This window comes from Phoenix dactylifera, chromosome 6 (assembly GCF_009389715.1).
Source record: "Phoenix dactylifera cultivar Barhee BC4 chromosome 6, palm_55x_up_171113_PBpolish2nd_filt_p, whole genome shotgun sequence".
Taxonomy (NCBI): domain Eukaryota; kingdom Viridiplantae; phylum Streptophyta; class Magnoliopsida; order Arecales; family Arecaceae; genus Phoenix; species Phoenix dactylifera.
Genome location: NC_052397.1, coordinates 8,082,666 through 8,197,635, shown reverse-complemented (window position 1 = coordinate 8,197,635; position 114,970 = coordinate 8,082,666). Strand labels below are relative to the sequence as shown.

Here is a 114,970-nt window from a genome sequence, read left to right as displayed (position 1 = left end):
ATCTTCCGGTTAAAACAAATGGCCAATTTCGTCAGGTTGACCTGCTGCCCCGAGGCCTCACAATACTCTCCTAGGATCCTCTGAATCGCCTGTGCCGAGCGCCTCGTCGCCCGAGCCAATAGCAGACAGTCATCAGCAAAAAGTAAATGAAAGATCCAAGTCGCACCTGGTGCAGGGCAGTATACCTCCAACTCCTAGGTCTCTGTGGCATGCCGAAGTGCTTTCGACAGAGCGTCCACAGATGGTGAATAGCAGTGGCAACAACGAACACCCATGTCATAGCCCCACTAAGGACCCGAAGAAGCGGGTGGGGGAGCCATTCACCAGGATGGTGAAGGCCGGTGACTGGATGCAGGCCAATATCCATCTGATCCATACCTGGTGGAAGCCGAAGGACTCAAAAAAGTGCGTTACAAAACTCTACCTCATTCGGTCATATGCTCTCTCTATGTCCAACTTGACCCCGTCAGGCTCCTCCCTTCGGGAGCCCGCTGTAGGTCTGCCATGAATTCATTCTTTTCCTCTCTTTTTTGCTATTGTCTTCTGTGTACCATTCTCTATATCTCTCTTAAGGAATCCATGCCTCTCTCTTTCCTCTTCTCTCCCTCTTCTCTCTCCTATTCTTTGCTCCACCTCCAATCAGTTAGTAGCTATCTCCCCTCTCTCTCTCTCTTCTCTACTCCACTCCCCTCTCTCTTGTCTTCTATTTTTGCTCCATCTCCTATCTGTCTTCTCTCCTCCGTGTGTATCATTCTTTGTATCTCTCTTCAGAGATCCATGACTCCCACTTTTTTTCTGGTCAAGATCCTCAAGCCCCCACTGACTACAATGGTAGGCCACCCAACAATGATGATAGCAAGATTTTGAAAATTTTGAAGATACCAAAAAGAACCACGATCTTAAAGGTAAACTCCTTTCTTAAAACTTTTTCTTAATTTGTAGTCTTCTCAGAAAAAGAAAAAAGATTTTTGAGAGAAAATTGGACTAATATTAATGTTAGATTTATTCTTTTCCCTATATATATTATATTTACTCCTCATATTATTGTGCCCTTCGTTTCCTTCCTTTTCTTTTCTTCTCTCTACGTATTTTTCTTGAAATCTCTTCTTCTTTGTTCTACAGTTGATTTCTTCTTACCTTATATTCAAGTCCTTGAAGGAAGCCCTAAACTAGTAGAAGAAAATTCTTCAAAAATGTCTAAGATCATAACACCACTCACTTTCTATCATCACCACATCCCTCCATCATGTTCGACAACAATGTGGAGGATATCAATATTTTTTATGAGTTCTCTTAGACCCAAATCCACTATGATGTTAGCGAGGCAACAAGATTGTCCTCTCTTTTACTAGTGTATTCTCGAAAGTATCTTTATATTCATCTACTGATAAACAATTGAAGTCCAACAAGTAAAAAAGCTCATTTACCAAGCAAATATATTAACCTCTAATATTTTACAAGCTCAAATGCTTAAACAACTAGGCTTGTCAAAACTAGAATTTGTTGTTCTATTTCTACAATTGGAAGCTTGTTGTGCCTATTTTTTCCTCTTATTTTTTTCCCATGAGTGAGCATGGCTTGAAAATCCGTTGTGCACTGAGCTAGTTTGATTGGCAAGGTATTGTTATCATATTTCTCTAATTTCTTCTCTCCAATTGTTAACATGCTTTACTAGCATGTCAATTTAGATTTGTTTGAACTTCATGATCAATTCTTTTCCTAAATCATTGGAAGCATAATGAATCTCCCTATGACTAAAAGATGACATACTCAATACAGGCTAGCCCTGCATATATATTATGTTGGGTTTTGGATAGAAACTTTAACATTAGTAATTTTAACTTAGGAAATTTTATAACATTTAAAGATAGTGGTCTAGGGTTCATTTAATGGTAATTGAATATAATCTGCTTGTTTGTAGTCTTATATATGCGCATTATATTATTTGCTTCATTAACGCTAATTAGACAGGACTATATTGTAGATGGAAGCAAAAAGTATGTACGAGGATAACATGATAGCCATCTTCAGAACACCAGACAATGTTGTAGATAGAGAAAGCAATGTGGTCTATTATGTATCGTTCAACAACACACCTTTGTCTAATGATCAGGTAGATTGGCCAACTCAACTAGAGGAAGGTATTGTTTTGCTTCCCAATGGAGGCAACCAACCATCTTTTGATTGTGGCACTAATCTCACACCAAGGCATGGCATGGTGTTCAATAGTTCCGAAGAAGCAACAGAAGCATATAATCAATATGCATATCATAAAGGGTTTGGCATCTAAAAGGGTTCATCTTATCGATCTTGCAAGGACAATGAAATCACAAGGAAAGGGCATACATGTTGTGAAAAAAAAGATGTACAAGCCAAAGATGAAGGGACATGTTAATGGAGAAGCTATATAGTGCATAATCTGCAACTTCATGCAAGGAGGCACATAGCAGTTGCACTAGATGCAAAGAAAGAATGCACATTAAGAAGAATGAAGTCGATAAGTGGGAGGTCATAAAATTCGTGATATCACAGTCATGAACTTATTAGTAGCCCATCAAAATCTTGCTTCCTCCAATCCCATAGAAAGATCAGTGTAGAAGAAAAGAAATTTATAGGGACTCTATATGAGTAAAATATTTTTACCCACAAGATCATGGTTGCCATCTCACAAATGCATGGAGGTATATGCAACATAAGCTTCACTAGAAAGTAGCTAAACAACCTTAGATATGACCTTCGTAAACAATTATTCATCTTTGATCCTCAATTATTATTAATTATTTTCGATCTTGGCAAGTTGAGAATCCAACTTTCTTTTATGCCATCCAATTAGACACCGACGATAATGTACAGAAAATTTTTTAGATCGATGGGAGATCCAAAATGACTTATTAGTACTTTAGTGATTCGATCATATTCCTCATCATATACATGACTAACAAGTACAGCATGCATTTTGTACCATTTGCCAGCATGGACCATCATTTGCAGTCCACCTTATTTGATTGTGCACCAATACGAGATGAGAGCATTTAATCATTGATTTGGGTCTTCTAGACTTTTCAAGAGGCAGCATATAGCAAGCACCCAAATTGTATCCTAACCAATCATGACCCAACTTAGGACAATCTGTTTGTCCTATTTAATACAAAGGATAGACTTAGGACAATCTTGACTTTGAATTAGTACTTGCATTTCTCTAGAGCAATTTGAGCTTAGGTGGGATGACTTAATCAAAAAAGCACTCTTTAGAGACCAAAGGTTACCTCGACCACTTGTATAGTATACAATGACAATAGATGCCTACCAACTTTAGGCACATACTCTTTACTTCCATATCTACAACTCAACTAGGCACATATTCTTCACTCTTATGTCTACAACTCAAGCAGTGAAAGTATTTACTCATTGTTCAAAGAGTTTGTTGACAGTTATATGAATGCTTACAAATTTGTTACCTAATATAAGGTAGTCTTGGAGCCGATATGATAGGGAGGATTAGGAGGTCTTCTATACAATATATTGAATTGCTGACTCTATTGTCCAAGTATGTAATTGAGAAACATGCTCTAGAACTATACATTAGAAGAATATTTAAGGTGGTCGGGAAGCAACTCAAAATGACCAACTTGTATGTCAGGGAGAAAGTTGTGAAGAATGGCCGCTATCAATTAATGAGGATTGATTCTTCTGAAGAAAAATAGGAGAAAAGAGTGCCATACGATATTAGATGTGTCCTCTCCGATAAAAAAATTCATGTAGCTATCTAATGTTTGAGTTCAGTGGTATTCTTCATCTCTTAAGAGTCCTAATTAACTTAAAAAATCATTTCATTGACTCACATTATATATTAAAGCATTGAACCAAGAATACAAGGTGTGGAGGTATGGATGTAGCTATGAGGGTAACTCAATGTCAGGAGGACACATAGTCAAGAACCACACGCTTTAATGGGCTATGTAGAAAAATGTTAAAGACTTGCATCTGATGGCTACACCTTTCCAAAGACATATAATCTTGTTGTGAGCAATATAGAGCATACTTAAGAAAAATCTAATCAAGGAGAAAAGTATATGTGATAAGAACCTTACCAAGGTTATGCTGCCCATAAGCCAATATAGCCAAGCATATAAACCGGGAAAATCATAGCATTTTCAAAGATCCTCCATCTCAAATTACAAAGGTTGTAAGTAAGAAAACTAGCACATTAAACTTTTGGACTGAGAGTCCCATAACATGTGATATCTGTAATGTCCGGGCCCAGAACCTACTAGGCCCAATAAGAAATGGGCCCAGTTGAGGGTTGGGCCCAAATTTCACTGTGGGCAGTGCTGTATAAGGATTGAAATAAAAAAAAAAAAAAAACGAAGGGATAAGACCGACAGGGAGGGGTGACCCTCACCCCTGCTGACAGCCGCTGCCGGCGCGCCGGAGACAAGGGGGGCGGCGGCCAGTCCCGAGGTATGGAGGAATGGAGAGGGAAGGGACCTCTCAGAGGGGGTCTCATCCTTAAACAGTCCTTTAAGCCTATGCCGGCAACCCCAAAATGACAGACCCCCTAAACACCGAACGAGAGAAAGAGAGAGAGCCCGGAAGCTCCAAGAGGAAGGAGGAACCCCTAAATCGGCAGAGGTGTTGGAGAGGAGGCACCGCAGGTCATCCCCGGAAATGGTAAGCTCCTGTTACCAAAATAAAAATAGAGGAGGGACTCCATGGACCTCAGTTGCAGTCACTGCCGGCTCTTGGTAGGGGGCTGCAGTCGGCCGGAGTCCATTCCCCTTCTTCTTCTTCAGTGGGATAGGGGGTCTCAGTGAAGAAGAAGAAGGGAGGAAAGAAAAGAAAATGAAAGAAAGAAGAAAAAGGAGAGAGGGAAGAGGGGACTCACCCGTGTGTGGCCGCGGGCATCGGCCGCAGGCGCGGCCGTGGGCTCAGCCGCAGGCGCGGCTGTGGACGCCGCGAGCTCGGCCGTGGCACTGCCGACTGTGGCTCGGCCCTCCCAAAACCCCCTTCTTCCTTCACAGGGGAAAATGGAGAGAGGAAGAGAGAGGGTTTGGGAGTGAGAGAGAGAGAGAATAGGGGGTGGTGCCGGAGGGAAGGACCAAAGAAAAGAAAGAAAGAAAGAAAGAGAGAGGAGGAAGGGGCCGTAGATCCGGCCGGAGGAGAAGAAGAAGACCGGAGGACCGGCCGAAATGGCTAGGGCTTCCGATCGGAACCAAGGAGAGAGAGAGAAAGGAGAGGAGGAGGGGACTTGCCGTGTACGGCCGTGAGCGTCGCCGGTGCGGGCTCGGCCGGGGAAGCCGAGAGCTCGGCCGCGGGCTCGGCCGGGGAAGCCAAGAGCTCGGCCGCGGGCTCGGCCGGGGATGCCGCGGGGCTTGGCCGCGGACGCCGCCGGTCGTGGGCCGTCTCCCTCCGCTCGCCATCCTCCCCTCCGCTCGCCGTCCTGCCATCGTCGGAGAAGAGAGGAAGGGGGAGATCGGGAGAGAAGGAAGGAAAGAGAGGAGGAGGGGAGGAAGCTTCGGGAAGGAGAAGAAAAGAAACAGTGAAGAAAAAGAAAGAAAAAGAAAAAGAAAAAGAAAAGAAAAGAAAAAAAAAAAAATCCTATCGGGTCAGATCTGGGTTCGGGTCCGAAACCCGTTAAGCCTAATTGACCTATATGAACCCCATCTGGTTTTAAATCGAGCCCAAAGGTTCCAAATTGGGTAAATTGGACTTGGGCTAAATCCTTGGATGGGATCCAAGCAAGTAAATTCATAATATGATGAACTAAGAGATTTTATAATAAATAAATAGGGAATAATGTAATCCCTATTATGTTGTTTTAGGTGATTAAGGATTTGTCACCTGGACTTGAGCAATTTGGAAAGCGAATTGATGTAAGTAATCTGTCTTAATCCTATCGTAGATCTTGTAATACGTTTTGTAAGATGAACCAGTGTTTTTTATACAATTTGAATTGTATGCATGATTAGTGAAGAATGTAAGTAACCTGTTCTAATCCTATTATAGATCATGTCATGTTATTAATGTTTTCCTAAGCATTTATTTTAAGTACATATGTTTCATGCATGATATGTTACAATGCATAAGTAACTTGCATGATCCCAGAAGCTATGGCTATGTATGCAACCTGATGATATTGATATTTTAATCATGCATGTAAGTTTATAAAGTCTTAGCTAGCCCCAGAGGCACTATAATGGGCTCAAAGATGCTACTGAGAATGACTGAGCCGCCAGTGGCTGAATAGTAACTGAGCTGCCCCGCCAGTGGCTGAATAGTAACTGAGCCTGCCCCGCCAGTGGCTGAATTGGAATTGGGCCTGCCCCGCCAGTGGCTGAATAGTAACTGAGCTGCCCCGCCAGTGGCTGAATAGTAACTGAGCTGGCCCCGCCAGTGGTCGAGTCTGACTTCGCAGTAGCATCCGAGAGTAAAAGGACCACGGCATGCCGGGGGGGGGCACGGTTTCATATGCATATAATATGAAAATTTTGTGATTTGCCCTACTGCTTTGTTTAAATTGCATACTTATTGTGCCAGGATGATTATTAGATAAACATGCACGTCAGCTTCTCAAAACTCTGATTTACATGTTTAGTCTACTGGTTGATCCGGTAGGATTATGCAGGATTACTTACTGAGCCGTGTAGCTCATATCCGTTCATTTACTTTTTCTTTCAGATCCTCACCACTGATAGCTGCCAGAGACACGTTAATTTGGTATCAGGGCTTCTGGGGTAAAGCAAGTATACTTTTGTGTACATAAACTATGTAGAAGCTCTGTATTTGGGTACTGACCAGCATGTTGTACTAAGAATGCTTTCATATGAAAAGATTCGGTTGGTTTGACTACCCTATTACCCAGGTATGAGGCTGCGTGCTATTGCGGGTAGTAGTCGGCAATAGCACGGCCGTGTCACGGATCCGGATCCGGGGCGTGACATCTAGTGGTATCAGAGCTATAGGTTAATCATGAGTAAAAAAAAAAAAATTTCAAATTTTAATAAGGGCATGGGTAGTTAAGTCTCATTTAGTGAGATTTCGTATATTGGAAAGAAAGAAAAGATTTTATTGGTCGCATCAACGGTCTGTCACAAAAATTGCTTGACACAAATATTTTGATAGGTGACAATGAGCAACAAAAAGAAAGATGTTAGGGCTAATACAAAACCATTCTAGGGGCATGATTGTGACAGGTATGGTATCAGAATTTAAGATTTAAGACTACTAAGGATTTTGGTGTTTTGAATCAGAATGCTAACGAGCCATGCCAAAATAAGAAAAAGCTATTTTGGAGATTTCTCGATAGAGTAATTTGTATTTTGGATTATGATTTTGACTGATATTAAGTGGAGTACTAGCCATGGAATGTTAAAGTACATAGTGATTATTTGTGTATTAGTATATAGGTGATTTTGGAAGTTTAACTTGATACTGGGTACTGTGGATAATACTTCTAGTTTGAAGTTAATTATTTTGATGGCAAGATAGGGTTCATTCATAAGTTGTTTAAGGCTTGGACAAGGAAAGATTTTTATTCTTCGAGGATGAAATTTGTATGACAATTATGCATGAAACTATTATATAGAAAGAAAGTATATTTGAGAAATGAGATTTAAGAATTTCTCCTTTGTTTACTTGGAATGTGAAATATTAGATCTTTGCAAATTATAATGCAAGATTAATATTTCGATTGGAAGTCATTTAGTAAATTCTGAGAATAATTTTCAATGTTGAAGAATATTTTAGGCTCAAATGTTCTACTATGGATAAAGTGCAGTAGTTTGTGATCCTGTGATAAATCAATTAAACGAATATTAGTTGATGTTTTGACAAAAAAAAAAAGAAGAAAATGATGATGACATGGGGTCATTAGGAAATGCGAGTGGAATCAGCAATAGAGTTGATATGGGAACAGGCCCAATAGCACATGATGATTCAGGGGTTTGTACTTAGTGACCCTGCTTCTAAGATTTGAAATAAACTATTTCATCTCTAATAGAGGGGCAATTATCAAATGCTTTCGTTTATCACTAAGAAGCAAGTTTAAATTGTTTCATGAGGAAGGTGAAAGTTATGGATGATAATTCCACATATCATCGTCTGGTGGAAAGAGTACAAAAGAAGAAGATTTTTAAATAGAGATCTTACACCAAAAGTATACATCCTTTTCTTTTAACGGAGATGTGAGATCCAGAATCACCTTCTAGCAATGCTAAAGTAGGGCAGATTATTGTTCATGCAATTTAAAGATACCTAATATAAGATTAGAATATTGAGAAACAATTTCTAGAAGTTTACATAATTCTGAGCTTAAAATGTTCTAAGATGATTTGAGAGTTCATCTCTTATTAGAAAAGAAGGCTCATTTTTATGGCTGAAGTTGCTGGAAATGTAAAATTCGTTTAAAACGTTTGTCACTTGTTTAAGGGGATCTCATGTTGGGATACCCTTTCTTTGCTCGTTCATGGAAAAGTAAAAAGCAGTTCTAGCTAAGTAAAATTCGATCTAGATGGAGGAAAGATTTGTAGTGCAAATATCCATGAGGTATTAAATAGTTCTGTTTGTAGACAAGTAGTATGTTGATCAAAAGTTATTAGTGAATTCAAAGGATTTTGATGTTTTGAATCAGAGTGCGCAGCGAAAATATAGTGGTCTGAATTATTTATCTAAGTTGGTTAGAAGTGCGATTCCTTTAATTCGGAAAGTTTTGATCTGTTTTTTGGTGTAGTAGGATTTTCCTTGATAAATGAAAAGAAAATGATCGGATTTTTTGGGATATCGCTGTGCTACCTTAAATTCTCCAGTTTTATGTCATGCTAAGAAATTCTTAGCATCTCGAGACTAGAATTAACGGATCATCAATTTTGATCTCAGATCTGGAATATGCTGATATAAACCTCCGTCCTCCTAAACTTGAAGCTTGAGTTTCTTTAATTAATATCAACCCTCCATCTGATTGAAAGAAATTAAGGTTGTCAATTGACTTTGATGAATAACTATCAAGGGTGGATTGAAGTTGTTTATGATCTAATTTTGCGATAGATCGGGTAATCGAGAGCAGTTGATACTTTGACAAAGAAACTTGATCTTCTTATTCAGAATTAAGATGTTGATTCTCTGAATAATCTGGAGACAGCTATATAATTTCATCAGTGAGTTTTTTCTACTGTGGCAATTCCGGGAAGATTTTGAGCATCTTAAATTTAGTATTAATGGATTGATGGTGCCTTGGTTAGGCTTAGATCTGAAATGTTCCCTACTCCTAGCTATGACATCTTCGATCTACCTATCTAAAAGGGGTTTGAAGTTTTGCTAGGATAAAAGTTGATCATAAAATTGTAGGCAAGGTTAAGAGAAGAAAGGAGAATGTTCTGATTTCTGGATAGCACTGTGCTATCCTAGATTCTCCAGTTTTATGTCATGCTAAGAAACTTCTTAGCATCTTTTGACATGAATTAATAGATCATCGATTTTTGATCTTGGATCAAGTTTTGAGGTGCCATGATTTTGCCAAAATCTTATCAGCAAGCATTTTAAGAGAGAGACTAAATGAGATCTCGAGGATGACTCAATGGTTGACTACTTTTAAAAAACCAGAACCTAAGGTATGTTTAATTTCGAGGACGAAATTTATTTTAAGGGGGGTAGGATGTAATGTCCGGGCCCAGAACCTACTAGGCCCAATAAGAAATGGGCCCAGTTGAGGGTTGGGCCCAAATTTCACTGTGGGCAGTGCTGTATAAGGATTGAAATAAAAAAAAAAAAAAAACGAAGGGATAAGACCGACAGGGAGGGGTGACCCTCACCCCTGCTGACAGCCGCTGCCGGCGCGCCGGAGACAAGGGGGGCGGCGGCCAGTCCCGAGGTATGGAGGAATGGAGAGGGAAGGGACCTCTCAGAGGGGGTCTCATCCTTAAACAGTCCTTTAAGCCTATGCCGGCAACCCCAAAATGACAGACCCCCTAAACACCGAACGAGAGAAAGAGAGAGAGCCCGGAAGCTCCAAGAGGAAGGAGGAACCCCTAAATCGGCAGAGGTGTTGGAGAGGAGGCACCGCAGGTCATCCCCGGAAATGGTAAGCTCCTGTTACCAAAATAAAAATAGAGGAGGGACTCCATGGACCTCAGTTGCAGTCACTGCCGGCTCTTGGTAGGGGGCTGCAGTCGGCCGGAGTCCATTCCCCTTCTTCTTCTTCAGTGGGATAGGGGGTCTCAGTGAAGAAGAAGAAGGGAGGAAAGAAAAGAAAATGAAAGAAAGAAGAAAAAGGAGAGAGGGAAGAGGGGACTCACCCGTGTGTGGCCGCGGGCATCGGCCGCAGGCGCGGCCGTGGGCTCAGCCGCAGGCGCGGCTGTGGACGCCGCGAGCTCGGCCGTGGCACTGCCGACTGTGGCTCGGCCCTCCCAAAACCCCCTTCTTCCTTCACAGGGGAAAATGGAGAGAGGAAGAGAGAGGGTTTGGGAGTGAGAGAGAGAGAGAATAGGGGGTGGTGCCGGAGGGAAGGACCAAAGAAAAGAAAGAAAGAAAGAAAGAGAGAGGAGGAAGGGGCCGTAGATCCGGCCGGAGGAGAAGAAGAAGACCGGAGGACCGGCCGAAATGGCTAGGGCTTCCGATCGGAACCAAGGAGAGAGAGAGAAAGGAGAGGAGGAGGGGACTTGCCGTGTACGGCCGTGAGCGTCGCCGGTGCGGGCTCGGCCGGGGAAGCCGAGAGCTCGGCCGCGGGCTCGGCCGGGGAAGCCAAGAGCTCGGCCGCGGGCTCGGCCGGGGATGCCGCGGGGCTTGGCCGCGGACGCCGCCGGTCGTGGGCCGTCTCCCTCCGCTCGCCATCCTCCCCTCCGCTCGCCGTCCTGCCATCGTCGGAGAAGAGAGGAAGGGGGAGATCGGGAGAGAAGGAAGGAAAGAGAGGAGGAGGGGAGGAAGCTTCGGGAAGGAGAAGAAAAGAAACAGTGAAGAAAAAGAAAGAAAAAGAAAAAGAAAAAGAAAAGAAAAGAAAAAAAAAAAATCCTATCGGGTCAGATCTGGGTTCGGGTCCGAAACCCGTTAAGCCTAATTGACCTATATGAACCCCATCTGGTTTTAAATCGAGCCCAAAGGTTCCAAATTGGGTAAATTGGACTTGGGCTAAATCCTTGGATGGGATCCAAGCAAGTAAATTCATAATATGATGAACTAAGAGATTTTATAATAAATAAATAGGGAATAATGTAATCCCTATTATGTTGTTTTAGGTGATTAAGGATTTGTCACCTGGACTTGAGCAATTTGGAAAGCGAATTGATGTAAGTAATCTGTCTTAATCCTATCGTAGATCTTGTAATACGTTTTGTAAGATGAACCAGTGTTTTTTATACAATTTGAATTGTATGCATGATTAGTGAAGAATGTAAGTAACCTGTTCTAATCCTATTATAGATCATGTCATGTTATTAATGTTTTCCTAAGCATTTATTTTAAGTACATATGTTTCATGCATGATATGTTACAATGCATAAGTAACTTGCATGATCCCAGAAGCTATGGCTATGTATGCAACCTGATGATATTGATATTTTAATCATGCATGTAAGTTTATAAAGTCTTAGCTAGCCCCAGAGGCACTATAATGGGCTCAAAGATGCTACTGAGAATGACTGAGCCGCCAGTGGCTGAATAGTAACTGAGCTGCCCCGCCAGTGGCTGAATAGTAACTGAGCCTGCCCCGCCAGTGGCTGAATTGGAATTGGGCCTGCCCCGCCAGTGGCTGAATAGTAACTGAGCTGCCCCGCCAGTGGCTGAATAGTAACTGAGCTGGCCCCGCCAGTGGTCGAGTCTGACTTCGCAGTAGCATCCGAGAGTAAAAGGACCACGGCATGCCGGGGGGGGGGCACGGTTTCATATGCATATAATATGAAAATTTTGTGATTTGCCCTACTGCTTTGTTTAAATTGCATACTTATTGTGCCAGGATGATTATTAGATAAACATGCACGTCAGCTTCTCAAAACTCTGATTTACATGTTTAGTCTACTGGTTGATCCGGTAGGATTATGCAGGATTACTTACTGAGCCGTGTAGCTCATATCCGTTCATTTACTTTTTCTTTCAGATCCTCACCACTGATAGCTGCCAGAGACACGTTAATTTGGTATCAGGGCTTCTGGGGTAAAGCAAGTATACTTTTGTGTACATAAACTATGTAGAAGCTCTGTATTTGGGTACTGACCAGCATGTTGTACTAAGAATGCTTTCATATGAAAAGATTCGGTTGGTTTGACTACCCTATTACCCAGGTATGAGGCTGCGTGCTATTGCGGGTAGTAGTCGGCAATAGCACGGCCGTGTCACGGATCCGGATCCGGGGCGTGACAATATCATAGACAAATCCATTGTGCGTCACAATCTTTATTAGTTATGTAGCTCCTTTATTGGGGATACTAAGATCAAAGAAGATCTAGTAGGGTCAAGTAGGATCCCGGCCATAGGTTGGCCCCCTTTCTCAAGTAGGAGCCAAACGTGATAAGAGTGTCTTGAGAATGAGTAGGAGAGATTGTCATAGTCCCGCATTAACTTATAAAAAAAGGTGTCATATGGGTTTATTAACTTGGGCCCATGCTCCTCGCAATAGTTAATGTGAAGACCAGTGCGGGCGTGTGTTTAATCCCACATCGATTATTCGCCAAAGAGATTTTGGGTACTTATATAGGACTAAGAAATCCAAAAAAATACTTTCTATCTAGCATTTTAGGTAAGGCCCTGGGTTGTGACAAATAGTATCAGAGCGAATCCGGTTCATAGCCTATGTGAACTAGGGGACACTGCAGCATAGATTAATAGAGGCTGATCACGGGCCTATCGTGGTTCTTGTGATTAGATTTGAATAAATTTGAACTCTTAGCCACACGAAAACATCAAAACTTAAATGGGAGGAATATATGAGGACCCGTGTAGGTATGTATTTAGTCCCACATCGGTTATTCGCCGAAGAGATCTTGAATACTTGACTAAGAAATCCACAAAATACTTTCTGATTAACATTTTGAATGAGGTCCTAGGTTATTGCAATTAAAGCTTTTGAGCTATTCTAATAGAAAGTAAAGCTAAAAATATAATATTCAAACCTACAATGCAATAGTAAATCTATTCTCTATGCACCAAAATACTTCACATGGTTAGTCAACTTAATAAAAAAAATCAAATCTCATATTTCACTCATTATGCTTACATAAGTTGTTTGATGTCTTCTTGACCCTATCTAGAAATGTTTTGTTTATTGTTCATGTTAGTGAACTTGTTAAAATCATCAAAGTTCACTATGCGAGTTCTTGATGTAAACTCCTAGGTACAAGTGTTTTCGTAATTATTTATTCTAGTGAACTCGGTAAAGTCATCAAAATTCGTTGTTATGTATTTGCGTAGGTTGATGATTTTGGAGAACTATGCCAATAAGGACTCTTCTGATGAAGAACAATATGGTAATGAGGCTGAAGGATCACCATAGTACTCTTAGAAGTGCAAGTAGAAATGGCACGATAAATTCCACGTATTGGTCTTGTCATCTCGTGGTTGCTGAATATTTTTCGTACTCATACTCCAATTTTCAAAAACTTGGAAATTTTTAATAGTTACATGATGAAAAATGCATGTAAAACATTTATTTTTTGATTCCCATGACAGGCTATATTCTCAAGAAACAGCAATGTTCTTGTATTGAAAATTTTGATGTTGTCTGCATAGGTTCCTAGTCTATGTAATTCTACATTTTGTAAGGCTATCTTTTGAAAAGGGGAGCAATTCTTGAAAGTTGAAGCACGTTTTATAAAAGACATTAACCTCTAATATCTTTCAATATTTTCTTTTATATAATATTTTTTTGAATATTTAATTAAAATTATCTTTCTCTTGTGTATTTTTGTATCTCTTCGTTCTCTCCTGCCAAATCATACACATGGACACATGTCTGGATTTGATTCTTGCATCCATGTTCATGGAACAGTAATAGCAGCAGAGAGAGAACCCAGCACTGAAGGGAAACGTACGAGATATGGAGGGAGAGAATGGTGGATTTTTTTAGGGTAGATTAGTGGAATTTGTTGAATTATAAGGCATAGGCTATAAGGGGCTATTCAATCCTCGGCAAAAACCTTGAAACGTACAAAAATTAGGTAACCTGCTCAATTAGTCATCGTCACCGAAGATATTATACAGGACTCATTTGGTTTGTTAGAAAGCCTGAATATATAATGCTTGAGAAAGTAATTGTTGTATGTTTGATTGACGGTGAAAATATAACATATTTTATAGTGACTTATATTTGGTTGAGCATCTATTTTTCTATAAAATTATCCAAAATATTTATTGTACTCTTAATAAAGAAAAAAACTTTATCCATTCTATTTAAAAACTTTATATTTGGAAAAAAAAATTATACAATTCCCAATGGGAATTAAACTTTTCCATATCCCACATATGTTTTTCTTTTCTATGAAATGTACGAATCTTATTTTTATAGAAAAGTTATTTTTTCTTTAAGAACTCCCATCAAATATGACACATTCGTCAATTTTTTTATTTGCTATACTTTGTCCCCTCATCTTCATGTGAACCAAATAAGTCTCTAGAGAGCGAAAGGCCAACTGAAGATGGAACTCCAAGCAACAATAATGTCCTTAAGGTCAATTAAGATGGCATGCCTATAAAAAATTTCACACATGTTAGGAAGATGGCATCATTTTCCTTTTAGCATACTGCTTTTCAATTGTTATTTTCTGCATTAATAGATTTTTTCTGAAATCAATTTTTTAATGCACACAAATTATTCTAGTGACTTTTGAGATGGTGTCTACAGGAGAAGATGTGATAGCCTTGCTTATAGCAGGTATTAACCCAGCAAAAAGTTTGGTGCTGGAGTCCATAAGCTATTGTTGATTTGCCAACCCTGTTTAATTATGATATCTTAGAAGATTTCAGTAAATCTATCACCAAGTTCTTATGATGCAGCCAATGTCAACAAGTTTTTGACAGAATACAAGCTGATCTATCATCAGAGACCAGTATCAGAAATTTGACTGTGGCTAGTATTTATTCAACATTACCTAGTAGTTCAACTAAAACTATGATGTTAGAAGGAAATAAGGATAGATACTGCTGTATGAATTTTCAGAGCTCGCCGACCAGGGGTAAAATTTGATGGAAATATTCAACTGATGTAAGCCATAAGAAAAGCATGATTAATAGTCTGAGAAGCATAATCCACTATCCAAGATGGGAAGGTACAATCACCATCAACATCTCACTAAATTCATTTGACTGAACTCGAGTGAACCAAGTTAATCTTGGATGCAACAATATACAAATATGCAAAAAAGAAAAAAAGGCCTGTACTTGGTCTTTAATGCATCAATCATCACTAGGCCCTAAAACCTGCTCCTTAAGATCATCAACTTTTGCAAACAACTCATCCCTGGTCTTCTGCAAATCACAAAAAACAGGATAATTTTACAAGACTGAACCTGAAAATAAAAGACATCAGCTCAACTACTAAAGTTCAATAGATCACCTTAAAGATCAAATATCGAGAGCTGAACCAGATCGTGAAGGCAAGACCAACAATCTCCATCACCTTTGGAAACTGTTTATAAAAGTTGTGAAAATTAGGGCACTTGTTTTGGACAGATACCCAGTATCTATTTCCTTAAACTTTGATCTTACTACCTAATCATGCAAGGGGAAAACATACCAAAGGAAGGGAATCGATTGCAGAAACAATGGCAGATGATATCCATAGAGCAACCACAGCACCAGCTCCATAAATAAAGATGGTGTATGTGTCTTCAGAGTCCAACTACAACAAAAGCAACGTATCAGTCAAACTGGTTCCTACATAATACAAAAGAACAGAAAAGAATAATCAAGCAACAACAATTAATGCATTAGTCTCATAACTAGAACTTGAAAAGCTTCTTTCTTTTCTTCTTTTTTGATTGTTCGGCTACTTCTAAACATCAGCAGTATTCAAGCATATTCTTTTTAATGTTCGCAAGCATACCACACTTAAAGATAGGACATCCCATTGTCAACCAAAATACAAGTCAACATTATAATGTCGATATTAAATTCAATAAGTCGAACCGATTTTTTTTTGTTCTTACTGTCTTATCTAAATCCAGGTTTCAGTAAGGTGGTGTAATCTTATCCTAAATATCAAAAACCATCAACTTTCAAGAGTCAACACAGGTGCAAATAACAAAAGGTCTGCTTGGTAATTTTTCTCTCTCCTAGATAAAGTAGTTACAAAAGAAAGGACTTTCAGGCAGTAGTCCTCCTTAGAAGTGTAATCCCTAAAACAAAATGGTGGTCTGCAGTAGTATGTGAACCCCATATCAGATCATGCCTGCTAACAAGAGAATGTGCCATCCTTAGCAAGTCTTCTCTTTATCCTGGGATCCAACACCTTGCTTAGTGCAGTACATGCAATTTTAGATATATAAAACTTGCTTTTCATACAATGTATACAGCACAACCTACAAAAGTTGCAACAAGGCTTGATGTCATAGCTAATATACAACAATCCATAAAAAATGAACTTAACGTGTCAGTGAGCTTATCTGACTCAAGCATGAGTATACTAAATTAGTCGTTGTATCAATAATGTCATGTTCCATCAGTAAGAAATATAAAGCATGAAATTTTAAGTTCGATTTTTCAGGTTTGAGATCTAAACCTGCTGAGGAGGTGTGCAGTATTTCTGATGAAAAATCTTGAAGAAAATATCTTTAAAAAATAAAAGAAAATTAAAAAAATCACCAAATTTATAGACAAGTATTTTAAAGCGAGAGCTGAGTTTGAACCCACAAATTAGTAGCACATATCCTTGTGACCTGAGCTACTGCAGAAGCCATTTCTAGTTCAAGAAAACCATTACCCAGTTATGGTCCCCACGGTCCGAGGTCCGAGGAGGGGTCGATTGGGTTCAAACCTAACATTTGGCATCCTTTACACAAAGTAGCTGCTCTCAAACTCGAACCCGCGTCATTGTGCTTATCAGCCCAAGCCTTTTAGCATTGCACCAAGCAATGAACCCAAATCCGTTTCTAGTTTATCACTTTTATTAATATACATGACTAATTATGATTTGACATACTCTTGTAAGCCTTCTTTCATTAAATAATAGATAAATAAAAGAAATAAAAGGTGTGGCATGAAAAAAAGAAACAAAAGATCTTGAAACTGTTGGCAAATGCAGATAACTGCAAAAAGAGAGCATATACATAACTACAGAATGTTAAACTTGAGCCTCCTTTCCTCCTCTACTGCTCCCAGCACTCTAGTCTCAAGGAACCATGATACGTTGCTGCTTTCTTGAAGAAACATAAAGAAGAATAGAACTACTAGAACTTACTTGAAAGTTGCATGACCAGTCAATGGAAATAAGATTACTAAATAAACCAGGCTTGTTGTTCTTAATCGAAATCACAAACATACACATTTCATTTATCCAACTAAAGTTCCCTTCTTGCTGTTTTCTCTCTAAAATACTGATCCAATATTACAAGTTACCTTCATAAGAACACAATTATCTGCTACAACTTTGATGAATCTGCCAGGTCCAATTTCACATCACTAGAAGCATGTGAAAGATCTGATTTAATCTATCATACACATAACTTTCAATTGCAGTCACAGAATGTGCTCAGGGCTTGTAATCTCACGTTTTATACATATTTGACACTTGACACCAAGTCTCCAGTAGATAGCAACATGACACTTCACCAATTTCTAGTTCCATTTTAAATCACATTAGAAGCTTCTAAGTTTTCTTCCTCATATACAGCTATAGCTTGTCTTCCACTTGATCTATAAAGATAAATCTCAAAAAGCTTCCCAACTGTTGCTGGTGTTCTACTTACAAATTTTATAGTTTCAATTATTTGAAAATTTGAAGCTTCTATAACTATTTACTCATTTTGGATATAGTCATTTGAAGCAATCAACACAAATGCAAGTTAATCAGACCATCTGCATATGCTGTAGAATAACATAAATCTGGTACTTGCTTCTGATAAACCCATGCTTGCTCATCAAGTGTCAAATATTTTGCACATTATATATGCAGTTACATAAACTTTAGATAGCAATTTTAAATTCAATTCTTTGGCAAACTTGAAGTTTCTATAACTATTTACTGATTTTGGATGGAGTCATTGAAGCAATCAAGGATAAAAGCAAGTTAGTCAGACCATCTGCATATGCTGTAAAATAGCGTAAATCTGTTTCTTGCTTCTGATGAACCCTTGCTTGCTCATGAATGTGTCAAATAGTTTGCACATTGTATATGCAGCTACATCAAATTTAGCGAGCAATTTTAATTTTTTTGGCAAGCTTACATAGATGTCCCCCAAATTACTCAGGTATGTACTATGTGTATATGTGTATGCATGTACAGCACCCTTCTTCAAGAACAATTAAGCATCATAGCGACTTCAGTCATAAACAATGTTCTGTAGACAGTGTGCATGACCAACTCAACTATTGCAAGATTTGAACTAACATGCGTCATCCTTATACTGCACAAAACAATTTGCATGTTGAGCTCAAGGTATGGTCCACTAGGTATCTGCCAGAATCACTTTGTATCATAGCATTTATCGCAATATTTCCTAATCACATACAGGTGTATCAAATAATTGTTACTAATGAGACCGAAACTTAATGAAATTATAGAATATAGTAGCTCTTAACTATCCTCTAATGTCCTTGCATGTTAGTTTGTGGTTAGCACACATTTTAAGGTGATATTTAGGAAAGACAGCAAAGAATCTGTGAAACGACTAATCGTATATGCCTTGGTTTTGAAAAAAAAAAAAAAGAAGAATGTTTCCAGATGATTCAGATAATGTCCAAAATTTACTTAAGCTATCCAAAACAGTGGGTGTATATTCATCTAAATCTAACTTCTCTTTTCACATCATTCGTGTGTTCATTGATGAGGTTGAATCTCTATATGTCCAAACTTATCAGTATAGAAATACAGCACTTGAAACCCTGCCCTTACAAACCTCTTTTTCTTATGCATTTGTTTTAATTTCTTCAAAAGTCTGTTCTGTCTCATAAAACCATTTTGGCATAAGATGGAGTTGCTTCTTTCATCTTTCTCCCATAAATTACTTGGAGCTTTTAACTTTACCTAAGCTCACACTTTTACTCTGCACCTTTGCATTCGTAAATTTATCAAATGTTACAACCCAGCTGATAATTGCCCTCTTTAACTACGAGAGAGCATCCAAACACCTCTTAGCGCACAACCTGAATAGTTGAATAAGCACCACCTCTTGGCAGTTGGCACCTACTTGTTGTTGTTCACATTTTCCTACATTCCTACTCTTGTATCAACGCCCATCCTTACCTTCATGCAACTACAATCCTCAGGATCCTGTTAATCCTGTTATGTATCTTAATTTGAATATCCAAATTGCTAGGGTCCTTCACATCATGTTGTTTCTGTGAGGTTTCTAGGGGCATTAATGGACTTGTACATGAAAAAGAAAATTCCTGTTGGGACATGCACTATGAATATCTTTGATGTAAGACTGGGTGAAACAATTTTTTTTTGAGATGAAGATTAGGTGAAACTTAAGATTTTAAAATTACTGAAAAGCTAGAATTTAAATTTGTGATATAGATTATTTTCCCTTTACCTGTTCCAGTCAAACTGAAGTCATGGATTTAAATGACAATTTCTTTCTATCCTTAATAAACGATTGCACACACATGCACTTGCAACTTGAGAGAAGAGTTGAATTTTTCTTAACTTGAATGGACAAAAGAATCAGCATGTGGAATTGAATTTTATGCTCCCAAGGAACAGAACTCCAAAGAAGAGCCAAAAATTTAAAGCACAAAGTCATAAGTTTCCTGCTAATGAGGATCTTAACAGATTCGCCATTAAGGCACTTGGACTCACTTTCTTGAAGAGAAGAAACTATAAACTTCATCGAATAATATCACAAACCTTAAAAAGGCATATAGGTTCTCCAAGAACAAAGATAAAGAAAGATTTAAGCAACTTATTAATGACTAGATATAACTCAATCGATACTTACTTCACTTGTAAAAGAAACATGGTACTATTCACTTTAAAATAAAACAAGACAAATCATCCATGATTGATTGGAACGATCTATAAGCCGGTCTAATCTCAAAAGAGGATCAGGCTCTTGACTGCCAGGTATTTGGATTGACTTATCACCTAGGACTACTAATTTCCAAGTGATAAGGAATGCTAACTGAAATCTAACTATAGCTAACTCGAAATAGAACAAGAAAATCTATCAAAATAAAAGATAACTGAAATTCAGATAGAAGAAAGAACATAACACCTTCATCACAATGTATAAACCAATTGTCCTCTGAAAGAGAAGTGATTCCAACAGAATTTGAGTCCAACACTTCTGGAAGCATGAAAAAGGTCACAGGAAAATTTAAACTGCAGTTTATGAAAAATAAGAAACAGGCTGCTTTTGAGCTGTGAGAAAGAGATGTTTCTTGGATTCCTCCACACCTTTAGATAATATCCTTCCACAGATTTTGCCACTACTTTCGCTCCTCTGTATTCAACATCACCATGTGTCACTAAACTTGAGAGCTTCTAGGTCAATTGTTGATCATGATGTCATTTCCATTAGCCCACTTGTTGAGTGCTACCATCAATTAGTGATCTGGTGAAAGTCAGTCCTCATTCTTTTATGCAAAGTATGCTATACCGTACCAAACCAGATAGTACGAGGTATACAGTATCGTTCCGATTCGACATCGGTATGCGGTACAGGGGATGTACCATCACTCGGTATGCCAAACATGCAGTCAAATCGGACATACCAACATAGTATCAAGGTGGCACTGATACAGGGTCTAGGATTGAGACGGCGTACCTCGCTTCCATGGATCAGTCATTTTTGGGTAGGGATGGCAATGCTTAATTGTTTAACCTGTTCACTTTGTTTCAACCTATTGTAAACCAGATTGGATTATCTATTTAATAAAATGGTCAGATTTAGAAATGAATTTTTGACCCCTTTAATTAATAGGTCGGGTTGGGTTGACAGATTTTTGATCTATCATGCATTCAACCCAATCCGACACGTATCTGGTCCGACCCAACCCGATTGCCACCCTTATTTTTGGGTGGCAACCCTCAATAATGCAGTCTGGTCTTATAAAGAAGCCTCTCAATACAAAGGCAACCCTTAGAAAGATGAGCATCGGCATTCAAAATTTGGAAAGATATATCTCATGCTCAACTTGAAGAATAGCCACGCAGGTTCCACAGATTCTCATCTCTTATATACGAGCAATCACTACTTCATATTAACATCGACCCTAGCCACTAAGATACAAACTATATGGTAAACAACATAGACAACCTTGTTTCCAAAACCCGCACGGTGATCCAATTGAACAAGAAAATGTTGATTATGCTTGAGAGGCCAAATAAAACTCCATATGACTCGTGGAAAACCACCATGCCCATAACTTTTCTTAATAAGACAGCAAAGGGATTACATGCTTGGCTAGGGATCCCTCCCACACTGGTCTCATAAGATAGCTTAAGATTTCCTCAACATCAAATAGTAGTACTTTCCAATCCTCTTCTTAGTGGTTGGCTCAAAAACCAAATAGCTGCTTTTGAGCAAAGCAGCAACTAAATTTCACAAGATCCATATTAGACAAATTGAATTTATACTTGAATGTATAATAAAACATGGTTGATCCTAATACACCTCAGAGCTGACCTCAGCTAACGAGGCAAGCCGACCAATAAAAGTTCATCATCTAGCTACAGGCTGACCATTCAAAACTTACCGCATGGCCGACCTAGAAGGTGCACGAAAAGTTCTTTGTACTTCAAACTCTCCCCCCCATTTAGCAATAGCTCTTTCGTGATCGCGAACTATTTTCAAACAAACGCAATACTCGAGCGATGCCCGCGGCCGAGAAGCGTGGGTGTGATTCATAGATGAGATACGTAGGTTGTTACCATAACTAGTAAAGTACGGTTGTAAGCTACTTGGCAACGGGCTCCCACCCTCGCCTATATATTGTGTTTCTAGGAACCCTCCAGTTAAGTTCTCTTTTGACTCTCTTATACTACCTCTGTGCCACTCTTAAACCTTCTCATATTTTCTGAGAACTGTGTTTGATTTAGGCATCGGCGAATCCTCACCGAACACACTTTGGTAGGTAGATTTTCTTGTCTTTGCTATTTCATGTTAGATGTAACATCGGAGCACCGATTAGAGTAGCACCTTTGTCATCCAACACCCATTTGGAGGCGCTCGGTGTCGGAAACATAGCCGATCAAGTGCAACAGCCACCGGATCAAAGCGAAGGCATGCATTGACCCCCATCTGATCTAGACAGCAAACAAGCCAAGATCTCCAGTGACCCTATCAACTCGGCGCCTTGGTCAAGCCAGCTCCCAACGGCAACATATCCATTGAATCTTTGTACCTCATGAATATCACAAGGATCAATGATGCAGGAAAAATGCAATGCTCCCAAATCTTAGGTATTTCATGGTTCTCCTCAATAAACCTAAACCATTCTCCTTAAACTACCATTAGGCATAAAGCTAGAAGAAAATAAGAGGATTGATTGATAAGAAAATTCTATTTTAGTAGTTAGGTTCCTGAAGAGATTTTAGGAATCTTGCAAGAGATATAAGCAAGATTCTGTTTCATAACTTTTTCCTTGCTTTGGAGGTCATGAATAGGTTGTACCAGAAAGCTTTTACAAGAGAGGCTCTTGAGGGTCTCAAAATACTGAATAATGCTACCTCAGACCCACAGACTTGGTCCAGACACATAATCCAGATCAGTAAAATTTAGAGTTGGGACAAAACAAAGATAAAGAACATTGGGTTGGATCCACGACAATCAAAAACGAACCCCAACGAACCCAGACCCAAAATTTATCCAATATATAAAGATTCTATAATTTACATAATTTTATCCCTGGACCTTAATTTTTTCCTTATTAAGTACATATAAAGAAAAAACTTGAGTTTGCCTCCCATCATTGCCACTTTGCCGTTGCATCTCTTTCAACCTAAAGGCTCCATTACCCCATCCCACTTACGGCTATCATATATGATTACCATCTCCTTTTTTTTCCTCGTTCCCTCCACTCTTTCGCATGGGAACCTGTTCAGCACTCAGATCTGGACACAAACTTATTGATGGATAAGGTTTGTGTTGGGAAAAAAATGGATTGCCCCGAAGCACGTGGATGCATCGCCGGCACGTGATGACGGGCGCTACGACAGCAACCCTCAAGGCGTTCGACCTCAAAAGCGCCTTACCTCAGGGCTCACAGCCTTACAGCTTTGATCGACCTTAAGTCCGAAGAAAACCTTGTCAAAAAATGAAGCAAATCTCTCCACTCCACCGGGAATCAAGCTCCTCTTCTCCTCTCCCGGGATCTAATCCCGCGATCTCTGCCTGAGCGACTGTCAACAATTAAATGCGCACGATCTCCATGGACCTCCAACTTACTCAAAATTTTAGATCATTCACGGCAAGTAGTGGACTCACTCAACTCCGTCCAGTCACCCACGGCAACTCATTAATTCACACGATCACGCACAATCATGACGGTAACTTATTAATTCGCCCAGTCACATCACAGGTAACCCTGCACCCTCCTATAAAAAGAAAACTTCTTCCTCTTTAAAGGGGGGGCTTTTAGACCTTGCATGCAATATCTCTCTCTTTCTCCACAAAAGCCTCCCTCTGATCTAAGCATCGGAGGGCCAGCGCCGGAAACTCCGACCACCGGCTTTTTGTAGGTCCTCCGGAGGATGCAGCCCGCTGACACACCACCCGCCGGAGCTCCTCCTTCTCAGCCGATGGTCACCCCCAGGTCCAATTTCCAGCAACAATTTGGGTCAAAATTTAAACCAAGAAGGGTCATGATTCAGGAGGGGATGGCCAAAGTAAAGGGTAGGATGGTGCTTTCCATGCCCATGGTCATTCTTATTCTATTCAACAAAATCAAAAGCTTTTAGTAACAATGCTGAGTACTCAAAAACGCCTATACATCACCATTCAACAACAATTCATCTTTAACACTATGTGTATACAGCTAAGATCCTATGTAAGAAATTTGCAGCAACAATTAGGGATAATTCCGTGCTTCAGAATAGAAAAAACCCGAATTTTTCCAATATTACCTTAAGATTGAGCTTGCTTAAAAAATCCGTAACCTCGTTCTGCTCGCCTCCAGAGGAAAGAGCTTCTTCCTCCGGAGAACCCGCTTCAAAAGAAGCCGCTTCCACCTTCTTCGGCGCCTCCTCGTCCGACTCCGCCCCAAACTCCTTGGATACAACACTCGTCGAGGTCTCCTCCGAAGCCGTGGCCTTCCACCCTGAGAGCAACCAGAGAAACGAAATCTAGGGTTTCGGTCTACAACCCAGATGCGATCAAAGGACCAAGACCTCTATCCTACCTCGCGTCAAGCGGAAGGCGAGGGATCTCCTCAAAGAGAGAGCCGACGTCGGGCGAGGGGGAAGGAGGAGAAGAGAGAAACTGGGGGCGGAGGGGCGGCGGCTGGGAAGCGTCGGGAGACCACGGAGAGGGCCGCAGAGCTCCATTCCAAGCTGATACTGAGAGAAGGAAAGGAATCGACGAGCAGAGGCAGTGAGCGGTGGCCCTATGTCTATCGCACTGGCGCCTGTTAGCCGCTAATTTTCCTGGGAGGCTGGAAACCTAAGGCCTGTTTTTTTTTTTCTTTCTTTTTTTTTCTTTTTTTTTTACCTGGTTGATCAACTTTCCCATCGAACAATATATATATATATATATATTCAGACTTTTCTAAAAAAATAAATTATTTTTTAATAAATAGTATTTATTTATAAAATAAGAAAAAAAATTTATCCATCTAAAAAATAGATAGATGATTCAACCGGTAAAATAATATTCTATTTTATTTCTAAAATACTCCAAACCCAAAATAATAAATAATATTATAATATTATAATATTATATAATAAAGGATATTATAAGAAATATGAATACATCTTTCCAACTTATTCCAAAAAAAAATAGTAAGTGGTATATTGCGGAGTTATTTTTTAATACACTATGAACTTATTTTTTTATTTAAATGTTGCATTGAAAATATTTATCTAGAAAAATACAGGCCCTAAAAGAGAGGAGTTTCTTGGCTTCAATTATTTTGTGCTCATTTGATGTATTATTGGACTCGAATGTTTCTTTCGAGTATATTTTTGCCTTTTGCTTGGTGTGATTTAGAATTTATATAAATAGTGTTTCAACGTTCAACTTTCATGCACCAAAATACATGCGGGGATGGGGATGCTCAACGGGGTTATGGGATATTTCTTTGGAAGCACTGCAAGCAGGACAAAAGTTTGGTTTTAGATGCAAGTTAGTGTACATGGGGGGAAAAAAAGGTCTTGAACATCAAAATGTGCTTTTTATGTATCTTGATATGTGATCATACTGCAATTGGACTATCTGATGGTTAATGAGCCATCGATAATGTGGAGTGAAGTCGTCTAATTAGATTATGAGCTTGTCCATATTACACAAGATATGGAGGTGCCTCTTAAAGTTTGAGAAAATATTTATATGATCATGTTCTCTTATGTTGGAAAAGTCGCATTAAGAATTATATTCACTTCATTTTTTTTAATGCATTTAGTAAAATGGTTTCATCTTATGGTAAACATGTAGCAGGCAAATCTTTTTTTTTTTTTTGATTGTATGTATCTCATATCCAGCATTGACAAGAAAATGAACCAAGTAAATCGTATAACAAAGATTTTATTTGAACCAAATTACTCAAAATCTGTGGGGAAAATGAAAAAGGGCAAAAAAACATCTCCCAAAAAGAATAGACGAACGAGAGATAGAAGAAAAGAAAAAAGTGAAGAAATAATTTCCCTTTGGAGCTCAGTTATGCACATTTGCTTCCATAGAGCAGTAAGATAGGTATTATGCTGATATCATATGGCCATTCAGGCATCGGCATGGTATATTAGTCTACCTGTATGGCTTTCAATTCTTTGGAGTCTAAATCACTCAAATTAGCAGGTAGTTTTAAGCATGGAATTTCATGACAATTTGGAGGATCATGAATAGGAAAAATGCAGCTCATGCATTAAAGATGAACTAAGAGTATGCAAATTACTGTTAGGCGATCCAGAAGCACAAGTGCTCACATTCACAATCACTTCAGTATCAGCCACAATATAAGTAGATCTACATGAACTGCCTGCCTATTCGCTCTCCAACAATGTTCAATAAAAATCAGGGTTGATGCTGGCATTTACCAATCAGCAAAATTTAAAAAGAAAAATCAAGCACAAGGGGTGTAATAGTATGCATCTTATCACCTTTCTCCTTGTATTTTATTTTAGCTCAACTCAGCAAATGTTGTTTCTACATCCTGGAACTCCAGTACAGGCTATGGTTTTGGAAGTTCTTGAAGAAACCATCACTTGTTAGTCTACTACATAGGATATCTGACACCAAGGCCATTGCATGCCAATATCAAGCACTTCTATCTATTGATATAATCCTGAAAACAAATTTCAGTGTCAGACACAAACAATCAAAACAGCATACCACAGTATCAAGTAGTCGAAAGCAACACTGCATTTAGAAGAAGCACTATCAGCAGCAACATAAAAGCTAAGAGAAAATAAGTTGGAATTCCGGGAATGAACATATGGAAAATGTTATATTGCAGAATTTTAAAAAATAGAAGTTTGCACTCTATGAAGTTTTTCCCATGAAATAGTAGCAGTTGCCATGTTAAGAAGTGAATGCTAATTTTTTATTCGAGTCAACCTAACAAAAGAGCCTTATATCATCTGAATGTAAAAGTTTAAAAATTACTTTAATAAATCACATGGAAAACTTTATTGGCCATAACCTAGGTTCTAGTCCCGCCCCAACCCTATTTATCCGAGATTCCACCCGTGGTAGTTTTTTTTATTTTTTAAAGAATAAAAAATATTTGGTGTGTGCATTGCATTTTTGCAACTCAAAGTAATTGCAGGTTAATTATGCATTTCTAGAATCAAGTTGGTTTCCCTAGCAAACAATATTTGCAATGCTTAATATTTATGATGGTACATGTGCTCCTAATGGAGGTAGCAAGCTACTAAAGAACAATTTGGAAGAGCAGCAACTATATCTTAGATGCATTTTATTGATGAAATGCATGCATAGAATGCATCGATCTTTCCTAATTTTGTCACGCCCCCACCTGCGTAGGGGACGTGAGGCACCCAGTGCCACGTGGAGGGCCACATGAGGAGGAAAATACGGGGCTCTCCTGCCTCTTCGGTTTTGTTTTCCATCCAAAATGCATCTGCAGGATTTGGAGACACTCGCCTCATATGCCCAGGCTCTGGAACGAGTCTTTCCGATGTGGGACTATTGAGTCTCGCACCTTTCCCACCATTGGACAAGAGTCGTCCTCGGCACTGATACCAAATGTCACGTCCTTGCCTGCGCAGGACATGTGAGGCACCCAGTGCCCACGTGGAGGCCACATGAGGGGAGAAACACAGGACTCCCCTGCCAGATATTGTCCGGTTTCGAGGCTTCACGCAAGCGTCCTTCACCCCTCCCCGATTTTGTTTTCTACCCAAAACGCGTCTGCAAAATTTGGAGACACCCGCCTCATATGCCCAGTCTCTGGAACGAGTCTTTCCAATGTGGAACTATTGAGCCTCATAAATTCAGATTTATCCATAAGTATCTATTTGAAAAGATGCAAAATCCTATACCATATTATTATGTATAAGAGATTCAAAGCAACAAAAGGCCTTCAACTAATATATAGTTACAGATATTAAATGGATAACAAAATTAGTGTTCATATTTGTTCTAGATGAAAATGGATATGAATTGAATATTAAGCATCTTCATATTCATTTTAAATAGATACATATATAAATATTATATTAATTATATCCATTTTCTCTATTGAAAAATGTATTTAAGTCGGATATTATTCAGATATGAATTAAATGTTCAATGGAATTCAATAATGAAAGCTAAATAAATAATATAATTGTAAATGATGGGAATGAAATTCATTATCAGACAATGCACCCTAATCAGATAATGCTTTAAGACATAGTTATTAAACTTGCATAGAAACCGATTTGATTACGAATTTTGATTAATAGTCTAACCAAATTTATAATAAAAATATATTTAAAAGTTTATTTAGATAAAATATAATATAAAGTATTAAAATTTTTCTATATTAAATACTACTATTACTTTTATTTGCAGCATTAATAAAATGAATCATAAAATATCCCTTAAAGAACTTGTAGGAAAAGATATATAGGAATATATAGAAATTATTGATATTTTAAATATTTTGAATATTTTCTTAAAATATCATAAAGAATAGAATGAAGTTATTTATTTTTTATTTTATAGAAGGAAAGAGCATTGAACTTTTAGTGAAATAATTAATTATTAAAATATAAAATACCGAAAAATATATTTTAAATGGTCATATTTTATAAAGTGAACAAATTTTCTAAGTATTATGAATCACCATAATTATAGAGCGAAACTAAGTTCTATATCGGTGTAGTGCTTGGCAGCGACTTTATAGGTTCTGGGTTCGATCCCACACTGCAAGAATCATGTAAGCAAGAGCGAAATTTTGGCCCACCCAGACTACATCTTGTAAAGGCCCACTAAGGTCCCTACCTAAACCCCGGCCAGTGGACCTCTTGATAAGCAAGAACGAAAAAAAAAACTAATGGAGGTCTCTCTCCTAAAACTAATCCTTTGTTTAAATATGATCCAAATAAGATGGAAAATATGGAAATTGATGTAATGAGAAGTGATGGAATGCCTTTTACTTTCAAATATTAAGAGTATGTTTTGATATTTCTACAAGAATCATGCCTGTTGGTCCCACCCAGACTACATCTTCTAAAGGCCCACTAAAGTCCCTACCTAAATCCCAGCCAGTGGACCTGTTAAATTGCAAGAAGGAAAAATAAAGAGGACTAATGGAGGTCTTTTTTCTATGCACAGTATTTGGTTTAAGGGGTGTTAGGTTGATCTGGGCCACATTCAAATGGGTTTCCTTATCCATGGATGTAGTATTAAATTCAGTCATATCCTGCTGGATTATCCAAATATGCCCTAATTAATTTACCAGCACAATCGATTAATAGGGATGGCAACAGATCAAATTCTGGTTTTTATCATTTTATTCCTCCACAAATTAGAGAGAGAATGCTGGGTAAAGAAAATTTCCTCTGAATTTTTGGATGTTTTTCTTCAGTAATTGATCCTTACTTTGATGGGATGTTTTTTTGATATCATTGAGATAAGATAGGAATGATGATAATTAATGAGATGGGAAGTTATGGGATGGTTTTTGTAAAATATTAAGAGCATGTTTGGATATTTCCGCAAAAATCGAGCCTATTGGCTGATGTGGAAATTTATTTCACATATTTTTTTAGTCTTACTTGTTTTGTTTTAGAGTGTTTTGTGTGTTCTTAGCTCATTTGTCTAGAATTTAGGTATCTTTTATATTTATTTAATTCTTGAAAATTCTTGATATTTTGCAGGCTTTTAATTATTGAATTCGGTTGAAATTAGACGGGTCTAGTCAACACAGAATACTGTTCGATTTTTGGATTCTAACTGGAGATACAGACCTCCGTTTCATATATTGTTTAGCTTGCTGGAAAGATAAGACGTATACCTAAAACTTTTATGAAGATCACAAAACCAAGTTCTGCCGTTTTGAAGTCCAAAACTTAGCCGAAACGGAAAAGTCCGAATCTGTCCAGAATTTTACTACGGCCCAGACCCTATTTCGGTTTTCAGCTTGTATCTGGAGTTATATAAGTCAGAATAATGCAAACCTAGGTGCGTTGGAAAGCTGAGAACGAGATCTAAAACTTTCATGAAGGGTCAAACTTCAAAGTATATCGTTTTGGTACTCTAAATCCAGCTGGGAGTCGAGTCTAAAAATCAGCCTAGAATTTCGGATTTCAGCTAGCAGATAGGGAAGAAATCTGTTTTAAAATTCAAAAAAAAGAAAATTCCAAGAAGAGGAGGGGGGTCAGCAGATACGAAGAGGAGGACAAGCAGATAAAAAAAAATGCAGAGAATCTGAAATTCTGAGAGGAGGAAAAGCTAGAAATTCTGAGAGGAAGAAAAAGCTGGAATTTTGGGAGAAAGAACAGAACGGAGGATTTTGCAAATACAGAGTTCTTTTCCTTTCTCTTATATATATATTTTTTATTTTTTTATTTGCTGAATTGTTATTAAGAATGTTGAATGCGAATTTATTTTTGAGAAATAATTGGATTGATTTATTAGTTATGATTTGCTAGTTTTCTTATCTTAGGGCTAGGACGTAGTCATTGAATTTTTGATATGAATTATGGTTGTATTGAATATCTTTTGTTAATTGCAATTTGATGATTTCGATTTTCATTCTTGCAATTTACTGGCCATAAATTGTATGCTTAAGATGTTGAATGAAGTAACGAAAGTTGAAGTTCAATATTAGTTGGTGAATTTATCAAACATTAGTGGTGTAGTTTAGAAATAAATGCACACCCTTGTGACCTACAATCAAGAATTTCACAGATCATAATGAATTTATATTAATTTCTATGATCACGAAAGTAGACATAGGATTAATATAGGTATAGGTGTTATGCCTTGAAAGAGGATATCACATAAAAAAAAGGGATTCGGTCATTGTAATTAGCAAAATATTAACAATCAGATTTAAATTCATTGAAGGAATTCAATTGATGAAATCCAAGCCCTAGGAACCTTTCATATTTGATTTTTCAGGTCAAGAAATTGGAGTCAGTCACATCAATTTGGGGTCGTCTAAATAATATAGAAAATTTATAAATTGATACTTGAATCGCCTCCTTGTGGAAACGATACTCTCTTTGCCCTATTCTACTTGTCATAACCCATGCACTTGTGGTAGAGTCTAGGGACTATCAAGTTTTTGGCGCCGTTGCCGGGGAGGATTGTTTTTAATATCAATACAAATAATTTTCTGCATTAATTTAAACTGTTTTGTTCTTTTTGTTAATTTACGTTTTCTATATTTAGTGTATGCCACGAAACTGTGAGCTAATTGAGGCTTTTGATCCAAAAATTGAGAGAACCCTACGAGCATTAAGGAAATAACAAAGATTAGAGCTAAAGCAAAAACAAGCAGTAGCCATGGCAGATAACCAAGATAACTAGAATAAAAGGTTGTTGAGTGACTATGCCATGCCGAATATCAATGGTGCTCAACCCAGTATTGTGAGACCTACAGTCAATGCTAATAATTTTGAGATTAAGCCTGGTCTCATCCAGATGGTGCAGCAGGAGCAGTTTGGTGGAGGACCTGCTGAGGATCCACATGCACACCTTACCAATTTCTTGGAGATTTGTGATACAATCAAGATGAATGGAGTTAGTGATGATGCTATTCGACTCCGACTTTTTCCATTTTCTTTAAAGGACAAAGCCAAGGCCTGGTTGAATTCCAAAGCGCCTAACTCTTTCACCACCTGGAATGCCTTGTCACAAGCTTTTCTGAGTAAGTATTTTCCCCCAGGTAAGATCGCCAAACTTAGAAATGATATTACCAGTTTTGCTCAGTTTGATGGTGAATCTTTGTATGAAGCCTGGGAGAGGTTTAAGGATTTGCAGAGGAAGTATCCACATCATGGTCTTCGTGACTGGCTGATTGTACAGACTTTCTATAATGGATTAACACATTCAGTTAGAATTACCATAGATGCAGCTGTAGGAGGTACTTTAATAAGTAAGTCAACAGAAGAGGCATATGAGTTGTTAGAAGAAATGGTCTTTAACAATTATCAGTGGTCTAATGAAAGAGGTATGCCTAAGAAAGTTCCAGGTATGTATGATGTAGATGGCATAAACATGTTGAATGCCAAGGTTGATTCTCTAGTAAAAATGTTCGGTAAGCTGGGTAATGTGAATTCCATTTCTAGTCCTGTATTGAGTTGTGATTGCTGTGGAGGAGCTCACATGAGTTCTAATTGTATGCAGGTTCAATTTGTGTCTAATTATAATAGGCAGCGGCAGCAGAACAACCCTTATTCCAATATATACAACCCAGGCTGGAAGAATCATCCCAACTTTTCATGGAAATATCAAGGTAACCAAGGTAGCAGTTCTAGACCTCTCCATCCTTCTGGTTTCCAACCAAGACCATCCCAACAAGAAAATAAGGAGTCTTGGGAGATAGCTATTGAGAAGTGAGCCAATGCCAGTTCAGAGAGATTTGAGAGACTGGAAGCAAAGGTTGACCAGTTGGCGAGTTCCAATAGAAATGTGGAGATGCAATTGGGGCAGTTAGCCAATTCCATCAATTTTCGTGGACAGAGTAATTTGCCTAGTAAGACAGAGGTCAATCCGAAGGAGCATTGTAAGGTAGTCACTTTGAGAAGTGGTAAGCAACTTGGTCAGGTAAGTGGTGAGACTATAGTTGGTGATGAAGTAGACTATGAAGAGGTAAGCAAGAAGGTCGGTGAAGAAGTTGAGGACCTAGCCAAGATGCCATCCCCACTATCACCAGTCGAACCTTATGTTCCTCACATTCCTTTTCCTCAAAGGCTTAAGCAGAATAAAATTGATCAACAGTTTGAGAAATTTTTGAAAGTGTTTAGGCAGCTTCACATTAATATTCCTTTTGCAGACGCCTTAGCACAAATTCCTGCATATACAAAATTTTTAAAGAAGATCATGTCTAAGAAGAGAAAATTGAAAGATTTCGAGACCATTGCCTTGACGGAGGAATGCAGTGCCATCATCCAGAATAAGCTTCCACCAAAACTAAAAGATCCAGGGAGTTTTTCTATTCCTTGTACTATAGGTGATGTTGATTTTTCTAGAGCTTTGTGTGATTTAGGTGCTAGTATTTCACTAATGCCTTTATCTGTATCTAGGAAGCTTGGATTGAAGGAGTTGAAGCCTACTACCATCTCTTTGCAGCTAGCTGATTGATCGATCAAATATTCTTTGGGTGTTCTTGAGAATGTGCTGATCAAGGTAAAGAAGTTTATCATTCCAGTTGATTTTATTGTTTTAGAGATGGAAGAAGACACCGAGATCCCTATCATTTTAGGCCGGCCCTTTCTAGCCACAGCTGGAGCTATCATAGATGTTAAGAATGGTATGTTGACTTTGAAGGTTGGTGAAGAAGAGGTAGAGTTTAATTTATTTGAAGCTACTAAATATCCTTCTTTTACTGATCATGTTTTTCGAGTTGATGTTGTAGATGAGTCGACCAGAGAGGTTTTTAGGGCTGAAAATACTAAAGAACCTCTTAAGACTTGTTTAGTGAGTGCAGGGACAAGTAAAGATGATAATCTAGAGGTTGCTAAAGTGGCGTGTGCATTAGAGGCTACATGTCGTAAGCCAAAAAAGAGAGGTATTTATTTTGAGGATATCGGCAAAGGTAAGCCATCCCCTCCCCCTTCTAATGTGCAAGTACCAGTTCTGGAGTTGAAGTCATTACCCTCACATCTCAGGTATGCATTTTTAGGTGAAAATAATACTTTGCCTGTGATTGTGAGTGCTTTTTTATCTGATGAGCAACTTGACAAATTGATACGTATTTTGAGATTGAGAAAAAACACATTGGCGATGGATTCTGGATCGAGCGGCCAGGACCTGGTGCATGATGCCTGGAGGCATTAGAGGCTCCTCTGCTCCTTAGTCTCATGATAACGACTCGGGCCCTTCCTCTAGCGCCAACTGTTGTGGTTTAAATCTGGCCCGAGGGTGACCACACCGGAGGAGTCGAGGGAGCTGCCGGTGAGTGGAAGAAAAGGACGAGCGCCACCTCCCGTGCGGCGGCGAATCTGCACCAAGCCTCATCGGTGGGGTTCCGGTGAGGGCCCTCCGATGCTCAAGTTAGAGTGGAGTTTAGTAGGCCCAGCCAAAAGTCCCTTTTACGTTACCTTACATGGCTATTTATAATCCTTATAGAGGTATCCAGGTGGCGGAGGTGTGGCCCGTTCCCATCATTAGTGGGGATGGCGTGCAGCCAGAGCTTGCTTGTGGCGCACGGTGCAGTCCGTTCTTAGGAACGGTGAGGCGTTGATAGTCATAGCAGGGTATGGTCCTTAGTTGATATGTCGTGGCATGGCCGGCAAGCAAAGCATAATGTTGTGAAGCTGCTGTAGGGCATGGCTGCAGCATGTGGACGACGAGGTCGGCCTTCTGGCTCGGTCTTCTGAGCTCGGCCTCTGAAGCTCGGCCTTTTGAGGTTGGCCTTCTGAGCTCGATCTTCTGAGCTCGTGCCTTCTGAGGTCAGTCTTCTGAGCTCATGCCTTCTAAGCTCGACCTTCTGAGGTCAGGCTTGCAGTCGAATTCGGATGCTTTAATTGTATTTGTGGGATGGTCCATTTTTCCCCCCAACAGGTCAAATCCCTATTTTGCAATTTTGCCCCTCCGCAACTTATGGCGCGAAATAGGAGAGAGAATGCTAACTCAAGTTAGTTCCCTCATGGTATATTTTTTCGGTTTTTTTCTTTATTTGTTGACCCTAATTTTGAAAATTTTTTTTAAGAATATTAAGATAAGATGGGAATTGATAGAATGTTTATTTCAATATTCTTATTTGGATATTCCTGGAGGAATGTCTTGCAAGAATCGGGCCTATGGGCCCACTCAGACCACACCTTCTAAAATGTCATTGGAGTTCCAGCCTAAATCCTAGCATGTAGAACTGTTGATCTGCCAAAAGAAAAAAAAATGACATGTGGATGTCTTATCTTCTTCCCATAGGATTTGGACCGGGGGTTGCTGAATTGACACAGGCCATGCACAAATAGGCTTCTAAGTCCATATAAACAGTAGAAAATTCAGCCCATATGCTGCCGGATTATCCAAGTAGACCTTAATTAAACATCCAACCCAACCGGTTAATAGGGATAGCAGCTGGTCATATCTATGTTTTCATCATTTTACCCCTCAAACTTGCGGTGGGAGATAGGAGAGAGAATGTTAGTTAAAGCCTATTCCCTCGTACGTGAATGAATTTTTGGATTTTTTTTTCCGGTTATTTACCCTAGTTTTGATTGGATGTTTTTTATTTCTAAATATGATCAAGATACCATAGAAATTAAGAAAATTGATAGGATAGGATGGGATGGGATGTTTTTCTTTAAAAAATATTACGAGTACTTTTGAATATCACTATAGAAATTAGGCTTGTTGACCTATCCAAACTGCATTTTCTAAAAACATGCTGAAGCCTCAACCTAAGTCTCAATCTGTGATCCTGTTGGCCTCTTGGGGTCCTTTTTTTTTTTTTTTTTCTTTTTCCATGGGTCGAGCTGGAAGGTGTTGGTTGATTTGAACTATGCTCAAGTAGGCTTCCTAGTTCATGAATCCAGTAAGAAATTAATCTAATATTTTGCTGGATTACTCAAACAGATCTTAGTTATTTAACCAACAAAATGGGTAAACAGGGATGGCATTGGATGAAATCCTTGTTTTTACCATTTTACCTTGTGGTGTGAAATAGGAGAGAGAATGCAGGGAAATATACTTTTAGGCATAGAATAAAAAGTGAAATAAAATTATTTAGAGATGCTTAAATCTACTGGACAAGTCCATCAGCGCTCAAAAAATGACACCTATCTCTCTCTCTCTCTCTCTCTCTTTTTTTTTTTTTTTGATGACGCCGCATGTCCGTTTTTGAAGGTGTTTAATGTGCTACGTAATAGTATGCAAAATTTCTAGCTCCAAGGATGTCCTCCATGGTGATTAGCTGAATTCGGAGAGCGGATAGATACAAAAATGGCCATCTGCTGATCCGGGACATCCGCAGATTGGTGAGGCAGCTGACCTTCTGTCTGATAGTTTATGTGTATTGGAAGGCGAACAGCGCAACTGATTGAATTGCTTCTTATGTAGCTTGACGCTCCAGAGAGGTTCTCTATACTAGTATAGGTTGTATTCTACATATATTGTCTTGTTTATTTTTACTTAATCTGACTAATTGTATTCACGTTAGGGTTATTTGAAATGAAAAATTATTTTTTTGACAAAAAAAAAATCATTGGCACGCGGCCTGCTAGAAAATTTTGGCCAAAGAAAGGGATGGGGCGTCGCATCTTGTATATATTATTTTGCAAAAATAACTAGTGTGATCCATTCTGGGACGTGCGCCCTTGAGTTTTTGTTTCTGCTCCCACAATGCTAACGCCCACTGGCATCTATTAGGCCAATTGGTTCATGTCACATCATGATAAAACGTCATAGCACCGGTCTTGACATGATCTTGCATGGTTATTGGACCCCACCTAATAGACCACTTCAAAAATAAACCTCATATTATTATTATTATATATATATATATATATAAATATCTTAGCTATTTCTGCATGTGAAACCGTATCCTAAAATATTAGAAAAAGAGCCTAATAAACTATAATTAAATAATAATGCTCAACCATTTAATTCATTTAACTTATTTCAACAAATTGTAAAACGAGCTACATTATTTATTTAATAAAATAGTTAGATTTAAATTAAAATTTTTGATTTATTAAATAAATATATTAGATTTAAATTGATAAATTTTTAATTTATTATATATCAAATTCAATCTACATCTTGCTTGACCTGATCCGATTACCATCCTTAACGAAGATGTCAAGCGAACTGGTAGTAGCTTAGATCTGGCTTCAACTGCTTTGAATACGGAGTACCATTCCTTGAAATCAATTGGCAAAGGGACAAAAATTGTTTGTATAAAAAACAAAAAGGGATAAAATTTTCAAAGAAGGTTTGAATAGAAGCCGACGGTCGGGAACACGTTACTTGCAGCTACCAAAAGGCGGGATGATAACGTGTGATATTGTCCGGGTCCAATGTAGGGTCACCAACTTGTCCTTGATTCAAAATAAAGCTGGATAAATGACAAAGACAGGCCGGCATCCAGCACTAGCTATTAGTATATTGTGTTAAATAACTCATTGCTGCGAATAGGGAAGAGTTTTGCAAAAGAGTTTCGTGGATGCTACGCAGTCAATCGCTCTCCCATTTGCTTACATGGGATCTTTTGCTTTCAAATATTCTACTGGCCTATCCGTGTGCTTTGGATGCCTTTAGGCACGCAATTGTCTCCAATCATTCATGCAATACTCCTAGTAAACTATCATAAAAGGACTATGGTGGACTCCCATGAGTCTTAGGTGGGTTGGAATCCTTTTGAAGTGCTTGGGGGGTTTTGAAGTAAATGTAGGTCTCCTAAAAGGTGTTTGTGGTGTGTGTTGCGTGTTATGTTAGTTGGTATGGGTTCTAGCACCAATGAGAAGGTACATAAGGATGAAGATCTTAAGACCAGTTGTAACATTGTTTGCTACTAATTGCATTATGCTTGATCGTCTTCTTAAAAAGAAAGTAGATCCGTATTAAATATTGGCCTATACTGAGCGACAAGGAAGAAGATATATAAGGGCTAGCACTGAGGAAGTCACGTGGAGCACTTGGTGATGAGTCAGACATTCTGACAATGGACCAAGAAATCATGAAGGCTGTTAAGGCATTATATAGAGTGCTTTAGATCGTGGACAGTAAGAAGTTTTCTAGATGGGCTTCCTATATCATATGATAGAGACGACAAAGAATTAGATCAGAAAGACAGATCCGATGCTTTTCTAGCAGTTCATTAGCATCATTGAGTAGAGGTGGGATTATTAGATGGGTAAAAAGTTGCCTCTAGCAAGTAAGAATGTATATTGAAATACTTATTTATTGACTAATAAAACAACTACAAAGTGTATTGGCAGCTTACTATCTAAACCCGAAATCATCCCTAGAATCAAATATGGATGAGGAACTATCGGTTGCCATATATAATATGATTTACAAGATAGAATCTTGACCTAGAAGTCGTGACCCTATGTCTTCAAGACGTATACATAAATTAAATTAATTTATGTCTTCAATCATTTAACATATTATAACATATATTTTTTTCAATGATAAAAATATTTAGGAAGGACACTAATAGCTTTGGTGACAAGAGAGCTGTGGCAAGCAAGAAAATTATGAATTCAGATAAATGAGATATCAACTACAACTAATATTTAATATTTTATAATTACTATTATCTTACATATATTTTTTTTAATGCTTTTGCACCTGAATAGTGGGTTCATTTTGATCTGTCAAGGAGAAACCTTAGATGGCTAATCATTTGAATCCTCTCCTAAATGGTCTTCTCGAGTGGCTATAAGTGCAACAGGTCCCCCTTCGCCCTCATCCATGGCAAGCAAAGAAACCGTCTAATGCAGAAATACATCAATAACCTTCTATATGTTTACTACAATCTGAGGTTGAGGCTGAATTATCTTCAAAAGGCAGTGGAGCTAAAGAATATTGATCCGATCCAAAATGATTTCATTTAGGATGAGGATGATCCCATAATTGGGTGGCTTAAGCGCCAGCTACAGCAGTAATTGGAGCTCAATGAGCCAAAATCGCCTCCACGACCGACCAACTTCGTAGCTAGAAAGGTTAGGATGGATGCGGAGCAATGGGCAGAGTATAAAATTCAACGTTTGCATCCAGCTGATCAGTTAGAGAGATCGGTGGGGATCATCACAAAGCTCCATGTTTGAGACATCCTCTTATAGACTTCAACAAGAGTTGTTCGAATGAGGCCACCATGCTGCCCAATTCACTCAGTCAGGAGGGCACTTCCATCCTTCTAGCATAGTTAAGTTGAGAGGAGCATGAAGGAAAGACGGCAACTGCTTAGCAAAGCTTGAAAGAAAAAGGAAGGCAATTACAGCTTCGTTGGAGAGACTGAAGGAGGAATTTGAGATTAGGCAGAGTAGAGATGACAATTCCAATGATCATGCATCTATGTGCTAAGGAGGGAGTAGAGGATATTAAACCATCATTAATGAAACAGCCCCACGGTGGTCTTCGATTTACCTAAGAGTTCAAGTTCACTCATGCTATGCAGGATTGGGACTATAGTGCACGATAGAGAGCTTGTAAGGATACTATTGTATATAGGAGATGGGATCCTTAAGGTTGTTCAGGATACGATGCTATTATAAACGAGCTTGTATGTGGAGTAGAATCTTTGGATGTATCAGGTTCGGAGTTGTACATCGGATTCTATTACCGACATACTAACCACGATCTATATGGATACAGATATGGTGCATCTGAGGCATTGTCTTCCAAGTGCTGCTACCTATGCAGCTTGGAACACCTTATGAGTAGGATTTTGTTGTTGGCATATTTAGATGATCGCCCCCACTACTGCAATATTAGATAGACAAGTCATTACGGAGCCATAGCATCAATTAGAGTACCGAGACTAGTTACAATCTAGGGTGCACACTTTATGGGATGAGCTTACAAGACTATAATACCATATGATTGGAGGAATGGTGTGATGTACCTCTTGATTATGTAAATGATATGACATCTACGAGAGACATTGAAACTTCACCAAATTTTAGATGCAGCATGTATGGATCCCAGTAAATCGATATACCTTGGCATACCGTGTATCGATACGATATTGAATCGGTACCGTATCGAACTAGTAACATATCGAATCGGTAGTTGATCGGTATGAATTCCGGTACTGGTTTGACTTACCTTATAATATATGTTCTTCTAACATTAGAAAAACTTATATTTATAAATTGCTAGTCACTCGTCAAAAGAACATAAACAACATATTAAATGCTATCGAAACCTATAAATCTACAGTTTACTCATGTTTGGGAAGCAAGATGATAGACATGATGCCTGCTTAATTCTGATAGCTCACCATCAAACACAAGGACATAGCATACATTGTGTAACATAATCATTAGCCTTAATTTGAATAATAGTAGTGATTAGCACTTACATGTTCACTTGCCTCATGCAACCATGCTCATTTAGCTTCTAAGTACACATTACTTGATCTTTAGGAATCGTGCAACCAATGGATTTGTAATTTATTGCACCCCAAGGATGATTCCTCTTGCCAAAAACTGTTCACAGTACACACCGCTCTTTCGCTTCCTTAGTCTGAAAGCAACAGTTTATAGTCCTACGACCATACGAATATCGTCCAGTGTGCGGGACTCACACACGAGCCTTTTCAGCGGGACCTACCCCGTGGGACGCGACGGCGGCAGTGGCACGCTCCTGCCGGGGCACTGTAATTCCTGAGAAATCCAAGGTCAATATAGTAGTGTCACCCACGCGTAAAACCCGAATCTCTCCCTGAAAAAGTGGGCGAGTGGGGCGGGCCACACTACCACCTCCCCATGTGCACCACGTCGTCTCTTTCCAACTCCGCTCCAATCCTCCTACGAAAACATATCTTTAAATAGCTCGTGATGTCCGAGAAAAGTTAATCCAACGGTTACAAGTTTGACACGCGTCGTTCATAGAGACCAACTGGACTGCGACGCGTGCAAAAATTAAAGGAGCGACGGATTGGAGAAAGACAGCAAAGGTAGAGCGGAGCGTTGAGCGTTCCCACCTCCTCTGTCCACCAGCAATTGACCGTTACGAAACAGACGGCACCGCCTGCCACGTCATCTTCGCTTTGGCCTCGGCCAAACGGCGTCGCCGGTTTTCTCTTTCCCCGCATAAAAAGAAAATTTTAAAAAGTAAAGAAATCGGCGGAGAATCGGCATAAATATCTAAATTTCCATTTTTAACTTCGAGTATATAAATTTACCAGGCCTCTTTCATCTCTTTTCCTCTTTTTCTCGCTTCAGACTTTTTTCCTTCTCTAAAATATCTTCGGTTTTTATGACTATAAATACAAGGAGAGAGAGGAGGAGCCGAGTGTAGGAAGAGTAGAAGAGGGGAATATATTCTTTTTTTTTTGAAATTTTATTTTATCACCAGAAGGGATCTTTCGACTTTCCTCACGTCTCTCCCGGTAAGCAGATTTTTTTTTCCTCTGGTTTTCTCCTTCTTTCTGTTATTTTTAGAGTTTTTGGTGCTGGTGGAGAAAGAAAGATTAGATCTTTGGTTTTTCTTTACTTTTTTGGTTTTTTGGAATTTTAAGTTGGGATATGCATGGAGCATTGACTTGCTTTGTTCGGACTAAACATTCATCTACTTTGTAGGTTTGATTTTTTTGTTTGAAAAGTTAATATTTTTGTTGGAAATCTTTGTAGGCAGAGGTTTATGATCGAAATCCACGCCCAAGGCGGGAATGTTCACTGAAGGACTCGATTCGCATGCCCTTCGATGGGTTCGGGAGGTCAGCATTGCCAATTTGCTTTCTTTTCCGTGTTTTTTTGCTCAATTTTGGCAGTTTTGCTCGTTTTAGATGTGCTTATACTAATTTGGAGGTGTTAAATAGGGTCATGCATCTTTCTCAAACCCTCAGCACAGGATGGATCCTCTTCGAGGTCCAAGTAATGGCGGCCGTGGGTTTGGCATTCCGCCTCCGGAGAAATTCCGGAGCGGGCACCTGCCGAGAGGGGCGATCCCCATGTCCCACACCATTCCTAGAGAAGATGAAAGTTATTCTGGCTCGGACATGGATGAGTCCTCCGATACCGAGGCTGAGATCTATGGAGGACGGTACTCTGTTGATTCTTCACCTCGGGATGATGTCTCAGGGCACAGGGCACCTAATGGAGCCTCCGCCGCAGCTGGCATTGGTCGTCGGTGCACAGTTCCGGTTTCCGGGCAGCATTACAACTCAAGTGATGGTTACTCGGACTTCAGTTTGCCAAGGGATACTGCCCAGCAGCAGCTGCAGCAGCCGAGGAAGCAAATACATGTGAATGGATACATGGAAGAAGAGGAGGAAGATGGGTTGTCTGATTCTGGCTGGAGCTCTGCTAGTCAGGTGGGAAGGAATAATGGTGGTTCTGGTGTGGCTTCGAGAGTGAGTAATGTTCCCTTCAGAGGATATGCGAAGGTTAATGTGCAGAGGGTTGGTGTGAATTCCCAAGGGAGCTATCCTGCAGAGTGCTATTCTCATAAAGTTCCTTTCAGAAAGGATGCAAATGTTAGTGCTGATAAAGTTGGCATGAATTCACAAGGGGGCTATCATCCAGAGAGCTACTCTCACCGTGTTCCCTCTCGAGAAGATGTGCAAGCTACTGCTGAGATGGTTAGTCCTTTATTATGGCTTTTGTTTCTAGTTTCTAGTTCAAGTTTGAGACAGAGATAAGTTGTGAATGTTGAATCTGATTTCAAAATATGTAGTTCTAATACATATGTGGATTGAATTTGACAAGTTTGCGGAACATGTGCTATAACTCGTCGGAGATATGGTTAGATACTGAAAATCATTTCTTGAAGTTTAATAGAACTCCTTTTTGATAACTTGCTGGTTCATTTCCCTGCATCTAAACTTTTGGCCTATTGAGCAAGTTGTCCCTTGTTACTTGTATATCCATTAACGCTATTACTGTATTCCTTGATTGATAAATGACAACTTCCTGCTTGCAAATCTCTAACTACGTTTGCACAAGTGAAGTGAATTGCACTCCAACTAGTGTTTCTTACATATTGCATCTGGCAATCTTTGTCATTCTTGTCTAACTTGTTACTCTTGCTGGACAATCTATATTTTTATTTGACTCTTGTAGATTTGTAGTTAGTATATAGTATAATAGACTCTCCCTTCTTTCTTTTGGTTGTGACTATGATTTTATTAGATGACTCCTTTCATTCATTAAGTTGCTAATCATTCATGACTCTTCTTTTAGGTATGTGCTCTCTACAACTTATCATTTATTAAAGTTTATGTTTAAATGAAGTGTAAGATATGAACTGTTGCTGCCGAATTCTGGACCGAGGTCGGAGCACAGCTCGGTTGACTTTGAGGTTAGCGGAAACCGAGCTGAACCAGCTGGTCGAGGTCTGGAGAAGCTGGTCTCTTCCAGATTGGTCTGCAAGAAGTCCTCTTGTCAGAGAATTTCCGGTGTGAGACCCTTTGATGCCTAAGTCAAAATAGAGAGGCAACAGTATGGAAGGAAGAGATTTCAACAGAGTGTAGCTCTCTATGAATAGTATTGCACGATATTGCATTGCGTACTTGAGGTCCCCCAGATCGCCTCTTTATATAGAAAAGTCGATTTTGTCGTTACCTGGGTCGGCGTGGTGTGCACTAGTTGTTAGGTAGTAGCCAGTAGTACGGCTTCAACGTGGGCGACATACGGTACTGACCGCACACCGAATGTAGAGCTGCCACTATGGCTAGTCGCTGTCACAACGGCCAGTTGTTAGGATTGTCAGTCATTGTCGGCACGTATCGATTGGCTCCTTGGTCGGAGGCGAAGTTGCTCACCTCGGTCAGTTGGCTCTCCGGCTGGGGCCGAAGTTGCCTACCATGGTTTATATCGAGGTTGTCGAGGTCGGTTTGGTCTGAGGTTGACGTATCTAATATTTCCCCCATCATCAACTAACAGTACTTCAAGGTCCATTGAATACAAATTATTTATCCCTTTAAGAAATTGATACAACAAACTGCATGTAAACCCTGAAACTATAAAAAATCAGTTCCTAAACCCTTGAAAGGACTAAATTGCTCATGCCACATAATTTTCTTGCGTGGTATGTCAGTCCTTGCATTGAAGTTCTTCATATTGTTTTTCATGACCGTATTCAACTTTTTAATTATCCTATGCATGGTCTGATCAAGTGGATGTGATTTGCTCTCATGGAAAAAAGGGTTCACATTAGTTTGCTCCCTATATATCTCAAACATGTGTGTGTGGTTTCTTTCTTTCATGCCGAAGATGTATAGGGCTGTTAACGAGCCGAGCCGAGCCCGAGCCTAGGAGAGCTCGGCTCGGCTCGTTTCACAGAAGCTCGGGCTCGGGCTCGGTAACGAGCTCTGTATTGGGCTCGAGCTCGAGCTTGCTTGGTAAAGCAAAGGCTCGGGCTTGAGCTCGTAAAGCTCATTTCATTTACGAGCTCCAGAACGAGCCTAAGCTCGAGCTCGGGCTCGGACTCGTAATCGGGCTCGATAACATGCTATTTTTCTCTATGTGGTCCGATTTTTATGAATTATGGTGCTAAAATAAGATCTTTCAGCGGGAGACTAGAGCTCGTTTGGGCTCGTAAGCTGCTCGGGCTCGAGCTCGGGCTCGGGCTCGGGTGTAAACGAGCCTCATATTGGGCTCGGGCTCGGGCTCGTTTGACTAACGAGCCGAGCCCGAGCCGGGCTTTTACGGAGCCGAGACCGAGCCGAGCCCGAGCAGCTCGGCTCATTAACAGCCCTAAAGATGTATAACATCATTGACGGTACTTGGAACTGAAGTTATACATATTGTCTCTCATTGAATGTCTTTATACTTTATTATCTATGGTGAGCTAAAGAGGATGTGATACGCTCTCTTAATGGAAAAAAAGTAAAGACTACAAACTAGTTTGGTCCCTATATATCTCAGCAATAGGGATGCTTTTCTTCCTCCCCTCCCCCCACCCCAATATATATGTATATATATACATATATATATATATACATATATATAAATATAGCATCCATTCTCTATGTTGGTTTTTCTTAAGGTTCATTTTCCTAACAAAGACGGTGTAGATAATTTTTATTATTGATTAATAGCCAGTGCGTGTATTTACCTGAACAAATTTCTCAATCATGAAAATTTTTTGCTTACAGACTGCACCTGGAAAATGTTTTTAGTTTTGGTTCAAAAACAACTACTTCACCTTCTATATCTTTGTCCTGATTGGTGTATAGCCATTTGCTGCATCTATTGTTGTCCTGTTCTTCCATATGACCCAATATAGCTTTTACAATACAGTAGATTTATTACTAACTAGTTGCTTTACTTTGCATGAGAGGTCTTGTTATAGATGACATTCCGTTGAAGAGGATTTCTTTGCTCGATGTTTTGCACTAATGAATCACTCTCATCATCCAAAGTTTCAAGTGATGAAAGAGCATGTAATTATTGAGCTGACCTTGACCCTCTTTGTACTACCTTATTAGCAGCCAAGCACCTTTTCACTCTCATTGTCACCCACGTTTATGTACAAAGTACAAAGTTTTCATGTCATCATAGAAAATTTAATTACTTGATTTCAGTAATGAATCTTGAAAGTAAGAACAATAACAAAATATAGGATGGACTTTTCCTTAAAGTTGTCAAATTGTCTCCTTCAATGGAAGAACTTCCTGTTCACGCCATTATTTCTTGTAATATCATGAAGTGGTACTTGTGCCCCACTTTCAGTACTGATGCGCATCATCTGATCAAGGAAACCATCATTCATCTTAAGAGTCCATGATAAACTTAATCCTCTCTTCAAATGTAAAACATGCTTTATTACATCTTCCAAGATCTAACAATTTATAGATGCTTTGAATTAGGGGAGCATCTGTAATATCAGGAATCCTGAAGTACAAATCAGTTTTTTATGATTTCTGAATTATATATCGTCATGACAGCTTCCTTCATGTTAATGAATTGCTGCCTGCAGATATCCTTTTTCTAGCTATCTATCATCAATAAAATTTTCTGGATCTTGTGTACCGGAGTTGTTTGTCCTCTTTGTCCTGTTATGACAAGATTGAAATGTCTCTATGCTCATATAGAAAAGGTAGCTTCATGCTTTCCAGCTTTTAGAAACTCCAATGTTGTTTAGCATAAATTGAAAAGGGAGCATGTTGCTTTCCATGGTTCAGGAAATGAACAAGCTGGTGTTCCAGACTTTAGATATACTAATTGTTGAAGGTGACCTAGATGCTTGATTTGCTTCCAAATTTATTGAACTAGGAAGATTACATTTCCTTTTAAGACCTTTTATTTTTCCAAATTTTTCTTTCTGCTTTCTTGGGTGAAGCCTTTTCTGGAAGATTGTCCACTTTCCTTTGTCTTTTCCCCTTCGACCTCATGCATCCATCTTTGTTCAATTTAGTTATGGGCTTCTTACTTAAAGTGGCTTTGTGCTTGTTCCCCTTTGGTGGTCTTTACAACCTAAAGTATGGTCTGTAAAATTCGGTCTGCCATCATTAAGACATGGAGTCATAGTCTACTTAGCTAATGTTATGTCTTCATTACATTAAAGGAACTCCCAAGTTTGAAGGAATAATACTGTCTTGAAGAGTTTAAGACCACATTGCACTTCTTCGTCATATTTTCATGTTCTCATACTTTTGCCTTCCACAAAAATCTTTGCTCCTTACCACATCAATTTCACCTGACAATGCAACAATAGTCCTATTTGGGTTTGGATTTACAATTGGCATCCAACTTATAAATCCTAGTAATTTTCATGTTTGAATTTGAGTTTCCCCTTTAAGGTGCAAGTTTGGTAATATGCTGATAATGAGACACTTTCTGATGCTTACAATGCTATGACAATTTTATGTTCACAGTTATAATTACACATATGGGTGACACTTTGTTAAGTTCAGGTGTAATTTGATATTAGTGCCTTCTTATGCATCTTGCATGTATATATGATTGTTTTTGGTCATGTTGGTAAATATGCACGCAGGATGGTCCCTCTGATGCACCAAGTGCACCGCCAATTAATGGCTGTGTTCAGGAAATCAGCCATGCTTCTGAACCAATACCATCAGGGAGATTATACGATACTCGTGCAGCAAGTTCAAAGGGCCCAGCTATTAAACAGGAGGCACATTCGCATGTTAATGATGGAAGCAATATACTGGACCAGAATGCTAGGTCTTTAAAATGCTTGCAACTCCAACTCTGTTTGAATGAAAGCAAATAATTTGGCATCATGAGTTTAAACAAGTTGTTCTTATTCTCAGGAACACATCTAGATCTAGCGGTGCTGAAGTTGCCCCATCTTCTAGTTTGTTTCCAGCTCGAGTTCCCACCTTTCATGCAAGGCATGCAATTGAATTACTCCAGCTTATAGTTTATCAACATGCTAATATTGCAAATCACATGAAATGAATATAGTTGTGATGTTTGATTATCTTCCCTTCCACATATTTGTTAATGAGATATTTGTTTCCTTGGAAATTGATTTCAGTGCACAAGGGCCCTGGCATTCTGTGATTGCATATGATGCATGTGTTCGGCTATGCCTTCATTCATGGGCTAGAGGTTGTATGGAAGCTCCAGTTTTCTTGGAAAATGAGTGTGCGCTGTTGCGAAGTGCTTTTGGGTGAGTTTGATCTATCTAGTTTTTTGCTGAAGATATAGCTGTAGAAAATACTAAGTATGCTGAAAGAGTCATGAGTATAATTTGATACAAATTGTTATGCAACTTGAAAGCTCTTTGGTTCTTTTTGTCAGGTACGTCCAAAGTAGTTGTTTTAAATTACTAAATTCGAGTTCTAATCAAGAATTATGGGAGTATGATGCTCAATTATTTATTAGGTTTTTACATATCTTTATTATGCCTGGAACTTTGTTTGCATATACAGATTTATCTGCATGTCAAAATAAATCTGATATGTAATTATGCTTTCTGGAAAGAGGGGCTTAACTCTGAGATAAATTTGAGATCGAATGCATAAGTAGTTCCATGTATGACTAGAAGGCAGATCAGTATTCCCAAATTTACGCAAAGTACCAAAGTAACTCTGGATCTGACATAACAAACGAGTAAAGTTCTCACGTCATTTCTTTTTAGTTAGTAATCTGCTAGTTGCTGTATGTCTTTTGTACATAAATTCCAGCCAAAGCAGTAAATCTGAATGTTCCAACTTGACTAGGATATTTGTTTCATTTACTTGATTCTTAGAGAAGTTTAGTTCACAGACTTAGTGACGCAAATTTACCAGTTAAGAAAAAAGAATAAATGGAAAAAGAAAATAATGAAATATTCTTTTGGAGATATATGGTGGTCAGTCATGTGAGTGGATCTCACCCCTACCAGCTGGCCAACATATTCTCCTAGAAATATTCCACTTCCTGCTTCGTAACTCAGGATCCCTTTTCTCTCTTTGGTATTGCCAGCCACTCACTTCTCTTGAGTTTAAAATCGGGCCAAGAAGGGCTGGGGATTACTTCTGGCCTAATGTCTTAAAAATAAAAAAAAATTGGTCTTGTAGTAAAAGGCTGTCCTTTGTAATCTAAAATATGGACCATTGTTGTTATTTCTTGTTCACTGGGTTTAAGGCCATCTATGATGCACCATTAAGTTCTTTTTTAAGTGCACTAATAACACCCAAATAATCTAAAGATTGATAAAAAGGATGGCTCCTTTATTAAACAAAATGCACCTAATATGGAAAAAGCTGATATGATGTTCCATCTGAAATTCTGATAATATCACCAGTCCAACTTTAGAGTTATGTGTTTAGGCCAGCTTACTTGTGAGGAAAATAGAATCTATTCATAGAAAATCAGGAAGTTCTTGCAATGCTGAAAGACACTGATTTGCTTAGTTGGTGATTAATGGTTCTCTAGAGAAGCTTTTTTCTTCCTCCTATTAAAGGGTAAGATTAATATTTTGATGCATAGGGAATTGCATCTACAATATTATATTGACCCTAAATCTAGAAGTTCCAGTAAGATAGATAAATAATGTGTTTATTATGTGAAGTCATAAGATACAGGTGGTGGCTTTTAGAGTTATCATAAGTTCATTCCTATTATTTTATATGTGGTATACTCAACTTTACTTTAGATGCGCCAGTAAGGAGGGTGTTATCGTCCTGAATCGCCTGGTTTCGGGGCGTACCAAACCGCCTGGTTTGGGGCGGAACTGTTTGAAAAATCCAGCGATGGAGAGGGAGAAGGACAAGGAGGGAGAGGAAAAGTTAGAGGGAGGGAGGGAAAGGGAGAGCGAGGGTGAGAGAGAGGCCGAGAGAGGGGGAGAGAGAGGGCTCGAAAGCCCTCATCTCCTCCCAAGCTCCTCCACAGGCCCCAAGGCTCACCCCTATGGGGTTGCGGAGGATATGAGGGCTTTTGAGTCCTCTCCCTTTCTCTCCCTCCCTCTCTCTCTCTCCCCTTCTCCCTCCCTCTCTCTCTCTCTCCCCTTCTCCCTCACCCCTCCCTCTCCGGCTTTGGCTTTGTTAGATGGTGCTGAACAACATGGCACTGGAGCATATTGTACCGTACTGCCGAGCAACCACTATTGGTACAGCCAACCTTGCATCCTAGGGTGAGCCTATTACTTATATGAGTCTAATAAGTAGGGTTCGCAGTGTTAAGAGTTATCATAGGTTTGTTTCTTATATTTTACATGCGGTATATTGCTTTAGACACCCAATGGTGAGCTTGTTACTCTTATGAGTCTAATAAGTAGGATGCAAAGTCCATCTACCTTTTGCTTTCGACCCTTACGATTACCTTGACTCATACATCCTTCTTCTATCTAATGGTGAGTGATGCTCACCATCCAATTCGTCCAGATGACATGACTATCCAAATCTTGAAACCCTGCTCAAGATTTGATTAGCTGGATTCTATTTATTGGCAAACCCATCAGTGGGCCAAGCACTAACAATAGGGCCTCATGATTTCCACTTTAGGCTAACAGGTACCATGCTAAAACTTTTCTTAATTGTGCATTACACTTGCATGGCCATTAGTGTGCTTCACACACCTAAAATCACCTGATATATTTTTAGGAATCCTTTTGCAGCCTCTTAGAGCATAGGTTTTGCCTATTTGGACCCATCCCTTTCTTACAAAACAGAACCAACCAGAATTTTCAGGTCTTCCTTTAATTTCCCTTTTAATATACATTAGCCCATTAATGAGCCTGCACAGTGGCTGAGTGAAACTGTGTGGCAGCCTGGGCTGATGACTTTCTAAAAGAAAAAGGTTGCAAGGGTTGTATTACTTGTGCGAGATTCTTCCCTAGGATTTGCTTTTAATTTTGGCTGATAATAATTCCTGTACTGAGCAGTTAGTAAAGTAATTGTTCCAAATTAATCTTTTTTAGCTAAAGGGTTCAACTAAAAGGATATGCATTAGGTCCAAGAGATTACCATAACCATGATTAAGCCTTGTCCCATCTATTTAGGGTCCGCTGGACCACTATGAGACTACTCAATGGCATGCTAGCCTAGAACTTACAAGATTTCTTTTAGAAGATAATTCCCTAAATTTTTATGTAACTTTCATGCAAGAGTTGCTATGGATTCAATCAAGAAATGTTGTCCTGAGCTTGCGCCTCCAACATTTATGTTGCTCTAGGAACTGACTTGGGCCATGGATTGTGGATGGCTGTGAGTGTGCATGACATGAGTGGCTACTCAAAGTATGTTTTAGCCGATTATTATGGTTGTATGAACTTCGCCTTACTGGAAACAGAGGAAAAAAGAAACAAACTAAGGACATGAAGAATTATCTTCATATTTCCTTCTCCTGCATGTTTGCTACCCATATTTTTTGCTACCTGGCTCCTAAAAGAAACATTATCCTATTTGAACCTACTCCTTATAATAAATATAATTTGATTTTTTTGGAGCAAAGTTACACCTCTCCATTTCCCCACCTGAACATAGCACATCAAATATTGTAAACCCAATGTTAAGAACCAAATAACCCCCGCTATCTGAATATAACTAGTTGCTCTACATGTAGGTGATCATCCATGGTCCATCTTTGGTCTAAACAGCATAAATATTTTCACCAGCTCTTTTCGTGCTGTTACCTGAATTTTACATATTTATATGAGATACACTTTTATCTTTGATGCCTTTTAAACAATCCCTCATAAGTAACTCATTCCTTACTGTTCATGTCCAAGCTTCTCATCCTTGCCTTACATTCAAGCTCTAAACCATTGCTTACTCTCTTCACCAACAAGACATGCCACACATGTGATCCACTTTAGCCATCATGGGAAGTTTTAAATCTATGACCTAGCATTCCCTTGAAAGAGACCCTTGTCTTGTTCTTACCTATAGTCAGGCTATGAGGTCAAGGATTGCATCGTCTTTTTGTTATTCTTTGAATTTTCAGATTTTCCTGCTCGAGTGCAAAACATTAGATCTTAGCATTAGTAAAGCGACCAATCTCCTTTCCTATGTTATGTCGCAGTCTGCAGCATATCTTGTTACAGTCAGAGGAGGAACTGCTGGCAAAGCGCTCTTCAGAGCTTGTCAGTGAAGGAGCAGCGCCCAAGCCCAAAAAAACAATAGGCAAGATGAAAGTCCAAGGTATTTTTTTTTAAAATTTTTGCCGCTTTCTGAAGCATTAGTTACTTGTCATATCATTCTTTTCAAAAAAAAAAGCTGTCAAAATTCTTTTGGGATTTTCCTGTTTTCAGCTTACTTTCCTTCCTCAATTGGACATTGCCAATACATGTCTTTACCATACATATAACAGATTTGAATGGTTATGTCTACATTCTTATTTATTTTTCTGTTTGCTTGGCAGTTCGTAAGGTCAGAATGTCTCCGGATATGCCTTCTGGCTGCAGTTTTTCATCCATGAAAGCACCCATGGTAAAACTTGAATCACTTCGTTGTCGCATGTCCAATTTACGATCAACTCTTTCGTCAAGATGGGAATCAGTTCGGAAAGTTCGTGTTTTACCCAATCTGCCTGCGAATAGTTCATTTTCAAGGCACAGCTTAGCATATATGCATGCTAGTGCTCAGTATGTTAAGCAGGTCTCTGGCCTTCTAAAAATTGGGGTTACTACTCTTCGTAGCAGTTCATCATATGAAATTGTCCAAGGTACCTACAATGAATTCTGTGTTAGAAGGTAAAGTACTAGCGATCTTTTCTAATGAAATACTGGTTATTACAGAAACATATTCGTGTCAGTTGAGGCTGAAAAGTTCAACTGAAGAGGATTGTGTTCGGATGCAACCTGGATCTGGCGAAACACATGTGTTGTATGTAGCAATCTTTCATATTATTTCAAATTAATTTCTGTCCAAGTAAATGTATGAATATGTTTATTCATGTTCTTGGCTGAAGGTAGCTAATTACTTTTGAACCAAAAATGTGGATTAATTTGCCCTATGGTTGATGCGCATGTTAACTAATTTGTTTGGAAATTACAGCTTTCCTGATAGCTTAGGAGATGATTTAATTGTTGATGTCTATGATTCCAAAGGAAAGTCATGTGGCCGAGTTGTAGCTCAAGTGGCTAACATTGCAGAAGATCCTGTAAGCATTGCTAAGCCCATGACACTGACATTGATTTGAAGCTAGATTTTTCTGGTTGTCCTCAATATTTTTCTTCATGCAGAGTGACAAAGTTCGCTGGTGGTCCATTTATCACGAACCGGAGCATGAACTTGTTGGGCGAATACAACTTTATGTAAATTACACAACCAGTCCAGATGAAAACAGTGGTCTCAAGGTATGAAAATGGCAACATTTTTGTTTCTTGAGCAAGTTTTGATAATTTAATTCTTAGATGGAATAGATTCTTTCAATTCTCTCTGAATTCAGTGCTATCACTGACCAATTCATTAGCTCTTTCTGGCTGCTCAAAATGCATGCATGTGTGTGCATCCGTGTATTTCGTGCATGTAGGTAGTGTTTTGGGGGTGGGTGTACACTTACACTAAAGAAGAGTGCCTTCTGCTCATTGTTGTATCAAAAAGTGTATAGTTGTTATTTTTATTTTTAAATAAACCCTCACTATTTTGAGCAACAGAAAGACAACTGGATTATATCTTTTTCTGCTGGGTTCTGGGAGTATAATTATTCTGTGTTTCTACTTTTTCTTCATCTCTTCTTTTGAACAGTCTAGAGTAATTAGTTCCTCTTGTGAATTTAGTCAAGATCTCTTTTGAGTTTTGTTTCAACTGAATGAAATTTGTGAGAACTTCTGCTTCAAAAGCTCTGTATTAAAATGGTATCAAGATTGAGGAATCGTATTACATACATGCCATGATGACTATGGTCAGAGATCTTGGTTGGTAAGGGTCTATAAAGAAGAAGGGCATGCTAAGGATATCCAAATGGATGTCAAATCTCATCCTTTCTGTGAAACCTAGCCAACTCCATGCTTTCTGTATATTTACCTAACTTCTCTGCAATTAATCAGATAGATATTCTAGATTTGAAATGCTAAACAGTCTTGGGAATGAGTTAAGCATTCAAATGCTGATGAATTGCTAGTTGCTTGAAGTTAGCTTTATATAAAGGCAAATTTGAGATGTGTACTGTTCCTGACCATTGTTCGTCTTGTTGTCATGATTAACCTGCAAATACATGTTCTATCTGATACCAAATGTGGAAATTGAAACTTATCTTATTGAGCAATTCCAACTTAATAATTTTATTTGAATTTTTGGTTCAATAACATTTAATCTTGTTACATTATCAGCCATTTTCTGTTCCCTCAGGGAAGTGTACAACTAAGATGGGCTGCATGGGTAGGAGCATATTTTTGTATTAGGGGACTGTAGATATAATAATGGAAGTAAAGGATAACAAAAGGGGTAGTTTCTTATATTATATAAGATTTGATATTGTATAGTCCTTAGGATGCCATATCGGTCAGTACCGCTGCATCCGACTATACCGTACTGTACATATACCGAATTGGTACATCATATGGAGGGTGTACTGAGTGTCGGTACGCCCAACCAACCCTTGTATGGAAGAAATGGAACTGACCTTGTTTATATAACAAGGTTCAGTCATGCATCCAGACCATTTTGGTATATAAGTTGTGGCAACTGAGAGATAGCTTACACATAATAATATCCTTGAGAGGTTACTGCTAAAAGTTTATCTTTTATGGTAAAATGTTGGAGCTTTCAATGCAAAAAATTATTACAGGATATCTTAAACTTTGCAAATGTTCACAGGAGTTTTTAGATTTTTCTGATTCCATTTTCTTTTCTTGGATAAGATTTGAATATTTTTGTATAGACATAAGAAGGCCTATTGCTGCAGTAGCCAGTTCCTAGCTAAGTTATTGAAGTCGGGAACATTATACTTGATGGATGGCTATGAACTCATCAAATGGTGAAATACTTATAATATCAGCTACTGTTATTTTGTCTTAATTGTTTTCCAAGTATGATGCATGTGACTGGTTCATGTGGAAGGAGTGTTTGTTGGAAGGCTGTGATCCTGTTACATGTCATGCATTGAAATGGTATGCTGTACCGGTCGGTACCGGGCATACCGTATCCGTACCGATGGGTACCAGTATCGGTGTGCCAATGTCGATACGCCTAGCATACCGCATACCATATCGTACCGACACTCGGTACACCTATACTAGTGCGGCACCGGTACGGGGTTCGGTACCGGTAGGGGGAACCCTGATTGAAATGGTATTTAATGGATGATTGCAATCCTATCAACTAATTAAATGTTTGTGTCTGGTATCTATCTATATTATTGCTGTAGAATTATCATAAAATGGAATGCTCATGACTGTTTCAGCATGGGTGTGATCCTAGATACCAATGTAGTTTTTGAGATATTTGATCAGTGTTTTTTTTTCCCAACATTTAGTTGGTTATAATATGATTTTTGGTGTCACTTTCCAAAATATTATCTTAAGATATAGAATCTGGAAGGGTTTGCTTACTAGAGAAGGGAGTATACTTTTTGGATTTACATCTTAAGGGTGAAAGGTATCTTCACACAAGGCTTTTGCTTAGATTAGATGCAGTAAAAATTTTTAACTCCTGATTTCTGGGATTAAAGGATGTCTTTTTCTTGATGTTGTCTACTTATTGGCTTACTTTTCCTTTGGATGCTATTAGTGTCTTGGCTGTGAATAATCATTGGCTATAATGAACTTTCACTTTCTCTTTTTTCGTATTATGTTGCTAAGATTCCAAACATTTTGGTGCTTTTGCTTTGTATTGCAGTACGGCTCTGTTGCAGAAACAGTGGCTTATGATATAGTCTTGGAAGTTGCAATGAAAGCTCAACATTTTCAACAAAGGAATCTGTTGCTGCATGGACAATGGAAATGGCTACTGACAGAATTTGCCTCCTACTATGGTGTTTCAGATGCATATACCAAACTAAGGTACTGATCAGATAATATTTTCTTTTTCCTGTGAAATAAGATTTTGATGGACCCACCCCTCTGCCCCCCTCTCAAAGGAAGAAAAAGGACAAAACAAGCATTCCCACCATCAAACTTTTTTTTACCTTAGCCAGCAAGTATTATTGAGTAGGTATGATTTGATTAAAGCTTAAGATCTTCATGACTGTCTCAAATTTACACTGACCTTTTAGGAATGGGTGCTCTGCTCTTGAACTGAGCACCTTCAGGAAAGAGAGGGGTCAGTGTGAACTTTAGAACGCCAGTTGGCAGTAGCATGGCCTTACTGGACATCTTTGTAAAAATCATACAATATGAAAGCAACAGCTTAAAGTTACATTAGAATTGGAAGGAGTCTAGAACTTTTCATCAAAGGTGGTTTAATGTTAAGAAATCAATAGAATTTTATGCCGATTCGTGGATTTATCTTTTAATATAATGTATGCTCATAAGGTTGTTATTTTATGATTACCAGATACCTTTCTTATGTCATGGATGTGGCAACCCCTACAGCAGACTGTCTCATGTTGGTTCATGATCTGCTACTGCCTGTGATTTTGAAGAGCCGTAGTAAGAATACATTGAGTCATCAAGAGGTATTTATTTTCTTTATTGGCAAATATGGAATTTTTTGTATATTATTCCACCCACAAAATATTATGTCTAGAATCAAATGCAAGATTTTAGAAGCTTTCTGTAAATTCCAGAAGTTTCCTATAAATTTTGGAGATGAGTATTGTGACGCCTCAAATTCAGGACATAACACAACCATGTTACCGAGGGGTACAACCCACGATAACACAAAGCCAACCATTATTTTTAGCTTCCAAATCCATCACAAAAAAATAATAATAATTAAAAGTTCAATTTCATCATCCATTAAATAAAACCAATATTGGTTCAGAGCATTTAAATCCAAATATAAATACCAAATCCATAATCCTCAATATTTAGAAAATCATTAGCTATATATTCATAATCAATTAAAATACTAAAATTCTTCAACAAAATTGCCAAGCTTGTTAGCGCAAACTCTAAGCCTGGACCATCCTTCATTTCTATTGACCCTATTCGTCTAGAGAGAGATAAAAATAAAAATAAAAATATGTGAGCGACACAGTTTGGTAAGTAAATTTTTCACTATCTCACCGGATCAAACATAAGTTTTTGCATGAATCGATGCATCATAAAGTAAAAATAACAATTATTGCAAGATACAATATTTTATAGTATCATATGATAAAGTAAGTCATAAAGTCAATAATGCATGCAATATCATCAATACGTCATAAACATGGTTCTAGGTGTATAGCATCAATAAAATCATAAATAATGTATATATCATTGATCCAATTATGACTCTCAGACTAAATGCTATGATTATTATTATACATGTGATAGGGTCGTAATTGATAAAATACCAACTACTATTACCCGCTGGCAGGGTCGTATGCCAACTACTATTATCCACTGGCAGGATCGTATGCCAACTACTATTATCTGCTGGTAGGGTCGTATGGAACTGAATGTCGATCTACCCCACTTTCAGGGGCCATACATAGCTATCTAAGAGCCTTTTACCATAGTTCTTAAAACAAGTTTTTCTTAAGTCATATTTCTTTAATCATATTTTCTTGGATCATACATGAATAAGCATTAAATGGCTTTGTCGAGTCCATAGTCCATAAATAAGTGTTTAATAGTAGAATAATCATGAAATTATTTTTTTATAACAAAAATACTATTTTCATAAATGTTAAGTTCATAGTTCTTTAACCAGTTATTAATATTAAAATATTCGTGGAACCATTATTTACAATAAATCGTAAGTTTCATTATATCATATGCTTGATTTTTAATTTTAAGAAAATATGATATCATTAACATTTAATATTATAAGTATAAAAAATATGTGAAAATTTGAAAACTAATAAGGAGCGTCAGTTACTTTCCTCTTTTGCCTTAAACTTTCAAACTTCACTAGATGAACCCGCTAAACCTATTTGAAGTCATTAAGAGTAAGATTAATATTTATTCAATAATTTTAATAGTATTAAAATAACAAGAAAAATGGAACGGTTGGCTGGATGATGGTGTTCAACTGCTCCCAAGCAGGTTAGGTTTGGGTGACTTGATCTATGAATCATATGGCATGAATTTGATCAAGGCCAAGATCATTTCAAGGGATTTGTCATTAATGAGTTTCAGGGATGCTCTATGAGACCGGAGGGATCGGTCCAATAAGCAGCTCGGGCGCTAGGGCAGCAGATCAAGGCCCTTTGAGGGGGGCAACTCGAGTCCATAGGATAGGGAGTTTGGTTCATGGATCTATGGGTCTTCTTAGAGAGAGAGAATAGAGAAAATAAGGGAGAGAAAGAAGAGAGATGGGTTGTCCCTCATCTTCTCTTTCTTTCTTCTTTCTTGGGAAATGGGGGAAGGTAAAGGGTGGACCGGTGGCTGTCGTGGTCGTGGTCTGGTGAGGTGGTAGCTAGTGGGGGTGGCGGGTGGTGGGGAGTAACCGGTAGCGGCAGCCCGCCGGCCGGCCAAATTCAACCCAAAAACATGGCCGAGAAGGGGCTTTATTGGTTTGGTCATTCTCGGATCCCAGCCTGTGCGCCGGCGGCCGGGGGTGTGGCTTCGGCCCGAGGTTGATGCAAGGAAGGGCCTAAGGCCCTCGGCGACGGTGTTCTCGATTTCTGGCAAAGCATGAGTGGCAAGCTTGGTCTGTGAAAACAGGGGAGCAGAAACTTAGAGAGAAAAAAGAACGGTTTTCGAGGGCGACACTCGGCCGGGGTGGCACGTCGGCCACCGGAGGAGCACCAGGTGGAGGATTGGGTTGAGGGGAATCAGGGTTTTTATAACCCTCGGTGAGAGGGGATAAGCTTGGATGAATGGCAGCATTTGCTGGCCATTCACCGGTTGCACCTGCCCCAAACGGCCGCCAGCCGTTAGCACTGGCCGTGCCTCCCCGGCTGCCCCTCAACGGTGGCCGTTTGGGATGATCGAGGAGGGGATCCCCTGCTTCAATCCTTCTGTTTTTTTCTATCCGATGGGAGCTTGGGCCTAGCTCGGGTCAGGCCAGTCTAGTGGACCATGTCTTGACCGGGCTATCACAAGTATAGGTTACTTTGGTTCTTTTTGTTTCTCATCAATATTATTGACTGCATATTCACGATTTTGGTTCTGTTTTTGTCATTAACTTACATGATAGATTCAGATGTAAAAGATAGAAGTATAGAACACTGTTTTAAATCCTTAAATATGAGCGTGACCTAGTTTGCTCTTCTGGAGACCTTTTGGTCTTTCCCTCTGTATATAAAATTCTAAAGATGATTCATAGTACACTGTGGTTCCTGCGCTGTTACTCTCATACAATAGATTTTTATTTGTTATTTAGAATTTTCCCAGGACATTTTGGCATTTTCTGAATTTTTTAGATGATTGTGAACTACTCTAATAATATATGTCTTTATCCATCCTTGTAGAAAGACTTTGAAAGTATTATTCCGCACATTAAATATAGAAATTACATCATTTCTGCTTCTTGATTCTTGATTCAATTTTTATATGAGTACACCTTTTTACTGGTTTTAGCTAGTTTTAAATAATGTCAGTCAATAACTATGTGGATTATGGAGTAACATGAACTATTGTTGGTGCTTCAATAGAACTGCATTCTTGGAGAAATCGAGGAGCAGATCGAGCAGATTCTAGCTATGGTTTTTGAAAATTACAAGTCCCTGGATGAGTCTTTACCATCAGGAATGGTGGAAGTTTTTAGGCCTGCTACTGGGACTCCAGCTCCAACATTGGTACCTGCTGTAAAGCTGTATACTCTTCTGCATGATATTCTAACTCCAGAGGCACAACTAAAGCTGTGCAGTTATTTCCAGGTTCTGGAATCAAACAATATTTTATGAAGCTTCCTATACTGGAAATTAAGAACACATGTTTTACTGAAATTCCATTATGTGCCCAGGCTGCTGCAAAGAAGAGGATGAGGCGGCACTTGGTTGAAACTGATGAGTATGTTGCAGGCAACTGTGAAGCCAACTTGATGGATGTTGTGACCATTTCTACTGCTTACCAGAAGATGAAATCACTCTGCTTAAATATCCGAAATGAAATTTTTACAGACATCGAAATCCATAATCAGCATGTGCTCCCCAGGTAGATCTTTTTCTCCTTTTCTCTGTTTCCAACCAGCCAATATTGTAAGCTGGAGTAGCCTTGTTGACAGGTAAGCGCATTCAATGTTCTTTTGTTCATTAATGTTGTTAACAAACCTGTAAAGGACATGTTTCTTATATGTTTCGTTGCATCTGGTCTTCTCTTACTGACCTTGTTTGTTACTGATATAGCAGTCCTGGCAAAACAATTTGTTTTTTCATATCTATTCCTACTGCATACTTAGTTTTATTTTTTATCTACTGGAACCTTGTTTATCTTTGTGTTTACTGGATACTATACGTCTGAATGAGTGATAATGGAATGTTATTCTCAATATTGTCACTTAATGCGGATGCTGTGATAAGGCTAAGAATTTGAGGAATAAAGTATTTTGCATGGTGCCTTCTACTGAGTCCTATTTTAGCAAGAAAAAGATGTAGGAATTTAATTTGTTGTTTTTTTAATTTGTGTTACCTAGACATTTAGAAGTTTGTAGATGCTCATGGTGCTGTATCTGCAAGCTGTAAGCCATGTGGTTCATGCCCCACATAAAAAGCAGATATTTTATACCACAAAAGGGCAAACTATAAGTGGTACTACTGTACTAGGGTTGGTGGAATTGTGCTGGCTTGTTCCAGTTTCATGCTTTACCATTTATCTTAGCTCTTCAAGGCTTTAAATACATTCTTTATGTAATAGAAGTTGGATGATAATCTTCCAGTGAATATATGTATGGACCTGGAGAGACCTCTCAAGCACAATTTAAGAATTTGTCAGACCTACATGTGCTAAAGGGGGTATTTTGAGCAATGGCTGTTCAATACCATATAAAAACATATTAAATTATGTTTTACATGAGTCTAAAATGGTGTCAAATGAATATCCTTCTAAGCGAGTGAATATTCTACAATTCAAAACTAGATCATCGCATACAAAAAAAAAAAAACCTATTTAGAATCTTAATGGACAACAAATTTTATTGTATCTTATGCCAAAATGCGGAATCTACTTACATGTTTCTTTAAGTTCATATCTATCTCTCATACCTAGCCTGGAACCTAGCTTAATGAAATTGACTTTGCCCGAAAACCTGTGTAAATGTTAGTCAATGCATCTTTGCGACTTGGTTTAACTTTCTATGGACTATATACCGGTTAATCTACTATGTTTATTTTCCCTTTTTATGATTTTTTGTGCAATTGCCATAATATCAAATGAATGAAAACATCATGAATCATATCCAATTTTTAAGAAAATTTTATGGCAATTAAAATTTTATTTTGACCATGTCAATGATCTCATTGTTGTGATTGCTTTCTGGCATTTTTATTAGATGGAAATCCTAGCGAAACACAATACGTTGTTGTGGATTGTCTCTGTGTAATTTTACTGGAATAGATTTTATTTTGATTTGTTCACTTGAAATAAAAGTATCAATTTGCAAGCGAAAAACCATGAACTTAAAAGGAAAATTCTGATATAAAAGAAATTGATAAACAAGTTGAAACCATGACTAAAGAGGCAGTTGGTTAACACAAAATCGTAGGCCTAAACAAACGAACAAAAGTAAAAGAACGTGAGAAAATATATTCTATCGTCCGCAATAACCATTCTTTGAGGAAATCTTTTGAAGATGCTAATGGCCGCAATAGCTATTAAGTTGCATGTTTTCCTCGTTTTATTGCCCATGGGTTAGGACCGAAATATTAGTGACCATGTCAACCCTTGGGAAAATGATGAGAAGACTCTTCTCAAAACAAAGGTGTCGAACTCTTCTATTTTGTAATGGTGCTTTCCATATTTCTCAACTTATGGAATTTTTGAATTGCTACCTTAATTCTTCAGCTCTTCTAACTTTCTGTTGAATAATGGGAAGCCAATGGCGAGCCGACTTTAAACTTAAACCATGATGACTTATTATTATATCCATCAAGCCAATGTCCTATAAAGGCAAAACAAGTAGGTCTTAATCCTATTACTTGCAAAATAGCTTACCATCTTATGAAGCTTTGGAAAATCTATCAATCAGTAACTTCACCAAGATTTTCTCCCTTTGTTTTTTTGTTTTGCTCTTTTCTTCGTCTATATTTCATTCATCTGGTTGGATCATGGTTGGGTTAAAGAATGGAGATACCCTTGGGGATCAATTTGGGCCTGCCCTAACTTGCGATGTCATATGTTGGGTTGGCTTAATATTTATTGGCTGAAGGTTTTAGTAAGGATTTTGGGAATAGAACCCCACTTGCAGCCCTTAGTATGCATCAAGGCAAGGATTAAGGATCTGGTCTATCTCACTGGTACCAAAATGGACAGGAGAGACTAGGTTCTGCGATGCATGAGACTCCAGGTCTCTCTAGACCAAGGCATCCCAATCTATCTTGGCAGCAATTGTTGTCAGTTGTGCCCCAGTGCTTCCGAAGGCTTGGTATTGGACAGATCGAAATGGTTATATCCTCACACTTGGATGGCTTAGCATCTTGGATGCTACTTTTTACTTTATTTTTATTGTTCTCTGTTCATTCATGTTATATTTCAGTCTAATCTCATACCATCTCATTATCATATCGACCCAACCCTAGATCAGGGCAGCCCCTGGTACCGGGATTTGAACCCTCACATTAAGTTTTGAAATCTTGTAGTAGGGCCATGTTTAAGTCACTTTTCGATACTATATGTGGAATGCATTCCTCAAGTATCTAGTATCTACATATGGTTTGCTAACATGGAATTCACCCTTGTTGATATGGATTGATATGGCCCATGACATTGGGTGGCATAGTTGACATTTCAAACATTAACGTAACTTAAGATTGTAATCCTGAGCATACTGTTGGGTTTTGGCAGTGGGTTGAATTGGGTCAAGTTGCATCTATATGAGATATACGTATTTTTGGGAAAACTTCTTATGCTAACCCACCAAGTTAACAAATAGCACTATTGCTCCAACTTGAACCCCACCTGTTTATTAAATTGTAAACTGATGCAACTTGTGACCTCTTTGATAAATTGGTTGGGTCGGGTTTTGTTGGAATGACGTGGCTAATCTGCTACCTTGATTCGACACCCTTAAATCCAATCTATATGATGAACCTGATAATAACTTGGTTAATCTATTAACCAATATTAATCCATTAATTTGACATCTAATTAACCTATTGCTCTTGAAGTTATTATTTCCATCTAAAGTTAGGTTAGTAATGGGTCACTTTAAGGTTCAGGTTGTAAGTGTGTTGATCTAGTCCAACTATTAAATGGAGGAATTTGGTTGAAGCCTCTGAATCCAGAGTAACCCATTTGATAAATGGTTCGGTTGTGTTTACATGTTATGAACTTAAGACACCCCAATTTCAAACCTGTTAACTTTGCATTGGGTTGGTGGGTTGGGCCAAGAAGTGTCACCTTTACCTGAACATGTATTTAAGTATTTTCTTTTACATATGTAACTTTTCTTGGTGGCTTTTACATATTTAGTATTGGAAAAAAGATTTAATGCTTTTTAGAAATCAACCTTTTGACATATTGGTTAATTTTTGCTTTAAACTTTTGGTTTTGGCATGTTTTATCCATTTGAAATTATCTCACAGTGCTAGAACATCTTATTTAGGGAAAGCCTTGAAAGCATTAGACAACTTCAAAATCTTTCAAGAGTTAACGATTTGCACATCAACATGTCTGCTGAAAAATGACAATCTTGATCCAAATAATGAAAGTTATTCGCCAACAATCAAAATCACAAAATATATAAAGTTACCTAACTGTTCTCTTTATAGTTGCTTTTGTGGAGTCATTGCATATCCATCTAACAATAACCAAATCAAGAAAATATTCCACTTCTTTTTGTTTATTCCTGTGGAAATGTTGTTTATGTTTGTAGTAATATGAGGAAAGTAATTGAGCTTGCGGAAACTAAATACCATCATGCCCAAAAATCAACATGACATACAAGCCAACTTAAGTGATGTTTGATATATCTATAGGTAAAAATATGGCCTGCCGATGTCAAGTGTCAGGCTCTTCATTGCAGTGTTAGGGTGTTTCCTTTTCTTTATGATTTTGTTTACTTAGTGCGATAACAAGAGTATTTGTAAATTCTCTTACTGGAATCAATCCTTAAATACTCAATAAATTGTAGGACAATGTCACTGTGTCGTGTACTTTATGGGATAACCAATGCTTAAAATTTATGCCATGTTTCTGTTTAACATTTAATTAACATTGAATTACTTTTTTACGGAATTTTGATGCATTTTTGTGAGAAAGGCCTTCTGACACATGATGAATTGCACCTTAAGCTTTTATATCCACAATTCTTACTTTGAATTTTTTTTTCGTATATTATTCTTAAAAAGTATAACTGAATTTTGGTTCATTTTATCCACAAATAAATTGAAATGATTAATATCTGAGGGAGGCATATGCTTATCCAAATAAAAAGAAAAGAAAAGAAGAAGAATATGTTGTCTGGGAATCTTGCAGTATTGGCAATGTGTTGCTCAACAAATTAACCATTGGTTCTATGTAATAACTGAAATAAGAAAGTAAATAACATTTTCAAGTATTGCTCCGCTTGAGTTATTAACTACTAATTCTATGTGATAATTAGTTGTAAGTCAATTTAAATTAAACCTGGAAAAGTAACTCTTTTTGGGCAATGCCTTGCTTAACTTGTTAACTACAAGTTCTATGGTATTAGATATTACTCAATTTAAATTAAACTTGGAAAAGTAAATACTTGTGTCTTAGTTTTTTTTCTTCTAAACTTTCTACCTGACATGCAAGGTTCATTGTATTGGTACCGGATATTGCACAGGTACCTTACCAGTATAGTACGATCGATATAGTACGATACACTATATAGTATAACTTCCTTATTGAGATCAGGGTCGGCGGAACCGTCCCGAATCGGGCGGTTTCGGCCATTTTGAGCCATACCGGCGGCTCACTGGTACAGTTTCGGCAATGAAAATGAAATCCGTTACTGGAGTTGGAGGAGAAGGAAAGAGAGAGAGAGGGCGGAAGGCCGACGGAGAGTGGTGGATGCCGACGGAGGGCCGGCGGTGGCCGCAGGAGGAGAGGCCGCGGCCGGACCCCTGTTTTGTTCTGCCACCCTCCGTCAACGTCCCTCCCTCTCCCTCCTTCCCCTTCTCTCTCTCTCTTTTCCTCTCCCATAGTCTGTGTGCCCTCTCCTCCATCAGTACAGGCCCGACACGGTCCATACCGACTCGTGCTGCTGGGAAACCGGTATGGTGCCCGGTACCGGTTCTGCCGACCTTGATTGAGATAGGGTCAAGGGACTCTTTTCTCACGGTTGGAATTGCAATAGGGCCGAACTGCTCGGTTCCACCCAGTACAAGCCGGTTCATCCTCTAAACTGTATTGAACCTCGGTACCATACTGGTACATTAGTGGTATGGTATAGCACATCCGGTTTGGGGAGGTAAGGATAGTACTGCAAACCATGGCGACGCATAAAATCTATATGAAGTAACTCTATCCTTTCTTGGACACATTATTTGAAAGTTAGCCTAATGGGACTGATTTATTTAATCAATCTTACACAAGAAATTTCAATTGCTCTCAATATCTCCCTATGAATAGTACATTTAAAGTTCGAAATTCGCTGCTGTATGTGAAGATTTGTAATTATTTCATCTAGTTAAGAAGCTTTAGTATGGATTTGTTCTGATGCATGTGTGAATATGAAGTTGTGCATTACTCTGTCACTTGTTGCTTGTGCATAATGCGTGAATGAGAAAGATTATTATAATGCATTGCTGCTGCACAGGACCAAACTTCCCCATGAATCCCCCAAGGCCACCCTCCAATGTTTTACACATGCACCAATAGCTTATAAAAAGATTGAAGGGTGTCACAAGGTTGATAGACATAAAACTGTGCTCCATGATACGCGACTGCTTTGCAATCATGTATTTGTAGAATTTGAGAATGGGTTGCAGTTTGATAAGAACTTGGCTGCATGCTTGCACAATTGAAGTATTTCATGTTATCATGATTTTATGCATGAGTTTTTTGACATGTCTTATGAGATAATAATTTATTTAAGGGACAATTACGTGCACTCCCTCAATTTAGGGCTAGTTTCACTTAGTACCCCTCAAGTTTAAGAAGATTCAAAGTGATCCTTCAAGTTAGTTAAGTGGTTCAATGTAATCCCATCGTCTAACTTTGTTTACCTGGAGTCATAGGATTTCATCTTATAATGGTCACGTGAGATTTTTAGGACTGAAATATCTTTGTGAGGAGTGGCTTAGATGGAGAGGAGGGATAAGGAGGGATGAGGCGGTTTAGACAAGACGAGGTGGTGTTGGAAGAGGAGGTGATGGTGGGAGTGAGTGGGGCTTAGATGTGCTGGGGACTAGGTTAGATGGAGAGGAGGGATAAGGATAGCAGCGGAGTTTAGAGAGGACATGTTGGAAGAGGAGGTGGTGGGAGTAGGTGGGTCTCGAGTGGGCCTTGGGTTTAGGTTTGATGGAGAAGAGGGATGGGGATGGCGGCGTGTTTAGAGGGGGAGGAGGGTGTGTTGGAAGAGGAGGTGGTGGTGGGAGTGGGTGGGGCTTAGGATTAGATTATATGGAGAGGAGGGATGAGGATGACAACAGGATTTAGAGAGGAGGAGATGTTGGAAGAGGAGAAGGTAGTAGGAGTGAGGAGGGATGAGAAAAATGGAAGAGAAGGCATTTTTTTGATAAATAAGCCATTTTGGTGAGGGCAAAATTGTCTTTTATGATGGTATTTTAATGGCATTGGACTTTAGATAAGGCTCAAGACTATATTGAACCACTTAACTAACTTCAGGAATCACTTTGAAACTTTGTAAACTCGAGGGGTACTAAGTAAACCTGTCCCTAAGTTGAGAGAATGTTTAAGTATTTTTTCCTTAATTTAATTAACATGTTCATTGTAGATTGGCATCATTTTCTATGGTTGTGAATAGAACTATATTAGATACTTATTCTTTCAGCATAAGTGCTCTTATTTCTATTCAACTTTACTATTAATATGTTTGTATTTATTTCTTATTGCAGCTTCATAGACCTTCCGAATCTATCTGCGTCCATTTACAGCGTGGAACTCTGTGGTAGATTGCGTGCATTCCTTGTTGCATGCCCTCCTACTGGCCCCTCACCACCTGTTGCAGATCTTGTAATTGCAACAGCTGATTTCCAAAAGGATCTTGCTAGTTGGAACATTAGGTAAATATTGTTCTTACTTTTATTAATTTATTATGCTGCTTATTTGGTTTTCTCAATATACTTTCCTTTTAATATGTTCTATTATCTTCACAGTCCTATTAAAGGAGGCATTGATGCTAAGGAGTTATTCCACCTGTATATTATATTATGGATCCAAGATAAACGCCTTGGGTTGCTTGAGTCTTGTAAATTAGATAAGGTAAGATATTTACATTTTAAGACATTTTCATGTGTGTATACATTTATGTCTGTCTCTGTGCATTATTTTCTTCAAATTTTTATGGAAACTTGTGTTCTGTCAATAAAGGCTCGATAGTTCAATTTTAAAATGATTAGTAACTGTCACATCTCCCATCAAAGTAATATCAGGACTCTCTTTGGTTCTGCACTTGTTGAATTGGCTTGGTCAAATTAAAGAAGTTCCAGTTGTCCAGACAATGGCAAGTTAAGTGTATTCAACACTTTCTAGGTCTGTTATGGTGTAAAATGGTGAATCAAGTCAATCAACACATGCTATTAGTATCATTGTCACCTTTTCCTCTGATAAGTAGATGCTTAATAAGGGATTTGCTTGAATCATATGCCTCATGGAAGCCCTAATCTCTTTAACTCTTGCTTTTTTTTTTCTTTCTTGATCACCCGATGCCATGTTTCTTCTTTTTGCCCTCTTCCTTTCTTTGAGTTTTTTTTCTTATTATTTTCTTCTAGGTTGATTGAGCTTTCCACAATTAATGTTGTCTTTTTTGCCCTGGAAATGTCTTTCATCCTTTAATTAATGTTGCTATAAATGTCATTGAACTCTTCTTTCTAAGACAGTGCATTACAGAATTGGTTATTAATATTGCACTTATGGTTCTTTTAATTTGGCTGATCATTGAATAGCAGGTAAAATGGTCAGGAGTTCAAACACAGCATATGACAACGCCATTTGTTGATGACATGTATGACCGACTGAAAGATACTTTGAATGAATATGAGGTCATCATATGCCGCTGGCCAGAATACACCTTTGTTTTGGAGAATGTATGTTTATTTTCTTAGACCCTCTGATTGTTTATTTTTGCTTTTCCATGTCCTATCAAATTTGACAGATCAGCCATTTTACAGCAATTTGTTTTTGTTGCCTTTATAATTTAAAGGCCATTGCAGATATTGAGAAGGCAGTGGTTGAGGCTTTGGAGAAGCAATATGCAGATGTGTTGGCTCCATTGAAGGATAGTATGACACCAAAGAAATTTGGCCTCAAATACGTTCAGAAACTTGCTAAGCGCAACTCAATCTCTCCTTATAATGTGCCTGATGAAGTGAGCTGTTTCCCTGTGCATTTTTACGCACCTTCAACATTTTGACTTAACTGTGGTCTAAGAATATGGATATTTTGCTTTCAGCTGGGAATTCTCTTGAATACTATGAAAATAATGATTGATGTTCTGCGACCAAAAATAGAGATGCAGTTGAAATCTTGGGGTTCTTGTATACCTGATGGTGGGGGTGTAGCTGCCGAAGATCGCCTGGGCGAAGTAAGTGTAACATTGAAAGCGAAGTTCAGGAATTACCTGCAAGCGGTTGTAGAGAAACTTGCAGAGAATGTAAGTATACAAGCAAACTCCTACATCCTTTTGACATTATTTCTTGATATTAGGTTGCTTTGGAGGACAATTTTGAAAATGTAATGAATTTTATCACTCTAGGCCCAAGTTTCACTCAGTTGCATGAATGCTAGAAGTCAAAAAGACAATCCAACCTATAGTATAGCATGGAACATGTGAGATGTTCAAGAAAATTTCTTTGTGGCCTTAAATAACATGCATGAGTTGTCTTTTTTTTATGGATAACATGATTTCCCCACGATGTCAATTGATGAAGCTATGAACATGAACCTAATTCCGTAATTGCTTGTATACTCTGTTTTCCTTCAGTACGCAAAACCGGACCTTCGTCCAACAGTTAGTTCTAGCTGTGAGGAATTGGAATAAAAAGTGGTGCACACGGTTTTGAGCACTTTTGTTTGAAGCCAACGGGAGCTGAAAAATTTCATTGACATTGTAGTGGTGATAGTCTCACCTTAGGCTATATGCTTTCAACTGAACCAAAATAGGGCGCATCTCTCAACTAGCTTGTTCTATCACAGCAAACACTGACTTTGCCTTGAGGAGAAATCTTGTTTCTGGGGTTGTTTAAGCTACTGGAGTGGTATCACTTCAACATCACCCGAGAGCTTGAAAGCCATGGAAGGCCTTAATGCTGCCTAATTGGCAGTACTCATAAGATTTGTTCCAGGCAAAGTTTAAATCTTGGTCTACTGTGCCGGTACCAAGCACCATACCGGTTGCTTGGCGGCACGAGTCGGTACGGCCCTACACTATGCCGTGTTGGGCCTGTACTGACACAGCAGAGGAGGTGGGGGAGAGGGCGACGAGAGAGAGGAAAAGAGAGAGAGAAGGGGGAGAGAGGGAGGGAGGCGGCGAAGGCCGACACTTGGGCAGTAGGCGGAGGCCTTGGTCGTTCTCCTATTTCGTTCGAACAGGGATTTAGCTGCTAAATTTTTTTATGATTTTTAAGTAAAGTCGGCAAGTTTTATTTAAAAATTGCGAAATATTTTAGCGGCCGAACCCCTGTTTCGAATGCAGGAGAATGGCAGGCCTCCGCCTGCTGCTTAGGCCTCCGCCGGCCCTCCGCCGGCCTCCCTCTCTCTCTCCCTCCCCCGCTCGCTCTCTCTCTTTTCCTCTCTTTCCTTCTTTTCCCCTTTCAGCGACGTCTTTTCGATTTCGTTGCCAGAATTGTCCCAGTCCGCCACTGGTATGGCTCGGGATGCCCTAAACTGGACGGTTCCGCCGATCCTGGTTTAAGTAGTTCAATGCACTATCTTATACTGAAAAACATGTAAAGATGATGGGGCGAAAATGATAAAAGGTGTCAGGAGACTTCTTATAGCACAATAGGGACATGTCAGGACAAGTAGTTTTTTCATACAATATTTCCTTTCAGCTTACAATATTGGTTTGGAAATTTCTTATCATTTGTGATGCATTTATCATACTTGTATGTTCAGACTCGAGCACAGAGCACCACAAAGCTCAAGAAGATCATCCAAGACTCAAAGGATGCTATAGCAGAATCTGATATTAGAAGCAGAATGCAGCCCTTGAAGGATCACCTTATGCAGACAATTAATCACCTCCATACAGTCTTTGAGGTTCATGTGTTTGTAGCAGTATGTCGAGGCTTTTGGCACCGAATGGGGCAGGTATGCTATATGACATGCAATGCATCATTACCTGCTTATTGGTTATAGCAATACACATAATTAATTATCTCTGGTTACAGGATGTCCTTAGTTTCTTGGAGAATCGAAAAGAGAACAGAGCATGGTATAAAGGTGCACGAGTCACAGTGGCTGTAAGTAAGACTAGTTTTGTAAAGATATTCTACATAAACTAAGTTTTTCTAGGATGTTTATAGCCTGTCTGGGATTACTTCCCTTCATGCGTACGCATCTTTTTGACTGAATAATGCAGGTTTTGGATGACACATTTGCATCACAGATGCAGCAACTGCTTGGTAATGCACTGCAGGAGAAAGACCTGGAGCCACCCAGATCAATCATGGAAGTGCGTTCAGTGCTTTGCAAGGATGCATCTGTTCATAAGGATTCAAATTTCTACTATTAGATTGTGTAAGTATGCACGCGGGATTTTCGTATGCATCCATTTTAGACATTATATACTGAAGAGCTGAGAGCAGGGCTTCAATGCATGGTTAAATAGTTTGCCGATCTGCACATAAAAGGATCTCAAAGAAGCTGCCTTGCACAAGCACACGCCAATTTGTATAGGTCAAAGCATATGAGGAAGCACCTGTTATCCATGAGCTTCTTGTCAGTAGTGTAGGGACTAAAATTAATTTAACCAAGTTATAGCAAAAGCTTCATATATCAGTGTTCCCTGATTTGGAGGGATGGACTTATTTTCTTTTTCCCTTGTTTGTATGATACAAGCAAATATAATTCAACGGAGTCCAACAGATTGTCTGGGTTATTGGTGCGGTGACTGAGTTCTGGGGCTGAGATGTGTTATGAGACTTATGTAAAGAACATGATGCCATAATTATAAAATTATTTTTTCTTTCTCATCCATTTGCTTTCAAGGATTGCACTCCTGCCTTTGTGATGACGTTTTTAACTTTTTATGTATTCTGGACTTGCCTTGAAATGTAGTTTGTAAGCGGGTTTTCCTATCCTACAGATTATCTTCAGAAATCAATATCGGCAAAGTTTGAAGCATGTATTTCTGAATCTAAAAAGGATGCATATCCTTGGGCAGGGGCCATGCTAATCTTTGTACCATCCCAATTTTATCATATGTCTCCAATAAAATATAGGGAAAAAGTTCAGGCAAGTTATCCATATCTGGAATGTTTAAATCTTGTCCAATACTGCTTGCAATACCCCTTTTAAATATTTTCTGCGCGGAAAGTAAGATTGGATTCTGAAATTTTTTCCAATGTCTGCCCTGCTGGGGTGGATTGCCGTCTTAAAGACACTCTGATTCATTGGTGGTTTAAAGGTTGCATTCAGTCCTTTTTTTCAGGGTATGTGTGGATCATGACCCATGAAGTTCCGGACTGAAGTTGTAGGCCGGTCATAAACAGTAAGAAAACCAATCTTCATGCCAAAAATTATTGTACCAGTCTCTAGCTGCCCAAAAAATGGCCAACTGAGCAACTGGTGAAACGGAAAAAGGTCCTTTGCGAGAGCATCCGAGTCAAGATTGTCCTAGATGTAAGCTGATTGATGCTGCTAGGGTAAGACCAAAAAATAGCCATGGAATCTGGGGAGGAGTGGAGCTTTGTTTTGAAATTTCCATTGATTTTTTGAGGCAATTTCCATTGATTTTTCACCAACTTCATGGGATCCTTACCTGGCGTAATTGGAGATTGGAGCTTTGGGATGAGTTCTTAAGGGTGTAATAGGCCGAAATTGATCAAGCTTAGGTCTGATCAAGTTTGGTTAATTGAGCAAAGCTTAGCTCATTTATTATTTTATCATGCCTAATTCGGGTCTGATTTTGAAGTGAGCCAAGCTGGTCTCTATTTCAATCAGCTCAATACATTTGTCATGTTGAGATCAATTCAAGCTTTTCTTGAGCTTGGTTCAAACTTAATTCAAGCTTTAATCAAGCTTAGTTGAAATTTAGTTCAAACACGCTTTAAACATGCTCTGATTATATTCCAACTAAACCAAAAGTCAGATATTTGATTAAATCTAATGGTCGATTACATACATATTATCATATACTTTATTAACTAAAAAGTTTTATCCAGCGATCGCTCTAGGTCGTTTGAAAGCTTGGTTCGATTTTCTTTTGAAGAAAACAAAACTTTGTTTAAAATTAATATCAAGCCTATGAACTAGGTTCAAGCTTGAACAAACAATGCTCAAACTGATCTTGAGCTCAAGCTCCTCAAATCATTTGACAGCCCTAACTTCAGGTATGGGTAGAATCTAGTTTAGGCCTAGTATGCTTTAATCTAGGTTTACCCAACTCACTGAAACCGTTATTCACACATCCATTAGAATCATGTTCATGTTTTTTCTTGCCCTTTTACTTCGAGACACTAGACACCACTCTAATAGAAAGCCTTGAATGTTTGTGATATTGATCCGTGGGTATAAGGAATATTGTTTTACTATGTTACACTTGGGATAGCATAACTTGCAGACTAGGGTTCACTGATGTGACACTAGCAGCAGTGTTAAGTTGCCATGGGAGCACTTGCTTATAATTTGCCACACCAGGCAAGTTGCTACTTGTTTTATGAACCTTTTCCTCTCTGCTTCAACAGACTTATTCCTCTTCTAGAGGTCAGATTTGCATGCTGCGACAAACAAATTTGAGACTTCATTTAGACAATATAAACTTGCCTTTTTCGGCAAGGCTCTTATTCTTTATACTGTGACATGCATGCATGTTTTTTAAGGAAACTAATATAATAGGGACCATTAAAAATACTCAGTCATGGTTCCGACAATCTGGATCATGGGAGAGGCAAATTGGGGAATAGGGCTGCAAATAGGTTAGGTTGATCCGTGATCCAACTCGAACCAAACTGCTTAGACCCAATCTGGACCTAATTTAAGAACCTGTGGAGCTGGGTCGGATACCAAATTTAGATCCATTCTATATTCTAGGTTAGATTTGGGTTTATTAAATTTTGACCTGATCTCATTTGATCCGATTGTTATTTGGATTTAATTTAGGACTTCTGACGTACTATTTGACCCGAACCTAGAATACCTAGAAGAAAAAGTAATTTGAGCTTCTAACTTTGTTTGACAAAGAGGTATTTGATTCAATGGATGATGCTGTTAGCAAGGCATAGGAGACATACTCAGGCTCAGGGGATAGTGATTCAGCAGACCTTATTGGTAAAGCTGATGTTGAAATGGCTGATGGTGATACTGATTTAGGTATGCTAATTATTTTTTTCTTAGTTAAACCTTACAATATATGAACATATGCTATTTACTTATTCATGGTGGTCACATATAAGATTTATCTTAAAATGATCCTCAAGATACATCATTGCATTACTTTCCAAGTTATTCACTAAAGAAATATTGAAGATGGAGGTGATACATGTAGTTCCTGATATAATTGAGTTCTGAGTACTTAATCGCCTTTTGAGGTACATAGATTTTGGAAATCCATTTTATAGATTCCTCGGTATTTTTTCATAAAATATTTTGTAAAATTATATAACTCGAACAACATTCTAGTTGAACATGCTAGAATAGAAAGTCCAAATAAATTTTGTGCAAGCCTAATGTAAAAGTACAATAATTTTAATATTTTGGCAAGTTTTTGACCTTTCTTTCTATTACTGTATGGATTTATTATTAAATCAAAAGCATAAATTAACTCATTGCCATATGAATGATCTGGATCCAATCTAAATCCAAATTTTTCGGATTGGAACTAAGTTTTACATGGACCTGACCCAATTTGATTGACCCATTAGGTAAAAAAAATTTTGGTCATGACCTGACTTAATCTTTAATTGTGTTGGTTTTAGATCTAACATTAGGACTTGAACAAAGAACCAAGTTGGGTTGATGTTACTCATAAGCCAATCCGACTCCCATTTGCACGCCTGTTGGGCACAAACATAACTTTTTGAAGTTTTTTTTTTTATGTTTTTCTTTTGTGCATAAAGTTGTTATTTTAGTTTGAAGTTTTTTTTTTTTTTTTTGCACAAAGTTGCTATTTTAGGACTCGAACTCGTACCATTAAGTTTGTCAACCCAAACCTTTTTTACTACTACATGAAGCAATAGTCCTTAAAGAATCCAATACAACATATTGACAAATAATATTATAAATCCATCGATTTGTTGTGCATAAGTAGAGTAGGTCTAATCATTAAATATGGCCTTAGTGCAATGATAAGGTTACTCTATTGTAATCTAGATGTTATGGATTCAAAATATGAAAATAACTTCTCCACACATGAGAGTAAGGTTGCATAAATCTAACCATCCCCAAATCCAGCAATGGTGGCAGACTTATGTATGGAAACACTTTTTTCAATCACCAAATCGAGGATATGGTTCATATACAAACGCATGCACTAAAACCCAAACAATAGTTGAGCTACTTTCTATGATGCCTCAACCCCCAATTAGGAGATAAGATGGGCCAATTGGATGCCGAGTGGGCTTTGTAGACTTTGAACAAGTTGCAGTAGTTTTTATTTGAATAGGAATAATGAATCTTTCAGTTGCTAGATGCTTTGTGATCCATTTCGACCACTCATCATAGTGTGTCATGCTCAAGTCTCCAGAGTGGAGACAACCTAATACTAAGTAACGACCCTAAAATGGGCATGAACGATTATAAGAACGCTAAAATTGGCACTACATACTATCATTTTAATTACCTTGAATATAATCATTCATAAAATCATAACATAAATTTAATTCAGCAGATATGATTAATGCACATATAAAAACTATTCACACAATCAGATTTCCTGAAGGGATGTTTTTATTAACTTGATCATGATTGTCCACTGAGTTTATGAATAATCCTGTACGTCATATCTGGTAATGGCATCTGTGCAGTTCATTGAATAATCCTGTATGTCATGCCCACTCAATTACCCATGATTATGATAGTTTTTTTAACTCTAGCATGTCCCTTCTCATAAAGTCATATAAACAGAAAGGCAAACTGAATTCAAGCCATATGATTCAGATAAAGAAGTATTAAGTATCCAAACAATGAAATATATACAGTTGATTTCACAAATATCACAACCAGGAGAGAGCGAGCGAGAGATAGAGAGAGAGAAAGAGAGATACAAGAGACTGTGGATGGACAATCAATCATCTATAAACACATGGGTGAACATTCTACATTTTTGAGACCTCCAGGAGCTCTATGAAAGCTTCGCGCATCAGAGTTATCCAAATCAATAACAAGTGTCAACTCTAGGAGCTCTATGAAGGTCCTTGAAACAGTCTCTCTTCTGGCACACTGAAGGTGCAAGACACTGGATGCCAAATCCCTCAGGCTTCCCATCTTCCCAAGTCATTACAGCAAAGTTTCACATCAACTTTGATATTATACGGCAGGATGACCAGAAGGCTGCAGAGGCTGCTTTAAGAATTGCTGGATTTTGGTATATGCTGGAAAAAAGGAGCAACAGGAGGGGTGATATAGATAATCTAAAATAGTTATTAGTTAATGCAACAAACAGGAGCTTTTCTGCATATGATGCAACACAAACAATAAATCTGTCCTAATACATTTGTTAAAAAAATGGATGTAGGAGTGGCTACAATATGTGTCACATTTCATATCTGAGTTCAAGTTATAACTTAAATTGCACTTCGAACGAGGGGACAGCAACAAAAAGGAACAAGAAAGGATTGGAGAGGACGTCCACCAATCCCAAAACTTTCAAGACAGCAGGAATCACTGTTAAAATGAAGTTGATTAAGACATTTTATGATCCAGTTGAAGATGTCAATTGTGACAGAAATTCTAAAGCAGTGTCCCCTTAAGCACACAATTCTAGTTGTCTCCACTAGCAGCATATGTGATATCCCTCCGGTATCATGGCCAACTACCATAGAATAGCAAATGAATATACTCTTAGGGGAATTCTACTAGTGACATGTCCAATGTATGTACTAACGCATCATTATGGGCAAGACCAATTATCCTAATATAGATGATCACTGAGGTTTCATGCTTCTTGTCTTTGGCAGCAGCTTCATACTGGGATTTTAGGATGGATTTTAATGACTTGTAATATACATGTTTTCAAAGTTATGAAATGAAGTAACACTATATCAAGAATATTTTTTTTAGGAACACGTGAAAACATCTATGCCTACAAAAATCACAATAGTAGAAAAAGACATTCTATAGAGGTTATATTTTATTTTCACTATTAAGGTTTGCCGTCTCGATACTGGACCCATACTGGTACCACACTAGCACTGTGTCGGTGTGGTACAGTATAGAGTCTTTTTAGCGTACCAAGTGTCGGTACGCCGCCCATATTGGATACCGATACTGAACTGGTATAGTATGGTACGATTCGTATTGTCCGGTTTGGGTCAGTATGACAAACCATGTTCACTACAGTATATAAACCAATATGTTTGGTTGATTATACCCGAAATAACACATGAATGGACATCTGGTGGATGATATGGTTCGAAGATTAAATTCTAACATGAGAACTTTCTTATAGTTGAGGCTATGAATTCAAGTCGAATGAAAATGAAGCACATGACTGTTCCATCTCTGGAACATAATGCATTATTTACAAGGTTATAAATTTAAAGAAAACATTGATATGCCTTTATGCAATACAATGATTACAAATTTTATACAAAAGGATTATGCAGACAACTTACCCTATAGCAGTTGCACTCCAAGAAGCCACATTATAAATAACTTTGCTTCCATCCCATGCCTTTCGAAGTCTACTTTTCTTCTTTTTCACAGCAAATGTTTTGCTGAGGGCTGGATAAATGGAAATGAAATAGGCCAGTTTAATATCAGATACTTTTTCCAATAATTAATAATCATATTCGATGCAACAATGGCTAATAGCAACAATTTACATGTAAAATTTTATACTTAGGTAACAGAACTCGCCTTCTTGAAGTTCATTGGGAGTTAATTCCTGCAAAATGAAACTGCAAAGTATGAAACACCGCATATTTACATCACCGTAATATATCAAGATGAAAGGGGTGCAATCGTAGGCCAGATGCCCAAATAGCACAACTGGAGCAATATGAGCTAGCCAATATAAGGCATCATTAGTAGATCTAAATGCAATATGAACTTCAAAAGGAATATTGTTAGGATGTGCAAAGAATCTCCTACATTTTATCAGAACTAAAGCAATAAGTTGTAGCACTTCAATGGACCTAAGACTGCTAATTTAACAATCAAAATTTGCCATCCTAAACATTTAAGCATGCCGTACACTAAGCATTGTGAAAATATAACGTGGAACAAACTTGTCCACATACACAAGTTCCATGTCCCAGAATGCAGGGAATCATTCAAAAGAAAGAGATATGGTGGCATGTGTTTTGTAGAGTTCATAGCTTTCCTCCTCCAAAAGTGAATTTGAAAATTTGAATGGATAAATGAGAATGCATAAGCAAGAAGCACATACATCCAAGGCTTGGTAGTTTAAAAACTCTCTTCTTCGATAAGCCTATTAGGAAATCTGGAAAGTTGGTTATTGTTGAGGAAGGATGGTAACTTGTATGTAGTATTTTTATACAACCTAACTAAACTTAACCATTTTATACAAAAGATGATTTGAAGCTCCTAAAGATTAAACAAAATGATATGGCTAATTGGAAGTATGGGGTGTGGGGTGTAATAATTGTTATCAACATCACTTTCAACTTTTGCAGTAAAACAGGAAAAGAAAATAAGTTGGTAGAAAATACAGATGGTGATCATGGCGATCACGATAGTGACAGAAGGGGAGAGTCTGGGCAGGGCGGTACTTTCTTTTTTGGTAGAGGTAGGGATGCATTTTGGCTTGTTGTAATGCATTGGCGTAGAGAACTTGGAGATAAAAGAGAAAAGAAAAAGGAGATACATTTTTAAAGAAAAGTGGGAGTAAAAGTAAAATGACAACCGTGCTGGTCACTGGTCGGCACACAACATGTCAGAGCAGGTAAGCCACACACCATGTCAGAGCAGATAAGCCGGTTAGTGCCAATCACAGGCACCCTTGACAAGTACAATTCAGTGCCAGGCTGGCACAGCATTAGCGCATAGTATTGAAAACATCGAGAAAGGGCAACACACGATTTGGTCATGTAAGTGAAGGAAAATGAGCCATTTGTCATCAAGGAGACAACAGAATTTGAGTGCTTACTGTGAAAGATACTAGGGAATGAGCATCGAAGGCAAAAGAAGACTGCTCAATTCTCAGCATACTTAGATGTACTTTATGCAATATGTTCAAGATTATGTGGTGCCTTAAAAAGAAGAAAAATAAAAAAAAACTACAGAACCTAATTGATATATTGTCATCAGAAACTATATGTAAATAACTCAATTAATAACAAACATACCTAAAGTGGATAGACTACGTTCTCATTCATCTCATGCAAGAAAATTCTAGGTTATATAAGAACATTATAAGAGCAAATGAGGACAAATGACATTTTCTTTTTTTTGAAAGGTGAAAATAAATTGACTCAATTTTAAGTAGAATGGATGCAAGAAATTGGGATTTTTCAGTATTTGCCTTAAAATTTGGATGCTTTGGTATCAAACTGATGAAATATGAGATGCAGAAACAAACATGGAATCAGTCTGAGCCTCTATTATCAAATTGAAATTTTTAACCAAAAGCAAAGAAGCAATCTGAATTCCCTTAATTACGTACATGCCTCTTAATAAACATATACACAAACATCAGACAGATATGGTGACAGCAAATCTAGACAGATATGATCAAGAAAAAGCTTTTAATAAATTCATAATTAAGAAATCCCAATAATTTTCCCAACAATCCTTTATCCCTTTTCTATTGGAAAAGTAAAAAGCAGATGATTTCAAGTAACAAGAGACTGATTTAAGGTACGAGAGTTGGATCAAGAAAATAAAGGATTTGGAAATAAGGAACAAAAAGATTGCATTGTTCCTACTGGATTTGTTTGCCAAAGACTGCATGTCATTTCATGAGGATTCTTCATGTTCCACACCACAAATTCAGCATGTCTAAACATGTGGTGACGATAACAGTTCTAAAATTTAATTCCATGTAAGAAGAGAAAGAATAAGAAAATATATGAGAAAAATAATAAAAGACATGGGATGATATAATCCATCCTCCACATGGTTTAGAGCCACCTTAAACCCAAAAAAAAGTAATGATTTTTAAACTACCCAAGATGACTCCTCAATGACCACTATGTTATGATTTTGACCACTTTATTTAACCATTCAAACACATTGACTATGATTTGTGGGCTATTGACACCTGCACAAGATGAACTTGTCGATGACTAAATGACTCAAAAACACTTAACAGATACACAAAGAACCATGCATCTAGTTACTTCCCATTTCCCATGTAATTTTGATAGCATCCTGCATGTGTGCTGCATGGGTGTGTGTCAGTGTTATTTGAATTTGTGTAATGTTCCAGTACATAATTTTTTATTTGCATTTGGTAACTCTGTTTTCTTCCTTTTTCCAGTTATCACTAGGTAATAATTACTCATCATCACTAACTTCCATGTAGCATGAAGAAGAATAGCTCATAATCATGGATGCAACTAAAGGCATAAATCAGCTAGCAGTTGCAAAAAAAACTGTCTCATCTACCACTTAGTGCTTGCATTGGTGATTATACTGGTGTAGTGAGTCTCACTTAGTGCTTGCATGGGTGATTGTACTGGTGAAATGTATTCTCACTTAACATTTAATCAAATAAGAAATCATATGATTAGCCTTTCTACAGTTCCTTCCAACATCCATGTGGTATATTGCTAGATTTTTCAGCAAAAGAGTACAGTAAATAGCAGCAAACTAAGCCAAGATGGCATAATAGGAAAAACATGACATACTTTAGTTTGTTTCAGTGATAATAGGTATGCAGCCATGAAGCTAGCAATCCCCTCCACTATGTCCTCTTGCCTGACAAGAACATAACCATCTGGATCTGATTCATCATCCACTTGCTTATCTTCCCACAGATCCATGGTGCTAACCATATCCCAAGATGCATTCTCATCTGCTACTACATTTAGACATTCCAGTCAGCAATTATCACTGATATTAGACTAGAAACAGAGAAGAAAAACAATATGCAACATGCAATAAAGTTCGCTGCTGCATCAGTCAGTATTCAAACTGCAGTAAATCTTGCATGACTAGATGAGACAAAGATCTGTTTAAGTTAGAAGAAGAAAAGGAATGAATTTATCAAACTTTAGGCATACCAGAAATACTGTGAAAAACTGACTTGTGGTTGCTCCCAAGCTTTTCAAGAAAGTCAGATGATTCAACTTTAGACTTGAGAAGATCACACAGCTGCATAACAAAAGGAGGTGCTTTAACTTTCAAATGATTCAACAATCAAAACAAAATCCTACCACTGAATGCATAACGATAGCAATGACCAATAGGTTCCCTAGTCCTTTCGCTAATACTTAACGATGATCGCATGGTTTTATTTGATAGCCCCCAAGATAATATCTAGCCCCTTAAACTCTGATACCATCTATCTCCTTAGCAGGAAAAATTCATAAAATAACAATCAATTTTTGAAATAACAAAACTTTGACTTCCCCCTGAAACCCATGCAATGTCGGTAGGAAGCAACAAATCCTTCTCAAATTGCCAACCATACAAAATAAAGAAACAGGACGAATCCAGAACAATAGAAAATTACAAAAATCATATTAATAAAAACATTATCTTCTTTATTAGATTTAAGATCCTATGTTCCTCTGCAAAGGTGATAAATTGACAATGAAAGTAACAAGTCAACTTTCGAAGAGTCAACAAAATATTGCTCAGATATTTTTTAGGAACACATTTCTCATCTTGTTTTTCCAAAAATAATCCTTAGCTTAAGTAGGTCATACAAGAATCTTATCATTTCATTTTAAGGTACAACATACATGCCCTTAGGTTCTTCCTATGATAACCATCACCTTCACAAGCAAATGAATCCACAACAATCAAGTTGCTTTAAGAAGTAGAACCACACCCACCATTTACCATCCATTTCAAATCTACTCACTTTGGTTACAGAATTTCAAATGAAGTTGCTTTAAGAAGTAGAACCACACCAAGAATTGCTTTACATAGGAGAAATATTCCAACTCCTATTTTATCAGATTAATTACAATCCCTTCCTTAGCTACAGAATTGCTAAGCAGATGTTGTAGTAGATTCAAGTGTACCAACAACAAAGAAGACCTAAAAAAATAAAATAAAAAAGGGCTGGCCTAAGAAGCAAGTGTGAAAGAGAGCTCCCAAAGATATTTTTATGCAGGTATGGCATTCTAGGCAGCTACTATCAAGGGATTCCCTTTTAAATTAGGGTATGATCATGGATCTTTTAGGATAACAGGGACTAAACTAATGAAATGAAGGAGTCTATTTTCATCAAATGATATTAACATATTTAATATCTCAAGTTTATCAGGCTCGCATTTAGAGGAATAGATAGTTGATCATCCTTTATCAGTATTCTTCATATATTTTTATATATTTTCTAACTGATCAGACAGAATAATGCACAAACAATGCCTTTGCAGGTTCCTGCATACTCTTGTCCCATCTGCCAGAAAGGAGATGAATAAGTAACTTCATTTGACAGTGAGGGGTTGCACGAAGAATACTCTTAAATCACCGAAATTGAAGGTTACCATATTATGCAATCAATTTTTTTTGGTCCCATATAATATTTGCCTACAGTAATACCTTAAACATTTGACAATTCTAAAAAAATTCAATCTCATTTTTTTCCACCCAAAAAGAATAACTAAATAATCAAATAATCACAGAAACTCAACTGCCTCCTAAATCCTTTGCACTGGTGAGAAAAGCCAAAACCAAATCCTTCTTCAATCAACCCCAAATGTACCCAACAAGGAGATAATAAAATTCACATAAACCGATCCCGCTAGCACAACATAATGAATTGGACGATTACGCCATGATTCAATCATAATTCAATGCTCCAACCAATTAACTGCTGACCAAAATTATGAAATCCAAAGCTAATAACATTAAAAAAAGCATTAGAAACTAATAAATCCCCAAACGTAATCTCAAGCAGAAGAATTCCCTCCTTACCTCATCGATCTCCTGATCGTCGGCAGAAGGCGAGCGCGGCGTGTAACCCTCCTCTTCCCCCTTCTCCTCCTCCTTCTCCTCCTCTTCCGCCGCCGCATCTCCAGCGGGATCTTGGTCGAGTTTGGCGTCCTGGAGCAGCTCGAGGGCTTGTCGGCACTGCTCCAGCACCGCCTCCAGGGTCCGCCGCCGCACCCGCACCTGCTCCTCCCCGTTGACAGGGCCAGCAGAGGGCCCCGATCCCGCTACCGCAGCCTCCGCCGCCGACGCCGCCATGATGCCCTAACCCTAAGGAAAGAAGAGCCTAAAGAATCAAAAGAAAGGAGGAAAAACTACTGAAAATTTGGTCGAAATTCTGCCCCGTGGCAGGATTAATCGTTTCTTCTCTCGTCTTCCCCTTTCTCCTCCGGTTCTTCTTCGATATGATCGATTTTTGTCGTCCTTTCTGTCCGTCCGACATTGCCATCTCCTTGCACGGCTGGCGCCGTTTAAACACGTCACGGCGTGCATAGGCTGACGTATGGGATCTTTAAACTGTATCTTAGATTCAAAACTATTATCTATTATATATAACTAAAATAATGACAGCTTGCGCTGAAATCTGAATAATATAATTTATTATTTTAAATAATAAGTAAAATTTTATTTTTTTGTTTTATTATCTATTTTATATATTTAAAAAGCTTATTCTTAACTCTATATTCACAGTATAAATGCCCGTATTAATAATATCATTGGTATAGTTTTCTAGTTTAGATAATAAATTAAGCTCTTATATCTACTATATTATTTATTTTTTATTTTAGAGATTTGAGTTGCACAAAAAATTTTATTCATCATGTGGATACTATTTTAATATCGAGTATTTATTGTTCTAATTGGCTTGAAATTTCATCATATCTTAAAAAATATAATAGCTAACATATGTGGCTTATATCATCAATACCTATATTGTTTTTAATGTAAAATGAGTAGGAATAGATATTAGGTTTTCTTAGGATTATGTAGAAAATGATTTTAGATCATGCATTAGCATAGAAATTTTTATGGGAGCTGAAAATGGCTGATCAAGTGAAGAGAATGATTTGAGACATCGACGTCATTGTGAAGCATTCAATGCCCCATGCATTAGTATAGAAATTTTATGAGAGCTGGAAAGGATGGTCAAATTAGAAGACAGACTTGAGCGTTTCAATTCTTTAGCAAAACAACAAATATATTGCACAAGGATCAGGTCACAATAGAGCAATTTGAAGTTCACTTCAAGAGAATGTATACGAAACATCAGCTAACGGGCCTCCACTAATTTTTTCATCTAGATTAGATGAGGGATTAAGCATAGCACAGTACATTCGTATGGGATGAGAATATCTCTTCTGTTATACTCAGCAAGATGATTTGCACTACAAGGTTAAGAAAAACAGACCTTGTTGTTTACACTGCATCCATGCTCAAAATGAGGCGTGGCAAATACATGCTGAGTTAGCTGCATGGTACACTGAGAACAGGGTATAAGGAGTTTCAAAAATATTCTATGAGTTGAGGCTGAATGAATGCTATAAGGGAGCTGACTTGTGAATCACGCTAAAGGCCTGATATGTCTTACAAGAAGGCCAACTTAGTGTTAACTTTTTTTTGCTAAAGAACTTAGTGTTAACTTTCGGTCTAACAATGGTACAAGGTTGGAATGACAACTAGCATCCACTACTAAAACTGTCAGAGGTGGAGGCTAGATGTGGGTAGTGATTATTTGAATGGGCAACTATTATACTTTAGTACAAATGGTAGATTTGTACTCTGTATGGGCATCATTCGACAATCAATCCAATACAATTTATCTTATTTTAGTCTATCGTAGTTTCTACCTTAGGAGAAGCTATAATTAACTTTTACTACTATAGCTTAGTGTTATACCCCTACTATATCAGTGGTACAACCCTCTCCTATAGCCCAATGCTACACCGCTTATCCATATCCTTCGAATGGTAGTATTACAGAGGAAAAAGTTCTTAAAGGTTAAGGCACCTATATTACTATTCTTTATCCTCCTTTCTAATACTTTATAGCTGATCCAATGTCGGTGGCATACACCTGCATGCATCTACCCATAGCGACTTGGAAAGACCACCAACAAATTTTCTGGCATGCCCAGTGGGATCTTATGTAGTCATCATTACCTTAGTGCTAGTGGGACATCATATAGTCATCGTCACCTTAGTGCTAGTGGGAATCACATAGTCATCGTTACCCTTGTGGCAGTGGGACACTATGTAGTCATTGTTGCGTTGATTGACAACTGCGTAATTACCATCATTTTACTATGGAAGAAAGTTAGAAAAGTAGAAGCAGCAAAAATGACTAATTGAGGCCACTTTTGGAGTGGTATGCATCATCTTTGGCTTCGTTACTAAAATATATTGGATAACTTATTTCTATAGTGGAAAATTGATATGCAACACCATAATACATTCCGATGAGTTCTATGGTGAAGATGGTCGAACCCATCTTTATGATGGATGAATTGGCTTATCAGTCAATGTATAGAAGTACTGTGGTCTATAAAGAACCCAGGTTTGAGGCTTCTAGTCATTTAGAGATAATTGATGGAGCCCTCAGAATTCATTGATCATTGGAGCATAGAAATCACACCAACAAGATTAAAATAGACTGAAATATTGATAAATACTTAGACCAATACCTGGCTGATATTTAAGATTGTCGGTTCTAGTAAACTACAAAAATCTTTGGTGAAGTCGGCAAATTGTGCTGACATTAATTTCTGATCCTTTCCCCAAGAATGAAGGAAAAAATTATAACGACTTTATACTACCTGATGTAAGCATCACAAGGACCACGGGGTAACCTTATCAAAGGAGCTTGTAGAGATTTTCTATATGATACATATTCTATATGGCGGGAGGCAATGTGACAACTCGATTTGGTACTTGATGGTATATATAATTGTAGATTCACAAGTAGACTATGGATGATGTCATCTTCCATCAATTTTGGCATGCGCTTTGGCCAGAGCTTGCAGCTTCACTTCGCGCGCCTTCTTCTCTTCAATCAGGCTCACCTCCAACCCTGCCAGCCTCATATAAGCTTCTGCTAGTTAAGCTTCTAAAGAGGTAATCCACTACACGATTGATACAACCTTAGCCTCTAGGTCGTCATAGGAGTTTTGTCATGGGATAACTTCATCTTCTAGCACTGCCACGTGAATCTCAAACTCTTCCTTTAGGATTATTGCATGTCCAACCTCTTGGGCTGCTGTAGCAATATTAGTATGATATATCTAGGAGAAGATGGAATATCAGCTTAAGTTGGTTAAATTTGTTAGGTCAGAATAGAAAAGCAACAGCATGAAAGGGAGAGAATTTTAGGGGAGAGTGGTTTTGGTATTACATACGCATGTGATTGCGCACTTGAGGTCTCTCGAGTTGCCACTTTATATTCGAGAACCGAATTTGTCATTACTTGGGTCGGCATGATGCGCTCTAGGTGCCAGGCAGCAGCCAGTAGTACGACCTCGGCATGGGCGGCATATAGTACTAGTCGTGCTCTGAATATAGAACTATTGCAACGACCAGTCGCTGTCACAACGATCGATGGTCAGGACTGTCAGTGTTTGTCGGCATGTGTCAATTAGTTCATCATTTAGAGGTGAAACAGTTCACCTTGGTTGATCGGCTCTTCGGATGGGGTCAAAATCGTCTGAGGCCGGCCTATGACAAGGTCCTGGTGAGGCCAGTCCTGCCTGAGGTGGAGCGTGCATTATTTCCCCTTTCAAATACCATTGATTCAGTGATGGTATTCTCCTCTACCCGGAGAAACCCAAATGTTTTGCATTAATTAACAATATCGAGCAAGCCTAGAAGGTGCGAAGAACCAAAAACAGATTTCAAGGCAGAAAAACGGAAGCCAAGTAAGGTCCCAAAGGGTACGATTCGTAATGGCTGATCTTTATATATTCTTAAATGGTTGAGTTAAAGGAAGACCTGTACAAAAAGTACTTCATACTCTCTACTCAACAACAACTTATGCTTGTCCTGAAGTATCTAATATTGAAATATAAGCTGCCTACGTGTTGCTATGATGAGCTAGAACTGAAATGGATGAAGTAGAAGGTGAATGAGAGATATCAGACGCAGCATTAGCCATGAAACCAGTACGTTCTGATACCATAACAAAAAATGATATTATGAACAGAGAAGAAGAAAAAAGATAGGAGGAAGACTAAGATCAGAGGATGGAAGAATTCGCAGATTTGATACAACTCAGCTCCAGCCCAGCTGATGAGCTCAACAAGTCTAGCTAATTAACTGAATCCAGTTATCAGTTGAATCCAGCTATCAGTTGAGCTTCCACTTCATCCATTTCAGTTCTAGCTCATCATAGCAACACGTAGGCAGCTTATATTTCAAGATCTAACCCATCAGTAGCCACAGTTTACTAATTTTCATTTTACTCGGTTCTTCTTTATCAACGTGTCAACGAAAACCACATGTTCTCAGCCTCGCCTTGTGCAAGTGATCATAGAATCTATCAATATGCCATTTGTTTCAGGAACTTCAGAGGTGGACTTTTCCCAGTTTTCCCACAATAAGCTGATTCATGATGCTTTAAGTCATTGTACGAGGGCTTTAATTTCTGCATGCAAAACATGCAAAAATTCTAACGATTACGTACGTGTATCAGCTGAAGGACGACTTGGATGGTTACGCTCAATTTAAACTCAAATGTGAGAACTTATCCATTGCCCATTTTCCTTTTCCCTGCTATATATCTGCAGTTGGTGAAGCTGCTACAATGGAAAATGATATAGAATGGTTGCCATTCTGTTTGTGATTTGATTATCTATCAATCTCTGAAGCTCTGATTATGATTTGGGTTTACTGTTGGTTTGGATATCAAACATGAAACAAAGTGGGGTGTTTTTTTTTTTTTGATTTTTCATATAATATATTACTTTCATACTTTGATGACTTACTCCTTTCTATAAACAAGTCATGAACTCATGATGGAGACACATGCAAGGGTTTTGATAAAATTTTTTGTGAAACAGCAATTTTACAACCATGCAGTGTCAAATGTCAATCAGAACATGGTGCTAATTTGTTAGAACTGCAAAAAAAATAAAGCATGATCTTGAGGTTCAGCATTTCTGGAGCATGTATTTTAATCTGCCAGTGGCAGCTCAGATGTGTTGGCAAGAACTTGTAATAAGATTTTAAGATAATGATACTGTTTTCTAAAATTGTACGAGAAATTGTTCTTGCACTTGAAAAGTAAAGAAAATTAATGCAAGCGCGCTGTATATTTCTCCACTTTGAGATGAAAATTCTCGATCCGAGTCATCTCTTGAAACTTTTCATATTGTAGCTGTGTTCTGAATTCTAGACTGCAAAAGTTTAAAGCTCTCTTCTTTGGAGACTCCAAGTTGGAGTTCTTATATTCGGACTTGGTGTGTGGCAATCTTCATGATTTTGAGGTTAGTAACGTTAGTTATAATGTGCTTTATGGCAATCTTCATGAGAGAATCTGTTGCGGGGATGGACGCTTTGGCCGAAGCCTCGCGCAACAGCATAGCCCACATTAACCTAGCAGAGAAAGAGGACCGCGTTCCTCCCGAGGTATTGTCCGTTTTGGGGGTCGAGCATACCCGGAGCCCTCCTCACGGTTTTGTCCCACAAAAGGGCCCTCAGGAGGAAAGGATTTCCATCCCCCATTTTAAGGCACGGAACCTTTCCGCTACTAGCCGATGTGGGACTAAATTCAAGGCTCCCTCCCCCATAACATAGCCCCCAGCGGAAAGGTTCCGGCCAGGTTTTACCCCAACGGGCCCCCACAGTCCTGAAGGGTAGTCAATGGAGAGAGGAGGCGCCCCTTCCTGGCGTGCCATCTGTTGCGGGGACGGACGCTTTGGCCAGAGCCTCGCGCAACAGCATAGCCCACATTAAGCTAGCAGAGAAAGAGGACCGCGTTCCTTCCGAGGTATTGTCCGCTTTGGGGGTCGAGCGTACCCGGAGCCCTCCTCACGGTTTTGTCCCACAAAAGGGCCCTCAGGAGGAAAGGATTTCCACCCCCCGTTTTAAGGCACGGAACCTTTCCGCTACTAGCCGATGTGGGACTAAATTCAAGGCCCCCTCCCCCCCACAACAGAATCTATATGAAATGAGGGCATAGGCATAAGGCATTTCCCTTTACTTATTTTCACAAGCAAAAGAAGGAAAGCATGATGATCTGTTAAAAATGATTATTTTGCATGGAATGAAGTGCAAAACTTTGGCTCTGGAAGATGTACTACTGTATACAGTTCAAGCTTTTCCAAGATTTTGTAACACATGATACTAGAGCCAAGCATAGAATCTTTTAGATTATTTGTTCCAATATTTCTGCAAGGCACTGTGGTACAGACTACAGAGTGCTGCTGTGCCGGAATGTCGCTATTTAAGGCCGAGCATGATATCCATGTCTATATCACAAAAACCAAAATGAAAAGTCTGGATAGTGTTTGAAACTTATGCAAAACATGGGCTAGTTTTCGAAATTTATTCAACCAAATTAAACGATTTGTAAATATATTGTTTGCGTTAAATATTTTTGAACCGAAACTTTGAAATTGAAGATGAAACTATGGAAGCCTAAAGTTACTAGGGTAACTGGATTTGAAACTGAAATTGAGTTTTTGAACCTTGGGCTATATAAAATTGTACCTTGGAATTTGGTGGCTCCACTCCGACCTATATTGCATAACCATTAATGTTGTCAGCTTTTCCTTCTTTGTTTTGTTCTTTGGGGAAGGTGCGCATAACCATTAATTTTGTCATCTAATTTGAGTGCATCAATTTCTTGAAAATTTCCTACCTATGGAATGAGAAATGCCTTAAACCCTGCAAAATGAGAAGGAAAACTCGTTTAAAGAAATTTCTCTGCCATTTGCAAGTTTGTTCAATTCATGATTTGTTTGAATTTATTTATGCTTACTAGGTTTAGTTAGAAATGCCAGCTTTTGCAATAAGTTTTATCTTTACCATTTTTTGAATAGTTTGCATCCGGGGCATTCTAGAATTTCGACGGTTGCGTCTTCAGCCTCTTTTCCACCATTTTTAGAGTATTTTACACTTATTAAAAAAAATTATCATTTTTTTTTTTTAAAAATGCCTCTCTTAATGAGTTCGCCTTAGGCCCCCAAATGCATTGGGCCGTCCCTCATGGTTGGTGCCAGGTGATGAGGTCGGACAAGGTTCCACATTTCTTTTTTTTTTGGGGGGTGTGGGGGCGGGGGGCATCATTATTGCTGTTTATATTTCTCGACAAATTAGTCTTGAAGATAGCATTTGCATAGTATTCCTTGCTTTTGTTTATTACTTTTATTTGCTTTATTTGAAAGCAAAATCCTTGCTACCAAAAGCTCCAAAAGTTTTACAATAATAATAATAATAGTAATAATAAAGGGTTTCATTGTACATGTTGCTCAGTCTTGTCATTTTTTCTTGGATTACAACATAAGCAATACCTCAAGGATTCTTAGATTTATTTCTAAGCTCAAACCCAGTTCATACTGTTCAGGCTTCTAGGTCTTCGGCCCAAGCTCGGTGCTGCGGTCTTTTATTGAGTCAAGGGGCCGCCATTTAGAGAAGTCTTCTGGTCTTTAAATAGACTCCTCTGTTTTGAATTTTGAGAGAAAAAAATTGAAGTACAGCAGGAAGATATATAAACATAGAGGAGCCATCTAGTGTTTTTTGGCTGTTAGTGACAAGATTTGATCTGGCTAGAATTTGATTACAAACTTATGTGACACCAAACAGGTCATGGTAATGACTTTAGACTTCATTTTGTAAGTTTGATCAAAATGACGTTTTGGATTCTAACCAAAACCTAGCGTTTATAAAGGCTGGCTGAGCCGATAGGATGAACAGGAGCAGCAATATAGGTGGCAATAATCTTATGATTAAATATTTTAAATTTTATATTTGAAGATAAATATACGTGTATTTTTGATGGTTGCACTCATCTAATTTCTTTTTTTAATTGAAAGCTAAGAAGAGTTAGGTAAGTTAGGTAAAGTGAGTGCATTTATTATACTGGTTGAACATCTAGTTTGTCAAAATGTGAACATTCCACTGGATTTTCCTTATAATTGTATAGATTTGCATGATTATGAAAAATCCTAAATAGGTTACCTTAGGTTAGGTTGAGTCAGGATAAAAGTAATACCACTTTACTCTCATAAGTTTCTTGTTTTGTAATGCCTGATAGTCATGAGACAATTCAGTTTTCGAATACAAGTTAATGTTTAATAGTATTTCATAAATTACATATGAAACATTTAGCTATATTTTAACATAAGCATTGTGTGTCAAGTGAGAAGCATGTCTGATTTGCTTGATTTAATAGATGGAGACAGACTTGTATCTTTCGAATTTATAATACTTTAGTGTAAACAACTTTAACTCCCCTATCTCTAGCGTTTGATCATCATCGTTGCATAACTAATAAAAATTTGCTCTATACCTCACTTACAGAAATTTCCTACAACTAATATTTTGTAACTAGGATTGTGAACAAGTAGATTCGGGTTAGATCCATACCGTATCCACATCCAAAGTCAGTTAGAACAATCAAGTTCGGATTCAGTTTCAAGCCCATCAAAATTAGTGAACTTCCAAACTTGCATCCAAGCTCGATTAATATTCAGATTCAAATTTGGACACGAGTCTTTTGAAGTATTTAGCACGCGATTTTGATAGGTCAACTAGCAAAGGATTAACAATAAGAGGATCTTATCACAATGGTTTATGATGATACAATATAAAAGGAGCATCATATGAAAGTGAAAGGTTGGTTTTGAAACAAATCCAATTACATTTGAAACATATTTACTTTCCTATTTATATTTAGTTTGATTTAGACATAATCAAAATCTATATAGTTTGAAACAAATCAAAATCTAAAATAGCAAATGGGAAGAGAGCATATAGGAAAAAAAATAAAAACACAAATATGAAGAAAAAAATTAACACAAACCGTGTAGCCTTTTTCTGATATTGCTATATTTACATATACTACATGTATATAGCTTATTTTTTAGTATTTGGTTATGAAGTTTTCATATTTGAACATAGTTAAGTCTAAATTTGTAAATATAGAATTCAAAATTGATCAGGTAAGGTTGCCAAAAATTTATTTGAGTCCATACACCTATTTTAAAAAATTCAGGCTGGATGATCAAGTTTTTGGATATCATTTACATCCTATTTGTAGAGGATTGATTCCCTTTTTCTTTGGTAGTTGTATATTGAATCATAGCGAACTCCTCTCATCATCTCTCTGGATGTTCCTTTATACAAGGAGCAGTTATATAATAGCTCTAGTAACTGGTCTCAAAAAATAGTTGTAGTGACGAAAAGGTAGAAAATTAACCATCAACGATAAAGTTAGTTTGAAGACCGCCTGGCAAATAACATATGTTCTTGCAAGCAATCTCTTTTGAGTTTTTAATGCTAACTACTCATTGAATTTACCTAGATGGGGGATGATTGCAAACTTTGTGCTTCACTGTACTTGTATCAGCTTGATATTACCCATTTTAATTACTGTGTTGACTTGGCTGTTTTATAGTTATTTTTTTCAACATCAATGAGGTGAGAAACCACCTCCTCAATGCACATGACGCTGGCACCCGCAGACTATTTTGTTTGACCATCAACCCTAACTTTCCTTTTGAGTCTTCCTAAATGTGGGATTGATAATTATAGGATTGTACTTTGTCATACATGTGCAAGGACCCATGCGGGTTATATTTAGTTCCACATCGACAATGTACTGAGTAGATTTTAGGTACTTATAAAGAGCCAAGAAACCCAAATAACATTTTTTGGCTAGTATTTTTGGAGTGAAATATTGGGTTATAACAAAATGGTATCAGAGCGGATTCGACTCATGACCTATGCAGAGTTTTGTGGAGATTGATCATGGGCTACAGAGCTAAAAAAATCTAAATAATATGTCTAGCATTTTACCGCACTAGTTTAATTCTTTTTGTAGGCTTGGCTAGTCTATGATTATTTTCTCAACATTATGCGGCCGGTCCCAAAAAATCGGAGATGAAGCCGACAGCCTCTAAATGAAGGTTTAGATATATAACTTGCTGTTTGGCAATGGGAATGGTCATCTTCGTTTTCTTCCATAGACATCTCAAAAGGCATTCAATATCTTCAATATCTCCCCCAAGCAAGGAAATTATCTCTCGTTTCTTTGCCGGCACGGTGTCTGGTCATTGCTCCATATCCAAGGTCATTCCATTAGATGAACCCAGATGGCGCAAGGAGCTTTCTTGGCTGCCCCTTTTTATATGAATAAAGATACTTTACAAGTTAGTTAAATTAGGGTTGCTAGCTGAGGACTGCTTCAAAGCCTTATCACCATTCATAAAGTCCATTGTCTTCCTTCTCTAAACATGCATTTGCACCTCCCCAATTATTGGAATGGGAGCGTGCATGCAAGCGACATACAAGATTCTCAGATCTACAAGTTTTATATAATTCTATCATGGCATATGCTCTTTGATAAATTCATTTGAACTTGTGAAAAAAGATATTATTTTTTTCTCCTTTTTTTTTTGAGTAAAAGGTATTAAATTTTAAAACAACAAAAAGGACTATTTAGACATCATTATATTTCTAGCATTATTTGAAATGTTACCAATTCTCCAACCATTTAGGAGTTCCTCGTTAGTCATATAATTCTCTCAACTTCTTTGGCACAATTTATTAGTTATGCAGACTAGAGCGGATCCGAATTTTTTGGATTTAGACCGAGTTATGCATGAATCCGACTCGACCTGAATGATCTATTGGGTCAAAAATTATAGCCGTAGATCCGACCCGATCCAATTCGATCTTTTAATGATTGGGTCTGGGTCCAAAATTAGGATCCGAATAAGGAAACAGATTGGATCGGGGTTACTCGTGATCTGGTCCGACCCGACCTATTTGTACTTCTAGAATTATCGTCGAAAAAATATTTATAAAATTTATGAATAATTGTCAATTCTTTACCTATTATTTAGTTCCTTTTGTTTGCATGCATTAGTACATGGAAATACAAGCAGGCACATGTGGGTGCATGTGCTATGGGATGGACATTCATGGCACTCATTTAATGGTAATGTAGAGAATTTTAAATATATTACTTTTTTAACGAAATCTCGTTTGTTGCTCTCTGAGAGGAGAAAAATATAGAATATTATGAAACCGGATACGTGTCATCAATTCCAGAAGAGTAGGATAAGGTAGAGACTAATAAAAGCCAAATATTTTAATATTAGTAGAGCTATCTTAACATACTATTCTATATTTTTATTCTTAAACAATTTATAGTAATTTTTGCGCATTTCTTATTCAAAGAGATCAATTCCTATGAGCAAAATTGCAATTTAAATGTTTAAAGAGTCAGAACGCACAATCATTCCATAAGTTAGTTTTTAGATCTGCCTGCTTTTTCGTTAATAAGTTGTGAGGACTTAAGGAATAAAATCAAGAGATGCAGGTAGATTTGTATCCCTTCATCTTGTAACTTATGCTGGAGTTTGTAATATTGTTTTCTTGTATTTTTGTTTTTGACTTGAAAATGTCCAACTTAGGTATTCTCATGTAGTATAATGGTTTTGCACCTCATAGGATTATACAGCCCTGCATAGCCTCTATGTCATCCATATGGAAGACGAACAACTTTCCTCCATCTCACAATACATTGTGCATCACATCGAAAATTACCTTTCTAATTTCTAAGATGGAGAGCCATATATTTTTAAAATGGATGACGTGGTGGCTATCTAGAGACGTATAATTCTAGATTAGAATAACCTAAATCCTCACCAAGTACTAAAAACAAGATCATTGCATGTGTGGCTTAAGAAGGGTAAACAGTTGACTCATCTATTAAATTGTAACATATATATATTGTAAGGCAGCAATCCCAAACTTCAAAGATATATAATTTTTATTTTTATAATAACATACAAAACTCATTTATATTTAAACTGTCTGCCAAATTATATTAATACATGTATCGGATATCTTACCGAATAATCCGATGCAAATAAAAATAAATAAGATGAATTCGGATATCCAATTAATTTACTGTTTTCTGACACAATGGATTTATAATTTTTAGATAAATTTTCAATTAGGTTTAGAAATTTGGATAATAGAATTTTAAATGAATCTTGGTGCGAATAGATAAGCCATTCCTATACTTTCCGCAAGCCTTCCATCAACTATCCCATTTATGAAAAAAAAAAAAAACCCAACTATTTAGTCTCAATCCACAATGGGCTTTATTTTTTGAATAAAATATTCAAAGGGTACAAACATTATAAAAAAGTAAAGGACGTCTAAGCTCCCATTGTTTTATGTCTTCCCAGGATCACGGGAATCACGTTGATACAATGATGGACGATGATGATGGGGATTTTGAATAATATAAAAACTAAATTTATTTAGAAGCTACTTTTATCGTCATCGTCCAATCATCCACCGTCCGATCGAGATCTAACGGTGATCAGAAGTCCTTGAGGAGCTTGCGGACCTGCTCGAGAGTGACGAAGAGCACCACCGTGAACGGCCCCTGGCGGGACACGGTCGGAATAAACCCTTTGTAGAGCGCCATCGGCCCCTCCGTCCTCACCGTCTTCAACATGCAGTCGAGCGCTCCGGCGTACGGCGGCGGCGCCCCCTTCTCCACCTTCATGTTCATCACTCTCGTCTTCACCACATCCACCGGGTTCGACGCCATCGCCGCCACCACACCGGCGGTGAAGCTCGCCGTCACGTGCGCCCCTAGCCCGTCCACCATCAACCTCCGCGCCAGGATCGCCTCCTTCGCCTGGTCGTACGTCGCCAGCTGCGACGCCGTCACGATCATCGCCCGGTTCACCGTCAGCGCCGACCCCCGCCACAGGCTCCCCACACCCTCGCTCCTCACCATCCGCCCGATCGCGTCGACCACGCTCTTGTAGTTCCGCCGGTCCGCCGCCGGGAGCCGGCCGTCGGCCTGCATCCGGACCATCGCCACATCGGCGGGGTTCCCGACCGCGGCGCCGATCCCGCCGGCGACAAGGCCGGCGGCGATCTTGCGGTGGAGTGGAAGGGCGCTGCCGTCGCCGGCGGGGGACCACTTCTTCTTGAAGATGTCGTATAGGCCCATGCGTGTCGTGGAGTAGAGGGTCTGGCGGAGGACGGCAGCGGAGACGCCGGAGAAGAGCGCGGCAGGGCCTTCGGAGCGGAGGATCTGGGCGCCGACGGCGAGCGGGCCTGGGCGGGGATGCGGCCGGGGGAGAGCGACGGTGGCGGTGGCGTTGGTGTGGAAGCCGAGAGCGGGGGCGGCGGGTGGAGACCGCGGGGCTTAGCGTCTCCCCGTGGAGCTGCATGCGGACTTTGATAAGGTCGAGCGGGTGCGTCGAGCAGCCGGCCACGATGGACGCGATCCCGCCTTCAACGAATCCTTTTAGACCCATCTCGAGATTGAAAAATTAAAGAACGATGAGAGAGTGCTTTGGTTTTAGACCTGGTGGAAGGAGAGAAGAAAAAAGGGATGTGAAGTGAGGGTTTGGTGGGAAATTGTTTTCTACTACCGTTGCAGGAGAGTCGGTGTTCATCTGACGAGAGACCAGGAGAGCGAAGGCTATTGAGGACGAGTGTGGGACGCTGGTTCTCTGAGACGTGAGGGATCCAATCATCCAATTTCATGCGTCCAAGGCCGAGTTCCGAGGGAGGAGATGATGAGGTATTGGACGATGGATTCCAAGGACACGCGGACACGAAAGAAAGGAAATAGGGTGAAGGGGAGTTGTACTTGTACCTAGTGACGGTAGGATATATTTTTGTTTTTTCCCGGCGCTTTCACTGCCCTGGCTTTTCCGCGCGAGCTTGTTAGGGTTCAAAACATTGCGGCCTTTGGGAACGAAGTCCATTTTTGGCCGTTGGATTAGAGTCAGTCCCAGGATCCGATGATTATGAATGATCTTTGGATTCGCGGCCCCTCCTCGTGGCGTTGTGGCATTGGCGGCTCATGCTGCCTCGACCGTCGGTCCCGCTACTGGTGTGATCGCGCGTCGACCGTGATTAGTTCGATTGTGGATCTACCGTGTTCAGCGGCGGCTCAATAGCGAACGGGGTGGGCTCTAGTACTAGTCTTACCCTAATTAATTAGGAAGGGAAGGGGGACATATGTATTAAATCATAATAAATAGAAAATATTAATAATCTAATAATCAATTGTATATTAAATAATAAATATAATGATGAAACTTTCATCATTAATATTTGCATATGCTCACAAGAACCTCTATGTAGAAACTTCGATTATTAGTACCATCATCAATAACACCAGCTTAACGCAATTAGCAGAATATGATTTTCTCCTTTTCCTAACTATTCTTAAAATATAATATAATAATTTAAAAATTATAGTAAATAGAAAGCATCAATAGCCAAATTTTTATTGTATATTGTTCACCGTGGAGTTGCTCTTGCACCGCCTAAGGAGAGAGATGTGCTAGGAACTTGTTAAAACAAATCAGGCAGGAGATAGATATATGTGCGAGCGTGCTACCGACGTCAGAGCAGTCAAAAAGATGGTGATCGAAGGAAGGATATAAGAATATGTGGATCTGAATGTCTTGACCTTCGAGAACTTTTACTATTGTCACACTTTCATTCAAAGAAGATAGATCTAGATAAAGATAAAGGTGTGTAGCTTAGACTCCCAAGAAAGCTATTGATAACATAAACTAAGATGCATTGATTTGGCTTATCGAAGAATTTTTACGAAGTATAATTTTTATTTATTTATACTAAACGATAATAACTGCTCATTCTGATGGTTGTCACCATGTCTGACCTCCACTCTTGGTAGTTTCAATAACTAATGCCGGTTGTCCTCCTAGTATTCATGCTTAATGGTATAGTAGCTTTGCACCAACTGTTTGACCTATAATCAGGTCTTTTTGACCTTAGCCTATTTAGACATCTTAAGTTGGTCATTCTTCTTTACTTCGACCTATGCCTGTATTTTGGAATGTCTTGGAGACTGATTCAGTAACCTTGGATTACTCCTACTGGCCATCCGACTTTATATGTTGTATGGTGATTGATCTGTCAGCTTGCTCATTAGCATCATGACCAAATTCTACCTTTTTGGCCTGTCCCATCATAAGGACAATTTATTGTGGTCGGATACTATCCATTCCAACACTATAACAAATGTGGGTTTTGCCGACTATCTTTTTCCGACGCTAGGGAAAAGCGTCGGCAAAGTTTGGCTCGGCGCCACCCTTTGCCGACGCTTTTTCATAGCGTCGGGAAAACTCCGGAAACAACGACGCTATAACGCGTCGTTAAAATGTTCAAAAACAACGACGCTAAAAAGCGTCGTTAGAAAACATAAAACCCCCTAACCCGGCCCCCTCTCCCCATTTTCTATCGATTGTTGCCCTAGCTCCACGCCCGGCCGACTTCTCACCTCCATCGGCGACTTCCCCGCTGCCGTCGAACTCGCCCTCGTCTGAGGTAAGTCTCCTTCTTCTCCTCGTCCTCCTCCTCCTCCTCCTCCTCCTCCTCCCCCCTCTCCTCATTTTCTATCGCTCGTTGCCCTAGCTCCATCACCCGGCCGACTTCTCACCTCCATCGGCGACTTCCCCGCTGTCGTCGAACTCGCCCTCGTCTGAGGTAAGTCTCCTTCTTCTCCTCGTCCTCGTCCTCCTCCTCCTCCTCCTCCTCCTCCCCCCTCTCCTCATTTTCTATCGCTCGTTGCCCTAGCTCCATCGCCCGGCCGACTTCTCACCTCCATCGGCGACTTCCCCGCTGCCGTCGAGCTCGCCCTCATCTGAGGTAAGTCTCCTTCTTCTCCTCGTCCTCCTCCTCCTCCTCCTCCTCGTCCTCGTCCTCCTCCTCCTCCTCCTCCTCCTCCTCCAACTCTTTTTTTGTTTCTTGTCTTTAACGCTCGCCCGGCCCCGTCTGAGGTAAGTCTCCTTCTTTTTTTGTTTCAAACCCATTAAACCTATGGAAATATCAAAGCCAAAAATACCAATTGACGATATGCTGGAAGCCACAGAACCAATGAAGCCATTCCCATTTGATCCAGTAACAGATATGAGTGTAGGTGGTGATTTTGCTGATTTTGTAGATGAATTATTCAACAAAGTAACTTCGATATTGAATCAAGATCCTTCAGAGTGAGGTCGCCATGAATAAGCATCCTAGTGATGCTATTAATGCTATTTTATACTTTTCGCTAGTCATATTTATGTACGAGTATTGACTAAATGCCATGTGAATAAGGGTTGATCAAATTTTCTTGATGTTTTTTCCCATTTGATATTTTGAATGGCTTTTCTTTTCATTTTTTTCACATCATATTACTGCACATTTTGGTATATTTGAATGGGTAGCTTAAGCTCAAATATTTGGAATAGATCTGTGCCACTCTTTCTGAAGAAACTTTAGGGTGTCATAGATGTTGAAAAATATTCAATTGGATTTTGAAGTCAATATTTTAATTTCGCTGCTCCGAAACATTTAAAATTTAGTTAATCTATATGTTCTTGAAAAGTGCAAGCGGTGCCTGGTGGTTTTCAAATTCTTATATGGTTTACATGGTACTGTTGTGGTAAATGAAGGTGATTCATGTAATGATCGAGGTTAGTGTATGTGCCAGTCTGTATTCAATCTTTGATTTGTAAACCTACTTCACTGATTGACTTCAGTTTTCTAGATGGCCTTTGACATGTGCTCGATGTTTCCTGTGTTCCACCTGGTGTAGGTTCTGAGAGGCCTTTGCTTCCTTTTGACAAGGTAGAGGAGCAGGAAGACAGGAAGAAGGATGAGGCTAAGCCTGTCTCCTATTCATATTCCTTCTTCCACCTCATTTTCTCCCTTGCCAGCATGTACTCGGCTATGCTTCTTACTGGCTGGTCCACGTCCGTTGGTGAAAGTGGTAAGCTTGTTGATGTTGGGTGGTCGAAGAAGGACTTTCTTTTTCGAGTACTTTTTTTTTCCTTCGTGGCGGGACCGAACTCCTTACCTTTTTAAAGAACCCATATTTTTTGACTCCCCCCTCTCGAGGAAAGCCCTTGTGTTCTATCTCCTATGATGAAAGGTTTCCGCGGACTGGGGAAGAAGGACTCGTGGAATCATCATTCATTGGTTTCAGCATGAGTCGCTGGCCCTCTGTGTGGGTCAGGATTGTGACTGGGTGGGCCACAGCAGCTCTCTACATCTGGTCTCTAATTGCTCCCATTCTCTTCCCAGATAGGGAGTTCTGACTCCCAAGTATGTAAAAGGATGCAATAATTATTTGGGACCCAAGTCCAGCATCATTGAGTCTGTACATGTCTCTGTACACAGCTCTCGATCACTACCAGAAAACACGCGTATAGTGACGGGAAATTAGTGACGGACCGTTATCAGTTACTATTTGTGACGGATTAGTGACCGACAGAAATTTGGTCACCCTGGTGTAAACTTAGTGACCGTTTAGTGACAGACCGGTCACAGAATGCGCGGGTAGGATGGGCGCCAAACCTTAGTGACCATCATAGTGACGGGGTATCTGTCAGCAATATGATAACCAAAATTGCAACCAGACAGTGACAAATGCAGCCGTCACAAATATAGTAACCCTAGTATTTATAAATTTTTAAAAGATTATTTTTGGCAGTAACAGATTATTGACAAAAATTTCTGTCACCAAATTTAATTTTTAATTCCAAAAATATTAAAAATATTATTTTTGAGTAAACCTAAATTAAAAGAAAAAATAAAAGGAGGAATATCCAAAATGAAACTAAGTGTGCCCGCCGTTCCGCCCAAATTTCTTCGATAATCCAAATTCCAATCGCTCTCTATAAAACTCAAATTTCTTCTTCTCATTTTAAAATCTCATGGTGTCGGCCATGACCCATTTGCACCCCTATTGCAAGTTTCCTGCTTTATAGAATTTTTTTACCATACTTTATAGTTCAAAAATATTTTTGCCTTGCAAGTCCCATCCAATCAGCCTTATAAATAAAAAAAAAATTGATATGAAATTTGGCTTGCAAATCGATTTAGCCCAAATCACGATTTAGCCCAAATCAGCCTATATACAATTTGGCTTGCAAACCGACTTAAATACCAAAACCCTAACCTTTCCCTTCCCTTCCCTTCCCGTCCCTCGCTGAGAGCAGCCGCCGCCCCCCCCCCCCCCACTCCCTCGCCCCCCCTCCCTCGCTGAGAGCCGTCGCCGCCCTCCCTCGCTGAGAGCCGTCGCCGCACCCCCTCGCTGAGAGCCGCCGCCGCACCCCCCCTCCCTCGCTGAGAGCCGCCGCTGCCCCCCCTCCCTCGCTGAGAGCCGCCGCCGCACCCCCCCCCCTCCCTCGCTGAGAGCCGCCGCTGCCTCCCCTCCCTCGCTGAGAGCCGCCGCCGCCGGCCCCCCTCCCTCGCTGAGAGCCGTCGCCGCCCTCCCTCGCTGAGAGCCGTCGCCGCCCTCCCTCGCTGAGAGCCGCCGCCGCACCCCCTCGCTGAGAGCCGCCGCCGCACCCCCCCTCCCTCGCTGAGAGCCGCCGCTGCCTCCCCTCCCTCGCTGAGAGCCGCCGCCGCCGGCCCCCCTCCCTCGCTGAGAGCCGCCGCCGCCGCCGCCCCCGCCCCCCCTTTTCCCTCGCTGAGAGCCTGATAGCCGCCTCCTCTCGGTGTCGTCGCCTCTTCAACGACCGGCCGGCGGCTCTTCACGTCCTTCTCCCCCGGACGGCAACCTCCGCGGCTCCGGTCACCGACTCACAGTCACCGGTAAGAGTTTTCTCCTCCTCCTCCTCCTCTTCAAGCTCGATCCCGGTAGATTTTGCCCAAGCCCGGAGAGAGAAAGAGAGAGAGAGAGAGAGAGGTGGTGGGGCAGCGAGACAGCTCGGAACAGTGGGAGAGTGGGGAGTGGGGACAGTGGTTTTGTTTTGGGTGGAGACGGGAGACAGAGAAAGAGAGGAGGGATTTTTTTTTTTTTGCTAAAATAGACGAAAGAAACTTTAATATATCTGAGTAGCTGCTTTTATTATGATACTTGGACACATCACTTGGTTGGGTAAATCATGATACGGGCACTGTGTCGAATTTACTGTTGCTAAAATAGACAAAAATAATGTTGTACTTGAGGAGCTCCTTAATATTATGCATTTTTATTCTGACACATTTGTTAGTCCTACCAATGGTTTGCATATATTTAGACTGCTTCACTGATTATTGTTGTAATTTTGAGGGTTGATGGGTTGGGATTATGTAAAGTTCATGGATTTTAATTTTTTCGTCATGTTATTCATTTTTACAATCATTGTTCATCTGCAAGGAATAATGGAAAGTGGTGGAAAGTGGTGTTGCTTCATGGTTGTGAGTTATTTCCAGTGTGCAATCAAGAAGCTGGTCAAAAAGCTTGCTAAGAAGTACCATGCTTTCCTAGCATCAGAGGCGATCATGTATATTCACATTTGTTCTATGTGAAGCAGATAGTATTCCATATGTAAATTTGGATGATTTGACTTGTATTCCTTGTCTTTGTAAAGATTAAATGCTTTTTGAATATTGCTGGTATTAGATGAATGAACAGATAACTTGTAAAGGTTAATTCCTTATGTTCAGCTTTTTGTAAAGATTGAATGCCTTCTTAATGTCAATGATGCTGGGACAAGATTGAATGACTTATTTTTGTCATGCTTATGATAACTTCTCATCTTCATAAATATCATACCAGTTTTTGTTTCTTTTACATTTTTTACGATCTTGCCTTTCGTGTTTTTAATGGTTCGGTTTTTCTTATGTTGTTTTCTTTTTTTATCATCTCTCTAATATTTTCTAGGCTTTCTTATGTTGTTTTATTTTTTTGATTTTTAGAGGAACTATGTCAGTTGATCGTAATTGGATGTACCACCGACTTAGTGAAAATGGTTATATAAGAGCTGAGTTCTGTGATGGAGTTAAAGGGTTCCTTGAGTTTGCATTTACTCAGTTAGAGTATTGTAGTGGTGATAAGATTAGATGCCCTTGTATAAGATGTGACAACCAGAAATTTCTTAACCATGATACGGTCAATGTTCATCTGTTGAGAAAGGGGTTTACACCGAGATATTCAACATGGTTTGCACATGGGGAGTTACTTGGTGCAGTTGCTCCTGTAAGTACAAGTGCAGTAGAAGCATCCACATCAATGGATGTTGGTTGTGAACATGGTCAGCAATATAGAACCATGGTGATGGAAGCTATGGGTCCAGAAGAGGAACTTCATTTGAGAAGTGCATTTGAAGTTAATCATGAGGAAGAGCCAAACAAGGATGCTGCAGATTTTTATTCTTTGTTGAAAGATGCAGAAGTACCTTTGTGGGAAGGGTGTAAAAAACACTCTAAGTTATCTGCTATTAGTCAATTATTAAATTGCAAGTCTGAATTTAATATGAGTATATCTTGCTATGATCGAATCATGAAAATAGTGAAGAATATGTTGCCGGAAAGTGAGAAGCTGCCCTCTGATTTCTATCAATCAAAGAAGATGCTTCGGAAGTTGGGGTTGGAGTATACAAGTATTGATGTTTGTGAGAATAATTGTATGCTATTCTATAAGGAAACAGAGAATTTGATTGAGTGTACTATTTGTGGTCATCCTCGTTATAAACTCAGAAGAAATGATGGTGGTGGTAGAAGAAAAGATGTTCCTTATAGAAGGTTGCGATATCTTCCAATAACACCAAGACTTCAGAGGCTTTTTATGTCAAGCAGAACGGCTGAACTCATGTCATGGCATGTGAAGGGAGGTGATTCAGATGAGATGGTGCATCCTGCTTGTGGGGAGGCTTGGAAGCACTTTGACCGCATTCATCCATCCTTTTCTACCGAGCCTCGTAATGTTAGACTTGGGTTATGTACGGATGGATTTAACCCCTTTAGCCAATCAGCTCGTCCTTATTCTTGTTGGCCAGTTTTCGTAACAGTTTACAATCTTCCACCATCAATATGTATGAAACGACCCTACATTTTTCTAAGTTTAGTCATTTCTGGACCTAAGAGCCCTGGCAAAAGTATTGATGTCTTGCTTAGGCCTTTGATTGATGAACTTAAAATATTATGGGAAGTAGGGGTCACCACTTATGACATCTTTAGAAAAGAGAATTTTCAAATGAAGGCAGTTTTATTATGGACTATCAATGATTTTCCTGCATATGGCATGCTTTCAGGATGGAGTACGCATGGAAAGTTGGCCTGCCCGTATTGTATGGAGAACTCAAAAACATTTACACTACAACATGGTGGGAAGACTTCTTTTTTTGACTGCCATCGTCAATTCTTGCCCATGGACCATGCATACAGATACCAAGTTGATAGTTTCTTCAATGGTAGAATAGAGACAGACCCCCCACCTCGTCGACTGTCTGGTGAGGAGTTGAAAAATAGGATCTCTGCTTTGCCTAATATAACTTTTGGTTTGAAAGCTCCTAAGCACACCATTCCTGGATTCGGTAAAGATCATAATTGGGTGAAAAGGAGCATATTTTGGGAGTTGCCCTATTGGCATACACTACTTATTCGACATAATTTAGATGTCATGCATATTGTTCGGAATGTGTTTCTCAATATATTTTACACTTGTATGGATGTAAAAGGGAAGACTAAAGATAATGTGAAAGCAAGGCAAGATTTGGAGTTGTATTGCAAGCGTCCTAAGTTGAGGATTCAATTTGTTAATGGAAAGCTAGTTAAGCCTCCAGCTTCCTATGTATTGTCCAAAGACCAAGCAATGGAGGTCTGCGAGTGGGTGAAAGGGTTAAGACTGCCTGATGGATATGCTTCAAACATATCGAAGTGTGTTAACCTGGATGATTATAAGTTTTACGGGTTAAAAAGTCACGATTGTCATGTTTTCATGCTGAGATTGCTTCCAATTGCATTCCGTGAAGTATTGCCAGCACCAGTGTGGGATGCATTGACAGAATTAAGCTGTTACTTTAGAGATTTATGCAGCACAACTTTGCGTGTCCAAGATATGGAGGTTCTTGAGAAAAATATTGTGGTAACTCTCTGCAAACTTGAGAAGATATTCTCTCCTGCATTTTTTGACTCAATGGAGCACTTACCTGTTCATCTAGCTTATGAAGCTAAGGTTGGGGGGCCCGTGCAGTACAGATGGATGTACCCCTTTGAAAGGTAACAATTTCTGTAAATCCATTAATATAGTTTCTTTGTATCCATTAAATTTGAGAAATTAACATATTAATCTTATTTATAGGCTTATGCATGATATAAAGCAGAAGGTAAAGAATCGAGCATCGATTGAAGGTTCTATTGTCGAGGCTTACATCATAGAAGAAATATCAACTTTCTGTTCGCATTATTTTGAGCCTTCTATACAAACGAGGTTAAATCAAGTTCCCCGTAATGAAGATGAAGGGGAGTTTGATCTCGTGGATCGTCTATCCATTTTTACTCATCAAGGTCGACCTTTTGGAAAACCTTCTGCAAGGCATTTGACTACTCAGGAGTTTAATGCTGCTGAGTTATATGTTCTTCTTAATTGTGTGGAGGTTCAACCTTTTGGAAAGTAAGTTACACAAGTACTTAATTATAATCATGCTTAAAAATGCATATGGAGTACAATATATGTGATTATAGCTTTTGTCTTGTAGGTATTTTGATGATTATATCCGGCAATCTTGTCCAAATATAAGCCAAATTGATTTGGAAAGACGACGCAAAATGGAGTTTCCGGCTTGGTTTAAATCATATGTGAGCTGTAAATTCATAAATATAATAATAAATTAGACTTTCACTTGATTTATTCTTACGATATTATTTTTATCATGCTAGGTTAATGACAGTAAAAATCATGTTGATGGGCGCTTAAAGGACCTATCATATGGCCCTGGGAATAAAGTTAAATGTTATAAAGGCTACTTTGTGAATGGGTACAGATTTCACACCAAAGAATATGGAAAGGATAAAAGAACCTTCAACAGTGGTGTGTGCATTAAGGGAAGCAGTTACAATGACTTTGAGAGTGACTATTATGGGATGTTGGTTGACATTATCGAGTTAGACTATTTTGGGATTGGTAATAAAGTAGTGTTATTCAAATGTGACTGGTATGACAGAGATAAGGGTATGAAAGTGCATCCTCAACATGGCCTCGTTGAGATCAATTACAAACTAAGACTTCCAACCAATGATCCGTTTGTATTAGCTCAACAAGCACATCAGGTGTTCTATACTGGTTACCCAGGTAAGAAGAAGAATCGAAGATTGTGGTGGGCAGTAATTAAGACAAAAGCTAGAGGTAGGTTCCTTCCTAGTGGGACAGAAGAAAATTTTTCTGATTTTTATCAAGAAGAAAACTACAGGATTCCTACCCCAATCTCGATGACAGATGAGCTTGATGACCCAGACATTTTGGTTGGTGTTAATAGAGATGCAGAAGATATTGATGCAGCAGAAATTGAGTTGACAACTAACCAAATGGAAGAGGATCTTGAGGATGAAGAAGAAGATTTTGAAGATGAACAAACTGAGGAAGAGGAGCATGAGGCTGAGGAAGATTAAAATACAACATGCATATTTATGAATGCTAATATAACTAATTTTAGACTTATAAATTATAGTTGTGCAGACATGAGAAAGAGCAAAGGGAAAGCAACAGGTCCACTGATTGTTCTTTACTTTGATTGAATTTGTTGACATTTACATTGTGAAATAACTATAACTTTTTATTGTTGTGCAGTTATGGCCAAGAAAAAAGGGAAAGCAATAGGTAATGGAAAAGCAGCTTTAATACTGGCTGCTACTCAAGTTCCTCCTCAACCTCCTAGGTTGTCTGAGCGTGTCGAGGAATGTCATGATGATGATGATTACATTCCTGATGGGGACATGATTGAAGAGTTGGATGCAAATGAAGAAATAAATGATGAAGAAATGAATGGTGCAGTGCAAAATCATGAGGATACAATGAATGAGGATCAGATGAATGATGAACTTGGAATTGATCCAAGACAGAGCAATGGCCCAGAACCAACCCTTAAAGCCCCTGTTGATGCAAATGGAAAAGTGATTGTTAGGTGCAAAAGAGGAATGTATGAAAATATCACTTTCTTATATCACTAATTTGAATTTATGTGTTTGTTGCATTTAAAGTATTTAATTTATTTTCTAATGAATATTTTTTAAATTGCAGGTTTCTTGATTATGAGGTCAGTCACAAAGCTGTTGCTATCATGCGCCAATTTTTTAATGGTCCGTGGTTGTCATGGAGGGAGGTCCCTACACATGCTAAAGTTGGAATGTGGAACAAATTTGAGGTGATGTAATTAATTTATATTTCTTATCATTAACTTTTGCCCTTAACAAATAGTAAGTCTGATTACTTGCGATCTATATATTGTTAGGAGATACACACAATTCTTCCAGGACAATTGCATCATGTGCATGAAGTTTAGAACAAGCATTGTCAGCGACGATTGACAACCTCATTAGGGAAGGTCAGAAGCCAAAAGCTTCTGGAAGCAAAAGGAGATTTAAACAAAGCCCGTGATAAACCCCCTAATTGGATCTCTAGAGAAAATTGGAATAAGCTAATTGATATTTGGATCTCCCCAAAATGGAAGAAGAAATCAGAAGCCAACAAAAATAATAGAAACACTATGAAGAACGGTAGCATCTCTAAACACTGTGGAGGATCAATCACATTTGTCAATCATGACGAACGATTGGTACATATCTTTATTCAATTAGATTTCTATAATAATTTTTATATTATTGTTCAGTCATCTTAAATTAGCCCATTATATGTTAATGAATTTTTTCTTTTCTCTTTTGTAGAAATTAAAGTTAGGCAGGGAGCCAACAATAGTTGAATCTTTTAATCGGACGCATAAGACAAAGCAAGGCATGGGAGGATATGTAGATAAGAGAAGTGAAGCTGTCATGGTAAGTATAATTTTTTTATGATTCATAAATATTATTGAGCTTGCTCATGTTTATCTCTTGTTTGATCCACCATAATGTTTTTCTCTTATTTTAAATCAACTGGCAGGCAAAGTATTCAGCTGAATACTCCAAAAAATATGGTGATGCCTCCACCTCAGATGCTCCTCCACGTGATTATGACTTGTGGTTTGAGGCAACTGGTGTCCCAACTCATGGCCATGTCTATGGCATTAGTCCCCTAGAGGATCTCACTGGAATTATTGGGCAATCATCATCTGCTTTCACCTCTACAAGTCAAGCTCCAGAGCTGTACACTCATGAAGACCTTCTACGTATTCTTGAGCAGGAAAAGAAAAAATGGCAAGAGGAGGTTCTTCAAAAGATGAGAGAAGAGATTGGCTTTGGACCAAGACATGCAGATCGGGGGAGTAATGGTGATTCTGGTTCTGCTGATCATGCTTCATTATAATTGTTTTTGCCTTAGATGATAGGTCTTTGCATTCCTAGGAGGAATGAAATCTCTGTTGATCTTTATGACATATTTTTAGACTTTGATTTTGATGGATTCAGGACATGTTGATGCCAATTTTGAATGACATTTAAAATGACTTTTGCGTAATGTTGAATGCCTTTGCTATTAATGATATTATTGTTATTATTATTATGTGCCAATCAATGTACCAAATGTACCAGGTTATTAGATTGTGATCGGTGACCAAATTTTGGTTACTAAATTGTTTACCAACTATTGTGACGAGCAGTCATAAACTTAGTGACAGGATTTTGGTCAATAAAAATTGATTTTGCTCAGCGCGTTTGTAACCAATTAGTGACCGTAAACTTATCACTAGGTCAGTGACGGGATTAATGACAAATGTAGTGACAAAATGTGTGACCATGTCTGTGACGACTAAATCTGTCACTAAAGGTCGTGACAGATTAGTGACCAAACTTGTGACCGCATTCTGTGACAAAATCAGTGACCAAGTTGCCTTCGTCACTAACTCCGCAACTGGATAGTGACGGGAAATACATAATTTCTTAAATATTTAATTCTTGAATTTGTAACGGCTTAGTGACGGCGGTTCTGTCACGGAGGTTAGTGACGGGAATCGCCGCCGTCACGGAGAATTTAGCGACGCGTGTTTTTGTAACGAAGTCAGTGACGGGAGCTCCGGTCACAAATTCCATATTAGTAACCGGAAACACGGTATAGTGACGGGAATCTCCGTCACTATACGCGTGTTTTCTGGTAGTGGATGCCGCATTTGTGGAGGAATCTGTATTATAGATGCAGGCTAAACTTATGTGTGGTTCAAGAATGATAGAGATGTTGCTATAATGTTTGGAATTGTAACCATGGTGCTTCATAATTGAACAGTAAGATGGTCATCCTTTCTTGTGCATGATTCACTGGCAACATGCAAATATTTGCTGGGTAAACTTTGATTTCATTCTCTGAAACTTTAGATAATGGGAACAATTTGTATTGAGTAATCCTACTGTTTGCTCGGCCGGAAGGAAGGTATGCTTTCTTCTGCTTTACATGTTGGACTGGGAGCCGCAGTTATTGAAAATATTGGGCAAGCTTTTGGTACTAAAAAAATAGCGGCGGTTGTTGCAGTATGATCGGGTATAGATCTTGGAAAGGACTTTAATTAGTATGTTCTATATTGACTTGACAGGAACATGGTTTCAGGACAGGCAGTCCGGCTGGACGACTTGACTCCCACGATCTAGATGAGGTAACTGGAATACATCTTCTTCATGAAAGTAAACTGTAGATTTTGCTTTTCTTCCTCTTGTTCTTCTTCGATGGTTAGCAGGGCTACTTGTCATACATGAGAAACCTGATAGATCATTCTTGTGGTTCTATTTTGCTGGCCAGCAATCTTGATCGTTTGCATTTTACTTGATTGTGTGCTTTTGCTAATTTTTGTTCTGTATTCTTTCAATTCTTGCAGTCTTTGGAGCTGTGGAATGTGATAGAGAACCAAACCATGACGGTCCAGGCACACGAAGGTCTTATTGCAGCATTGGCACAGTCACAAGCCACAGGAATGGTGGCCTCTGCTAGCCATGACAAGTCTGTTAAGCTGTGGAAGTAAGCATGGGGGGTGTTGCAGTGGAAGTAAGCTGTGGAAGTAAGCCACAGGAATTTTTGGAAGCTACTTTGATGGTTTATGTATTCGTAGACTAAATGTTTTGTGTCATCTGTACTGAACTTCTTGTTCTATCTTACTAATCCCAGTGGTGTAGAAATGCATACCTTGTTATAATTAGTGTTGGAAGCAGTGGAACAGAGCTACTGCTGCACTGATTGTTGGTAAATCTTAGTTTTTAAGGTAACACGTGCTTGCTTTTCCATGTCTAGCCTCCATGATGGATGTGCTTCTTGGCAAACTATGTCTCTTCAACCAAATGATACTTTATATAATATATCTATGAACCATGTAATTTATGTTGATTTGGAGAAATAGTGCGATCTGATGACTAGTGTAATTTATGTAATTTATGTAATTTATGTTGATTCATGTAATTTATGTAATTTATGTAAGAATGCAGACAAGCCTGGAGGAAATATTGATCTAAAGAAAGGTGCTGCTGAGGTAATCTGCGCCCTAAATAATGCCGATACGCCTTTTGTTTAGCTTATTTACCTTAATGGAGTGCTGTCCATCAGCTACTATGTGCTCATGGGCCATTTGGTTCAGGTGTGCTCATGACATAATTTTGTTACTGTGTAATGCCTCCATATCTTTCCTTGTTGATAATGTTGTGCTTTTGCTGCCGGTGTTAAGCATATAAAAGCTTATAAAACAGAAATGCAAAGTCATCTCCAAAGATCACATAATGTGATATCTTTTGCTATTTCTACATTGTTTTGTTTATCTGCCTTTGTCATAACCTTCTTTTCATTTTTACAATTGTTTCTGTTCAGTTGGCGACATCATTAGTTGGTTAATTGAAAATTTCAAGAATGATAAAGCTACTGAGTCATCAACAAAAAGTAATAAAACCAATGAGAGAAAAAAAAGCTTTAGAAAAAGAGTCTGCAGAGAAGGAAGCAGAATGCAGCATTACTATTCTTAATATACATGTCGGTGTTATTTGCAAGGCATGGAAGCATCCATCTACTGACAGGTAGTTCTGTTTCTTTCAAGGCATCTACCTTAAATTTTTAGAAGAACTTCATAGCTTTTAGTCCATTCTATAGTTTATTGGTTGAGGAGATAGACCTGGGAGAAGGCAACTTGCGCCAGGTAGTTGGTTGTCTTGCAAAGTTTTATAGCCCAGATGAACTGCTAGGCTTGGAAAGCCACGTTTGATAATAAACTCTTGAGACTGAAATCACAAATCATTTTCCTTCAGTGCTATCTATATTTACTTGTGAGACAAAATCTTCCCATTTTTAAAAGAAAAATCATCACAACTTGGGTGATGATGCATGTTTTTGTGTATGAATTGGCATGGATTTGAACTTTTTACCCATATGCCAGACTACCTACTTAAAGAACTGGTTGATTTCTTGTATTTATTGGTAATTCCAAGTTAACTCCAACACAGTTTCCATTCTATCCCTTGTGCTGGTATTTTGCAGAATTGACTGGGTATGGTAATCGAAGATATTCCTCTGTTCTGAAAGCAGCTAGAAGATGGTTCCACTGATCCACTTGTTTCTAGAAATCTTTTTGGTCTGGATGAAAATACAGCATGCCCACCTGTCTGGAGGACTGCAAGAAGAACTGCCATGCAACGAGACAGAGAAAGCAAACCTCAAGTTCACAACTACCAGAAGTTCGCAACCCATATTTTTGATGTTTAACGACGCTTTATTGCATCGCTCAAGTAGCCTAAACCGACGCTTTTAAGCGTCGGCATAGTCCAATTCATCTAATACGGTGGGAAGCGTGGGTTGAAGTACGCCGACGCTTTTAAGCGTCGGGTTTATATAAAATGAACGACGCTTAAAAGCCTCGGCATAGTCCAATACAAATACGGTGGGAAGCGTCGGTTGAAGTACGCCGACGCTTTTAAGCGTCGGGTTTGTATAAAATAAACGACGCTTAAAAGCGTCGGCATAGAGCGACGACGCTTTTTTGACGCGTCGGGTTAAACCCGATCCACGCCCACCTGCCCGACGTCTGACCCACGCTTTGTGATGCGTGGGCTGGAAATTCGCCGACGCTTAAAAGCGTCGGGAGAGACCAAAAAAAGCGCCGGGAGATATCTTTTCTTTTGTAGTGCAATAAGGGTCACATGATTCCACCTATGTTTACTTCATCTAACCTTGACCACGTGGTCTCATGGCCTCTAGTTAAGTTGTTGAGATGGATTGTAAATAATACCTCCCACATCTCATCGACTAATAAAGAAGAGGTTGACGGGATGTTTGTCATCACCCTATTAGTATCTGTAGAGTAGAAATCCATAGTTAATCACGACCTGTTAACTTATTATTATTGCTCATTTATAGAATATCATTTCCACCCTTAGTAATCTGTTCATATCTTTTTCATTTTCTTTGACTCTTATGTTTTTACCATATCTCCTTTTATGAAAAATTTCTGTGTATCAAAATAGCCCGCACATTACTTAAAGAATCTTCTACATCCATAGAGTTCTAGCTTTATCTTATGCATTAATAAGGATTCTAATTTATCTTCCGGTAAGACATAGTTTTTTTATATAAATAGACCTTGTATCCTTCTTTTCAGTGTTCACCCCTCTTCTTCCTCCTGACTATTTCATACCTTCTCCTAATCCCCTTTCACTTATTATGGTGAGTGAGATTGAGTATTGGATGGAGTAATTCGTTTATTCGGATCAACCGACTTTTAACTGGTTTGCTAAATCGGAATACCATCACAAAGTAAACATCTTGAGATCAACCGACTTCGCAATGAATTCCGTTTGACAATTACAATCAACTAGTTAGGAGCATCCAATGCCTTAGGAGCAAAGTGAGCATCTTGAGATCATTAGTCCAATCAACTTTGTACATCTAAAGAAATATTATCTTACATTGTGAGAAGCACCTGTGAAAATACAAAGTTCAAAAGTTCTGCTATATTGTTACTTTTGGCTGATACAATTAATAGCTCATCCATCAATATTCTTCAACGCTCGGCCTACCCGTTGGCAGATTGGGTTGATGATTTTTAATACAGGCTTACCAAAATTTCTGACATGCACCATTTATTGGCCAACCTTGGATGCATACACATTAGTCCAAGATAAACTACACACCCATAAGGACCAGGTCGAGTCCCTTGAAGCAGAATTGACCAACATCAGCCAAAAAGTACAATTCCTAGAGGAAGAACACGCAGAACTTGAATACAATAATAAGGAGAAAATTTTGGTCATGAATGTCATTCGAAAATAGCTAAAAACTTGGGAGTCTCAACTTCCATTCCTATTCGACATGATAATTGCCAATGCTCCAAGCTCTCCAAAGGAGTGGAAAAGTCTAAAGAGAGTTGCAAAAGACCTGTTGATATAAAATTCATCATAGTAGAAAATTATTGTTTGTATCAGTCTCTTGGCCAAAACCTTAGTGGAATTCCTTCTTACTAGATAATATATAATACTATTTATCCCACTTTCAGACCGAATTTAGCACTTCTTCGATCTACCGATGGCTGTTTTGTGTAGCACTGAGATTCAAGCTACTAGACCATTCTTGCTTACCACCAGGTACTGGACCAGATCCATTCCTACGTTGTTATACTGCTCCCACCCCCAAGCATATGAATTTGGAGTGCATGTTACATAAACTTTGGAAGTGCTCTTTGAACAGGTTGCCTGCAAGCCCTCGTGACACTTATAGCTAATGCTGTAAAGCTGTTATAATTTTATCCTGCACTCCTGGGCAAAAGATCGAGAATTACTGGCAATATTAATTTGTCAACTTCATAATCAATCTTCTATAGTTCACCATGACCAAAGATCTCAAATCTTGGCCAGGTATTAACCAATGTATCCTTCATTATTTCGGCCTATCAGAACCTTCCTGGTGTAATTATTGCACTACCTCGGCCGATGGATTCTTAGAGCTCTATTAAATAATCTTTGGCAGTTACCTCTTGATGAGCTGAAACCTCCAATTTAGATTCTTCATAAACCATAGTTCTTCCGTGTAAAACTAATTCATCCTCCACGAGGATGGGATTGGTTTTCTCTTCTGCAGAATATGCTAGAATATACTATAGCCGAACATATTGACTTTCGATTATAGAAACAGGTTTTTCAACCCGTTCTACTATTAAAGCTAAATATACTACAAATCACTCTAAAAGAGGCCTTAGCATAGGGGCTACTTTTTCTACAGCTGCTACCTTGATTTTCTTCTATAATGGGATGATGGCAACCATGCAGTGTCCAATTGGATGTGCCAAAAACTTATATATTGTGGAGTTACTCTTGTATCATCTAAAGAGAGGAATATGCAAGGAAACTTGTTAGCATAAGTCAGATGATAAGGGGTGAATACATGCTTGAGCATGCCACCTGCATTAGAGCATCCAACAAGATGGTGATCAAAAGCTTTGGGTTCCTTGACCTAGTTTAATGGTATAGCTACCCTGCACCAACTATCAAGCCGATAATCATATCTTTTTGATCTTAGCCTATTCAGACATTTATATTGGCCATCTCTCTTTACTCTAGCCTACTAATGCACTTTGAAAGTATCTTAGAGACTGATTCTGTCACCTCGATCTACTTCTATTGGCTATCCGACTTCATATGCCTTGTATGATGAATTTGTAAGCCTACTCATCAGCATTATAGTCGAATTCTACCTCTTTCGCTTATCCCACCATAGGTAAAAGGTATCGTGGTCGGACCTTATCTAGCCTAATAAAATCATGTGATTTGTACCTACCTTTACTTAATCTAACCTTGACCATATGGTGCTCACAACCTTCAATTAAGTTATTGAGATGGGGTGATGTAGGACAGAAAAGAAGAAGCGGCGATTTGATCAATTAGCTTGCACTTCGAACATTAACACACAAATAGAAGTAAACTGAATTGGAAAACTCTTCATTTGGTGAAGAAAATTCTTTGGAAAAATTTTATTAATATGTCAAAAGGCTACCTTTATAATGTATAGGACATGATCCCTTAAGCCTAATCCGTGCATTAAATCCAATACAAAATCATACTCGAAATAGGACCCAACAAACATGTGAGAATTATCCTATTGCAAATATGAAAGCCTAGCTAGAATTCAATAGCCCCTAGTGGAAATAAATAAAATATTTTCCTACTGCAGTTTTTGCTCGTGAATCAGTTGACTTCTTTGATGTTTGATATGGTTTAACTGATCATAACACATATTGGTTGCACTTTATGCCGCATCATCCTCTCCAGTTGGAAAGAATTCGTTCTCGAATTCAATTCTTCACCAAACATATCACCATGGTATGGCATGAGGTACTCGACACTAAAAGCATCATGGATATGAATATAACTAGTTAGCTACAAGCGATAGGCATCGTAATTGATCTTCTGTATAATCTCATAATGTCCAAACTTATGAAAAGCGAGTTTTTCTGCTCTCTAGCTGGTAAGCAATCCATAGTAATGATAGCCCATACGTAGTCACCAAACTCAAATATCACCCTGCACTTATGCTAATCCCTATGCTCCTTGTAACGCTTATTTGATTCTTCAATCTTCTCATGCACTTGAGCATGTATATCTTGAAGCGTTTGCATCAGATCTTCAGCTTGAATGCTAGTTCGATCGGATTGTGGGATTGACGCCAAGTCAAAGCATATCTTGGGTTCCCACCATATACAATCTGAAAAGGACTGAAACCTATTAATCTATTGAATGCAAACTCTGCTTGGGTAAGCATCTAATCTCGCTGTCTCAAATTCTTACCAACCAAACTTCATGGTATCTTACCCAAGCTCTTGTTCACTATCTCAATCTATCCCCCAATCTGTGGGTGGTAAGCACTGCTAAATGAAGGTGTTATTCCCAGTCTTCACTATAGGCTCCTCCAAAAATATGACACAAACTTGGGATCCCTATTTGAGGTGATTAAAATTAGAACTCCATGAAGTTGTACCACTTCTCGAAAGAATAGTCTTGCAATGAAAGATGCATTCATTGTATTCCCATATGCAATGAAATGGGTCATCTTGGAAAAATGTTCCACCACCACAAAGACCAATTCAAAACCAGATTGAGTCTTTGGGAGCCCCAATACAAAGTCCATGCTGATGTGGACCCATGGTGCATCCAACACTAGCAATGGCATGTAGACTC

At 38.7% G+C, this 114,970-nt stretch overlaps 7 protein-coding genes, 1 long non-coding RNA gene, 2 other non-coding genes and 1 pseudogene across 20 annotated transcripts; 6 read left to right on the top strand and 5 right to left on the bottom strand.

Annotated features, from left to right (window-relative positions):
* Positions 1-15,177: 15,177 nt before the first annotated feature.
* Positions 15,178-24,752, bottom strand: LOC103716175 (protein CURVATURE THYLAKOID 1D, chloroplastic-like). The gene is made up of 5 exons (XM_008804078.4): positions 24,478-24,752; positions 24,203-24,396; positions 15,713-15,817; positions 15,533-15,604; positions 15,178-15,444 (listed from the first exon to the last, which is right to left on the bottom strand). The coding sequence occupies exons 1-5, from the start codon at positions 24,620-24,622 to the stop codon at positions 15,373-15,375; spliced, it is 588 nt and encodes a 195-aa protein (XP_008802300.1). The 5' UTR covers positions 24,623-24,752; the 3' UTR covers positions 15,178-15,372.
* Positions 24,753-31,301: 6,549 nt separating this feature from the next.
* On the top strand, positions 31,302-32,306 carry LOC120111176. The gene has a single exon (XM_039127736.1). It carries the CDS (start codon positions 31,302-31,304, stop codon positions 32,304-32,306), a length of 1,005 nt encoding a protein of 334 aa, XP_038983664.1.
* LOC120111237 lies at positions 31,644-31,750 on the bottom strand. The gene has a single exon (XR_005512315.1). It is a non-coding gene; the product is annotated as a small nucleolar RNA R71 (small nucleolar RNA).
* Positions 32,307-32,384: 78 nt separating the features above from the next.
* On the top strand, positions 32,385-33,746 carry LOC120111175 (annotated as a pseudogene).
* A 7,065-nt stretch (positions 33,747-40,811) lies between these two features.
* On the top strand, positions 40,812-70,461 carry LOC103716174. 3 transcript variants are annotated; one of them, XM_008804077.4, is made up of 23 exons: positions 40,812-40,974; positions 41,216-41,301; positions 41,404-42,165; positions 46,527-46,717; positions 46,807-46,887; positions 47,034-47,168; positions 51,005-51,123; positions 51,344-51,646; positions 51,720-51,807; positions 51,979-52,084; positions 52,167-52,280; positions 54,763-54,926; positions 55,420-55,540; positions 58,613-58,837; positions 58,924-59,114; positions 66,161-66,328; positions 66,422-66,527; positions 67,214-67,351; positions 67,468-67,632; positions 67,717-67,917; positions 69,381-69,575; positions 69,656-69,727; positions 69,847-69,999. In XM_008804077.4, the coding sequence occupies exons 2-23, from the start codon at positions 41,254-41,256 to the stop codon at positions 69,997-69,999; spliced, it is 3,846 nt and encodes a 1,281-aa protein (XP_008802299.2). In that variant the 5' UTR covers positions 40,812-40,974; positions 41,216-41,253. The 3 variants fall into 3 exon arrangements, with proteins under 3 accessions (XP_008802299.2, XP_038983291.1, XP_038983292.1); XM_039127363.1 differs by having other exon boundaries at positions 67,211-67,351; XM_039127364.1 differs by having other exon boundaries at positions 40,813-40,974; positions 67,211-67,351; positions 69,656-69,731; positions 69,847-70,461.
* A 144-nt stretch (positions 70,462-70,605) lies between these two features.
* LOC113463321 lies at positions 70,606-70,704 on the bottom strand. The gene has a single exon (XR_003387384.1). It is a non-coding gene; the product is annotated as a U6 spliceosomal RNA (small nuclear RNA).
* Positions 70,705-74,542: 3,838 nt separating this feature from the next.
* LOC103716173 lies at positions 74,543-82,204 on the bottom strand. Of its 8 annotated transcripts, none has more exons than XR_605477.3 (6): positions 81,699-82,204; positions 79,832-79,922; positions 79,457-79,623; positions 76,469-76,530; positions 76,259-76,367; positions 74,543-75,016 (listed from the first exon to the last, which is right to left on the bottom strand). XR_605477.3 is itself a non-coding variant. In XM_008804072.3 (6 exons), exons 1-6 carry the CDS (start codon positions 81,969-81,971, stop codon positions 74,935-74,937), a joined length of 771 nt encoding a protein of 256 aa, XP_008802294.2. In that variant the 5' UTR covers positions 81,972-82,202; the 3' UTR covers positions 74,549-74,934. The 8 variants fall into 8 exon arrangements, 6 of the variants coding, with proteins under 6 accessions (XP_008802294.2, XP_008802295.2, XP_008802293.2 ...); XR_605476.3 differs by having other exon boundaries at positions 74,549-75,016; positions 79,457-79,629; positions 81,699-82,201; XM_008804072.3 differs by having other exon boundaries at positions 74,549-75,016; positions 76,485-76,530; positions 79,457-79,626; positions 81,699-82,202.
* An 11,810-nt stretch (positions 82,205-94,014) lies between these two features.
* On the bottom strand, positions 94,015-95,451 carry LOC103716172 (mitochondrial uncoupling protein 5-like). Its single transcript, XM_026808136.2, is given in 2 exon segments — positions 94,015-95,088; positions 95,090-95,451. Coding segments are annotated over 2 exon segments (954 nt in total). The 5' UTR covers positions 95,218-95,451; the 3' UTR covers positions 94,015-94,262.
* A 5,319-nt stretch (positions 95,452-100,770) lies between these two features.
* Positions 100,771-104,434, top strand: LOC120111038. The gene is made up of 2 exons (XM_039127360.1): positions 100,771-103,915; positions 103,998-104,434. The coding sequence occupies exons 1-2, from the start codon at positions 101,622-101,624 to the stop codon at positions 104,311-104,313; spliced, it is 2,610 nt and encodes an 869-aa protein (XP_038983288.1). The 5' UTR covers positions 100,771-101,621; the 3' UTR covers positions 104,314-104,434.
* A 290-nt stretch (positions 104,435-104,724) lies between these two features.
* Positions 104,725-107,187, top strand: LOC120111039. 2 transcript variants are annotated; one of them, XM_039127362.1, is made up of 5 exons: positions 104,725-105,831; positions 105,933-106,056; positions 106,144-106,467; positions 106,577-106,684; positions 106,791-107,187. In XM_039127362.1, exons 1-3 carry the CDS (start codon positions 105,485-105,487, stop codon positions 106,192-106,194), a joined length of 522 nt encoding a protein of 173 aa, XP_038983290.1. In that variant the 5' UTR covers positions 104,725-105,484; the 3' UTR covers positions 106,195-106,467; positions 106,577-106,684; positions 106,791-107,187. The 2 variants fall into 2 exon arrangements, with proteins under 2 accessions (XP_038983290.1, XP_038983289.1); XM_039127361.1 differs by having other exon boundaries at positions 105,684-105,831.
* Positions 107,188-108,294: 1,107 nt separating this feature from the next.
* LOC120111037 lies at positions 108,295-109,051 on the top strand. The gene is made up of 2 exons (XR_005512171.1): positions 108,295-108,429; positions 108,649-109,051. It is a non-coding gene; the product is annotated as an uncharacterized LOC120111037 (long non-coding RNA).
* Positions 109,052-114,970: the final 5,919 nt, after the last annotated feature.

Bases quoted from the DNA above. Each gene is read 5' to 3' on its own strand.
- LOC103716175 (XM_008804078.4), bottom strand. From the start codon at position 24,622: ATGGAGCTCTGCGGCCCTCTCCGTGGTCTCCCGACGCTTCCCAGCCGC. The intron at 15,605-15,712 runs GTATGTTTTCCC...TTTTATAAACAG, and splicing joins CAATCGATTCCCTTCCTTTG to TTTCCAAAGGTGATGGAGAT. The intron at 15,445-15,532 runs GTGATCTATTGA...TGTGATTTGCAG, and splicing joins CTCGATATTTGATCTTTAAG to AAGACCAGGGATGAGTTGTT.
- LOC120111176 (XM_039127736.1), top strand. From the start codon at position 31,302: ATGCCGAATATCAATGGTGCTCAACCCAGTATTGTGAGACCTACAGTC.
- LOC103716174 (XM_039127363.1), top strand. From the start codon at position 41,254: ATGTTCACTGAAGGACTCGATTCGCATGCCCTTCGATGGGTTCGGGAG. The intron at 58,838-58,923 runs GTTCTGGAATCA...TTATGTGCCCAG, and splicing joins AGCTGTGCAGTTATTTCCAG to GCTGCTGCAAAGAAGAGGAT. The intron at 67,918-69,380 runs GTAAGTATACAA...TTGTATGTTCAG, and splicing joins TAGAGAAACTTGCAGAGAAT to ACTCGAGCACAGAGCACCAC.
- LOC103716173 (XM_008804071.4), bottom strand. From the start codon at position 81,971: ATGGCGGCGTCGGCGGCGGAGGCTGCGGTAGCGGGATCGGGGCCCTCT. The intron at 79,923-81,698 runs GTAAGGAGGGAA...TTTGTTATGCAG, and splicing joins ACGATCAGGAGATCGATGAG to CTGTGTGATCTTCTCAAGTC. The intron at 75,017-76,258 runs GTAAGTTGTCTG...CCTTTTTTCCAG, and splicing joins TGGAGTGCAACTGCTATAGG to CATATACCAAAATCCAGCAA.
- LOC120111038 (XM_039127360.1), top strand. From the start codon at position 101,622: ATGTCAGTTGATCGTAATTGGATGTACCACCGACTTAGTGAAAATGGT. The intron at 103,916-103,997 runs GTAACAATTTCT...TCTTATTTATAG, and splicing joins TGGATGTACCCCTTTGAAAG to GCTTATGCATGATATAAAGC.
- LOC120111039 (XM_039127361.1), top strand. From the start codon at position 106,399: ATGAAGAACGGTAGCATCTCTAAACACTGTGGAGGATCAATCACATTT. The intron at 106,468-106,576 runs GTACATATCTTT...TCTCTTTTGTAG, and splicing joins TCAATCATGACGAACGATTG to AAATTAAAGTTAGGCAGGGA. The intron at 106,685-106,790 runs GTAAGTATAATT...ATCAACTGGCAG, and splicing joins AGAGAAGTGAAGCTGTCATG to GCAAAGTATTCAGCTGAATA.